At 41.3% G+C, this 120,815-nt stretch overlaps 1 protein-coding gene across 9 annotated transcripts; it reads left to right on the plus strand.

The window, feature by feature from the left end:
* Positions 1-19,837: 19,837 nt before the first annotated feature.
* On the plus strand, positions 19,838-91,893 carry TMEM229B (transmembrane protein 229B). 9 transcript variants are annotated; one of them, XM_042445259.1, is made up of 5 exons: positions 28,517-28,590; positions 53,318-53,570; positions 67,455-67,573; positions 74,511-74,559; positions 87,718-91,893. In XM_042445259.1, the coding sequence occupies exons 4-5, from the start codon at positions 74,530-74,532 to the stop codon at positions 88,246-88,248; spliced, it is 561 nt and encodes a 186-aa protein (XP_042301193.1). In that variant the 5' UTR covers positions 28,517-28,590; positions 53,318-53,570; positions 67,455-67,573; positions 74,511-74,529; the 3' UTR covers positions 88,249-91,893. The 9 variants fall into 9 exon arrangements, 6 of the variants coding, with proteins under 6 accessions (XP_042301192.1, XP_042301193.1, XP_042301194.1 ...); XM_042445258.1 differs by lacking the exons at positions 53,318-53,570; positions 67,455-67,573 and adding an exon at positions 19,838-19,871 and having other exon boundaries at positions 28,507-28,590; XM_042445260.1 differs by lacking the exon at positions 67,455-67,573.
* The last annotated feature ends 28,922 nt before the right edge of the window (positions 91,894-120,815 follow it).

Consider the following 120,815-nt stretch of genomic DNA (forward strand, 5'->3'; position numbering starts at 1 on the left):
TTATTAGAAACTCTAATTTTTGAACTATGCTTGTATGTTTGAATAGCTGATGAACTTTGTTCCATAATATAAAATTGTACATTAGTGACACTTATGGATCTTCCTATTCAGCAGCTTACACGCTTTATAACTTTTCATCAAGACTCATATTTTTCCACCCTGTTCTACTGTATTGGAAATAAATCCTAAATAATTTCTAAAACAGTCACCTTCTTTTTGTGGGCCTCGTATTTTCAGTAGACTCTGCCAAAGAAAGCAGGGAATAGCTGCTGAGAGAGTAGTTTACATTTCAAATGTGGGGTATCAAACTGTGGCTTGCCCTCACAGGTTCCTCTGGGACAGCTTTAGCGTTTTCCTGATTTTGTCTTTTGGTCCATTTGTCCTGAACTCTCTACAGCAGGGGTGCCCAGGCTTGCTTAACATTAGAGCCATATGTGATAAACTTCAGACGTTTGAAAGCTGCAATATATGAACAAATATCACACGCACATTGTTATTGTTACATGCACATTTTTGTTACAACTCTTTTATAATACATATTAATATGTACTGTACTATTTTAATATTTATTCATGTATGCACTTTTTAAACTGTTAATACACACTAGTTTTAACAGTCACAAAGTACACACATATATATACCAAATGTTTTCAAAATCCTGATTGGTGTTTTAGCTATATTAAGCATATTTCATACAGCAAAGGATTATGGAAACATCTAAGAAAAATATGCAAATATACATTTCATTAACTTTAAATGAGATTGCCAAAAATAAAAATAAAAGGGGTTTTAAAAGGTATTTTTAATTATATTGATTGGTCTTAGTAAATATCGGGTCAAATCATGGAGAAAAATATGTAAACTAGGGAGTTATTCAGATGGCAGAAATAATCCTGGTAGAATGTATGTTGAATCCATGTTGATCACATTAATTCCGAATGCATCTGATTAAGTTGAGAGAGGGTGCCAGAAAATTCACAAAACCTAGGAAAATTGATCTCAGGCTTTGTTTGTTTATTTTAGTTTTCCTGAAAGATTTGCATTGTTGGCTGTGTGAATAACCAATGCAGATATACCTAGGATAAAATGATATAAAACTCTGCATGTCTTGAACATGTTTTGAATACATCCGTATCATCTGCTCCATCTCTATTCGCAGCGCTGACATGTGTGGGAAACGGAACTCACAGAGATGTGATTTCGATTAAAAAATAGCATGAACAACAAATTGGGAATGTGTGAGTGAAATTGTTCACATAGTTGCATACAAAACAGAACATATAAATACTGTAGCCCCTAATAAAATCAGAGATATTTTAATCAGATACCATCTTATAAATTTACAGTCTTGAAATATTTTTATGACACAAGCAGACATTGCTACAATTAGCAGGCTATTTATCTCTAGGAGAGGTTGTGTGAGTCTTCATCTTGAAACATTACGCTCCAATGTATGCAATGCAATTAAAATCTACAGTGCTCAGTATTACACCAACAACAGTCTGGTGAAGTATTCGGCTTGTTATGTCAGATAGCCCTGGTGCCTCACCAAACTACAAATCCCAGGATTCCACAGAACAGTGTCATGGCAGTTAACCTGGTATCAAACTGCTTTAATTCTGCAGTGTGGCTGCACCCTGTATTTGACTGATTCCACTACCATTCAAGAGGATGGGTGATTTAATAAGAACTTGAATAAGAGTAGCTCTGAGCAGTCCCAACTTCAGAGCCCGAATCCTGTAAGATTGTGCAGCAGCATTTACCCCAAAGTTAATATACACAATACATCCTCACACTGTTTCAGCATTTGCTGTTCTGGCTATGCTTTCTATGTTAGGTGGGTTGAGCAAGAAAATCTTAGAGCTGAGCAAGGAAAAAATGAATGTGAATAGTTTTAATGTGTGTAATTATTTGACATTTATGTCTTAATCCTGTATTATATATCCAAAATCTAGTTAAGAAATACACCTAATACATTTGAACAAAGTACTTAAGCATTCAGAAGAAGACGTTCACATGTTCTTGCTATAATATTAAAACAGGTAGGACCATAAACCAATAGGTGCTGTTTTTTTACCGGAGCCAAAAGAGGGTAAAAGACTTTCTTATGATTCCAAAACTATTTTGAATTGATGCCTCATATCCTGCAGCCCCATTACATTACAATCCCAGCCTATTTATCTTTGACAAAGCTGTCTTCCGCAGTCACATCCTGGCATAGACATGATTTGAATTTCTTTGCTCCATCAAGTAGACTTGTCTTACGCAAGATCCAAAAAACCAGGAAAACTAATTTGAATATCATGAAAATCAGGTTCACTGCACTGGCATATGCAATTTGCATAATTCTAGGAAATGGTTCACTTTTTTCCTTTTATATGCTTTCAGCAAATAGATAGAAAAACATCATAATAGAAGAGACAAATGGAGAAAAATTTATGTTCAAAAGATTTAACTGTATTTTTTAAATGATGAGTACACTTTTGACTAGTGGTAAAAGATCAGTGTTTTCCATCTGAAATAATTTCTTCCATACCTTTTTAGTGTTTTATGTTTTACTCAGTACCAGTTTCCAATGGGCTAAATAAAATATTGTTTAAAATACTAGAATGATTCTTCTAGATGAGAGGGAAGGCCTAATTTATAAAAACAAAGAAGAGCCATGCTGAAGGCCTATTTAGTCCAATGTTCTATAACAATAATAGACAATCATATGCCACCCTTCTGCTCATGGTCTAACTGGTATACAGAGGCGATCATGACTGGTACCTATTAGTGTGTGTGTGTGTGTAAATGCCTTCAGGTTGTCCACCAATATAACCGTAATCCAAGTTAATGCTTAAACTACAGAGGCAGAAGAAGAAGAAATTGAAAGATTATGTGCTGGAGTCCAGGAAGAAACTGGTCACACACCAAAATAGGACGTCTTATTAATCATAGGTAATTGGAATGCTAAAATAGATAACAGAGCAGAATAAAAAAAATTTAGGAAAATTTGGCCTAGGATCAAAAAATGAAGCAGGAGACCAGCTGACTGACTTTTGAGAGGCCAACAGTGTGTTAACTGCAAACACATTCTTTAAGTAACCCAAGAAGCATCTGTATAAATGGAAGCAGAAGATGGAGAAGTTCCATCCTCTCTGCAAAAACAAGACCAGGAGCAGATTGCAGCAATCATCATAAGTAAAGCTAAAGCACAGTAACCATCGTTCTGAAATACAACCTGAAGAACATCCTCATAGAATTTAAAGATAATGTCAAAAGTAGATTTATATTATTAAGCCTAATTGACCAGGAGTCATAAGAACTTTGGACTGAAGCCAGTGACATTGTCAGGGAGAAGTGCAAAAGACACTATCTCTAGCTATAAGAGAAACTCTTAAAGCAGTTAAGGACAAACAAAAAGCAAATGTAAAAGATTTTAAGAATAGAGTCAGAATCCTGAATGCAACTGTTCAGCAACTTGTGCACAGGGACAAGGAGAACTACTGTAATAATCAATGCATACAAATAGAATGTGACAACAGAAAAGGAAGGACAGGAGAGCTCTTCCACAAAATCCAAGAAATCAAAGGGAAATTTAATCCAAGACTGGGGATGCTCTATGAAGAGCCGGGGAATGCATTACATGACCAAGTAGAAATAAAAAGACAATGGAAATAATACACAGAAGAACTATATAAAAGAGATGAAAGAATGACAAATTCATTTTAGGAAGAACCATATGAAGATGAACCTCCAGTTTCAGAAAGTAAAGTTGTAGCTGCACTCAGGACACTTGGAAGAAATAAATCACCAGGAACAGATGGCATATGAATAGAGCTGCTTCAAGCTACAGAGACAGAATCTACTCTAGTTCTAACTAAAATATGTCAACAAATATGGAATAGAAAACAATGCCTACAGATTCCAAACCCTAAGAAAGAGGACAGCATGGATTCCAGTAATCACAGGACCATTAATTTCCCATGCAAGCAAAGTGATACTCACAATACTACAAGAAAGACTTTTACAGTATATGGAGTGAGAAATAACAGTTGTTCAAGCTGGGCTCAGGAAAGAAAGAGTAACTAGGAATCATACTGCAAACATATGTTGGATAATGGAATGCACCAAAGAATTTCAAAAGTAAATCAGTCTGAAAGTCAATCAGTATACAGCCTTTGACTGTGTAGAATTAGATCATGAAAAACTATTTACTGCTCTTAAAGAAATGGATGTGCCACAACATTTGATTTTCCTGATGTGTAACCTGTACTCAGGGCAAGAGGCTACTGTCTGGATAGAATACGGAAAAACAGAATGGTTTCCAGTTGACAAGGGGGTCAGGCAAAGCTGCATTTTACCATGCTATCTGTTTAACTTGTATGTCAATGTACCATACATAATGTGGGATTAGACTTGGAGGAAGGAGGTGTGAAAATTGGAGAAAGGAACATCAACAATTTAAGATATGCAGATGACAGCATACTACCAGGAGAAAATAGCAAAGACTTGGAACAACTGATGAAAAAAAGTCAAGGAAGTGTGAAGTCGAAGGCTTTCACAGTCGGAATCTGTAGTTTTTGTAGGGTTTTCAGGCTGTGTGGCCATGTTCTGGAAGAGTTTATTCCTGATGTTTCACCAGCATCTGTGGCTGGCATCTTTAGAGAATGCTCTAAAGCCCAAAAGCCCAAAATCCTACAAAAAACTAAAGTTAAGGAAGAAAGTGCAAAGGCAGGTTTACAGTTGATCAGTATGGGATGAAGCAGAGTAGCAGCTGGGAGCGGCCTTCAGCTGCTCCAGACACAATTGGGCTCTGTTTGGTCCGGGACAGCAGTAAGTGGGCCACCACTGTGGTCCCAAATGAGCTGCCAGCAGGAGTGGTTTTTATTGCCCCTTTTGCTGGTGGCTTCAGGCCACCTTAGGTGGCCTCAGAGTGGCTTCTAGCTGCATCCAGGACATGCGTCATGTAAACGCCACACTCCCAAAGCAGCTGGCCTGAGCTTAAGAAAAAAAAAATGACTACAGATGACTCGTATAACTTTAAGTTAGTTGATAAAGACATTTAGATTGTTCAAGATTTTCCATACCTTGACCCAGTCATTAATCAGAATGGAGACTGCAGTCAAGAAATCAGAAGAAAACTAGGATTTGGAAGGATGCTATGAAGGAACTAAGCAAGAACATGAAGTGTAAAGATGTATTGTTAAATACTAAAATGAGGCTTGTCCATGCCATTGTATTTCCCATTTCTCTTTAGGGTTGTGAAAGCTGGAGTGAAATGAAGAAAGCTGATAGGAATAAAATCAACTACTTTGAAATGTGGTGCTGGAAAAGTGTTCTATGGATATCGTGGACTGCTGAAAGGACACATGAATAGGTCCTAGAGCAAATCAAGCCTGAACTCTCCCTAGAAGCTAAGATGACCAAACTGAGACAGTCATACTTTGGCCACACAGACAATAATTCTTTGGTAAGGGAGTATGCAATAGAAAAAGAGGAAGATCCCATTCCAGATGGATAGACTCAACCAAGGGAGCCACAGCCCCGAGTCTACAAGACCTGAGCAAGGCTGTTGGTTATAGAGGAATGGGAGGTCTGTCATAGAATCATAGAATGGGAAGAGACAGCAAGGGCCATCCAGTCCAACCCCCTGCCATGCAGGAAATCCAAATCAAAGCAATCCCGACAGATGGCCATCCAGCCTCTGTTTAAAAACCCCTAAGAAAGGAGACTCCACTACACTCCGAGGGAGTTTGTTCCAATGTCGAACAGCCCTTACTATCAGGAAGTTCTTCCTAATGTTGAGGTGGAATCTCTTTTCCTGGAGCTTGCATCCATTGTTCCGGGTCCTGTTCTTTGGAGCAGTAGAAAACAAGCTTGCTCCCTCTTCAATATGACATCCCTTCAAGTATTTAAACAGGGCTATCATATCACCCCTTAACCTTCTCTTCTCCAGGTTAAACATCCCCAGCTCCCTAAGTCATTCCTCATAGGACATGGTTTCCAGACCTTTCACCATTTTAGTCACCCTCCTTTGGACACTCTCCAGTTTCTCAACATCCTTTTTGAATTGTGGTGCCCAGAACTGGACACAATATTCCAGGTGGGGCCTGACCAGAGCAGAATACAGTGGCACTATTACTTCTCTTGATCTAGACACTATACCTTTATTGATGCAGCCTAAAATTGCATTGGCCTTTTTAGCTGCTGCATCACACTGTTCACTCATGTTCAACTTGTTGTCTACTTGGATTCCTAGATCCCTTTCACACATAGTTTCATTCAGCCAGGTGTCCCCCATTGTATATCTGTGCATTTCATTTTTCTGCCCTAAGTGCAGTACCTTACATTTCTCCCTATTGAAATTTCATTCATAGTGTAGTCATAAGTTGAAGCTGACTTGACAGCAGTTAACAACAGCAAATATATGTTATTGTCGTGTGCCTTCAAGACATTTCTGACTAACAGTCAAACACTCATACCACTACACTATGCTGGTTTGCTAACAAATATATATAGTGAAACATTTAAAATCTGTGTTTATTGAATGCTGGAAGAAGAAAATTGGCAAAAGTAGCCCTGAATAAATGTACACAAACTTAATTTTGTTAGTGGGGCAATGATTAGAAAATGCCTATTTTAGAAAAATGTGTGTGTGTGTTGGTAAACCACATTATATAAAAAAAATAAGATTTTGTGTGTGTGTGGCGGGGGGCGGGGAAAGGGTATGACAGACTGGTATGGAATTGGGGCAGGGAGAGGAGGCTGCTAGGATTCTGACAGATTTTCACATCTCTCGTTCCTGCCATGGTATCTTCATGGACAAGTCTCGAGGAAATTTACTGCCTTTGCTGGGTTGCATAAGTTCTTCAGTGTATTAGTCAGAGTTGGTTTTCTCCAGGAAGATGCCGCCAGGACTACACATATCCCTGAAGCAGCCATTGCCTGTAGGTTATTGACTACCAGTACTGGACTGACATTTATGGCTACCATGGTTTTTAGGTTGTCTATGATCCTGAAGATTTATCTTCTCTTCCTTACACCTGATTTTGGGATAATAACTTCCTTTTGTTGGCTGGTTATTAAATTAATCCTCTTCCATTTTATACTTACAGAATGCTCCCTTCTCCTCCTCTGCTCCATCCTGCTTGTTTGTGCCATCCCCACCCAGGCATCACCTTTGAACACACTACTCATACATGGTTGAACCATCATAGCACTGCTCGGTGTTTGCAAAGTGTTTGCTATAATAACTGAACCAGAGGTTGGAAAAGTTACTCCTTTGAACTACAACTCCCAGAATGCTCCAGCCACCATGGCTAGTCTTGAACAAGAAAATTAGTCCATCACACATATAGCCATGCTGCCTGAGGATTCTGGAAGTTGTAGTCCCCTGAAGTACTCACACATATTAATTCTACCTAGACATGAAGAGCTATACTTTATTGTAATTAAAATGGAGAACAAGGATCTAATTCTCATAAACAGCAAACAAAGTGGTAAATATGATTCTAAACTGCTATCATTGCAGGTGTGGCTTCTTTCCAACATTCCTGTCCATCCCTTGACTTATTTTTTAATACCTGTAAATCTTTCTCAGGGTGAAGATTGGGTTAGCCTATTTCTGTGTGTTTGCTTTGTGTGTAATTATAAAATCTTTCTACTGTGAAGTTGAAACATATTAGAATAATAATGCCTTTGAAACAAAGTGAGTCATTCTTTTTTAGCAAGTATCTGCTACTTGATCCACAAAAATTAGCTAAGAAAAGGATGGCAGTCTGCAAATCATGTTTATGACATTTTGACTTGTGACATCTCACAGGGGAAGCTTTGTCATGGAAACTTTTTTCAGTTTGACTCTATGTGGATAGAATGCTGAGCTTTACAGCAGTAAATTTCTAGCTCCAAAAATGTGTGTTGCAATGAAGTGCAACTATCAGTCACATACAAATCCGGGTAAAGTTACATCATAACAACTATTATCCTATGTATACCTCATTTCTGACTGGTGTGACTGTGCAAAATTTCCTAAACTTAAATGTCTGGGCTTTATTTGTAGGCATAACTTAAAAAAAAAAGCAGTCCATTACAGGTATTTTTTCATTTTTCAAAGGTAATTAAATCAGTTGCTTTCTAGTCACTGGATGCAATTAAAACCCATAAATCCACAAGCACCACAAGTCACAGCTCAAGCCACCATTTCAACTATGTGATATTCCTCCCCACCATTCCATGAAGTCACATTCCTCAACTATAAAAGAAAACTTTTGTAAAACTTTTGTAATTTGTAAAAAAGGAGTGAAATTGTTTCTCATTAAGTGACAATTATAATGTAATAAATTTATACCTTTGCTATTTAATTAAAAAATTACAAATAACTCACTTTCTGCAAATACTTTCTTCCTAGCTCATGTCACACAGAATTCCCTTTATTTTATGTATTTATCACTCTTTTTGACAGCTGGATACCAGAATTCTCGGGGTAGTGTAGAAAATGTAATACAGCCAGCCCTTCTTATACACGTATTTTTTATACACAAATTCAAGCATCCACAGTTTGAAAATGTTCAAAAAAAGTATAAATTTCAAATATCAAACCTTGATTTTCCATTTTTTATAAGGGACACCATTTTGTTATGTTGTTATATTTAATGGGACTTGAGCATCCATGGATTTTGTTATCCACAGGGGATCTTGGAACCAAAACCCCAGCATATAACAAGGGTCCATGGTTCATACACACAGACACACTCACATGTATGTGTGTTAATAACAAATTGAACATTAAATTTAACAATAATTTAAACAATAAGTAAAGACAGCAAGAATGCACACTACAGCATACCAAATGGGGAAGAAAAAAAGTGAGATGTTGATCCAAAACGCACTGCAGAAATAATCCAGTTTGACATCACTTAACAGCCATGCGTGAATGCTGTGAAATATCCATCATCAAATGAATTAAAATATTAGTTTTGGTCAAAACACTGCAGAAATAATTCAGTTTGAGACACTTTAACCTGCCCTCGCTCAATGATGGGAATTTGGAAATTGTAGTTTTTGTGAGACTATTAACCTTCTCTGTGAGAGAGCTGTGGTTGCCACAATAAACCCAATTCCCAGAATCCTTAGCACAAGACAGGGCAGTTAAGTGATTAAAAACTGGTTATTTCTGCAGTGTGTTTTGGCAAAGTTAATATCTGAGAATACTCGACAACAGTTCTTGATGCCTGGGAAATAAGAGATATTTATCTGGGGCCAAAGAGACATGAGACAGGTGACAGGTGAGCTTTCTGCAGGAGCCATTCCAGTGACATGAGATTGTACACCACTGGCCCTGTTCTTATTGCAACCATACACAATATAATGAACAAACCACAAGCACGGCACATTTTGTTGAGCAGCTTTTATCACAATCTTCATAATGTGTGACTGGGGCTGCTGCCTCCATTTCACTCCGCTCTTCTTGCACTCCTTATCCCTGTCTTCCTGCCCTATTCCTACCCCAGGTACCTTTAAGGTTATTTTATTTTATTTTTAAATGCCGTTTTGCAGTGGCTGGTAATGTGATTTAAGTTTTTTTAAAGTTTTTTTTTAAAAAATTACTTTTTCTACTTGGCATTAGTGAGGGGGAGGGGGAAAGGGGAAACTGCAACACCAAGTGACTGCCAATGCTTGTAACTGCAGATGAGGTGATGTTCGCACTTGCGAGTCATCTTGGAATGCCATAAAATTGGGAGCTATTGATGGGTTTCCCTGTCATGAAAAAGGACATCCTAACCAGTGCAGACACAGCTCCAAGGGTCAGAGGTGGAATTGTGTGATAAGTATCACCAAAGGTGTCTTTTATTACTATAATCATAATTTAACAGTTTTATATGGTAATCTTGGTCAATGTATCCACCAGGAAGGTTACTTGTAGACATTCGCCTCACTCAGATGATATTCTATGTACAATCTGCATGGGACTATATGGTAAGATGCTCTTTCAGGTTTCCTGAAGCAAAGCCATTGGGGCTTCTGGGGTGCAATACAGCCAGTGCCGGAACTACAAAGTATTGGCCAGAATATAATCAGCCAGTCCAATGAGCAGTTGAATCGCCTGCCTGGAACTGTGCGCGTCCAGGAAACTAGTACATGAGTATCAAACTGCATTTTCTACTTCAATTATGAAATAGGATTTTGTTACATTACGGCCCCCCATTCATACTGAGCTATTGCGGGGGATAGAACTGGTAGATCCGGATGCGCCCCTCCCTCCCCGAATCTCTTCGGAAGCAAGTGCCTCATTATTTACCCCAGCCTTGCAGCTCTGGGGAGAGTTTCTCATTTGGTGAACCAGTTTAAAAAAAGGCTCTTGTATCAATCAAATTCTCTTTTGCTGTCATCAAGGTGATGTCTCTTACAGCGACTGGGCCACCGGATGGTGATTCCCTCTTCCCCCTCCCTTAAAAAAAAAAACAGGCACACCAGTATATGCACATTATTTTGTCAAATTTAAACACATCCTCCGTGTGTTTGGTGCTTTGTGGGTATTTGGTCACTGCAGGTTATGGATCTTCCCTTGGCTCCGTTGAATCCAAAATGCAATCTAATACTATCTCTGCATCCTTATCCTCCTCCTTGCCACCCAGAGTGCCTCATGCACATGTATAATTAATAAAATATATCAATAAATAATAATACAATAAATTCTTTGGATGCCAGAAAAGGATGACAGATCATTGTTTTTCCTCAGCTACCCCTGAATTCCTTAGAGACAGTAGCAAAAGCATTATATCTCAATTGCCAAACTGGAAAGAGAAACGTTTGTAACATTGCATTGTAGTATTCATATAGAAAAAAAGCCTCTTGTAAGTGCCTTGCTGAAGCAAGGAATGAAAGGGAAGTGAACAGGCAGCAGCTACATTCTATCGTATCTATCTATCTGTAGAAAAAAAACATGCGCATAGTCTGCCAAAAATAATTTAAAAAATAAAAAAAAGAGGAGAAAGCTGCCTGTGTGCGAGAAGGAACCTGTTTTCCGTTCTGTCCCCTCCCTCTGACTGCCCTGAAATTGACCTTCGTCCTGCTCCTTCCTTCTCCTCTTCCTGCTCTGTTACATTCTATCTTATTATTTTATACCTGTAGCCACAAACATGTGCTAGTCTGCCAAAATTAATTAACATGTGCCATCTTCTTCCGGTCCTTCCTCTCCTCCCTCCTCTCCACCCTGATGAAGGGAGGAATGTCTGCCCATGCCCCCCTTGACTAAACCCCTCCCCTGGAACTTGCCCCGATCATGACTGGGGGCAAGTTCATATTCGTCAAACCGATTTTTTTCAAAGAATACGGCTTTCCCCCCGATTCAAAAGACCCGTGCTAGGGGCATTTGCGGCGAACGGTTGTGGAAAGCCTTGGATCCCTTGGGAGATTCGCGGGCGAATATGAACTTCACACTGCAAGATTCAGTTCCGATCCAGGGTAAAGGTAGTCTCACTTTCCTCCAATGGACTCAAAGAATGCTCTCCTCCTCCCCACTTTATCTCCAAACTGGAGAGTCAGAAGATACTACGCAGTCATTTCGTCTAATCTCCCACCAGTGAAGGAACTAACAACTAAAGCTCTTGGACAGATGGCCATCCACAACTTTATTTTAACCTTTAATGAAGGACTCTTACCCGCTTCTCAGGTAGTCAGTGCCACTGACAAACCGCTTACCATCAGGAACTGGCACTGTTTGCTCTGTCTGGTTACTATTTCTATAGATGTAACCTAGAAAAAATTAGTTTTGAAAAAATAGTTTAACCACCACAACTATCAAATGGTGTCACCCTACAATTTGTACATCTGATTTTTTTTCTGCTTTACATCCATGGTTCATTACATTTTGCTAGTTTGGATCAGTTCTGCAACCCACTGAGGTCAGTTGAATCTGAGTCTGTCTTTTACTCTTCCAGTTTGTGCATCTGCCAATCTGATGAACCATCCACCTGGTTTGCTTCTCCAAGTAATTTTACTGAGTTGCTGAACACCATCAAGCCCTCCCAAAAAAAAAAGACCCTCCAGCATCTCACTTCTTTCCAACGTGACAAGGAAGCATTGATGAGTATCTCTTCAGTTGAGTTATCATCAGCTATAAATCCAAAGTCCATCAATCCGCTACAGTAGTAATGTCTAGCAATTTTACTTTTTACTGCTTGTCTCCTTAATGTCGGAGGCCCTGATTAAAATCTTATTAAAATTAAGATTACACCACATCCTCCATCTGATCTCTAAGCTTCTAATCTCCTGTCCAAAATAAAAGATATAAAATGCCCTGGATCACTTGTTTTTGAGAGAAACCTATAGTGATTTCTAAAAACTTTCTAAGTGCTCACCAAACCACTTTGGTGGGGGTTTCTTGGCAAGCTTTTTCGAGGGGATTTGCCTTTGCCTTCCTCTGAGGCTGAGTGTGACCTGCCCAAGGTTACCCACGTGAATTTTCTTGGCTGAACAGGGATTTGGACCCTATTCACCGAGTCCTAGTCCCAAGTCTCAAATATAGCCATTATCAGATGAGGTGGAACTGGGGGTCTTCCGCACTGGGTGGTTCGAATTCATGTTATTTCGCCACATACCATCCTACCAGCATTCGAATGGCCCATCCGCACTCAGTGAAAGCGCGAGCTGCGAACTGAATGCGTTCTGGTCTCTTTTGGAAGGTTTGGGCGTGTGCGCATTCAGTTCGGCCGCTGCGTTTCACGTGAGTGCGTTGGGCCATTCGACTGCTGGTATGATTGTCTTTGTGCGAATAACGTGAATTCGACCCCAGTGGGAAGCCCCCAGTTTCCACACTCATCTGAAAAACACGCTGATAAGGGGATTGGCGATATCTGGATTGGGGCTTTGTTCGATTCAGTGCGAATGGGTCTGGTGTTGGACTAACACGTCCTTGAATTCCATCGCAAGACCCCCAGATTCCAATTTTTACTTCCGGTGGGTCTTTTCCTTTGCCGGTTCCAGGGAAGGGGGGGAGGTTCCACGGCTCCTCCCTCCTCCTCCTCCCGGCTTGAGGGCATCCCTGGCTGCATCCCCGGCGGGAAAGGTGGGGGCCGCTGGAATCGCGGTTTCCAGCAGCCTTCCTTCCTCCTCCCCGGCTTGAGAGGCATCCCTGGCTGCATCCCAGGCAGGGAAGGGCGCGGGGGCGCTGGAATCGCGTTCCAGCCAGCCTCCTCTCCTCCTCCCGGCTTGGGAGCCAGCCTAGGCTGCCTCTCAAGCCGGGAGGAGGAGGGGAGGCGTTGGACAGGCGGCGATCGCCCGATTTAGCGGCCCCGCGCCCTCTTTTCCCTTGGAAGGCAAGGCATTTCCTCCCCTCATCGGAGGGAGAGGGAGGAGGGAGGAAAGAGCCCTGGGCAGAAGGGAGCAAGGGAAGGCATTCTTTTGAGCCTTTTTCCCTGCATCCCCTGCCCAAAGCCCTCTGTCGCTGGGATTCCTTCCCTTGCAGGAGGAAAAAATCAGGTCATGAACGAGCTCCTGTCAGCAACCCCCCCCCTTTTCAAATTCAAACAATTTTTTTTGAGCGCACATGCGCATGGTTATATTCCAGGATGTTTGTTTTATTTTTAACCATTTTTTGAGCGCAACATGTGCACGGTTTATATTCCAGAGGCAGTTGAGCAGGCTTGCCATTGTGCAGCCGCCGAAAACCCCTCGTGCCTGGCTTTTAAAAAGAGAGCACTTCCCCCGATGCCCTGCCAAACGTCACCACATGACGTAGCTTGATTGGCAGCGGCCAATCTACAGAATGCATTCGATTTCTGTCCAAATCCATTCGATTTCAATTTGTGTGGGCACTTGCTAACGAGCGATTTGACAGCCGCTTGAACTGTCTCCTCCCCCCCCCCCCGATACATATCACACACGCACACGCACACCCACACACCACACGTGTAGAACCGGGCATTGCTCTATTTGTTGCAAGGGAGGTCCTGGTAACATTAAAAAACCAGGAATGTAGAGAGGAAACAGTATATGGGCACGTTGTATCGATTGTTAATGTGATGCGGCTGGCTCTCCAGCTGTTTACGGGCTGTCATGACGGGACCTCCCCTTTCACCCGGAACGTGTTTAAGGTCGCAACCCATGCAGGGCACCACTGAGCATGTGCGAGGGGGCCGATACGATCGGCCAATCCTCATGTTGAGCACCGGTGTTGTGACAAAACATCTGCACTGAATGCACTTCTCGCGAATGCAGATTGGCCAATTTGAATCATGCCAATGCGGAGGGATCCCAGGTATGATGGTATTGTGCGAAATAACGTGAATTCGAATCGCCCAGTTCAGAAGACCCCCGTTCCACACTCATCTGATAAGGGCTTATGAGACACATTGGCTCTTGGGACATTTGCCCACTTACAATCTGCAGGGACATCCCCTTTGTCCATGAATTTTCAAAGGCTTGCCAGTAGAAGCTTGCATTTAATCTGCAATTAAGTACTTTGGATGCATTCATTTGTCCCTGGGGCGAGGGCCCGAACAGACCGCGGCCAAAATAAAGCTGCTTCGGTTCACCTGGAGGTATTGCTGTTTAAATGACCCCCCACATCTTAAGAGGCCAGAAGTGTGTCCAAGCTGTACTCTAGTCCTTAGGACTGGAGCATGGCTTTGGGTGGCTCTGGCCTCTTGGGACGCGCAGCATTTAAACGCCTACTTCCAAAGTGACCCGAAACCGCTTTATTTGGCCTATTTGTTCTGGGCCTAAATTCACATGAAATGCACGGTGTTCCCATACCACATCATTGGACCTGCCGCTTCTACCAATGCCTAATTTCTTCAATTTTGATTCTCTCAGTCACTCGCTATAGTTTCCCACCCTTCCCTGCACAGCTGCCCTACCATTATGGTTCATCCTTTGCCCCTCTTCCCTGCCTCCCAATGTCTACTTACAGCACAGCCCACACCCCTCCAGGTTGTTGTGTTAAGGTCTCTTTCACCTTTGTTTTGGGCCCTTCTGCCCTTCCCTTTCTACCACCCACTGGGCTTTCTTTGTCCTCCCCCTCGGGTTTCCCCTTTTCTCTTTTTTACTTGCTCCTTTTCTCTAGCCTGTCTACTGGTTCTCTCACGCTAACCTGGTTTTTGTAGTGGCTCCACTTTTCTTTTTTTTGCTGTTTCCAAGTGTCTTTATTACCCTCCACACCTTAGAACTTTCTGATGGGTTGTGTCCCTCACCAACTATGATGCATCCGACTGCAGAAATAATCCAGTTTGACCACTTTAACTGTATGGCTCAATGCTATGGAATTCTGGGGAATTGTCATTTTGTGAGCTCTAAGCTTTCTCTATCAGAGAACCGTGTGGTTTAGTCACATTTGCTGTTTTTTGTAAGATAAGCTTGTGAGGTATGTCAGGCTGAGAGCGACAGGGGCAAAGTTGGAAGTTTTCAATGGCAGGTAAAGTGGACTCATAAGCAAAAGGAAGGCACTATAGAAAAGTGGGAGCCCATCTAACCATCGTGTTACAGAAAAGGACATTGGCCATCTGGGGAAACTCAGTGACAGAAGTAAAATGTCAGGCAAGATGATTAGGCCCATGGGGTGCTTTGTGACAATAAATAGAAACTTAGAAGTTACAGAATCAGTGCTGTTTGACCACGCTTTAACTATCATGGCTCTGTCCTATGGCAACATGAGATTTATGTTTGTGTTTGGTACCAGAGCTCTCTGACAGAGAAGGTTCAAAATCTCATAAATTACAAATCCCAGAATTCCTAGCATTGAGCCATGGCAGTTAAGCAGTGTCCAACTGCATTAAATTCTGCAACCCGCAGATGCGGCCAAGACACATATTTTCCCTGGAGGTTGAGCTCTTGTGTGTATGAAACTTTCAGGGCAAAACCAAGCAGGCAACAACAAAGAAAAAAAAACAGCACCTTACTGGACTCCTATTTTTTTTTAATGAAAAGCTGATTAAAAAAACAAACAACTTATTTTTTATTTTCTTTTAGCATCCAGGCCTCCACAAGTTCAATCACTCAACCCATGGAAGCTGCGTGCTTTGCTTTGGTTCTCTTCTTATCCTGCACTTACTCTAGTAGCAAAGAGTGTTCAGGCAATGTAGATAGGAGAGCTGCCCGATGATATCCTCAGGGGCAAAGATATCAAGCTGAACACTAAAGCCATTGTTTACTCCATCACCCTGTTGGATGCAACGACCTGGACAGTGAAAAAAGTAGACGAAGAAAGAGATGAATTCATTTGAGCGTGGCACCGGAGAGAGAAGTATGGGATATCTGGACGCCGCAGGACAAACAAATGGATCCTTGAAACAGTCAAAGCCTGAGCTCTTTCTAGAGAGCCAAGATGACTAAATGAGGCTGTCATAACTGGCCACTTCATGAGAAAAAAAAAAGAATAATTAGAAAAGACAATAATGCTTAAACCTCCCTCTCCTCTGCTCTTCATCATTCTCTCTAATGACTTGCTAATTTTCATCACTAAGATTTCCACATTCGCTCTGAGATAGTCCCCCCCGATTCTTCTTCTGTCTTAATCTTCTATTGCCCTCGCCCCTAACAAATTTTCTGTGTTTCCTCTGCTTTTGGATGAACTCTCTACATTTTTGAACTCTTCCCAACCTGCAACCTGTCTCTTGATCCAATTCCTATGCTTTTAATCTTATAGCTCTCTCCCTCTGCCCTCGCTCCCATATCTTCAATCTCTCTCTCTCTACAGGCTCCTTCCCGTCGAACTTCAGACATGCTTATTTTCCCCAATTCTGAAAAACCTTCTCTTGACCCCTCTCTCTGTCTAGCATCGTCCGATTTCTCTTCTTCCTTTTTTTTCTAAGGTTTTGGAAGCGGTTGTTTACTCTCGCTGTCTTGAGTTTCTTGAAGCCAACTCCAACCTTGATCCCTTTCGTCTGGTTTCCGCCCAAGGCATTCCCCAGAGACAGCTCCATAAGATTTCAAATGACCTTTTATGGGCCAAGGCTAATGCCTTTACTCTGTTCTCATCCTTCTCGATTTGTCTGCAGCCTTTGACACCGTTGATCACTGTCTCCTAATTGACATCTCTCTGTACCTTGGGTTCTCAGGATCTGTTTGACTGTTTAGATTCTTACTTCAGACAGCTCTTTGCAGTGGTTTCAGGTGGTCACGACTTCATCCCCTGTCCCTTTATCTGTTGGAGTTCCCCAGGGCTCTGTCTGGGTCCCTTCTGTTTTCTCCTACACACTGTCCTTAGGTAACTCATTAGCTCTTTTGTTTTTCCTACCATCTATAGCCGATGACACCCAGTGTATCTTTCCACCCCTGACCTTTCTCCATGGCTTGAACAGCAAGTCTCGTCTTGTCTCACAGCTGTCTCGCAGTGGATGCGCCCTCGGCGTTTGAAGCTCAACATGTCCAAGACAGAGCTTCTTGTCTTTCCTCCTAAGTCTACCCTTCAACACTCCTTTTCTGTCTCTGTGGACCACATTTCTATTCAACCAGTCCAGCAAGCCGCCAGTCTTGGTTTTATCTTTGACTCTTCTCGTCGTGTTATCCCTCAAATCCAGACTACAGCCAAGGCTTGTAGATTCTTTTTGTACAATATTGCCAAAATCGACCATATCTCTCTGCCTCTACTGCCAAGATCCTGGTCCATGCCCTAGTGGTCTCACGACTCGGATTACTGTAATCCTCCTGGCTGGGCCTCCTCTTTCATCTCTGTCCCGCATTCACTGCACGCATTAGACTACTGCCCAGTGCTCTGACCATATCTCTCCTGTCTTGGCATCCCTTCACTCTCTCCCCCTCCCTTTCTGTATTAGAGCTGCAGCAGAAGGCTAATGTAGGGCATGTCCTGGAAAAGGAGGATGTCTGGTCCACATGCCCGGGGGACTGCCCCTTTTCGAGAATCCAGGTGCACACTGTGTGTGTATGAATGTATGTCCGAAAGAGGAGGACAAGGCACTCAGAATGGAGTAAAAATGGGGAGATGATCAAATAAAGGGTCAAGCACTCCAAGGACTTTCTCACATGAGGAAAATCAGGGGTTTAAACAGTGATTTATCTGCGAAAAATTGCACAATCTGATTAACATTTTCACACACATTGTGATTTAAGAGCCATTATCCCAGGAATAAATGGAAATAAACAGACAATAAACAGCAACAAATCATATGGGATCTCTCCGTGATGATCTGTTGCTGTTCATTGCCGTTTATCTCAGGATAATGGCTCTTTAATTGTGATGTGTGTGAAAATGTTAATCTGATTATGTGATAACTGCTGTTTAAACCCCCAATTTTCCCTTTGTGTTAAACTCCCTAAAAATATAAATCCATGCCTCTTGTCATTTGTGCTCAGAATGGAGGACCTTTTGGAATTCCTCTGGACAGAAGGCTGAAATGGGGATGTATCCTGGAAAAGGAGGACCAAGTCTGGCACTGTACTAAATCCATGCTTGACTAGTGAGTCAACCTTTAGGCAAAGGCAAGTGACCTGAGGTCCTAACTGCAATGGAGGACAAGGACCACAAAATGTAGGACATTTGAGAACAATAGAGATAGCTAATATAAGCTAAAAACACTGCTAAAGTAAAATCCATACTTCTTAGCGATACTCAAAATGGAGGAGGACATTTAGGAACTCTTCCTGGACCAAAGCTGAAATGTAAGACATGTCTGGAAAAGGAGGATCAAGTCTGGGAGAAACCGAAGGACCAGGACAAGAACTTAGCAAGGATGGCTTTGGCCCTTGGCTGTTTTTGTCGCGATAACAAAACAACCTCGGTAAGTGGCTGCTGCCCACACTGCTGACTTTTATTATTACATAAAACATTCATTGGCCATTTAACAAATGCAACCAAAAAAACCACATGATACCTTTTCCCCTCCTGTTTGGTTTGGAACATCTTGCCTGATGAAGGAACCATGGAGCTTTGGAAGCTTGTGACAAGTATATTGTACATTTCGGTTGGCCAGAAAGGTCACTGTGGATTTTTGTTTTTATTATTGCAATATGTTGTTGTTGTCTCCCCCCAAAAAACCCAAAAAAACTGGGAATCACTGGATCCTAAGCCCAGTGAAATTAAATCTCCAAAGTGACAACGAATAAATACATTTTAAAAATTCTATTCTGACTGGCTTGATGGTTGACTATTTAATTTTTGATGGTTTATGATATTTTATTATAGCTTAGTGGGGGAGAGGGAAGTAATAGAATGTATTTTATATATGTTGTATCTTATGCTGTTTATATTGATATTGTAAGCTGCTTCAATCCTGTGGGAGAGGGCATATAAATAAATTATATTATTTATTATTATTATTATTATTATTATAGGGACCAGAATTAATCCATGAAGGATTCGTGTCCTTTGAAACCCTTTAACTGGCATGGCTCCTGGGATTGCACCAGAGCTCTGACAGAGAGGCTAAATGTCTCGTTGTTGTGTGTTGTTGTTGTTTGTTGTGTGCCTTCTTGAAGCCATTTCCCTGGAGGGGAACAGAAGCCATGCTGGGTTTTTCTCCGCAAGGTTTGCAATGCCAGCCCTTGGGTGAGAGAGTGTTGACCATGGCTGAGCTGGGATTCGAACCCAGACTCCAGAGCAACAATGGGGCCAGGCTGGCTGCCAACAGCCCGGTCCCCTGCAGCCTCCTCCCTCCTCCTCCCTCCCACATCATCTCAGCATCGCCTCCTGAGGCTCAGGGAGGAAAGGGTTAGCGAGGCTGGAGGAGGAGGAGGAGAGGAGGAGGCGTCCGGGCGGGAGCATGAGCAGTTGGCAGCCGCAGCCCAGGCTGAGGCTCTCCCGGTGCCCGGCAGGCCCGGAGCCCCTGGCCGCCTCGCCCCCGGCGGCCCCCGAGAGACCCTGAGCCCTCGCCGGCATCGCAGCCCAGCCCCACCTGCGCCACAACCCCACCACCACACAGCAGCAGCCCAAGGTAGGCAGCCAAGACGAGGGGCCTCCCTGCCCTCGGCCCTGGCAGCCCAGCAGAGGAGGAGGATGGAGACCCAGAAGGAGGAGGAGAGGGAGGGCGAGGAGGGCTTCCCCGCCACGGAGGAAGAGGAGGAGGTGGGAAAGAAGGAGGAGAGAGAGAGAGAGAGAAGGAAGGGAGATAGGAGGAAGGAAAGGAAGGAAGGAAGGAGGATGAGAGAGAGGAGGGAAGATAGAGACGGAAGGAAGGAAGAGAGGAGGAAAGAAGGAGGAGGGAGAGAGAGAGAGAAAGAGGAAGAAAGGAAGGAGAGAAGAGGAAGGAGGAAGGAAAAAAAGCAAAGAAGAGGAGCGAGGGAGGAAGGATGGAAGGAGAAAGAAGATAGAGAGAGGGGGAGGAAGGAAGGAAGAGAAGGAGAAGAGAGAGAGATAGAGCGAGAGAGAGAGAGAGGACGAAGGAACGGAAAGAAAGAGAGCCAGAGGCAAGCGCAGCAAAGCTGGAGGCGGTTGCAGGGCAGAAATGGTCCCTTTTCCAGACTGCTGCCAGTTAATCTTCACTCTCCAGGAGGATTTTCCCGAAAGTCTTCATTTATCAGGCATCACTAAGTGGATTGATATCTATAAGGGTGTCTTGGGCTCAGGGTGACCAGATTTGGTCCTCCTTTTCCAGGGCCTGCCTTCCTTTTCAGCCTTCTGTCCAGGAGGGATTTCCAACAGCAGGTCGAAGACGCATCAGTTTCTGTTCATATGGGTGTTTTGAGCTCAGGTGACAAGACTCTGTCCTCCTTTGACAGGATGCTTCCCCCATTCCAGCCTTCTGTCCAGGAGGCATTTCCAAAGTGTCCTCCATTTTGAGCATCACTAAGGAGTTTATCACACTGGGGCTGATTTCGACATTAAAGAGAGATTAAAGTGCATTTAAAGCATCCTGCAAATGAAGCAAAATGGCAAGTAATTGCGCAAATGATTATCACACCCAATTGCGCAAATAAAGCAATATCGGAAATGCATTGTTGCTGAAAACCTGAAAGTAAAAAGATGTCCATTAATGCTTCTTTGTGACCACTTTAATGGTGGGTTTTGTGCGATGTCATGTGAAATTGTTACATGTAATTATACAATTTCCTCAGGATATTCACAGGACAAACTCCTGATCTCCTTCATGTGATAAACTCCTAAGAATCATGGTTTTATATTTATACCAGGTGAGCAGATGATGAACTGCAAAGGAGGACAAGACACAGGTAAAATATAGGGCATTTAAGAAAAATGGAGGGCATGACCAAAGAAGAGCTCAAAACGCTCATGATAGAAATACTGGGTGACTAGATATCCTCTTTTCTAGGGCCTGTCCTCCATTTCAGATGGGAGGCCGAAATGGAGGACGTGCCCTGGAAAAAGAGGACCTCTGGTCTCCCTTGTTGTTGTTGTTGTGTGCCTTCAAGTCATTTCCAACTTATGGCAAGCCTATCATAGGGTTTTCTTGGTATGTTTCTTCAGAGGAGGGTTGCCATTGGCATCCCCTCTGAGGCTGACAGTGTGTGACTAGTGGGATTCAAACCTTGCTATCCACAGTCATAGTCCACCACTCAAACCACTAGACCACGCTGGGTCTCAGTAGTAGTAGTAACCTCCACCTTGCATACATTTTGGGAGAAAAGTGGGATGTAAATCCTATAAATAAACACTGTATATACTCAACTATATGTCAACTTCGTGTATAAGGTGAGGGGAGGTTTGGGGGCCAAAATGATGGATTTTGACATGACCTGTGGATAAGTCAAGGGTAAAACCTAGGGGTATGTAACGAAGGATCTAAAGGATGAAGCAAAGGAAAACAATGCCAAAGAACTTACAAAAGTCCAGCAGGCATGTTTGTGCTCATACTAAAAGCTGTATAGATATATGAGTGAATAGAGAGGGGTCAGTACTTCCAGGACAGATTACACTCTTGCCTTTCACCAGCGGATGATTCCTTTTTCAAATAAGAGTTAAAGTACAGTACTTACATTGACTCATGGATAAGTCCACTTAGGTTTTTTGGGTCAATTTTTTGACTAAAATTTCTAGACTTATACACAAGTATATACATTAGTTGTTTGTAATGACATGACAATTGTTGTTAAGTTTTGGAGATGCCACCAGGAAGCTCTCTAGTTATGTGGCCTTCTTCATGCTCTGCTCACCAGCTGTCAAGGTTTGCTGTTGTCTTTAGTCCGCATCTTGTCTTGTTAACTATCACTTTTTGTCATTTGACAGCACCACATGTTTGTGACCCACTTGCAAAGATTTCATAGTGCTAGTATCTTCCCTGTGGCCCTGTGAGGTAGGCCATTGCGAGATTCTTAAGACAGGAAACCACAGAAAAGAAAAGAGAGGAGGTGACTCTTAGACCGGTTCAACTCTTTGCTCATTACTTCTTGCAAGCCTTGAGCAAACTTTTTCAGTTCATGTGTTTACAGTGGTCCCTCCACATTCACTGGGATTAGGAGTGAAAGACCCCTCTGAGTGTGGAAAAACCACAAATAAAGAAACACTATTCCTTTTACCTGAGAGAAAACCTCTATAGGAATCTTCAGATCCTCCAGTGCAACCCTATGGTCAACAACTGCCATAGAATCATGCTGGAGGACCTACAATTGTCTAGAGAAGTGTTTTCTCTAGGAACTTCTATGTTCTCAGGCACCCTCTATGCTCAACGTCTAGCAGAATTGTGCTGGAGGATTTAGAGATTCCTAGAGACAACATACAGTCATCCCTTCCCTTACACGAGGGATTCGTTCTGGCCCCCCCCCCCCCCGCGTAAGGGAAAAATGTGGATGCTCAAGCCTCATTCAAGTGAATGGGGCTTGCGTCCATGGTGGTGCGGCGGTGAATGCGCCATTGCCTTTTCCAGCGCACAGTGCTGCAACTTCCAGTGCGGCTTTCAGCATATGCTGGAAGCCACGTAAGACGCACCCGCGTATGACGTGGGTGCACTGTATTAATCAAAACCACAAATAATCACATCTGCAAAAGTCAAAGCTGCAAACGTCGAGGGCCAAGTTCACATTCCTACTCCTCAGATCACTTAAGTGCCAGAGCAGTTTTCATGCTGTTTGTTTTCACTGATTTAAGATAGCAGTGGCATCACTAAGAGTGATTTTTCACTTTAACCACGTGAAATTACTGTGTATTCTTGATCATAAGTTGACCTCATGTATAAGTTGAGAGCAGGTTTTGGAGCCAAAGTTATGGATTTCTATACAACCTGTGTATAAGTCAGGAGTAAAACTTAGGGGCATGTAACAAAGGATGAAGGAAAGGAAAATGATACCAAAGCACACTCCTATTTCCCCTTCCAAACATTCAAAAAGGACAGAAATGACACTGCAGTGAAGAAATAGAGAAGGGTGGTGTTTCTTTCAGTTTCTTCCAGGGTGAACTAAGCTCTTGCCTTTTGTTACTCTACTCAGTTCTTTTTTTTAAAAAAAATAAGAGTTAGGGTACAGTACTTGCAGCATGTACATTGACCCATGGATAAATTGACCTGGGTTTTTGGAGTCAATTTTTGATGAAAAATTCTAGACTAATAATAATAATAATATATTTATATCCCGCCCCTTTGAGGTCAATCGGGGCGGCTAACAATAATAAAATACAATACAATATTTATCAAAATCTACTTCCCTCCCCCCTTAAAAAGTTATTAAATCAATTATATGAGTATATACAGCAATGTACATGCAAATACATTTAGGCTGCATGTATGGTACTGTAATGTAAAGATATAATTTTAATTTTGCTAGTTTATATCACAACTATTACCATTACATTAAGTGATACAAGAATTATGATTAATGAGTAACATTAGTACAAAAAACATTACTCAGGATTCTGTATGGTGTGGTATGGGAGGAGGTCAATGTGGGGGGAGGGTGACACTGTGAGTTACTGCACTGGGTGATATCAACCCTAAGGACCACACCTCACTGTAACATAGTTCTCTGAAATCTGTCATATTTCTCTGATATGATGAGTTATACCAGTAAATTCAATAGCTGATCCATCTAGGGCCTACCTGGATAGCTGGGTAATAACATATGTAGGTAGTGAAATGTGCTTCCCATACATCCAGAGCAGAGCTTGGAAAAGGGACATTTGGATTACATCACTTAGGATCCTGCCCATGATTTTTGGAGGCGTTAGGATGAAATTTTTCCAAGCCCTGACCCAGACTGACTGCACACATGGGAGTGTAAAACAATATCAATTGATGGTATTACACAATAGATGGGAGAATGAGACTATTTGAGATGTTTAAGGCTGCATCCACACTGTAGAAATAACCTGGTATGACATCACTTTAACTGTCATGGCTCAATGCTTTGGAATTCTGGAAAGGGTAGTTTGTTGCGGCACAAACTACATTTCCCAGAATTCCATATCATTGAGCCATGGCATTTAAAATGGTGTCAAACTGGGTTATTTCTGCAGTGCAGATGCAGCCTGAGACAATACATCTGGATCATATTTGCATTCACCTTACTTGATTTCTCGACACTGGCTCGTTCTGCGCTTGATGACTGCCAGTTGTTAAATATGTCAGTGAACTGCATTGAAAAACATTGTGTTTTGAAATGTTGTGAGGATAGGGATGGAAAGAATAACTGTAAGGATGGAAAGAAAACCTGTAATTGTTTGTTCCCAGGTTGAAAAACAGGTTTGGAACTCCTATTGTGAAATTTTCTCCTGGTGTTCAGTGTCCTGTGGTGTTAACAGAGGAATTATTCGGCAGAGAAAACCCATGGGATTTTGTGTGTCTCTGTGTGCAAAACAACCTGTTCTCTGTGAAGAATATGGGTTTTGTACTCATTTCTACAAGAGAGAGCCAATATGGTGTGGTCGCTTTGAGTGTCGAACTATGATTCTGGAGACCAGGGGTTCGATTCCCAGCTGAGCCATGGAAATCCACTGGGTGATCTTGGACAAGTCACACAATCTCAGCCTCAGGTAAAGGCAATAGCAAATCCTCTTTTGAACAAATCTTGCCAAGAAAACCCCATGACAGGTTTGCCATAAGGTAGCCATAAGTCGGAAACGACTTGAAGGCACACAACAACAAATTCTTTTCTACACAGAAAATAAAGAGGTTGCATAAAAACCATGCGTTTTTCTCTGCAAAACAATTCTTCCACAATATCTTGGGACTTTAAAAAATATAGAGAATATTGTGGGGGAATTTTCAGTTTCTCCTGCATTTGGGAGAAAACAGCCACAATTATTTATCCTTTCATGGAATAAATAGTCAAGGATTTCCCCCCCTAAGCAAAGAGATGTGAAATTTCTGTCTGTGGGGATTTGTGTATTTGTAATGCACCTTTCATACCTGGAAGTCATCAACAAGTATGTGTGTTTGTGTGTGTGTGTGTGTGTGTGAGAGAGAGAGAGAGAGAGAGAGAGAGAGAAAACCAACCATCTGCTGGAAATTGTGTTACTTATTCTACTAGCATCATTGTTTTCACATCCCACCAAAAGCCAGATAAGTTTTCCATATGAAGTGAATTCAATTGCTTTGATGAATAAGACCATTCTATTCATCTTTTCAAATTCTCTGGTGCCACAACAAATAACAATTCCCAGAATTCCTTAGCATGGAGTCATGGCAGTTAAAGCGGTGTCAAATTGGATTATTTCTCCAGTGTGGGATGCAGCCTTTGGGGACTCAAGCCAAATGGGATTGGGGAATGGTACACTGGTTGCTTGTTCCCTGTTTGATTATTTGCAAGGATAAAAACTACAATGGCTTTTAAAAATATCCATATTTAAGTATATACCAACTGTTGACAGTTGTGTACAGTAGTCTGTGATCAAGAAGTATTGCTCTGAAACCAGCTGAACCATGCTGACTGAAACTGCCAATGTTTTAAATTCACTGGGGCAACCACTGTGGTGTAATGGCTTGAGCATTGGACTATGCTCTGGAGACCAGGTATGAACCACTTGGCTGTGGGGTGACCTTCGGCAAGTCACACTCTCTCAGCCTCAGAGGACACAGAGGCACCCCCCAACAAATCTTGGCAAGAAACCCTTGTGATTGGTTCACCTTAGGTCTCCATAAGTTGGAGATGACTTGAAGACACACGTCAACAGTAATTGGGGGCTGGTGGGGGGGGCAGCCCAAGAATTCGCTTCAGGATAACAGCATGACTGAATGGAGGTGAATTTGCTAATGCGAACACTTGTGGGATGACTGAATTCTTGTCCCAAATCAACTTAATAAAAATTCCTCAGTTAATTAGAGTGTATAGTTGGAATGGTATGGTCTATGCTAAGAAACTCTGAACTAAGGAGATGGTGCTAAGAAAATCTGAACTAAACTCTGCTGCTGTTGTGTGCTTTCCAGTAGTTTCCAACTTATGGAAACCCTAAGGCAAACCTGTCGTGGAGTTTTCTTGGCTAGTTGATATATATTGTATAAGTAAATGAAGCGAGCTCTGCTGCTCCAGACATTAGGATATAAACCAATAATTCAATTTCCAAGAAAAAAGATTCCACATAAACATTAGGAAATACTTCCTGATGGTAAAAACTGTTCAAGAACAGAGGAGACTACCATGAAGGGTGGTGGACTCTCATTCTTTGGAGGTCTTTAAACAGAGGTTGGATGGTCATATCTCAGGAGTGCTTTGGTTGTGTAATCCTGCACAACCATGATTCATACTAGATGAACCTTGTTGTTTCTTCCAACTTTTTGAGATCGCAATAATATTTATTTTGCATAATTTATTTCGCTTTTGCTGGCCATAGGAAGAGGTGGAACTATGTCTTGCACTTTCCCCTAATCTTTGAAGCAATCCTTCTTAACCTCTGGGAATTCTTTTCAGATCCTTACTTCAGTTTCTGCCATTTCAATAGACATAGACCACATATTTTCAAACCTGTTTGAACTAAAAGGTCTAGAAACTTGCTTTATAAAATATGCTCTCAGGAGACTGAATTTTTCATCCATTATGAAATTTGTATGACTACCCCCCTCAAGCTCCCAGGCTTGTTTTTCCCTTGCCTTTGAATACAAGCCTCGTAAGAATGATTCTGTTCTCATGATCATACACCCATAATACAGTAAAGCACTTCTCTACTGCATATTCTGTTAGAATACCCTGGAGATCTGTAGTACTTCAGTACTGAGAAGTTTTCTTGCTTCAGAATGAAAAAGTACAAGGTCACATTCTCTCCTTTCCTGTCTCCATTTTAAAAGAGATCTTTAAAGGAGAGCTCTGTTAAAACTCTTTTAAAATGTATTAATAATAGTACAGTATGTTAGTATGTGTGTTTTAATCTATGTCTTAACCTGATTTTTTTGATAGTTTAATTTTTAAAAAACTTTTGTATTTTGTGGGTTTTTAACTATATTATAAAAATTGTTGTAAGCTGCTTCGAGCTTCAATCTGGGAAAAAGGCAATATGATGATGATGATATACAATTGCGTATAATCCCCTATATATCCCACTCTAGTTTTTAAAGACTAGGGAATCCACTACCACCAACGACAGGCTCAGCAGCTATTTGAGATCACTTTGTATGTGCTGCCTGTGATCATTTTGCCTCCGTAATACAAGAGCTATTCAAAATGAATATTTACAGGACTGAATGTTTTATTTAATGAAAAATAAAAAGAATACCAGGAAGTGGTCAAGTTCACAATCTATACATACAACAGAGGGTATAGCAAATTGTATGAGACTTAGAGGTTGGAATACAGTTTACTCAAAAATTAACAATTCTTAACTTTACCCATTTCCAAATGAAATATATACTCAAGTTCACCCTTAATTTTGCCTGGGGAACAATTTAATTCAAGTTCTATTAGAATTAAAATGTTGGATCAAATTCTGAAGATGCATTCTAGAATGGGCAGTGAGGAATAATATATTCCAAATCCTTTTGAAAGTTAATTCTGTGGATTTTAAGGCAACTTCATAAGAACAACAACTCTACAGAGAGGATTTGACTCACCAAACATGTAATTCAGGTTTTACATACAGCTTGGTAAATGTTATTTAGAAAAAAATATGTAAGGGGTATTGGGGTTTTGTTTTTGTTTTGTTGGTACATTGACAAGAAATGAAACTATAAAGTAGTTGAAACTTACAAAAATTGTAAGCAACTCCAGGAGTTTTGTTAAAGCACTGCATATAAATACCTACAATAAACAAGCAAACTTTTTTTAAGGAAGAAAGCTATATGATCATATAGCATATCCACCTGTAATATGGGGCATTCAGAACAAAAGCCTTTAATCCTACTCATTATGGTAGGAAGAAAGCCTTAATTTTCACTTACAAAATGATAGAATCATAAAGTTAGAAGAGACCACAAGGACCATCTGGTCCGACCCCTTGCTGTGCAGGAATACACAAAGCATTCCAGATAGATGGCCATCCAGCCTCTGTTTAAAAACTCCAAAGAAGGAGACTCCACCACACTCTAAGCCAGTATGTTCTTCCTAATGTTTAGGTGGAATCTCTTTACCTTTAGTTTGAATCACTTGCTCTGTGCCCAAGTCTCTAGAGCAGCAGAAAACAAGCCTGCTCCATCCTCAGTATGACATCCTTTCAAATATTTAAACATGGCTATCATGTCATCGCTTTCTCTTCCCCAGGTTGAACATACCCAGCTCCCCAAGCCACTCCTCAAAGGGCAAGGTTTCCAGAGCAGAGAAATTCTACTCACTTTCAAGAATATGGTAATTGTCTGATAGTCTGTCTGCAAACGGGTAACAAATATAGACATTTCTGTGACACACAGTGTAGTTGGAAGTTTCATGGTTGTTGTACAGAAAAGTTAAATTGCTAGCTATATTCAGGTTTTTCCTACCATTAACTGTGGTGAGTGGCTGCTTACAAAAACATTTTATAACAGAACAGAGGATGAATTAAATAAAATATAGGACATCTTACCTTCTTACACTATTGCCAGAAGTAGTGTATAGGAAGACTGAGCAGAGCTGTCCATTAATTTATTTCAACTGTAGTACTGTTACCCTTCACTTGGTAGGTGCTTGCATAGATGTCACATTGACATTAATCTTAGCTGATGGTAAAAAAAACCAGCTAAGAAAATTAAACCATACTTTTCTCATCATGTTTAAACTCTGCATTGAACAGTGCTTAGTTCATGATCACCTGGAGAGCATGGAAGCCAAGGAGAGATCTGAACATTGATCCCAGTGGTTCAGATCTATGGTTCTGCCTGCTACACCACTACTTGCTCTCTTAAAGAAGTATCAAGTACTGTTATCTGTTTCCATATTTTGAGGGTTCCCTGAGAGAGATACCTCTATCAGGCTTCCTCCTACTTGTGTCCCTGTATCCCATTTCCGTGCCCTCTCTGTCTGGAGTCACTCTTACACATGTGCTCAGAAAGAGAGTGCAAGGGACTACTTGGTCTCCTCACTCTACTAGTTACTATTTGCTTGTTCAGGGAGGGCAGGAGAATAGGGAGCAATGGGAAGGAGGAAGAGCAGGACTGGGAGGCTCCAGGGATTGACAGTGAACCTCCTCTGGAAGTTGTGGGTCTCAGCAAGTGCTTAGTAGTGCCTACTCTTGATGTTGTCTCTGAAAGTAAACAAAACAGTATCTTGGGCCCTGTCTGCATGGGCCATGTTCCCACAGTGACTATGCAGGGCCCAATCCCCACTTCTGGTGCAAACTGTCTAGACAATGAACCCACCATAAACCCCTTCGCTTAAAACACTTTTTAAAAACTCACTTTTTTCTCCAGATCTTCCTGGAACTTCTTGGGCCCTCCATTGTGATGCCGGGTGGCTGTTTACAACATGTCCCGCTGTAGTGCTCTCTCTGCCAATGGCCATGGCACATCACCCACTCTGAGGTCAAAATGAGGCGTCCATCCCTGTGATTGACACTGAGCGACTCATTCTGACCTCAGAGAGAGTAATGTGCCACCGCTGCACTGGGCAGCACACTGAACAGCTGCTTGGCATCACAGGTAACATTGAGATATCGGGGCAGCTCCTGGGCTAGAATACTTTGCTCTCCCAGAGTATTCTGCTCTGTGTAGACCCAGCCTTGGACAGGAAGAGAAAGAGAATGCCTTTTGATCAGTCCCCCTTCTCGGGGACAAAGTATCAATGGATCAGATAGTACAGTTGTTCCATGCTGATGGGAGAAGGTTCAGATTGCTTCCACTTCTTCCCCACTCTCCCAGTGTTTTATATCATCATCATCATCATCATCATCATCATCATCATCATCATTTTATTTCTTACCTGCCTCTCTTCATGGCTGGAGGTGGGTTACAACATAGTTAAAACACAATTATTACATAAAATACATATATTAAGCTACATCTCTACGCAATATTTATAATACATACAACAATTATTAAATATAAAATTCATGTTTAAAATTTATGATTAAAAAGTATATGTCACGTGAGTAACTGAATTAAAACATTGGAAGGGGTCAGGCTGTTAGTCTTATCTGAATTGCAGCACCCACTTGAAGATTCTTGTGCTATCTATTGTATTTAGTATTGTATTTAATGTTTATACATTCACTTATTTCATTTCTGTGCTATTCCTCCTACAATTGTCCACATGTGTGTACAAAAAAGATCTTTAGTTTTGGAACTCATTCAGGGCCTCAACAACTTAATCTGGCTTTATCCTTCCTGCACTCCCCCATGGTTTGAATTAGAGCAGAGTAGGATTCTAGGCTTGATTGCACAATAATAGCTTGAGCTATTTTATTAATAAATATTGTTTTTTGCACCAGCTTTGTTTAAAAAAGTACAGGAAGTTTATTTCCTCTATAATAAATAAAGAATAAATATTTGGTGAAAATACATTCTTTTCCCAGAGGTTTTCTGTAATTTTTGGCTAGCTGCCACAAATGGAAAATAATAGCTTTTTCATAAGAACTAAAAGAATTAAACCAAATAATTTTTAAAAGCCAAAAATGGAGGGGAAACCCATATAAAATAGAAGAATCAGCAACAAAATTAACAAAAGTCTGCTTAGAAAATTACTTTTTGAACTACAGCTCCCAAAATTCCCCACTCAGTATAACCATTGGCTTACAGTGGCTTATACTGGTATGTACTAGCCAAATCCCAACCAGACTGTCCAGAATGATGTGGAATTCTTCTGTGTTAGTAACAATGTGTCATAAAATGTCTGCAAACTGTAATGTCCCACAGCCAAGTACATATGTGTATTGGTGGATGAAATAAATTCTGGCTGTAAATTAATTAATTCATGGATTTGTTTGTTTGTTAACTTGTATTACACCCTACTGGTATCAGCACAATAAAACAGAAAAGTAGTGAACATCAATCACAGTACTGTAAATAAAAGAGCAGCATTATAAAAGTTCTGTGTAAAATAAAACCTAGATTCAGTTACAGTCCTCTGGGATGAACTTACTTCAGTCTGTCCACTATCAACCAGAGGGCCTTCTCTATTGCTGCTCCTAGGTTACGAAATGATCTGCCTGAGGAGATCCGCCACATTACCACCTTAGCGGCATTCAAAAAGGCCATTAAGACGGATCTCTTCCAGCAGGCCTTTCCAAATTAGGCTCCCCTCTCCGAGCACAAAAGCATCTTCTCCCTCCTATTGTAGAGTCCTTTCCTCTTTTCCCCAACTCTGTTGATTTTATCATTATAACGTTTTATATTGTAATGTATTTAATTTTGTTTTATAATTTGGGATGGGAGGTTGGGAGGAGGATAAATTTTCATTGGATTTGATATGTAACACGTTGTTTTTACATGTTGTAATCCGCCTTGATTCCCCGTGAAAAGGCGGGCTATAAATAAATTATTATTATTATTATTATTATTATTATTATTATTATATTTTAATAAGTCTGATAATGAAAAAAGAAAAAAGTCCTTATTGAGTCCTTTAAAGTACTTGAGTTGAGGAAAATTAGATGGGATGGTGGCAGCAGCGGGGGGTGGCGGGGGATGAAATATGCAGTGCCACAACCAAGAAGATGGCCCTAGGATGTCCAAAGAAAGGCCAGAGAAAAACTTTAAAGCATGGCAGAAGTGTATAGAAGATGCTAAACCACCATGTACCCAGATATTAAGCTATATTGAAATTTAAAGTTAAGCACCAGCAAAATTGGTGTGATCTCAGAACTGGTGTGAAGTTGTTTCCAGAATAGGAAACAAGCTGCTCCTGAATTAATTGTGATTTTGTGCCCTACATAAAGCATAGTAGTTTTTATAAGCAAGGTTGACATATATACCTATGAAATGTAAAATTGAACTCAATGGCCCATGAGGCCCTTTCCAACTCTATGATAAAATCTCTAAATGTTGTGGGGGGAGGTCTTTGAAAGGATAAATTCAGTGTCAAATACTCCTCTTAGATCAGTGGTTGGTTCTCAACCTTTGGTCCTCTAGGTGTTTTGGACTTCAGCTCCCAGAACCACCAAGTCAGTGGTCAAGGATTCTGGGAATTAAAGCCAAAATAACTTGGAGAACCAAAGATTGAGAACTACTCTCTTAAATATATTAGCTATATTCCTCTTTGTGTTATATAATATGATCGTACATTTTTCATTCAGTTTCTCATGCAAATTTCAGGCATAGAGCTGCTGTTCATCCTGTGGCTGAAAAGACTTCTTCCTAACTATACTGCAGCCTTTATGTGAAAATGAAAGTTGACACCTAAATTCTAGTAGCCCACAAAGCCACAAGTGTCTGTAGTCACATTTCAAAGGCATATCTAATAGGGAAAGACTACATCTAAGACAGGGTGGGTGGGCAAAATGCTGTTTTTGAAGTCCTTAAGTCCTGTCTAGTCTCTTAAACTGTTGTTGTTATTGTTGTTAATGTTTATTTATATAGCACAATGCATTTGCATGTCACTTTACATACCACCCTTTTAGTTGCTCCCCCTCCAGTGAATTACATCTCATAGAAGCCCCAGAAAGAGCACCTCACCTTTGAAGTAGATAGCAGGATCCTCTGCACTATTTTAACAGGCAATAGATTTTAGTTTTTCAAAACCAAGCATTAGCTGGCTTTGGTTTTTTTTTGGGGGGGGGGGGGATTTTTAGCAATTCTTGCAGGCCCCTGTACCTGCCACATTTGCTCACCCTGATCTAAGACCTCACAAGGCCTCACAATACTATCTTATCTAGTGTAAACTTCTCTTTCCTTTCCTTAAGATGATACTTTACTTGCCATCTGTGCATGATGTTTGTGACTTAAATGACAGAGTGGCAACTTTGGCAGTAAAGAAGGAAAAGAAGGAAAGAAGACTAAGATCCATTGATGTTCTGGCTCATTAACAAAAGACTCTGCTGTATGTACTAATTGGGGTAATAATTCCACATTGTGGTTTGTTAAGAGAGTTTATTTCTTTGTCAGTGACATGACTATCAATGTGTGTCAAGGAGCAGAGGCCAGTCAGTCTCTGGCACAGAGTAAGATACTATTTTTTACACTGAGTGCTCATTCATAACAGCCTTGAACTCAAGTTGCTTGGGAAGTTCTCTTGGCCCATCACTCCTGGCAGGATTTGGAACGGATTTATGTTAGTAGGGAAGAATGAATGGAACCGTATCATCTTGTGCTATGGCTGCTGCCACAAAATTAATTAATCTAGTGCAGTAGTTTGGGACAACCCTTTCTAATAAATCCTCTCCCTCTGCAATCTTGTCTTCAGGCTCTATATAGAGATGGATTAAGGCATAAAGAGGATCTCATCCATTAAGCGCCTTTGCTATCCTGTGTTACCTTTGCTACATTGCATAAGGTTTGAGAATTGGTGCTCATTTTGTTTTATGCCTTCAGATCATTTTCAACTTATATGACCTTAAAGTGACCTTATCGTGGTGTTTTCTTTAAATGTTGCATACATGAGCTTAAAACAGGTGGATCATTACAGATATACTTGCAGGATGGAGATGTGATTAGTATTATTCCTTCCAGATTTGTATTTTAATATTATGTCTTTTTTAAAAACTTTAAAGATCTTAGCAGGATTTCTGTGTGCCTTCAAGTCGTTTCTGATTTATGGCGAGCCTATCACAGGGTTTTCTGGGCAAGATTTTTTAGAAGGATTTTTGCCTTTGCCTCCCTCTGAGGCGGAGAGAGTGTGACTTGCACAAGGTCACCTAGACAGTTTCCATGTCCAAGTGGGGTTCTGAACCTGATTTCTAGAGTCATAGTCCAGTGCTCAAGCCACTACACATGCTGCGTTTCTTAGTTTAGAGTTAGCCGTGGTTCCTGAATTGGAATGTGATTCTCACTGTTGCCTGTTCTATTTCAAGCCAGTGTCTCTGACCAGAATCAGATGTCACCTGTAAAAATCCTTTTCCACTGCAAGAGTGCATCAAGGCCTTCAGGATAGGGAACCTGTTTTCCAGAGACATTTGAACAAGGGAACATGCTAAAACCAAAATCTTCAAACTCCTTGAATAAGATAATAATAAGACACATTATTAATGTTCATTGATAAAATTACACCAAAGCACATTTAGCACCAGAGGATCAATCCTAGGGAAGTCTTAACCTCATTCATTATCCTCCTCTGAGCCTTCAGCAGATTGGAAGCAACCATTGCAATTCACTGTGGTTTGTTGTGTCTGAACTGAGACAAAATGTGCTTAGTTTAGCAATAATTCCAAGCAACTTCAAAACATGATTCACAATTATGGATTATTTAGATAAACTAGACAAAGGCAGTTACAGCAATCCAGGGTCACTTTTGGAACCTGCAGAGGGTTACAATCCTTCATCACTACCACCAATGTCCATCAATATGGTAACAATTACAAGTGTTTCCCCCCCTAGAAACTGGATTTAAAAACAAACTCTAAAACCACATGTGGAGGATTATGCTCCTTGTTTTAGAGGAAGTTTTTCTCTAAAATTAAGCATATTGATTTCAATAGATATTATTCCTAGGTAAGTGTGTATGAGATTGAAGCTTACTTTGCCCAACCCAGAATAAAGCAGTAAAAGAGTCAAAGAACCAGGAATAGAATTGACCTATCCCAGTAAACACCCCATTGCTGCCCTCAAAACCTGTAACAGTTGGGAAATGTTAATCTGCTAAATTGCTAAGCAACTGTGTCCTGACCTCAATCCCTATTGGATCAAGGGGAATTTTACTGATGAATTGCGTTTTCTACTCTAAACCTTGATGGAGCTGATGTGGGTGGGTTTTTATTAGAATGGCCCCTTCTTTTTCATAAAAACTGAGTGCCCCCCCTTGTTTGTTCTTGTGTTTTTGCAAAAACGTGGTCATAAATTTCAGTGTCACAAATTCAAGCTTGAAAAAGAAGCTCGGAGCTAGCAGTGTAAAGTTGCATGAAGTAAACTTAAAAAAACTTTTTAAAAAAATAAGTGGGTTGTGCTGTTGGCAGTAGTAACCTTAAATTAACTTCAGTATGTTGCTGTGGTGCTAAAGGAGAAATGAATAGTGAGGCAAAACATGGAATACATATTAAACTTTCAATATATCATCAGAAAATGGGTAAAGAGAAGAATGTTTAATGATGCAAAAGATTATCTCCTTTTCTTTGGGAAAGGCTAGGTCTTTGTTAGGAACAGGGAAAGGCTATACAGTACCAGCTTTCCCTAACCTGGATCCTCCAGGGGTATTGGACCACAGCTATCTCCTCTGTTAGAAAACTTGTAGTACAACACATTGTAACCAAATGCATCGTTCCATATATGACCAGGAGTGATCACAGCTTGTCTTCTTGGGTTGATTAGCAAATAAAAGTGAACCAAGATTATTTAGAGTTGTGTCCATATCTTCATTCAGTTCCTTGACTTTCTGTGTTAACTTTTCTGATAGAGCTAAATTGCCTATTCCTGCATGTCATGAGGGGATGATGATGATGATGATGATTATTATTATTATTATTATTAAGCTTTATTTATATAGCGCTGTAAATTTTCACAGCACTGTACATGCAATCTTTTAATTAGATGGTTCCCTGCCCTCAGGCTTACAATCTAAGAAGACACGACACAAAAGGAGAAGGGAATGGTTGTGGGGAAGGGGATCAGGTCCTGGAGTTCATCTTTCTCTTTGAGGCCTGGACCAAGGCAGATGAAAGGAGGGCTCTGTTTCTTAAGGATAGGCCTGATGGCATTAGGGAGGCCTGATGGTATTGGCCTACCTCCTCTTCCCCTCAGAGGCCAGGATGGAGTTGGATGCCTTCTGGGAGGGATCAGTTCCTTTAGGGAGGCCTGATGGCATTGGCCCACCCTCTCTTCCCCTCAGCGGTCGGGATGGATGTTCAATGCATTTCCTGATTTCCACATAATCCAACATATGAGGAGAGGATGTCAAGCTGTGGAAGGATGGTCTACTTAGACTGGCAGCTCCTCTGCAGGGTTTCATGCAGAGGTCCTTCAGAGCCATATCTAGGACCTTTTGCATGCACAGTATATGCTCTGCTACTGAGCACTGTTCCTCCCCTAAAATAATAGGTAAGTTTAGCCAATATGTTTTAAATTGATCCAGGTGCACGTGGAGACCCCATGTCCTTCCTTTAACCTACCTCTCTCCTAGGCAAATTGGCCACATTCTGCAGGTGAGCTATCATGAAGATATAATATGTTTTCATGGGAAAACGTCAGTTGTACAGAAAGGTCATGGTTTGCTTATCCATGATATGCTGTGGCTGTTCAGACCTCTGATCATCAGAGTAAATGTTTAATGAGACTTTGTGACAATAGAAAATAATTCAACTAAAGGAGAGTGCTTAATTCAGACCTCGAAAAAATTGGCAAGTGGCCATGCTGGCTGGGAGATTTTAGGAACTGTAATCTTACACAAGTAAAATTTGCAAGCTCTGGCATAATCATTGTCTCTCTGCTGTCATGTTTTAGGAGGGGGATAACACCTCCGACAACCAGAGTGAGAGCTGGCACAATCTCTTGAGCATTGCTCATTGTACGATATAACCCACCCTTTGATATTACTTTTATAGAGGTGCTCAACTTCCCAGATTTATTTTTATTGCAATACTTTAATTTTTCAATATTTTATAATGCCAGTTTGAATGGAAGACCCTGGGATTATAGGATGAAAAGTTATGTTTATTTGCCAGTTGAGCTCATGGCATTATTTATCAATGTGGCTGCCTACACCTTTCTCAGAGCTATTCAAATGCATTCAACAGCTCTGTGCCCTGCTCTGAAACCTAGGAGTGACTTCAAATGGCACTCATTTGTTTTTTGTTAATTTGCATTAAAATGCAAATTTTAATGACAGGCCTACAGAACTGGCCCATCCAGATTTGCTGACACGCTGCTTACTCAATAGATGTTTCTTTTTGCTTCGCAGGACTCAAAGTGAGTTGGGATAGGTAGCTCTTAATGAAATGTTTGGGGGCTATGTTCTCCTTGTTTGAAGAAGGAGGAGTTGCATATGGCCAGCATGGCATGCTGCAGTGGTTATTATTGTCATGTGTCATTCTGATGCTGCTCACTGTTTCAGTTGCAGCAAATAGGGACAGCCAGAGTAGAAATGTTGATATAGATAAATTAAAGTCCTCCTCTCATTGAAATAGTTTTCCAAAGACAACCTATGATAAACTGAAATTTGTTAAGGGAGAGAATCATTGTGGGTGGCTGTGTAGGTGTATGGGTGTGTAACTATGTAAGGCACTCTAATCTAGGTAGAGCACAAAGAGTTATTCCTGGTTTAATTTACTGAAACATGATTTTATTGTCAGAGCAACTGCTGGGGTCCAACAACCACTGTCAGCAACTCAAACGAGTCCTGGGGTTAAATCAGAACTTTGTAGCAGAGCTAGCCATTTTAGAAGCAGAAGTGTGGCTCCAAAAGCAATTGAGATAACAGCAACTGGATGTCTTCCAGGAACTGAAGCAATGCAGGAACCTCCGGGGACACTCAGTAAAGCGGTGCAAGATTTCTACTGACAAAACACCAGAGAAGCCAAATCTCCCGAAGTGCTCTTTATTCACAGTGCTATCATACAAATACAGATCTCCAGAACTCCAAACCATACCAAACCAACTCCTACTACAAATCCACAAGCTATCCCTTGCAACCCCTGGGTTTATATAGACTCCAGACCATGTGGTCTCCCAAACCCAGTGAGTTCCTGTGTGTAACCATGACAAGTGTCCCCTGTGCAATCCAGCCAGGTGGTTTCATCATCCATGGCAACATGCACCTAGACACTAAAGTGTCCTTGAGCCAATGAGCATCAGCTGTGCTGATCAACCTTGTCCTTCTGCTGAAATGCTCATGGTCAAACACACACACATCAAGCATTTCCCTGTGTGCTGTGTTTTAACCCTTCAAATCCCTGACATTTATTTGGTAATAATAATTTGTTGGGAGGAGAATTGAATTAAAAGTTCTCTATTAATATTAAGGTATAACTTTGTGTTCAGCCTGCTTTGTTGGGTTAGTAGACAATGGTTAAATGAGATTCAAAACAAGTCACTCTTAGGGATAAAACTAGAAACAGAAAGATTCCATTCCCCGAAGGCCAGAGGACAGTAAAATGAATGACTTCTTCTTGCCTGTTCCTGTCAACTGAAGCAGAGACATTTGATTCAGCTGGAGAGCAGCTGAAAGGTCCCTCAGAGTAGTCACCTGCCTTACACTTCTCTCTGGCAGGTTTTTTAGGTCAGTGCTTCCCAGACTCTTATGTGGTGGATCAGCATTTTCCTGCAATGTGTCAGAGACTGGTGCCATATTTGTGTGATATAATTATCTCATATGCATTATTTCCTGGAATATCACTGCGGATCAGCAGCCAATGTTTGTGGACTGGCATCAGTGTATGTACTATGTGAGGAATGCCCTGTAGAATTTTTATTTACTTATTTAATTTCTGTCTCATTTCTCTCCCAATATGGGACCCAAAGCAGTTTAGGAAAAAAGAGCAGTTGCTCCAGAGAGCTGTGCTACCTGCTTTTCTGCTCCCTGGCCTCATGGAAAGATCAGACCTTGCGATTCTTATTCCAGAAATCCAGCACAACAGTATTTGTTTATACTTCACTCTGACACCAAATGTAAAACTTGTATCAGTGCAAAATCATCTTTCTCATGTGGCCTCATTTTCCCAGCTTGGTTTATTTTCAACAGTTGTTTCCCAGAAAATTCTGTTTTTGGAGTATTACTGCTGCTCAGTTGTCCAGACCACTGAGATACCTCTTTCTTCCAGTTAATAGTAACAGCAATAGCAAGTACATTTATATACTGCTTATCAGTGTACTTAAGCACTCCCTAAGCAGTTTACAATGTGTAAGCTAATTGCCCCCGACAAGATGGGTACTAATTTTAGCAACCCATGCAAGGCTGAGTCGACCCTGGAGCCCTGCAGGATTGAATGCACAACCTTGTGGCTGTGAGGGGCTGCATTTAACCACTGCGCCACCAGGGCTCCTTAACATCTCCCTCTAGTTGAAAAATGTTTAAAGTACCTTCATACATTAACAAGGAAGCCTAGCTTAGTTGGCCTAATGTTGTTTTCTAAATATACTTGGGCCTTTTTGGCTGCCAAAAGAAAGGGTAGATTATAAGTGATTTATTGATTGGCCCTTATGTCAGAAGTGGGAATGGTGCAGCCTTATAAATGTGGCTGGACTGCAACTCCCAGGAGCCATAACCAGCATAGGCAATGATGAGGAATGTTGGGAGTCTCAGTTCAGTAACATCTCCAGATGTAGGGCTGAACAATTCCTATGTCTGACATAAGGGCCAATTAACAAATTGCTTATAATCTACACTTTCTTTTGGGCAGCCAACAAGGCCCAAGTATATTTAGAAAACAGTGATTCCCATGCTTGCCTTATGCTGTAGCTCCCATTTAGCTCCCTTCACCCTGATAAGCAAGATACACATAAGTCCGCCTTCCCTAACTATCAAGGCATTTTAAAAGTAGGAATTGTGTGTCAAAATGGATACCCAGCCTTACCTTTTGGGTACCCAGTGGAGACAAATAGATGCACACAATTTAATCAGTGAATCAAGAACACTAATTCAGACTGTAAATGTATTTGTAATCTGTGTTTACTCTGTTTATTAAAAATCATTTTATATTGATTTAATATCAATTTGGAGGAATACAAATGGTGTTATCAAAGTGGGGTACCATGTGTTATGTTGGAAGTGTATGAAAACTAATGTGGATTATCATATAATTACTCCGGTTTTGAGGTCCCTCCACTGGCTGCCTATCAGCTTCTGGGCCCAGTACAAGATGTTGGTTATCACCTTTAAAGCCCTAAATGGCTTGGGTCCAAGCTATCTCAGGGACCGCCTCCTCCCGTACAATCCTCCCCGCGCTCTCCGGTCCTCTGGGAGGAACTTACTACAGCCTCCAACATCTAGGCTTGCGGCGACCTCTCAGAGGGCGTTCTCTGCTGTCGCCCCCAAACTCTGGAACGACCTGCCAGATGAGATCCGTCAGATAACATCATTAGACAGCTTTAAAAAAGCGGTCAAGACGGATCTCTTCCGGCAGGCCTTTCCAGACTAACCATCCCAGTCCAGGTTCCCTGATTCCCTCATTCCTCCCGTGGCCCCATCTTAGTGATGGTTGAGGATTAACAGAGGGATATCAGGGTTTTTAGTTTTTAATTGTTGTTTTTATGCATTGATATTGTGTTTTAATATGTTATACTGTTTAATACTGTCTTAAGGGGGGGAGGGATAAAGTGTTTTTAATTGTCATATTTTATATTTTACTGTTGTTAACCACCTGGATTGGTTTGCCAGAAGGCGGTATACAAATAACTATTATTATTATTAGTATTATAATCATTTATGTATTTTTTTTGTTTTGTCTTGTATGTTTTGTATTACGTCCTTTTTATATGGTTTGTTAATAAATAAATAAAAATCATTTTCAGCTCAATCATCATGCCAAGACCGCCTCTCCCCGTACAATCCGCCTCGCACCCTCAGAACATCCGGGCAGCAATTGCTGAAGGTGCCTGGGGCCAGGTTAGCTTCCACTTCGAGAAGGGCCTTTTCCACAGCTGCCCCAGCCCTTTGGAACACGCTGCCCACCGAGCTCCGCTCATCTACCACCCTGGCCCAATTTAGGAAGGACCTCAAAACCTTCCTATTCAAGCAGGCATTCCCCGATTAAATATCCTGTGGGCCTCCCTCCTCTTCCGTGGCCATGAGGTTGGGCTAAGGGGCTTTTATTGTTATTTTTTAGACTGTTGTTACTGTTGTTTACATGTTTTTAACTCCTGTATTTTGTTTGCACTCGTTGCACCATTGTAAGCCGCCCTGATCTTTTGGAAGGGCGGGATACAAATAAAGATTTTATTATTTATTTTATTATTATTATTATGTTGCAGAGAAGCTTCCACTCATAAACCATTTGGATGAGAAAATGGAAACCCAGTAACAGTTTCTTTTAAAGATGCCTTGCTAGCTGTTGTAGGATTTTGCAGGAAACAGGGAGGAAGTTTATCTCAAGGTAGTAGTGGTCAGTCTTTTGGAATAGGTGTACCACAGATCAAAGTCTAAGACACTGCCACTCTGTGTGCACCACAGTATATAGTCCTTCCACCAAAATCTCTGGTTAGATTTTTTCCTTGTCTCTGGTGAGCTACACAGGACCCAACAGCGCAGTGTGGAAGACACAGACATGAGTGGTGGTCCCCCTACTCTGGTCAAAGATTGCCTGCTGTTGTCCTCGAGTGGAGCAAAGGCTCCATAGCATTTGTCATCAAAGGAAAGCTAGATGTCTTCCATTACTGTTAAAACAAAAGTGGAGCGCCATGTGGGCCTCGAAGAATGTAGATGTATTGGCAGCTGAACAAGGGAATGAATAATTCATGCCCTGCAATGCCTCCTGTGCCGTTCCCTCCATTTAGGCTGCTTTGGAGCTCTGGCTGCCGAGATGCAAACAGATCGACTTCTAAAGCCACAGGGATAAAGCCTCACAGACTCAGATTGTTGCTTCTGTCAGCTGCCTGTTCAGAAGAGTGGGGTTGCTCTTACTCCAACAGGGTGAAGGCTGGATCCCTGACTGTCACCACAGCAAAAGAGTGGTGGTCCACCCAGACATCCTCTAGTGAGGGCAGACACCCAAAGTGGTGAGTGGTTTTGCTGGAGGTGGCAATGGTTCTATGCTTAGTTTGAAATTTCTTTCTTTATGTGCTAAGCAGTGTTCCTTATAGTGTGTGTGTGTGTGGGGGGAAAGCACAGGAGGAAGCTAGGCAGGTTGCACTTGGCCAAAAACTTGCTAAAACAGGTTAGGGTTTGGCTTGATCTGAAACACCTTCTTAAGAAGCAAAGCTGCTTAAATAGTTGTCCAGCGAAGTAAATTCATTGTGTGAAGTCACTCACTTGCTAGCTGGGCAGTTGGCCATATCCCAGCTGGCAGCTGAGTGTTTCAGAGGAGGAATTTCTCTCCCTGCCTCTGTAGAGGTCCCTTTAGGTCAAGAGTGAGGTGCATTGGCAGGGCAGCCAGGAGGAGAGGAGAAAGTGAGGAGAGTAAACAGAACTTTGTTCTCTTAAACTAAAACTATTACACAGTGCCAGAGGGTTGCAATATGTCCTCCTCTTTGTCTTCTTATTCCCAGGTATTGATCATAGTGCAGCCCTTTATCCCCTCTGTTTGCACTGATGATAACAAGAGATTGAATTTAGATAATATCTAACTTGTTTTCATATTTTGCTATTTAAACTACCTTGATCCAACAGGCTGTATATCAGCTTGTCAAGCTGTGTGTGCAAGAGCACTATCTTGATAGCTGAAGCAGGTGTTTAACCTCAGTGTGAGTCAGTGTTCTTAACAATGGACAATTGTCTGTCTATCCCATCTCAAGATGGTTTCAGTCATATATTCTTTCTGGTGCTGCAACCTTTTAGGACTTCTTCTTATGCCTCCCCTTCCCCTGCCGATTGAGTGGAGATGAAACAGTGAGCAATCTTGTTTACAGTGTACGTGAACATACTTTTTACTGATTTAGCCTCTTTGCTTTTTAACTTGGTGATTTGTTGAATATGCTTTTACCATAAATAAACTACTCTATTGTTTTTATCTGGAATTGTTTTAAACTGTTAATATTACAATATGCCCTTTCTTTATGTTCCGGACTCCCTCGCGTAAAGCAAATTCTGCCTATGTTTGAGCCTGATTTAAATGAATGGGGCTTGTGCATGTGGCGGTGCAGCGGTGCGTGCGTGCCATAGGCACGCCCCTCATTATTCCCTATGGGCCGTGCCGCCCCTTCTCCCCACGTGGCTTTCAGCATATCCTGAGACGGATAAAGCGCACCCGCCTATGACGCAGGCACACTGTAATTGTATGCTAGCTTGAGATCTCATTACAGAGGGCAGGACAGAAAAAATTTAATCAGTCAGTCAGTCCATCCATCCATCCAACACCTCTGTTGTAATGCATGAAGTTAGGCACATAGAGTTTGCCTGAGTAGAAAACCTGTGAGAAGGCTGTAGCATTTGTAAGGTCTTGCTCAGTAACCACAGTAGCAGGGGACACAGATACACAATTTTATTTATTTGTTTGTTTGTTTAATATATTTATGAAAACTCAGCTTTCTGAGTACCACAAGCATAACATGTGCAATATTATAAACACTATTAAAAAATTAAAAATGCAGCACCCTTTAAAACTTTGGCCTATTTTTGTTTTATGTTTTTAAAAATAACAGCACAGTTCCTTGAATCTATATGGATATGCCATCCATTAGGGTTTGGGTCCCATTTCTACAAGCCTTGTCCCTATAACAGCTATTACAGTGGGCTCTTGCTTGTTAGGTGCAGAGACTCTGATCATCAGACTCAGAGCCAGGAATCTGGTCTAGTTGGTCAAATAGTAAAGCTGTGGCATACCCTCCAACTGTCTCAATTTGGCTGGGACAGTTCCAGTTAATCTTCCATTGTCCCACTTTTTCAGCTGCTTTTAAAATGTCCCAGTTTCTATCTTCACCTCCCACTTTCTTGCTTTGTCCTTGGCTTACTTCATTTGGTGCAAATTCATTTCAAAGTGCAAAAGTAGTTTGCACTCAGTTAGCTCAGTGAGAAGTGAGGGTGGGAATCTTGCCCTTCATTGTAGGCTCAGGAAAAAGCAAATTGCTGCAGCCCCTCCTAGCTTGTGTGTTGTTCCTCATTTATAATTTTTTCTATCTTGACCACACTCAAATGTTGCTTGGCTTGAAATATCACAGGAGATTACTACACAGGGTTATAAAACAAGAGAAAAACAGAATATTCCTGAAGTTATCATGTGAAGATTTTCGCATGACTTCATGCTCATCCAGTACTTCTCCCATGAATAACCAGTAATCATCCTGTCATATCTTATTATCGGGGAAACCCCATGAATGGCTTGCCAATAACACTTCATTCGCACTATTGCGAATGTGCAGAAGCTAATAACGGGCCCGAACAGACAGGTCAAAATAAAGCTGCTTTGAATCACTTGGAGGTATGCTATTTAAATGATGCATGTGTCCAAAGAGTTTGAAAACCACGCCAAAGCCATGCTCCAGCCCTAAGGACTGGAGCACAGCTTTGGTGCAGCTTCTGGCCTATTAAGATGCGTGTGTCATTTAAACAGCATACTTCCAAAGTGACTTGAAGCAGCTTTAATTTGGCCTTTCTGTTTGGGCCTGATACAATTGCATCTTTTTTGCACATGCAGAACTTCATATAAACGATCTGGGAAGCGAAAGTTGTGGAACAGAAACGTACCATTGCATTATTATTGGTTCGTTGTTATAGCACGATTGCAAAACTAAGAAAACTGAGAAAAATATGTTCTCATAGCACTATTGTCCCGTTCATTGCCAATAATGAGATAATTGTGGGATGGTTCTGGAATTGACCCCAGTGTGATCATCTCCACAGTTTTCATCTAAGAAAGGTATGCTGTGATAATCTCTCCAAGCGGTTGGACTTGATAGTCCTTGAAGTCTCTTTTAATTCTATGATACTATGAAATGATTCACCTGGCTTATGCTTTTCTACCTGTTCTGAGGATGGAGGACTAAGCATAAGTCTCCGGTAGTCATGTGAACCCCTTCACTTATGTAAAGCATGATGGGGATAATATTATACAGAGCAAGAGATAGAAATAAAGAGAAAAAGAACATTTGTATATACCGTTTATTACTTATGGTTATCAAAGATTTTGATAGAAACTACGGCGGGTTACAGACTGCCCATTTGGGGCGGGCTGCACCCACCCCTTTCCCCAGTGTATCGGGGCCTCAGCTGCCAGAACGGCAGCTGGTGAGGCCCCGATCTGCCGCTTTTCAGGCTGCGGGGAAGCGGCAAAATGCCACTTCCCCGCAGCCTGAAAAGGGGTGTCCTTGGGGCTTCAAGCCCCAAGGACACCCCATGGCAGCAGGGAAAAGGAGAAAGGGGCCGCTTGGCCCCTTTCTCCGTTGCTTCGCTGGGCGCAGCCGTCTGAAGGCTGCGCCCAGCGAGGCAAAGCGGTGCCACAAACCAGGAAGGAGCTCCGAAACAGAGCTCCTTCCTGGTCTGTGGAAAGGGCGCACTAAGCGCCCTGGTGTGGACCGACGACATCACGTCCGCGCCGCCCCGTATAGAGGCAGAGCGGTCGTGATGTCGTCATGGCGGCCCCCATGTGGAAGGGGGGCCGCCATTTTGTACGGACTCAGTCCGTACTAGGGTTAGGGGGGTGCGGAAGCACCGCACCTTTCTAACCCTAGTACGGACTGACTCTGTACTTTAATGGCGGTGTGTAACCCGCCTACCTGATACACAATGTTTCTTTTATTTATGCCCCCTTAGAAATACCACCAGTTGTACAAGCTGATAAATATGTTCAAATGGACTCCTTCATGGACTGGATGACTTGTGGTGATGCCTGCTTGAACAGTACTAACTATAACCTTGATAAACAATTCAAAGTGGGGAAGGGGATCTTGCAGGCAAGAATTCACTGTTTGTTTTTAGTCTCTTTTGCTACACAGTTAATGCACTTAGATAGCACTTTAACTGCCAAGGTTGCATCCTGTGGAATCTTGGGACTTGTAATTTGGTAGGGCACAAGAGTGCTTAGAATTTTAAACTACCTCACAAAACTACAAATCCCAGGATTCCAGAGGATGTAACCACAGCAGCTAAAGTGGTATAAAGGTACTATTATTTTTAAAGAAAGCAAAGACTGAGCAGGTAAAGGCTGGGTGGTTTCCATAGTAATGTGGCTTCTTGCTATTGTTTCTGCAGTTTCCTGCTGCACTTCTTGGCAAGAAGCGCAGCGGCAACCCTTTCAGTAGCAAAACGTTCAAATGTATCAGGATTGAGAAAGGAAATCCAAAGTTGTGCAAGAGTATGTGTGTGGCTTTTGGTTATTTTTTTGAATAAAGTATGTATAGAGAAAACTGTAAAGTATTTAGAGAAACAGATTTTGAAACCTTCCCCTCTTCCACTGCTTTCTCTTGTTTCACTGAAAGTTCACATGGATTTGGGGGATAATATTTGAGCAGCAGCAGATGGTGCTGTATATGGTAATGTATGTTAAGCACAGATGTCGCAGCCTTTGCCTCTGCCTCTCATAATCATCATGACATATGGCAGCCAGGGAAGTATGACACTCTGATACATGCTGATACTTCACTTCAAATGTTGCATATATGAGCCCCAAACAGGTGGATCAGTATAGATATACTTGCAGGATGGTGATGTGACTAGTAAGTGTTATTTCTGCCAGATTTGCATTAATTATCATGTCTTTTTATTTTAAAAAGCAAAGTAGGGTTGTTGTGTGCCTTCAAGTCGTTTCTGACTTATGGTGACCCTAAGGCAAATCTAATTTGGGATTTTCTTAGTAAGATTTGTTCAGAGGGGAATTTCCCTTTGCCTTTCTCTGAGGCTGAGAGATTGCACCTTGCTCAAGGTCACCCAATGGGTTTTCATGACCTAGCAGGGATTTGAACCCTGGTCTTCAGGGTCCTAGTCCAACATATTGGGAGAAAGGCGGGAAGAAGTAAATAATAACAATAACAACAACAACACCAAAACTATTATGCCATGCTGGCTCTCAAAAAGAAAGCTGCAACTCCTATAGGAGAAACAGAACGTTGTTGTTTTGTGTCTTCCTGTCATTTTCAACTTACAGCAACTCTAGGGAGGCCCTATTGTGGGATTCTCTTGACAAGATTTTTTTCAGAAGGAGGTTGCCTTTGACCCCCTCTGAGGCTGAGAAACTGTGATTTGCCCAAGGCCACCCAGTACGTTTCTATGGCCGAGCAGGGATTCGAGCTCTGGTCTCCAGAGTCATTGTGCAGTGCTCAAACCACTGTACCACACTGCCTCTCTAAAGCAGGATGGACTGGAATGCTTTAAAGCAAGGCAAGTTGTTTGTATTAGGAAAAAGGGATTTAAAATTATTTTTCTGGGGTCTCTAATTGGTCACGATAAGTATGAAGACACTGGATACAATGAAGAAATTTTATCCATTAGGGGAGCAGTCCATAACCTTTATAAATTGCAATCTATATGCCCATGACATTCCAGATTTATCTATTTAGAGATAAATGGTTGCAGTTGTGCAAGTAATGGGTTTATATTTGGCCCGCAGTGCAAGAACCAAATAACATTTCCTCGTCAACTGAATGCCCAAGATTTTCCAGAAGTAGCAAATAATATTTGCAGAGGAGAATACAACATAATGGTGGCCAGAATTATAGATCACAGTACAGCTCTTGCCTTAGTAACTTAATAGTGACTTTCCTAAGATCCTAACTTGCATGTCCTATAATGCCATCATAAAAGTTTGATAAATCAACCTCATTTTAAAATATCAAGGATAGTTTTCCTGCTCCAAGTCTCACAATTCCTCTTGATCTTGAGTAAACTTGGGTTGGGTTTAGGGTTGCCATAATTGAGGACCTCCAAACTAGGACAAATGTAGGACAAGGTTTGAAAATGTAGGAGTTTTTTTTTAAAAAATTTCCTGGCTAGGAAATTTAAAAAAAAGGTCCTACATTTTAAAACCTTGTCCTCCTCTTCCTCCTCCTCCTCCCAGCTTGGGAGGAAGCCTAGGCCTGCTCCTAGGCCAGGAAGGGTGCGGGGGCCGCTTGGAATCGCGGCGATTGCCGCGGTTCCAAGTGGCCTTCTCCTCCTCCCGGCTTGGGAGGAAGCCTAGGCCTGCTCCCAGGCCGGGAAGGGCGCAGGGGCCACTTGGAATTACGGCAATCGCCGCAGTGCCAAGCGGCCTCCTCCTCCTCCCCGGCCTTGCGGAGGCCTTGGAGGACCCTGCGGCGCACACGGGGGCGGAGGTGGCTGCGGGTGGTGCCGTCCTGGTTTTGGCACCAAACCAGACTGGGACTGGGACGGCACCGCCCAAAGCGGGATTTCCCCATCTACAGGCGGGATATGGCATCCCTAGTTGGGTTGCACACAGATGGGATGAATTGGCTTGATGTCTAAAAGATAGTAACAAAAATTATTTCTTCATGGGATGGGACATAAGGGCACAATGCAGACAAACATTAACATATTTATCATCTTTGATATCTGCAAGGGAGTGAAGAAATGGGATTAATCTTTTCTTTTGAAATTAATAGGACTTCAGATTGTTGATTTATGCCATAAATGACCATATTCTAACGCAGTATGTGTTTTATGGCTTCATGGAATCTGTTTTAAATGGTTGTATAGGTGAACATGTTGATTTATATTAGCTTGGTTTAAAATTCACACTTTTTAAAATGATTAGTAAAACTGCTTTTGTAAAAAAATGATTAACACTGGAAATATTTTTTTCTTATTAGTTTCTTAAATTATTTCTTACACAGTTTTTGAGATTTTTTAAAAATGAGATTTGCATCAGTACTAATAGGGAATAGGGTTTAAAAATCAATCAATCAATCAATCAATCAATCAATCAATCAAGGCCTCAGATTCTTGAGAGTCTGAACACAAAGGTGGTATAATTACTTTTGTAGTTTTTTTAATGGTAGAGACCATCAAAATGGAAATGAGAAAAGTGGCATCTGGTGAAACCAAAAATCATCCCTGGATGTATTTTGGAAGAAACCTTCAACCTTCAAGGAGCCCTAGTGGCGCAGTGGTTAAATGCCTGTACTCAAAACCATAAGGTTGCGAGTTCAATACCAGCATTCTTCAGGCTTGCATTCTTCCAAGATCACTAAAATGAGTACCCAGATTGTTGGGATAATTAGCTTACACTTTGTAAACCACTTAGGGAGTGCTTAAGTGCACTGATAAGCAGTATAGAAATGTACTTGCTATTCAAGTGGTCAGTGGAAGATTCAAAATGTTTTTGTTCACTCATGCAAGGCTTATGTAGTTGTTTTCAAGTTACATGTGCATGTTAGTCTTGTTAGTTTTGAATAAAGTCCTTTTTTTTGTGGTGTTGCAACCTATCCCTGTGCTTTCCATGTTTTTTCTAGTATCAACTTTTGCTTTAATTAAATAAGTAATGCCTGGGAACACATGTGCTTTGTTAACTGTAGCATACCTGTATTGTCTGCTTAGGAGGGGATTACACATTGTGCCATTATAAATGTGGAATAAGGGTATTATCTTTGTAAATAGTTACAATGCTTCAATTCTTCCAACATGCTATAGGTGTACCTGCATAAGCTGTTCTACTTTAATCTCCCATATTTTGTTAATTACTAATTTAAAACAGTTATATCCCACCCTCCAGCTGTGGCTCTCAGAGAAGCTATATAATTTTCTATTATGCCCTTTTGTATTTACCTACCTGCTATTCACTTATTCTTTGCTTTTATAAGCTGTACATTTCCCTATAGAGCTCAAATTTATTTGCATACATTTTAGTCAACCCACTCTCTGTCAATGTGGGGCAAGCAACAATGCTCATTGCTGTTTCAATTAAATGGCCACACAATGGTGCTGTTGAATAATTCAGATTAACAATGTACATTACAGAGTGCACTTATGAACCCCTTTGCCATAATCAGAACCAGTAGTGCTCCTATTTAGAGCACTGGTGTAATGTGTGAGCGTGACTGGACAACATATCACAGAAGCTGGCTTCCATTGTGGCAGAATTTGGATGTTACATTTTTAAATGTAACTATTTCAACCATCTTAAAAATAATGAACTTAACTTTTTTGTACCATAAAGGCTTTGTTTCTGAAATTTTACTTTGGGGAAGTTAGACCCTTTTTAGTCCAGATGACTCTGTCCCCAGGGCGCCATGACACCATGTGCTGCTCCACATGGTGCATGGCATCATGGCACTCCTCCGGTGCTGTGTCCATACGACACAGCGCCGAAGTAGCACTGCCAAGTCGTGGCAATGCAGCTATGGTGCCCTTTCCAGGGCACGAAAAAAGCTGCTTTTTGTGGCTCCTTTTTGCACCCTGAAAAGGCCAGATTGGGACCGCGGTGTGTGGTTGCCATGGCTCTGATCCAGCACAAAAAGGGGCAAAATGTAGAGCCCCTCAGTGCATAAAACGCAAATCAAATTGAGCAATTAGATTCTCATTTATTCAGAAAAATGAGTGATTACTTGTGAGTTGTCACTCAAGGACACAAGCCACTCTTTGTCGCACCCCTTGAAATTCCATCTCGCACCTCCTGGGGTGTGGGCATGCCAGGTTAGGAAACCCTGTTTTAAAATTTGATTTTTAAAAATGAAAAAAGTAATGCAAATGTAACATAATAGTAATATGTTACTCACCATAGAACAAACCAAGATCAAGACGAATGAGATAATTCCTGGAAAACAGATCTTTTTCAGAAAAAAAAAAAAACAGCTGCTGATAAAATAACTTAAAAAAAAACCTAATATGCTAAGATCTAATCTTAGGCGTATGTGATTCTGACTAGGCTCCTGGATATGTGGCCTTACAGGGCAGACTGTCGTCTTGAGTGCTTAACATTGTCATCACATGTGTCACAAGTCCTCTTTGTACAAAGGGTAGTTTAATTATTTCCAGCATATTAATGATATATGTGATGTGAGGCCCTAATGTTGCAGTGAGATCCTGCTGCAAAAGGGGCATTTGCTGGATGGATTGGGTGTAACATGAAGGGCAGTTGAATCAAGCTCCAAGCTGTCTTGGATGAAGCCGATTATCTAGACCCATTTCAAACCGGGTTTAGGACAGGCTTTGGGGTTGAGACTGCCATGGTTGCCTTGACCGACGATCTGCGTCTGAGCATAGACAGGGGTAGTGTGACCCTGTTGGTGCTCCTAGACCTCTCAGCGGCTTTCGATACTATAGATCATGGCACCCTCTTGGACCGCCTGAGGGGGTTAGGTATCGGGGGCACTGCTTTGCAGTGTTTCCGGTCCTTCCTCTCGGGTCGGTCCCAGAGGGTGCTGCTCGGGGACTGTAGCTCCAGTAAGAGGAACCTCATTTGTGGGGTTCCTCAGGGGGCTACTCTGTCCCCGATGTTATTCAACATCTATATGAAGCCGCTGGGTGAGATAATACGGAGTTATGGTGCTGGGTGTTATCAGTACGCTGATGACACCCAAATCTATTTCTCCATGTCTCGTTTGTCGGCCTCGAATTCCAATGGCATCTCTTCTCTCAATGAATGTCTTCAAGCGGTAATGGGCTGGATGAGGAAAAACAGATTGAAACTGAATCCAGATAAGACGGAGGTGCTCATGGTAGCGGCCCCGAAACCAAGAATTGGGTTACAACCTCCAGTCCTGGATGGGGTCCCACTCTCCTCCAGTGACTGTGTTCGCAGTCTGGGGGTGCTCCTTGACTCATCGCTCCTGATGACAAATCAGGTAAATGCGATGGTCAGGAGCGCCTGCTATCAGCTTCGGCTGATACGCCAGCTGCACCCTTTTCTGGAAGTAAGGGATCTCGAAACTGTTGTGCACACACTGGTAACCTCACGCCTGGACTTCTGTAATGCACTCTACTTGGGGCTACCCTTGTGCTTGGTTTGGAAGCTTCAGCTGGTACAAAATATGGCGGCCAGGCTTGTTTCTGGTACATCTAGGAGGGACCACATTACTCTGGTTCTGAGGTCCCTCCACTGGCTGCCTATTAGCTTCCGGGCCCGGTACAAGGTATTGGTTATTACCTTTAAAGCCCCAAGCTATCTCAGGGACCGCCTCCTCCCGTACAATCCTCCCCGCGCTCTCCGGTCCTCTGGGAGGAACTTACTGCAGCCTCTAAAATCTAGGCTTGCGGCGACCTCCCAGAGGGCGTTTTCTGCTGTCGCCCCCAAACTCTGGAACGACCTGCCGGATGAGATCCGTCAGATAACATCATTAGACAGCTTTAAAAAAGCGGTCAAGACGGATCTCTTCCGGCAGGCCTTTCCAGATTAACCATCCCGGCCCGGGCTCTCTGATCCCCACTTTCCTCTCGTGGCCCCATCTTTAGTGATGGTTGAGGATCTCCAGAAGGACACCAGGGTTTTTAGTTTGTTTTAATTATGTTTTATGTTTTGATATTGTGTTTTTAATCTGTCATATTTTTTAATTCTTTCTTAAGGAGGGGAGGGATTATAATGTTTTTAATTTTATATTTTACTCTTGTTATATTTACTGTTGTCAACCGCCCGGATTGGTTCGCCACAGGGCGGTATACAAATATATTATTATTATTATTATTATTATTATTAAGCAATTGTTTGTATCAAGAAAAGGCAGCCAGTTGTTAACTGCTTGATCTATGGCTGTAATTTTATTGCCAGGAAGGTGCTGCTGGAATATTCTGCCTCCAGGGTAAAAACAAAAAACTTGGTTGTGCTTAGTACCGTGAAACTGGAATTAGGTACCATTTATAGGCAGCAAAATGTTTGGGGCTGGCCCTGAGTGCAGAGAAAAAAGAAGAGACTAGAAGGGAAAAGAAGCAGAGGAAAAATAGCCATGCAAGCTGAGGGGAAAGTTTTAAAACTAATGAGGTGCCACCTACCATTTTGTCACTATTGGTGAAGCAATCATGTCAAGATCTGATCAATTTTGACTCGTAGTAATCCTGTGGCTGCTGAACCCACTGATGATACCATTTGACTAAGTATAGAAAAACAGGCCTCCTTCATCATCCTCTATTGTCAATGCTGATAAAATAAACACCCTTGAAGCTAGATAGAAGATGAGGAGGAAAAAGGGAACTCTGCAAGACTTTGTAAAAAGAAATCTCACTGTTAGAGGCTTTGTTATCTGAGATGTTCCTGTATTTGTCATGAATGCAGGTTGCTCCTTCCAAGAAGAGTGCTACCCATATTTTTTTTTTCCTCTTCAGGCAGAGCTCCGCTAGGGGGCTCCAACAAACCATAATTCCCAGAATTCCATAGCATGAAACCATGGCAGTTAAAGTGGTGTCAAACTGGATTATTTCTGCAATATGGATGCAGCCTAAGTGTATCTTTGATCCAACCATTGCTGCATGTATGTAATAAAGTTGTGGATCCATGAGTACTCCATCCTGTTCCTTCTGATGATGTTAATGTAGCAGGTGTCTTGTATCTTTCCTAAGCACTTTTTTGAAATTTCAGCACTCTGTGTGATGATATATAAACATGACTACAGCTGCCAGAGAGCTTTGCAAACAGGAAGTGGCCTTCACACAACTTCCTTCTGAAAACCCAAGTGCCGGGTTGCTGTGAAAGCTGCTTATTATAGTGCTTACTTGATCTCCCAGCAGAAGAGAGATCACTCTGTCTCCCATCCAAGGATGAGTTGCCTGTGAATAGGATATGATTTCACAAGTGCTGAAGGCCACAGAGAACCTCTTTAGGAAATCGTAAGGTAACGTAACTCTCTTTGCTCTCTGTTGGGTTTACATTTGAAACTTTGCCCTAAGCAAAGATGATCTGGCACCCAGATAGCTGGATTACTCCACTTCATTTTGGCTGCTTTTCTATCCCACTTGTATAAAGGCACTGGCATGGCAGGGATTAATATGGCTTGTGGTAGAGAGAACTTCATGCAGGTTGTTTTGTTAAGCACTAAATGCTAAGGATTTCTGTGCTCTGTTGATATTCAGCAAAATGAAAACATCAGCAGTGGCAGTGAAGGTCTCCCTAATTCTTATATCTTAGAGTGCTAACTTGAAAGTGACCACATCTGTAATGCGAAGGAATTGAGCCTCTGTTTAGCAAATGCTTGTCCAAAATGAAGGCAAATGGAGAACAGTAGTGAGAGGATAGTTTCTGATATGATGACCCATTCTTTCTGACTGTAGAATCAAATTAGTTTTATTAGAAACAATTCTGCTTTTCTTCTAGACTTGCCTGGTATGCGTGAATTATGTCTGTGTGGTACTGCTGTTGTGTCACAGTTAATGGTTTAGGGGCATCCTTCTATTTTCATTACTAATTTATTACATGATGTTCGGCTCCCATTTCTCTTGGGAACATTTCTACTACTATGAGGTATTGCATTCTACCACCGGGCAGATTGACAGGTTGTGTTCCATTACATTTGCAGGCTGTTCATTCCTGTGCTCTGTTGAAATGCAAAAGTACCCATGAAGTTTTTTTAACAACCGGAATAGTACAGTTCCCCACAAAGTCCCAGTCCTTTGAATTTCTTAAACAAATGTGTATTTTTTCAAAAAGCTTCATACTGCCTCTCTCCAACATTTGATTATATATATCTGTTTATTGCTGCCAGGAGTAGTGAAAAGAATTATTACCAGCTTGTAACAGTTTATATCTGCCTCGCAGCAAAGCAGCCTCTAACTTGGGCAGAAAGTTCTTTTGCATCTGTTGCTGGATTGATGTTAGAGGTAAACAACACTGTGAGAACAGCATTTACCCTGTTTTGAACAGCAGAATCCTCTATTATCATGGACTGACAAACAAGAACTCCACATTTGTGAGATGTGTAATGTCAGATCTGAAAGATAATTGTAAATAATTACAAGAATATTGTATACAGCAGGCCCTTGGTATCTGCTGGGGTTTGGTTCCAGGACTTGCTCTGGATACCAAAATCCATGGATGCATAAGTCCCATTAAGTACAATGGATAATAAAAAGGATGTCCCTTATATAAAATACAAAATCAAGGTTTGCTTTTGGAATATATATATATATATATAGTAATCTTTTCAGGCCGTGGATGGTTGAATCTATGGATAAAAAAATCCATGGATACGGAGGGCTAACTGTACCTAGATAACTGATATTAAACTAGGATGTGCTTTTTTGTAAGTACTTTGTATATATCAAGAGATGACATACAACACTGGAAAATACGATCATGCTTTTTAAGGTAAAAGGTGACAGAAAAAGAGGAAGTTCCCATTACAAGTAGATAGATTTGTCCAAGGAAGCTACAGCCATGAGCTTGCAGGATCTGTTGATGACCAGGGGTCTTGGAAGTCTCTCATTCATAGAGTTGCCGTAAGTCAAGGTCAGTTTGATGGCAAGTATCAACAACAAGTGAATGGAGAATTAGTGTTGATTTGTAAGTCACCTGGCACAGTGCGGAAGTAATATGATATTACAGTACTTAATGCATTTAGGACTGTGGGGATCAAATGCTCAACCCTGTTACTGAAATTATTGCCCCTGTCTTTGATCACATATGTAGATAGTACCATGTCTGTAGAAGTGACAGTACTAAGAAAGTAAGTAAAGTGAAATAAAGTGAAGTACTAAGAAATGTACCAGAGACATTCTGGTGTATCTTGCTTGTGCAGTGTGGCAGTTACAGAGGGGGAATTAACTCACCAGCATAGACAAAGCTTAAGCATTAAGAGCATGTTTTTATTTTTAGCAGAAAGTAACTATTGGTTCATGCATGTCATTAGCATTGGACTGGCATACCTCAGTTAACAAAGTACATGTTTTCCTGGGCATTAATTCTTTGACAGAAAATTTGGCATCGTAGGGAGAAATAATATTGAAAGCATAAGGATAAATTCTAACACCACAAAAAAGAAGAGCACTTCAACATGTTTTAGCAAACATTTTATTCAAAGTTAATAATATGCACATGTGAAATGAAACAAATAGGTTGGGGAAATCTTGCAATAGCAAGTACATTTCTATATCATTTATCAGTGCGCTTAAGAACTCCCTAAGTGACTTACCATGTGTAAGCTAATTGCCCCCAACAAGCTGGGTACTCGTTGACCCCAAAAGCATGCCAGGCTGAGTTGATCCTGGAGTTCGTGACTGGAATCGAACTCACAACCTCGTGGCTTGTGAGTGAGTGGCTGAAGCACAGGCATTTAACCACTGCACCACCAGGGCTCCCTAAGCCAATATAAGTAAACAAAAACATTTTTAATCTTCTAGTGACTACTTGAAGACTTCTTCCAAAATGCATCCAGGGATGACTTTTTCTTTCACCACTCTCCACTTTTCTCATTTTGATTTTGATGGCCAAACATCTAGATTTACACTTTTTAAACATTCAGTAGGAGTTATCTGCTTTCCCCTTTCCCCTTTGTTTTGATGTTCATGCATGCTCAGTAAGGGATTGTGGAGGCAGCTACTGTTTGACTTGTCTTTGTAGGCAGACATATATGGCTACTGTCCAGCAGTACTTCTAGAGCATAACTGTATTCGTTCCCATTTTATGCTTTGTTTATTGTATTATTTACTGTAGATATAATGCTGCAACTTAACACCACATCTGAGCCTCAAAATAAGTGTGACTTTTGGGGAAAACACTGATATTCAATCAATCAATCAATAAAGGTTCAGTCTTGGGAACAGTAACACTAGAAGTAAATCCAAAGCCATAGACAGTGTGCCAGGTGAACCTCAGGAAAATCACAGGTCCACATAAAAGAGATTGTATGTTAGGTTCTGTGATCACGTTGGATAGTAGATTGGATTTGAGGAGCTGGTACAGGACACAAGCGAAGAATGCAAAGCAGGCATTTTAAGGTATGCTTGGGATGAATTTAAATAAAATTAACTAGCATGGTTCCTAGACTGAATAGAATTTTTTCTGGGACTCCTAAAGAAACGAAGGCCCAGGGGAAAAAAAACCTGGATAAATGAGAAAGAACAACAGTTTGTCCATGAACATTCCCCCACCATATTTATGGAATATTTTCTTTTAGAATGATAAATAATAATATGTAATGTATGTATGTTATATGTAATTTTAGTTATGTCAGGGGTAGAGGGAATTGTTGTTTTTGGGTTAAATGTCTAATGTTCTTTTATGGTGTAATGTTGTTATGTTACGATGGTTTGGTGTTTGTAAAGAAATGAAAAAAATCAATAAAAAAATGATAAATAAAATGTTTAAGTTGAAGTGAAACTATGTAAGAGGAACACTCTTATATAAAATATCAGATCATTGCAATTCCTAGTACAGTTTCTTTTTCCTGTTTCTTTTTATGGGAACAAGAAAAAAGTCTCTGAACGTCCCAGATTTTCTGCCTGTACAAACCAATTTTATTCTGGAGATCTACATGGTGTTTTCACCATCCCAAAATATTCCCAGGGAACTTCCAGCATTACTAAGAACTTTGCATTCTCCCTCCCCAGGTCAGTTTAAATTAACCCAGACAGAGAGAATCTGACTTGCCCAAGGTCACCCTGTGGGTTCCTATGGCTCAGCTGGGACTGAAACCTTCTCTCTAGAGGCCTAGTCCATACTTAGATCACTACACCACACCAGTTTTCTAATTCCCAAAGATTTCCATTCCCCTCCCCCAATAAAACTCAAAAAACCTCCCCCCTACAATGCTTCAAAATTTCTGGAAATTTTACCACTTTAGCGACACCTGGTTCTGTGACTGAATTTGGACTCATTGCAAAACCTTGTTTTCAAGGGTCAAGCAAGTGGTTCTGTTATAGTCTTTGGCCCTATACAGACAGCCAAAATAAAGCTGCTTCGAGTCACATTGGAGGTATGGTGTTTCAATGATGGAAGCTGCACGAAAGCTGCACGCCAGTCCTTAGGACTGGAGCATGGCTTTAGTGTGGCTTCTGGACTCTTAGGATGCATGTATCATTGAAACACCATACTTCCAATGTGACTCGAAGCAGCTTTATTTTGGCTGTCTGTAACAGGCCTTTGTGTCTGGAAGTGAGGATACTTGAGGATTGGATGATATTTCCTAGCAGGGCTTTGAATTTGTCAATTTAAGTTATTTTTTGAATGGGATCACTATGTAGTGACCTATTTGTTAAATAGACAGCTGCTTGTATCCTACCTAACAAGAAGGTAGAATTTATCTTTTAAAAGGTTCCTTACTCTCAAGATAAGAAATTGATATTCAAAGGCTTATCAGTCTTATCCTAACTGATCTGAAACTCCAAAAAAGGGAGAAATACAAGGGTTTGACATGAGTCTAAAAATGTTGATCCTTGAGTCTAGCCACTGACCTATGTGGAATTTTGAAATGTTATCACTAAAATGTTAATTATACTAACTCATATCTGAATCTTACTAATGCCCTCTAGGAAGACTTGGGGGTTTCCAGTAGCAATGGTAGAATTCAAAGTGCGCCATGATCTGACAATGACTCTTTCTTTTTCTTCTATGGCCAGGAATTGCATCTAAATGTTTAAAATACACAAATCGATTGTTCCTACAATTGTAGATTCACAGTACCTGTAGTTATTGGAAGCTCAGATGTCTTGTGCATCAGCAAGAAAATTGCAAGTTAAGATTAAACTGCAAGATGTGGCATATGGTGAAATGAAAAAAAGAAAAGAGCAGCTCTGTTGATTTGAGCTCAGCAGTTAAAAGCTGTTGTCTTCTCATAATTGGCACTTAGTGGTACTGGGTTAATTAGGGATAGTAAGTGGATGATTCTCAGTTTTGGGTGGAGAATTACTCATAGCATGTGCCCTTCAATTCCAAAGTAAGCCAAACCTGCCGTTTCAGGATTGGCTTTTCCTAAATTACATGCCTAAACCTCTGCGAATGCATTAAGATGGAAACCTAAAACCAGGGTTGACTGAGGACCTTGATGAAATTATTGATAGACCTTAGGGACAGCTGGTCCAAATATCTGTCATCAAGTACACGGCAGACAAGACACTGAATCCCGTGATTGCAGCCACTTCTTTTTTATACTACTTGTGTCGCCAGTTTTTAAAAGTTTTTAAAAGAGATGTGACGATGCCTGCCTTGAGGCAAAAGTGCAGATAGGGACATCTTCCTACTATGTAGCAGCAATGTTCAAAATGTGTTTGCTGCACACCTAAGGAATGGGGCACAGGCCTCGTGTTACATGCTCCTGCTCAGCCCTGAAGCATGCATGCTGATTGTGATAACAGTGTTATGCCTCATTGCCTCTGTATATACTCACAGCACTTACACACTCTACAGTTATAGATAGTACTAGAAGGAAACTCTGGGGCTGAGTCCTAGCATGGCTTAAGTCATTAGAGTAAAACTACTGTCAACATGCTGGTTGTGCTGGTTATGAATAGCTGACGCTTCAGGTGTTTTAAGAAGCTGTATGTCTCCTGTAGTTCTCATTGTATGAGGAGAAAACAGTATCAGCACAGTTTAAAAATTTCTTTATTCCAGGAATGGAAGAGCAGATGGCACAGAAGGCTTACTGCTCTCAAGCAGACAACCATGAGATGTGGTTCAAGCTTCCAAAGTAGGAGAACAGATGCTCTATTCATCCTTAGCCCATCTGTTGTCTTTGCTTCTGCTACCTCTGCAGGAATTGATGTATCTGAAATATGTCAACAAAAGACCAACCACATCCATCCTTCTCACATGCCCTGCTGCTTAGTCATTGTCACACTCATAGTCTATGACTAGGCATCCTCTTGAACCTCCATGCAAATTCAAGAAGTGCTTGGGTGTTATTGAAATAGCAGATTTTGAGTTGAAACTTTAATTTTATGGAAATTTGACTCATCCCTAGTCTAAATGAACCAATGCTTCCAGAACATAAAATCACACCCAGAATGCCACCAGTGTTTTCTTTGGACAGCTTCTTCCTTTTGTCTGTGTTGGCATATCTAGAATTGGCCTGGTCTCACCAGTGATGTAGGAAAATGTTACTATTTAGGGGAGTGTTTTTCTGTTGGATTGTAAGAATTGATTTCTTTGTAGAAAATACTCAAAATGTAATTTGTTCCTAGAGAGCCAGTGAATCCTGGGAGACATCATGTATGCATTATACATGCTTTTCATACATTTATATCTGACATTTCAGTGGTATAACCCTCACAAAGTGGTTTGGAAATAATAAAGCTGTTGAATACTAGCATATGTAAACAAGCATAGCTGTCCTCTAGTGGATGAAATTAAGCAATATTTGAAGATTTTGATAGCTGAACACTACTTGGGAAAATATTTTAAACATTAAAATGAGTTTTTAAAGCCTTCTTAAAGGTGATGTAAAGTGGCTTAGTGGTTAAGACACCAATTTTGATGATTGTAAAATTGGAAGGTTGGCAGTTCGAAGCCCAAGTGCCATGTGATGGGGTGAGCTCCCGTCACTAGTCCCAGCTTCAGCCAACCTAGCAGTTCGAAAGCATGTAAAAGTGCAAGGAAATACAGTTGGCCCTCTCCTTACGCAGGGGATCCGTTCCGGATCCCACCGCGTAAGCCCCGGGCTCGTGAGCGGTGGTGCGCAGGGCGCCACGGGCACGCACCCCCATTCAATTGAATGGGACGTGCTGCCCCTTCCGCCCCGCGCGCTCCCTGTGGCTTGAGTGCGTACGGTCAAGACCATGTATGGCGCACCCGCGTATGGCACGGGCGCACTGTAGATGGGTACCACTTCGCTGAGAAGGTAACAGCATTTGGTGCAGTCATGCTGGCCATATGATCATGGAGTCATCTCCAGACAATGTTGGCTCTTTGGCTTAGTAACAGAGATGAGCACTGCCCCCTACAGTCGGTTATGACTAGACATTCATGTCAAAGGGAAATCTTTGCCTTTTTAAAGTACAAATATTGTAATGGTTTGAGTGTTGAACTATGATTATGGAGACCAGTGTTTGAAACCCCACTCAGCTATGAAAACTCACTGAATGACCTTAAGCAAGTCTCACTCTCTCAGCCTCTAGGTAGTCAAAGGCAAACCCCCTCTGAACAATTCTTGCCAAGAAAACCCAATAATTGGTTGACCTTAGGGTCACCAGAAGTTGGAAACAACTGGAAGGCACACAACAACTACAACAAAGGTACAAAGCAGCAGGGAAGGAGGTCCATTATTGACAGATGACTGTCAAAATTATCCTGTCCCTTGTCTAGCTGACTTATATACACATAAGCAGACTCCTGAAGAAAACAAAATCATATGGGTGAAGATGGTCTTTTATGTGATCTGGTTCCTATACGTTTAAGGCTTTAAAATCAATAGCCAGCACTTTGAAACCAACTGCGAAGCAAATGCAAAAGAGGTGTTATATACTCAGATGTACTTGCCCACCCTGCCCCCATCAGTGTTCTGGCCACTTTAGAAGTTGGATCATTGGACTTCCAGGTTGAAAATGGCACCATGATCCAGCATTCTACCTTTTGGGGATAGCTAATGAAGACCTAGAGAGAAACTATGGAAAAGTGATATTTTACTTAATGACTGTGGCAAGGACAGTTTTTGCAAGAAAATGGAAGGTAGACGACACACCAAACATGGATGAGTGTAGATAAAATGACATGTTTTTAAAGGAAATAATATGTGAACAAATTTGAAAAGGACTTGCCCCCATTATATACTTACATTAAACCATTTTGGGGGGGGGGGGTAATTGGTTTAAGAGAATAAAGAAAAGAATACAAGAGAAAATATACCTTTGCTGATAATGAACTGAATATGTTAAGGCATATGTATTATAGCAGAATTAAATTGAAAAAGATAGTGTCGGAGAATAACATTATATAGCAGAGAGAGAAAAAAGGAAAAACAATTTAGTAATAGTTAGTAAACCGAGTATTATAAGAATGTAATGAAATTTAATATACATAATACTAACATAGCTCCAGAATAGTAATAAGTCTAAAAATAAGAAAGTCAAAAAATTAGAGCAATTACACAAAGGGTGAAGGATAGGAAGTTATTTTATTAAGAATGTACGAAATGTTGGGATGTAAGAAGTATGGAATGCAAGTGTTTGTATGTCAATTAATGTTAATTTGTATTGTTTTTAACTTCAACAAAATCTTGTTTAAAAAAAGAAAATAAAATGGTACCATGGGGTTTCATGTCACAGTAGCTTCACTGTGAGAGGAGCACTGGACGTGGCAATTGCCAGCTTGGGGTGCCCCAAACAGGCAGAAATTGTCTTGGCATGAGAGAAACAGGTGACATAAGTCACTGTTATCTTGTTGCAGGTGGAACAGAGGGGATTGGGAAAGAACCATCAAGCCCAGCTGTCACAGCCACACCAAGGGTATTAAATAAATAAAAATAAATAAAATTTTTATTTCTATCCCGCCTTTCCAGGGATCAAGGCAGTGTACAATAGTGGGATTTATCATACCAATGACAGATAAAAATACAATAAAAACATTACAATATCAGCATAAAAACAACAGCAATACACAATAACACTTCCAAGCTAACAATGGGGGGAGGGGAACATAATAGGGCTATTGGGGGTAAGCCTGTTTGAACAAATACGTTTTCAGCCCTTTTTTTAAATTGGGCTAGGGAGGGGGTCAAGCGGAGCTCGTTGGGGATCGAGTTCCAGAGCTTAGGGGCCGCAATTGAGAAGGCCCTTTGCGTGGTGACAGATCGTCTTGCATCTGGAACCTTTAAGAGATGTTTATCCCCAGATCTGAGAGTGCGGGGCGGATTATATGGAGAGAGGCGGTCCTCTAAGTACCCTGGGCCCAAGCCATTTAGGGCTTTATAGGTAACAACCAACACCTTATATTGCGCCCGGAAGCAAATAGGCAGCCAATGAAGATCTTCAAGTACCGGTGTTATGTGGCTAGCCCTGGAAGATCCAGTGACCAGCCTTGCTGCCATGTTCTGGACCAACTGAAGCTTCCGGGTATGGTACAAGGGTTGCCCCATGTAGAGCGCATTACAGAAATCCAAATGAGAGGTTACCAGAGCGTGTACTACAGTTTCAAGGTCCCCCCGGCCCAGGTAAGGTCGCAGCTGGCGTATCAACCGAAGCTGATAACAGGTACTCCTGACCATCACATCCACCTGAGATGTAAGGTGGAGCGACGAGTCCAAGAGCACCTCTAGACTGCGAACAGAGTCCTTCAGGGGAAGCGTGACCCCGTCAAGGACAGGTGGACAAATCTCCAAACCTGGACCTGGGGAACCTATCACAAGTACTTCCGTTTTCTCTGGATTCAGCCTGAGTCTGTTTTCCCTCATCCATCCCATTACTGACTCCAGACAGGCGTCTAGAGGAGAGATGCCATCCCTGGTCACTGCATCGGTCGGAGACACAGAAAAGACACTTTGGGTGTCATCAGCGTACTGATAACACCGCACCCCGTGCCTCCGGATGATCTCTCCCAGCGGTTTCATGTAAATGTTAAATAGCATGGGAGACAGAATGGCTCCCTGAGGGACACCAGATGTAAGTGCCCTCTTATCAGAGCACACGTCTCCCAGCTGCACCATCTGGAACCTTCCTGAGAGGTAGAATCGGAACCACTGGAGCGCAGTGCCCCCAATTCCTAACTCTCTCAGGCGCTCCAGAAGGATACCATGGTCAATGGTATCGAAAGCCGCTGAGATGTCCAAGAGCACCAACAGGGACACGCTACCCTTGTCTATGCCCAGACGGAGATCATCGTCCAGGGCGACCATGGCAGTCTCAACTCCATAGCCCGCCCGGAACCCAGTTTGAAATGGGTCTAGATAATCCGTATCATCCAAGATCGATTGAAGCTGGAGTGCCACCGCTTTCTCGATCACCTTCCCTAAAAATGGCAATAGTGAAACGGGCCGATAATTACTATGCATCAAGGGGTCAAGGGAGGGTTTTTTTAATCAGCGGTTTTACTGTGGCCAATTTCAGGCTGGTTGGAAATTGCCCATCCCTGAATGATGTATTAATAATTTGGTGTAATAAGGTAATCACACCTACTCCCCCCTGAGCAGCTAGCCATGAGGGACAGGGATCGAGTGAGCAGGTTGTCTTCCTAACGCTTCTAAGGATCTTGTCCACATCCTCGGTACTTACAGACTCAAAATGATCCAGTACAATAGAGTCCACGGAAGCTCTGGAGGCCTCTACTCTGGATTCTGACCCAATAATGGCGTCGAGATCAGCCCTTATCCGAGAGGTTTTGTCCACGAAGAAGTTGTTAAATTGGTCACAGCAGGCCTTGGATGGTTCCAAAATAGGGTTCAGAGAGGGGGAAGGCTGTGTAAGCTCCCGCACTACTCTGAACAGCTCTGCTGGATGCGACTCCGCGGACGCAATACGCGCAGCATAGAACGAGTTCTTTGCTGTGTCTATCGCCTCCCCATAGTCATCTAAAAGAGAATTGTAAATTTATAAGTTGAGAATAATATGTACAAAAAAAACCTGTGACAAATGAAATTGTAATCAAACATGTTAATTATGTAAAATCAAATAAAAACTATATAATAAAAAAAAAAGAGAGAGGCTAGGAGAGCCTTGTCGGTTAAGAGCTGGTGGCTTCGCCATTTGCGCTCTAGTCGTCGCAGGACCCGCTTCCTTGCCCGGAGATCTTCCGTATACCAGGGCTGTTTTTTGGAAGCAGGCCTGAGAGGACGCTTGGGAGCGATACTGTGTATAGCCTGGAGAGATCAGTGTCCCAGATGGTAGTCAGGGCATCAACAGAATCGCCGTCACATCCAACCATATACCCCCCTAGGGCTTCTTGGAACCTTTTGGGTTCCATCAGCCTTCGAGGGTGGACCATTCTAATAGGTCCGCCACCCCCGGGAGGGATCTGGGTAGATGCCTTGATTTTTGCCTCCACCAGGAAATGGTCCGTCCATGACAGGGCGGAAATGTTAGTTACTTCCGCCCACGGACTTTCCATATCCATACAAAAGACCATATTGAGTGTATTACCCGCAGGATGCGTCGGCCCCATGACCAGTTGAGACAGGCCCATGGCAGTCATGGAATCTATGAACTCCCAAGCTGCACCCGATGGATTTTGACTGGCCACGAAGGGCTTGTTGAGGTCCCCCAGGACAAGAAGCCTGGGGGACTCCAACACCAGCTCCGAGACCAGTTGTGTCAGCTCGGCCAGGGAGTCCGTTAGTGCACGGGGTGGCCGGTAGACCAACAGAATCCCTAGACTATCTCTGGCCTTCAGGGTAACGTAAATACACTCGATAAAAGAAGTTTGCCGGACATGGTTCCTGGTTAGAGGAAGAGTGTTCTTATAAATCAAAGCAACCCCCCCCCCCCCTAACCTGGTCTGGTCCTTAACTGAGAACCCGGCGGGAAGGGCCCGTGCCCACACCGCTTCATCTCCAGGCCTAAGCCAGGTCTCAGTAATGCAAGCCAGGTCACAGTTCTTATCCTCCAGTAGATCATATATGATGTGGGACTTATTCATCACGGACCTGGCATTGCACAGGAGCAGAGACAGGGTTTGTGGTATGGTTGGATTGACCCTCAGGCCTCTTTGGTTAGGAAGGTGGAAGGAAGGCGAGATAGATATTACACATCGATCTCGTCTTCCCCTGTAACGCTTCTCCACCTTCTACCGCCATACCTCCCCCTACCCCACACTACTCCAATAGGGCCTCCGCTCGCACCAGCTGTAACCTCCCCCCCAGCCATAGCATACCCCCTATCCATAACCTTCTCCCTCCCTTGCCATCCAGAGTGGCATTGGAGAAATTACAAAGCAACTCTCCATTGCTGCAGCGCTAACAAGGAGCCCACCTCGCATGCCCCCCTCTCTCCCACCGGGACTGTGCATTCAACTATTAACAGTATACATTCAACTTTCTTTTAACCGTCAACATTGTGATGATTAAGGAAACTTCCTAGCTGGTATAGGTATTTAGGTTTCAGCACTCTGACATCTATTCTCTGAAAAAGTGGGTAAATCACCTTTTAGCCAATTGAAAATAAAAGAGACTCAGCATTATTAAAACAATTTTAATAATTACAGTTGGAAAATAAGCTGCATATTCTGAAGCATTGAGGGATCAAGGCAAACTTTAAACACCTAAAGTCAATATAAAATTAACATTATAACTTGAAGTATTGAAGGGGTTAAATACGTGGGAACTGAGAGAGAAGAATTTATTGTTTAGCTTTTATGAAGACAAAACATGGTCTGCTTGGCTGTTGCGGAGGAAATGAATGGAGGGCAGCTGGTTCCATGTCAAAATTCACAGAACTCAGTGTGTAAAGAGGAAGATTGAAGGGGAAAGGTCATCTAGTGGTGAAGAAGTCCAATTCCATTTAAAAGTATTTTGGATTAAGGTTTGACACTTGTCAAAAGTGGAATCAGGAGGAGCACCAGTGACTCAGGGGCTGTACAAACAACCCTGAAGGGGCGGTTTCCAGCCACCCCTTCTTCAGCCGGATCAGGGCCGCGGCAACCTCACACCACAGTCCCGATTCGGCCTTTTGTGGGTGCAAAAATGAGCCGCAAAAAGTGCCTCCTTTTTGCGCCCTCAAAAAGGCACCATAGCCACAGCAGTACAGCTATGTGGCGCTCCTTCAGCACAGCGTCATCTGGACACAGCGGTGGAGGTGCACCATGAAGCTGTGCACCATCTGGAGTGGTGTGTGGCATCAGGGCGTCCTGGGAGATGGAGTTGGGCATGCGTCATCAGGACGCTACGCCCCGATTCTGCCCCCAGGCCGGCCATTTAGGCCAGTCTGTATGGGGCCTCAGGGGCAAAGCAGATGGGCCAAATGGAGCAATCTGCAGATGCTCTGGCTGCGATCGCTCTGGGACCACAGTGACCAGATGCTGTGGTCTCAAAGCCAGCTTTTGCTGCAGTCTCTAATGGACCGCTGGCAAGAGTGGCTTTTTGCGCTTCTTTTTGGACCGGCTTCAGGCTGCGTTAGCTGATCCCAGAGTGGCTTCCAGGTGGCTTGGGGGCAGGAATTGTTTGAACACCAACACCCCAAGGTGCCCAGAAGGCACTTTATTCAGCCCATCTGCTTCAGACCTTAGTCACCTAAGACGACAGATTCAAATCTGTTGATTTGGGAAGAAATAAGACAGATGAGAGAACAACTAAGAGAAGAAATTAGTTTATGATGTTTTTCTTTCTGTTTGTCTGCTTGTTTGTTATTTGACTAGTTTTTTAAAATGTTATTTTCTGTGGTTTGTATGAATATATGTTTTAGTTTTTTGTTTTTTCTGTTTTTGCTTGTTGTGTCTTTTTCTTTTTTAATCAATAAAATTTTCTAAAAATTAAAAAAAAGAGAAGAAATTATTCAGATGAGTTCTGATTTGAGCAATGGATTTAAGAGTGATTTGAAACAAAGGTTTAAAGAAAGACTGAGTATTGAAATGAAAGCAAGCTATAAGAAAATAATTGATCCACATATCTACAGATTTGTATATTGTGACACCAGTATACTTTAAAGAGATAATGCTAATAGACAGAAGGAAGATTAAATAGTATTTTAATTGAGCTCCAGGGTCCTAAAATTGAGAAATCTACTGGAGGATGCTATTACTTATCTTCTATTATTGCAATAAGAGATCACACAACACCACAGTATTATGCCAATGAAAGGAAGGTGGACGAGAGAATGTAGACAGCCCTGGATGTTAAATCTGTCCTAAATCTTCATTATATCTGTTCTAGAGCTTCATTTGATCCCCGATTTAAAACTATCTCAGAGAGACAAAAAGAGATGCGGCATCTGGGCTCAAGATGGCATTTCCAGTGCAGGCTGACCTCCCGGCCCTTCTGATTTCTTAGAGGTACATATGTATGATAAGCATCATACCATGTTTTGCTTATTCAAGCAAATAAGGATTTGCTCATGACTTACCAAATCCCAGGAAATGCCTTGAAGACTCAGTTCAATGGGCAGAACTCATCACTGACTATACAAAATGTTTCCACTGCTAATTAACCCGTCTGCAAACTACAGGTGTTGGGAACATAATAATCCCTGGAGTAAAATAATGGCTGGGAACTAGGAAGAGAGTGGCTTGAAGCCAAGCAAGCTACTTCAGGGGATCTCAGTGTCCCTTCATTGAGAGCAATAACTCATTTCAAGAAATGGCTCCATAGAATATATAGAAGCCCACTGGATGACCCTGGGCAAGTCACACACTCTCAGCAATCCCAGAAAATCCTGTGCTAATTTCACTTTAAGGTTGCCATAAAACAGAAATGACTTGAAGGCACACAATAGGAATATCTACGATTCCAAATCTCTTAAGCAAGCATGGTGGGAACTGTAGTTCCACATGCCAGGAGAATGCCAGGTTAGGGAAGGCTTAATATTATAAATATTTAATAAATATTCAGTAAATATTCAACAATGATAGTGGGTAGAAATTAAGTTTTGTATCTCTGTGTCAAAAAAAAGTTTGTATTTTCAGTTGTTTCAGACAAAAGAGATGCTTTCCTCAAATGGACTGACTAATTATTTTAATTAAGTTTTATGCTTGTATTTCATCCAAGATTTTAACAAATCATAAAAGGAAGAGGATGCATATGAGTACACAGCTCATAGAAGAGCATATTGCTTTGTGTATTAAGTGGTCAATGTAATGACCACTTTCCATTCTCATGGCAGGCAGGCAGGCAGGATGTCCCTACATGTACTGACTACTGCCTGTGGTTCCCTGGTAAACTGCAATTTCCAGTATGCACCTGTACCAGTTTAGAAATGCACACGTATATCTAGGGTTTTTGTGTTGTTGTTTTTTTGTAACAAACATCACTGTAGACAAACATACCTGCTATGTAGTTCTAATTCCCCAGAACGCTCTGGTATTAATTGTCTCCTAGAAAGTAGACAACAGCAACAGCAGCTCCACAGTGGTTACAGAAGATTTAAGGCTCAAGCTACACATGACATAGGAATTCTGCAGTTGGAATGTCCAGCCTCTTTTTTTTTCCAAAGTGAAAAGCAGCTGCAGGGGATTTTGGATTAGGGTATTGTGCATGGGTAGGGGCCTGACAAGTTCCCCCATGATATTCTTGCAAACGAGCTAGTAAAATATGGACTAGACAATGCAGCTGTTAAATGGTTTTGCAACTGGTGGTCCGGCCAAACCCAAACCCTCTTCATTCTGGAGAGAAGTGACTAGTGGGGTGCCACAGGCTTCTGTCCTGGGCCCAGTGCTATTGTACATCTTTATCAATGACTTGGATGAAGTACTGATGGTAGCCTGTTTAACTTAAGCCACCTGAGGGCCCGCACTAAGACTGCTTTTTGCTGATGATGCTGCCCTCGTTGCCCATATGGGAGCAGCTCTGCAGTGCCTAACATCTTGTTTCGCAACAGCTGCAGAGCTCTTTGGACTGGAAGTCAGTCTGAAGAAAACAGAAGTTCTCTGCCAGCCGGCACCACAGGAAGAACACTACCATCCCCACATCACTGTGGCACATCTGTGCTTAAGTCCGTCCAGCAGTTCACCTACCTGGGAAGCATCATCTCCTCAGACGCCAAGATTGATAAAGAGATAGATCACAGACTGGCAAAGGCATATAGTGCATTTGGAAGGCTTCACAAAAGAGTCTGGAGTAACAAACACTTGAGGCGAAGCACAAAAATCAGTGTGTATAGAGCCATTGTACTGTCTATTCTCCTCTACGGGTCTGAAACATGGGTCACCTATCGCCAGCACCTACAACTCCTTGAACGCTTTCATCAGCGCTGTTTACGCACAATTCTAAATATACACTGGACTGACTATGTGACAAATGTTGCTGTCCTTGAGCAAGCAGGGATCACCAGCATTGAGGCCATGCTATTGAGGATGCAGCTGCGCTGGGCAGGACACGTTTCTAGGATGAAGGACCATCACCTCCCAAAAATAGTATTCTATGGTGAACTCACCATGGGTCAGCGTAAGAGGGGCACCCCAAAGAAGAGATACAAGGACTCCCTGAAACAACATCTCAGGCTCAGCCAAATTGATCACCAACAATGGTCCGCCCTGGCCTCGCATCGGGAGGCATGGAGATGCACTATCCATGATGCTGCAGCCTTTTTCGAAAGCTCACGGTGAATGAGTCTCGGAAGAGAAACGACAACGCAGAAAGAACCACAACCCGGAAACATCACCCAAGGAGACTTTCCGCTATGCTTTCTGCAACCGGACCTGTTTGTCCCAGATTGGCCTTTTTAGTCACCAAAGCGCTTCTATAAAGCGCAGGATGAGTCCTTCCTGAATCTTCGTTCGCGAAGCAAATCCAGGGGGGGGGGAATGAAAGAACAGAGGATGTGCTTATCAAGGTTTGCAGATGACACCAAATTAGGAGGAGTAGCTAATACCCCAGAAGATAGGATCAAAATCTAAAATGATCTTAATAAATTAGAAAGCTGGGCTAAAACTAACAAAATGAATTTCAATACGGAGAAATGTAAGGTACTGCACTTAGGGCGGAAAAATGAAATGCACAAATATAGGATGGGTGACACCTGGCTGAACGAGACTACGTGTGAAAGGGATCTGGGAGTCCAAGTAGACCACAAACTGAATATGAGTCAACGGCAGCTAACAAGGCCAATGTGATTTTAGGCTGCATCAATAGAAGTATAGTGTCTAGATCAAGGGAAGCAATAGTGCCACTCTGTTCTGCTCTGGTCAGGCCCCACCTGGAATATTGTGTCCAGTTCTGGGCACCATAATTTAAAAAGGATGTTGAGAAACTGGAGCATGTCCAAAAGAGGATGACTAAAATGGTGAAAGGTCTGGAATACAAACTATGGTGAACAACTTAGGGAGATGAGGATGTTCAAGGGAAGTAATTGTGCCACTCTATTTTGCCTTGGTGATTAGGACCTGTAATAATGGCTTCAAAGTAGAGGAAAAGAGATTCCACCTCAACATTAGGAAGAACTTAAATGTGTTTGACAAATCATGTGCTTGTACAACTTGTTGGAGTTCACTTTTTTTGTTTTCTTTTTCAGTGCATGATACCCACTTTTTTTCCTTATATGACTAAGACAAAGTAAATGCATTTAAGAGTTAAACTCCAAAGGTACAAAAACAAGATAACGGATAATTAAATGTAAAAACCGACAATAAGAATATACTAAGCACAAATAAGGGAGAGGGAATGAAGGAAGTTATTGTTAGGAGAATATTACTAAAGGAGATTATATATGATGTAAATATATAATTTAGCTAAATCATGTGAACAACTGTAATTTTATGTATTTATAACAATAAATAATAATAATTAAAAAAAAACATTAGGAAGAACCTCCTGACAGTAAGAGCTATTCAACAGTGGAACACTCTCCCTTGGGGAGTGGTGGAGTCTCCTTCTTTGGAGGTTTTTAAACAGAGGTGGGATGGCCATCTGTCGGGAGGTGCTTTGATAGTATGTTCCTGCATGGCAGGAGGTTGGACTGGATGGCCCTTGAAATCTTTTCCAACTCTATAATTCAATTATTCTTTAGCTCCATACCACACGCCAGATACCCATCCTCAAGCTAGTATTAAACTTGGATGGGAGAAATTACAGTTTTACATCCTTCAACCCCAGTCCAAATTGTTTCCCATGAGGGCTTTGTGCATCACAAACTTTGCAAAACTCTTCATGGTACAGTATGTCTATTTGATCGTTTTCTGCTAATGTGCCTTTGTATTGACTCCAGCTAATCATAGACATTACTTGGCAATATTTATTCAGAGGTGGTTTGCCATTGCCTACCTCTAAGGACAGAATCCACCAAGAACTACTAACATATACAGTATTCTAAATTCATTTACATTAGTGTTGGCAATTTCAGTGGGTCCTGGGGCCACAGAGACTAAGAATACCAAACAGTGAAAAAGCAATAAACCAGAAATAGCTGAAATAGTCCACATGTGGTTTTGAAAAATTGGATTTTTGGGTGTTGTGCAACGGAATACTGCAACCCATTGAAAAAGTGAACTTGCAACTCCAGGGAACTTCTAGGAGGCTGGGTGCTGGTATACCTATAAAGATATAATTATTCTTTCTTACTGTAGACCCCCATCTAGGGGAATACAGAAATTATTTGATCAGGAACACATCAGAATTAAATACATCCCAGCTCCTGCATTTAGAACTTCACTGGATATATTACTAAAGTTCAAAAAGCCTGTACAGAGATGTCAAATTTCAGGGCAGGAAGAAGATTCTCAGCAAGATTCAGAGGCTTCTCCATGGATCAAATTCAAGGTCAAATTCCAGAGACAGTATTAAGAATGTTTGTTGTGGTTACTTTATATACTTTGTAATTAGTAGTGACAAAGATCTCTTCAGTAAGTATCATGTGTGGTCAGATACATTTGGGGGGCACTGCCTCTCCTGCCCCCCCCCATTAATGTAGTTTGACTTTGTATTTTGTATTTCATTTTCTTAGCTAAATCTCTTCAGCCTTGTTCATGTAGCAAAAGAGAATACTTAAAAGCAGCTGAGCACATAGAGTCAGAAGAGATCTTAGTTCTGTTTTGTTTGTGTTTTTAGCATATTAATATATTATTTTAATACTTCAGTATTGTAGCATTTTATGGTGTGGTGTTTTATCGTTCATTTTGTTTGTATGTGTTCTGATGTACTGCCGCTTTGATATATTAAAAGTACAATTTACTGAGAACATAATTACAAATTGAACTTCTGTAAATTGCATTTTTGTGACACATTGAGGTATGGGGATCTGAGCTGTAAAGAACTTCTTTGATTTTTCCAGTGTGAAGAGTAGGCACAAAGAAACAAGGGGAGAGATCACTCCAAGATACTAATAAAAACATAAGAAGCCATCAACATCAGTAAAACAAAAAACATTATTTTATACCCATCAGCTATCCATACATTAATTGCTATAATAAGAGTTAGAAAAAGGAACCCAGGACTAGGAACTGTAAAGATCTAGTGCTCCACATAGTCTTGCTTAAGTCTTCCCCCTGCACAGTGTTTAGAAATGATTTTGTTCTAAAAGAAAATATTCCATAGTCCAGTTTCTTTAGGGTTTTTTTTTCCAGAGGAAAAATGCTTTGGAGAAAAGCTGGGGGGGTTTGTCTGATTTGTATTTTATTTTTTTGGTCATGGGCAGCTACATCTCTACGAATGGAAGCGCATGCATTCAAACCTACAATAGCCTCCCATTTCAAATATCAAGATTATTCTTAAGAGGTGCTGATGTTGTCATGTCCATATGTTATAATTTTGTACTTTTTCTCATTGAGGAAAAACCCTGTGGGCCATTAGATGGCACATTTTGATAAATATTAGAAAGTGTGCTACTGAGCTGTTGTCTCTTTTCCTTGCAAATGGCCTGTGTTTCTCCAGAGATGCATTTGCACTGCAGAAGTAGTCCAGTTTGACACCACTCTAATGGCCATGGCTCAGTGCTGTGAAATTCTGGGAATTGTAGTTTGTTGTGGCACCAGAGCTCTCTGACAGAGGAGGCTAAATGTGTCACAAAACTCAGTAACATGGAGCCATGACAGTTAAAGTGGTGTCAAACTGGATTACTTCTGCATTGTGGATGCAGCCTAGGTGATCATTCTAGGCTGACCCTACTAGCCAGACATTGTCCAAAGATTTCCTTTGATCCCTATTGTTCACAACCTGACAATATTCCCTTCCATAGTTTCTTTTCTTCCTTCGGCTTTTGGTACTCCATACTTTCTCAATCACATTATCTTCCCATAAAGCTCTGACTGGCTCTCTTGTGCTCTCCCTGCTGCACTGTCTCTATTATATATTTTTAGTTTTGTGGTTTTAGAAAATCACTAACACTGTCTGCTTCCAAAGCAATCTTTATTTCTCCTTTCTATGCATATCATTTCTAGACCACTTTCTGTCTCACAACCACCGCAAATGGAAGACAGTAAAAACAGTTCCTCCTCTTTCAAGTGAAATCTTCTGTACTCCTCCAACAAGACTGTTACTGATATTGCTAAGCAAGATTTCTTTTTCTCCAGACTGTACCATACGGGTTACCTGACTTCCCCTTTCTTTCTACTACTATAGATTGTCAATGTTTTGCCATTTCTTTGTTTTGGCGAACTTAAAATTAACTTTTTTCTCTCTGCATCTTCTGTTGATACCTTGATGGATAGACTGATTACCTTTCATCTAGTCTTAATGTAACGTTTAATGCTAGAATCTGTTTTTAATTGTGTGTGTCTTCCCTTTACCTCCTGTCAGCTTTGACAGAGTAAATGTAGGCTGCTTAATAGAAAGGTACAAAATATTTTGGGCAGAACCACTCTAGAACAGAGACCTAATCATGTCCTATTTATACTGTTCAAGGATATCTCTGTTCTGATTGGTTGACAGTGGATTGATTTTTAAGGACAGACTGTTTAAAAATGAAGCATTTTATTTTTTTTCCCTGAAAGCTGGGGTAATAAGTCACTTCATAGTCAAGTTTGAAAATGTGAGTCTGGAAGTTCAAAGGATATTGGCTACATTGCCTCTGCTAGGCTCTTGCCCACTGTTTGTGTCAAAACGTTGTAATGAAAATAGAATTACTAGTGGCCTTCCTAGCCCAAGGGCCCACCAAACATGGGACGGTATTTTGCACTGGCATTAATAAATTGGGCCCATTGCTGAAGTGCTTTGACTAATCCCCGGAGGTAGCCTTTGTATACACAGCTGTGAGATTTGAGGGTTACGTGCTTACAGCATTGTCTCTTAGGAAACACTGACCTTTTCTGGAATCTTAGTTAACTTTTTAATTTTATCTTGTAGGAATTGTACGTGTCCAGACATGCCTGTGAATTTGGAAGAATCTAGGCAGGTGAGCTGTGAAATGCCAACGAAACAGATGTTTTTGCAAAGTACAGAACAACTTCTCAAGTGCAAAATGTCTCCCTGCCAAAGCTGTGAACTACAATTGGCTGGTTCTCTGTGATGTTACTTCCCTTCAGAGCAGTTTATCAACTTTTAAAAAGGATTGATGTCTCTTTTTTTAAGGCAAGAAATTAATGACCATTTGAATGAGCACACACACACTTCGTTTCTTAAATTAAAAACATGTGGGAACAGGAAGCCAGTCAACTGAATTACCACTTGAGTTGGTGACTGTTGTGACTGTCTTTATTTTCCAAACAGTGGGGGAACTGCTGCACACACTAAGAATTTTGGAGGAGCTCTAATAACAAGGAAGTGACATTAATTATCCATTATTAGTTATCTATTAGATAACGAGAGTATCCTTCATGACTCCATAGCTTTGATACTCTGCAAGTCTTCCCCCCTTCAAACACAGTCTATATGTCAGAAAGTTCTTGCATACCTGACCCACAGGTCTCACAGTTCTTGCTACATACATCCCCAAAATGGTAGCTTGATCTTCTTATTTTTGTTTGCTGCTGATTTTTAATACTATTCAATCATAAGAAGGGCAGGTCAACCTTACTCAGTTTTGGTAAGGTAGACTTATCTTTGTAGATCTGCTTTTATTGTAGCATTATTCTAAAATATTCCTTGGCCACATCTTAGCTATTTCTGCCTTGGCTGTATAATGAGGAATCAGTTGTGGTCTGGTAGTCTTGATCAGCAAGAGGATTCTTAGAGCCCAGTTCAGTTGTCCAAAAAAGTTCAGATGCCTCCTTAACGGTTGTCTTTCTTTCTCTGGCACCTGCAGACCATTCCTTCTTTAGTAATTGCTTTGCACGTCACTTCTGAATGCCCCCCTTATCATCTACTTTTTTCTCATGATTTCCAAATGAAATAGGCTTGAGACTCACTAAATGGGAGAAAATGAGCAAAATGCCTTTCAGCCAGCCTAATGGGTATGTTTTGCTGGTAACTGCAAAGCTTGTACAGCCTTGCCTTTTTGGCTTAATTAGATAATTAGATTCATTTAATCTTCTTTTGTCGTTGCTATTTATTCTATCCATCTCAGGGTGGATTTGAGAACTAGTTAAGGATCATCTCCTGACATAAGATACAGCCTGACCTGGATTGAGCAACAAGACGGGCCAGAAAAAGGAAAGGAAGGAAGCCCAGGTCAATGAGAGTATCACAAAACAAAAGTATAAATTTGTCATGCAACTAATTTGCAAGTGCAAAATGAACACCTTTCTTCATTTCTGTCTTACTTGGCACTTGCAGAAAACTTTTTGGGCAAGGAGTGTGATGTTTGTGATGTTGTATGTGGTTCCCAGAAGCATTTTTGTACTACAGTAAATAAAAATTCATTAAAATCTATGGGAATTGTGCCATGATATTGTACCCCACATTATTAATTGATAGTGTTTAGAACTCTCAGAGAGAAATGACATATAAATTAATGCCGATATTGTTTATTTATTAATTAAAATATTTATATCCCACATTCTTACCATGAGATTTCAGGGCAGCATAAAATAAAGTCATTTTTTAAGCAATATAAACTAGCAAAAGTAATTAAAATAGATTAAAAGCATATTAGAATTTTTGACAAGTTAAAAAAATCCAATTTAAAAACAGTTTAAAAATTGATTGGTTAGAAGTGATAATGTGTCAAGTCACACCCAAAGTGCACTTTGGAAAGAAACGATGTGTGTCTGCCTGTGTCTCATGACACAGCTCTGTGGCCTTGCATATGAAACTTTCAGTAAACAAACTATGTGGCTAATAAAATTTTCCTAAAATTCAAAATTAAAATTTGTGGTTTCCTAAAATTCAAAACTGCCATGGCGTAGTGGTTTGAGTGGTGGACTACAACTCTGGAAACCAGGATTCTATTCCCAGCTCAACCATGATGTTTATCACACTATGCTCTTAAAGAGGTACTATTCCAGTGTGACTCCTCTAGCTGCCTCCTGTTGCATGCTGGGATTGGCAGTTTTAAGGAGGGGTATTTAGAATTCTCAGGCAGAGAAGTTCAGCTCCTTAAAACTGCCAATCCCAGCATGCAACAGGAGGCTGCTAGAGGAGTCACACTGGAATAGTAGCTCTTTAAGAGCATAGTGTGATAAACATCCTAGAAACCAACTGCATGAGTTTGGTTGCAAATCACATGTTCTCAGCCTCAGGGGAAGACAATGGCAAACTTCCTGTGAACCAGTCTTGCGAAGAAAACCACATGATAGGTTCACCTTAGGGTTGCCATAAGTCGGAAAGGACTTAAAGGCATACAACAACAATAAGAACATTCAGATACTTCCTTTAGGCAGAAATCTATCATGTAACTCCTATGTATTCCTAACTCATCTTTTCAAGCCTTGATGAGGTGATGCCAGATCTGGCAGTGTCAGGTATGGCTATAGCCTTAATTGCAAGAGGAACAGCCTCAGAGTAAGCAGAGCCTATATGTTTAAAGCGGCTAGCAGCTTTTCTCCTGCCAACAAAGACCATCATTAAATAATGACAGTTGGGAATATCATTTGGATTCTGTTTTGATAATAAGTTATCCAGAACTGAAAATTTCTTCATTTGAATGATAAAAAGAATGTGAAGTTTAAAAAAAAATGAAAATTCAGTAGACTCACCCATCCATGCTAAGGTTCTTAAGTACTTAGCTTTTTACCACCTGGCTTTGTCTCCCTATATATTTAGTTACATGTGAAGATTACCCTCCCTGCCCTCAGTCTCTTCTTCTTTAACAACTGCATGGCCGGCAGCTCCAATACTGTCTTCCCTCTTCTTGAGAACAGTTGCATCTGTTTTGGCCATTGGAGTTGGATGGGTAGTTCTTTGCAATTTCTTCTATTTTGGTGACCACCAGAAAAAGATTGACAGTGCTCTGCTAAGTGTCATCTGCTCTTAGGCTGGCAATGCCACAGTCAGATTATGACTTCAACCCTTTTCTGTTTCTTTTTCATTCACCCACAAACCAAGCAAAGCACACAAGGAAATATATGCCTATCTCTGTTTTCCCCTTAGTCTTTCAGAAGAAAGCATTGCAATGAAGTGCATTTTTGAACATAGGTTTAATATTCTAAGGGATGACTGCTTTGCGATTTAACAGCTATTCTTCATAAAGCATTGGTAATATTGTTGTCTCCAAGATATGGGATATACTCCAAAGAGACTGTTCTGCTCAGTCTTGTCTCTAATTGTGAAAATGAGCTGGCAGTAATATGGATAAGACATGCCCAACTGATTTTCCCAAGGAGATGCAGGTATCAAATGCTACTCATCCTTGTCTCCTGCCTTACATTTCCTGAGGTCCCATCTACTCTGGCTCCTTCCCATCCACTAGGGTATATTTAATTTACTTCATCTATGCCATCTGTGCCATACGCACTTAGGAACTGGTGCAGCCAATATGCTAAAAGCTCCCTGTGATTAAATTTTACTGGGGTGCCTTAGAGTTGAAATAGGCCTGTGAAATCTATGAGGTTCTGTCACTGTAGCTGCTGTTTTTTTTAAAAAATATTTATTTAGTAGCTGTTGTAAGGAAAAATCAGTCTCTCCTCCCCCCCCCCCCCCTTTTGCACTCATGTTTCTCTTGCTTCACATTACGACCTCATTCTGTTCCCAGAGGGTGATGTAGGTAAGCCTTTTTTTAAAAAAAAAAAAAATTGGTTGTGGTTCCATCTCTGAATGCATACTTTGCTTGTATGATTCTTGTCTCATCTGCATTGCAGAAATAATGCAGTTTGACATCACTTTAATTGCCCTGGCTCTGTGCTATGAAATCCTGGGATTTGTAGTTTGATGTGGCACCAGAGATCTCTGACAGAGAAAAGCTAAATCTCTCACAAATCCCTGAATTCCATAGAACTGAGCCATGGCACTTAAAGACGGGTTCAAAGTGCATTGTTTCTGCAGTGCAGGTGAGACCACAAATGGAATGGAAGGCGTGGAGATCTAGATTACTCGGTGATGCTTTTAATACAATTTACTCTGAATCAGGGCTTCTCACGTTATCTATACTGGGGGAGGGGGCAGCAATAGATTTTCTCTAATGTCTCAGAGATTGATATCATACAGGGCATCTGAAAATTATCTTCATAGTTTCTTTTTTGTGTGTGTCAGCATTTATTTTTATTTTTTATTAGTTTTTAATTGTTTTTCACATGACATACAATACCTTACATTACACCCTATGACTTGCCATATACACATACATATACACATAAACATACACATATACATACAACAATAACAACAAGTGTCAAATTTCTTATGATACTTATACTACTAACATGTATTAAATAATATTGGCCAAATCTGCTCTTTTTCCTTTACTCACAATACGTCTGTTTCATGTTTTCTTCTATTAAATTAATAACTTTCTTAATTGAGTAAATTATCAAGATCTCCTTTTGAGAGCCTTTTGGTTGACACTGAACATAAAAACGTAGTCTCTTCAACATTATATACTAAAATACATATAACACAGAGCTAACTTCCTACTACTTGGTTTCCCTTTTACCTAAGCTTTATATCTCGGTTCTATCTTTTATTGTTATATCTAATCATATCCTTCCGCTTCTTTTGGTCTCGCAAATAATTTTTGAGACCATGAGACCTTCAAATCTTCATAGTTTCAATTGTAGATAATTTTGTAATTCTTCCTTTTGGTTGAAGTTCTTTCTTTCTTTCTTTCTTGGAAATCTGTGGGCAAGCTGCTGATCAGTCATGGACTGGCAGTAGTCTGGGGACCACCACTTTGCATAGCACTGCTCTAGTATCCAAGATTGCAGGAAGGTTTTCTAGCCAGGACTACTCTTCTTTTAAAGGATGAAATTTCAACCATGGTGGTGCAGGGAGGGTGCTAGTGACTGCTCTACCTGAGAGTACCCTTACCCAATTCATCTGATGAATCACTTCCATTCTTTACTGGAGAAATCAGACTTGCTTGAGTTATTGAAGCTTCAAATATCTACCATTTGCATTTAGCTACATTTTGGGAAGAAGTAATCACACAAATAAATTGCTTTTGAAAGTTCCTTAATATTCAGGGCCATGCATGTTCTTTTGATTTACCTGTTTCTTGGAAATTAAAAAATGGCCAACAGAAGTGGATTTTTTGAGCCCTTTTGATTGCTAAAGGATTACTTCATTACCGAAAAAGATAATTTTTCTCCACCTGCAGTCAAATGGATAGAAGACCTAACAACACCTTCAGCCTTTGAAATAATGATGTATAGATGAAATTTACATATGGACTTATATTTGGACATTTGCTCAGCTTTTATAGAAACTCATGACTAATGTAGTTATTTTTCTTCCTTTCACATTTTTATTTTCCACCTTTTGTTATACTGTATGTAACTGAGATCCCTTTTGAATGTAAATAAATTTATTTTTTTAATAAAACAATACTTGTCATTTAGACCAGTGCTACACAAAGTAGTAGTTTGTGGCCCAGTACACAAATTTGAAAATTTGACATTTTAATTTTAAAAAATTCTGGGGCCTTTCCTTTCTCCTCCCACTGCGCTTGACCCCATTCACACCATCTCTTAAAGTATTTTAAAGGGAAGCAAGTGAATGCCACAGTCCGTTTCTGCCAAGAGGTAGGTGTGTGAGGAGGATTGGTGTCACCCCCTCTTAGGGTTCACCTGGTGTGGTCCACACACCCGCACCCTCCTAATGATGCCACTGGCTTGAACCACCTACATTTTTTTTGTTTCCAAGTCCAGTTCAAACCAATTAATTGACCTACAAAGCCCTAAATAGCTTGGAGGCCAGGATATGTGAATGATGGCCTCTATGCATATGAATCTGCACACAATTCACAGTATTAATCAGAGGCCTCATTGGAAATTCCTAGCCTGGCAAGTGTATAAAGCAGAGCCTTTTCTATAGCAACATCCACACTGTGGTACTCTTTTCCTGGGGCTGGCTCCATTGGCTCCATCTCTACTGATTTCAGGCAAGTAGTAAAACCAACATTGTTTCATAACCTTTAATATATTTAAATGTTGTTCTTCAGTTTGTTTCAAAGAAGGTTTCATTTCTGCTTTTGTTGTTTTGTGATTTTATTGTATTCCTCTGTTCTTTTAATTTGTATATCACTTTGGCAGACAAGCAGTTTATAAACACTGTTAGTAATAATAATAATAATAATGCATAAGAAGAGCTTGCTTGCCTATAGAGCAGGCAAGCATCCATCTGGACTAGAACTTTTTAAATAGCCAGCCAGATGCCACCAGAAAGCCAACAAACAGACAATAACCCTTTGTAAATTGATCCCCAGTATGAATATTCAGAAGTATACTGCCTCTGAACATGAGGGTGCCATCTAACTCTTGTGGCTAATAGCCATTGATTGAGCTGTCCTTGGGAGCCAGCATAGTGTAGTGGTTTGGGTGTTGGACTACGACTCTGGAGATCAGGGTTCAAAACCCTGCTCAGCCATGACAACCTACTAGGTGACCTTGAGCAAGCCACACTCTCTCAGCTTCAGAGGAAGGCAATGGCAAATCCCCTCTGAACAAACCTTGCAAAGATAGCCCCATGATAGGTTCACCTTAGGGTAATCATTAGTCAGAAATTACTTGAAGGTACACAAACTTGAATTAATCTAAATACAAATCACAATTCATTTCAATCCTAAAGTTAATACTTTTCCATCCAAACCTTAAGATGCAATTTACAAAGTTAAAAAATAGTGTGTACATTTGAAATAGTACAGTATACACATAAACACTTGCATTTGAAACTAAGTAGAAAATACAGTACACATATTTTGACAAAAAGTCTCACAAAAGCTTTTTTCAACAGAAAAATTCATTGAAATGTGCCTACTTGATATGTGTACACACTGCATAATTTTTAAAAACAATTTGTATGTATATATTTTAAATCTGCATGAAAATATACATACATTTTTGCACAACTAAAAAACATTCTCCATAACTTGGCATAACTATGTAAACACACACACAATTAACTTTATATCTGCTGTTACCTAGTTTATTCCCAGGTCAGTGGAGTACTTGTGACTTCATCAGTGACAACAGACAACCTTCAAAAAGGCCAATTAAGATCTTTCTATGGGGCAGCTGATAATGTGCTGTCTTCAGGAGGGTTAAGGTGGGGTTTTTGCCTGAAAATGTCTCACTTTGGGGGCTGAATTTCTATATTATTATAATATAGGAAAAGACAGAATGTCAACAGAGCACTGGCTTCATTCATCTCACATGGAGAACCATTTGAAATCAAGTAGGTATTTGCCCTTTACATCTCCTCTCCTGTTTAAAGTTGCCTCTTGGTGTACGAAAGACTCTTTCTTTTATAAGGAAGAAATTGTACCAAATTGTCTCAAACAGAGGGAAATAAAATAAAAGACTATAGTTCTTTTAAAATAAAAGACTATGTAGATTTTAATCCACCCTGGTCCCACCATCCTTCACTTTCCTCAGTAGCAATGCCAATTTTAGGCCTGGGACAGATGGTCCCGAAGCGGCTTCCTGCCGCTGATTCTACGATTATGGACCACGCATGAACCGCATGGTCCCTAACCCTAGTACGGGCAGGCTGCAGCCCACAGGTGGCCTCCCATCCACATGGGGGCCGTCATTTTTATGAAAGCGACGTGCAGCATCCGGACATTGCTGCATGTTGCTTACACAGTGGCGCACTTGTGATGTGCAAGTGGCAACCCCAAACGATGCCGATTTTTCTGGGTTCTTTTTGGGGTGGAGAGACAGAGGACAGTTTGGCTGCTCCAGTGTCCCTCCGGAGGGAAACGGGACACTGCCAGCCTGCCCTTTTGGGGCGGTCTGTCCCGGGCCATAGGTAACTGCTTTGGGGGGGGGAAGCTAACTTCCTGTGTTTGCTTGGAAATAATTCTTCACCCAAATTTGTGTTGCATAATAGATATGTATTCATTTGAAACATTATTACCCCAGTCCTCAGTGGGGTGGCTCACAGAGCAGACCACAGCCAGGTTTACAATTTAAAAGAAACAACACGAGAAGGGAAATGGCAATAAGGGGGAGGAACAAATTGGGAAATCCGTCAGTAAAATTATCAGAGCTATTATACTGACCACTTGACATGGAAACAGTTCTTGAAAAGGAAGAGCCACCAGCAAAGTCAATGGCATGGGCTAACTTTCCATCTGTTCTGCAGATGGAACTTTCGATCTATTTTGGAAGTTTGGATGCATAAGTTCACAATTTCTTCCTGTAATTTGTTCTTGAAAGTACTGGTCACCCAGTGTGGTATAATGCTTAAAACATCAGGCTAGGACTACCCAGGTTCAAATACCCAGTCAGTCATGGACCTCAGCGGTGATCCTGATCCAGTCATTTCCTCTTGGCCCACCCTATCACACAAAGTTCTCGTGAGGATAAAAGGGGAAAACATGACAGTTCCAATTGACTGTAGTGGTTACCAGCCATTGAAGGAGCTATCCTCCATGAACCGTCCCATCATCTTGATTGAGCTCCTGCAAAGAAAAATGGGACATAAATATAAGAAAGGTGTGTGTGTGTGCGCGCGCGCGCACGTACGTGTAAAATTTACTAGACCTCCACCTTGCAGAAGTTGATTGAATAATAGCTCTGAGATTGGTGTTATCTCTCTGAGATAAGCACATCTGACCCAAGAAAGAATATAATGCCCTGAGAATGTGGTAGAACAAGAAATGTCCCCACATGGGGAAACAACATTACATAGGTAACCAGTCCAGAGACTCCCAGACTTTTGTTTGTAAATATCCACATCCCACAACCCTTTTGGATACAGACAAGATGCAATCTCTCCCTAAGTGTTGTTAAAGCAAATGGCCATAAAACGAAACTATTTGAAGTTATCTTCATTTCATTTGTAGAACTATTTTACATTATTAACATAGCTGAATATAACATCCTTTTGGGAATAACAAGATCACAAGTTATACCTGTTTTGACTGCAAGGTTGCACTAGTTAGTATTTGTACTACCAATTCTATAGAACAGTGTTGGGTTCAAAGAACCTTTTAATTAATTTTGTCTTTTTCTGTGGCAACAAACTGTATATGGAAATCCTTGCCCAAGAACTGAAGGAGTATCTTTATTGGTTTTTTGCTGAATTTTCTCTTTCAACAAGCTTTTAACTCTATCTAATAGAGTAGACCAGGGACAGATACAGCGACTGATGCAAGCACTGTTTTCCAAGCTTTGCCAGCTCATCCAGCCAGGGCAGAAAATGTGCAGAAAAAGATGACTCTTTTATTTTTATTTTTGCTATAGTAACTATAGGCTGATGTAACTGATAATACACTCTAAGGAAGAGAGTGCTTGGGATGCAAACTTTATTCCAAATAATGCTTTGGCAATATGTGAGCTTGGCTGTTCCCGTTTGCCTTTGCAGCAAAACACTGCACTTACATCTGTAGAATGAAAATTGTTTTATAAAATTAGGGTTGGGTTGCTGATTTGGATGTGAGGGAGGAAATCCGTGTGTTTGAGGAAGAAGTGTGAAAAGGACAAGGACTTATTTATATAACACTAAACTATGGTCTTGACATTACAGCTGAACTGACCCACTGCTTTGCTTTTGGGGAGGGTTTGCTCGTATTTTTTATGCCTTGTAGTTGAATTTTCATTACCTTTTATGTAAGTTGTCAAGTTTACTTCACATAGTTCTTTTTTCCTTTCTTATGTTTTCTTTTCATTGCTGTTGCCTCTTCTATTCCTTTTTACTTACTTTCCCCAGCTTTTTATGTGTTGTAAACTTCCTATGTGAGTTTAAAGTACCTCAAGGGCTTGACTTGCTTTGGCTTTCTCTCCTCTGGCTGCTCTGACAAGGTTGACTTCTTGTGTTTCATTTTAAACAAGCCAGACACATAGGTTGTTTTCTGTTTTTCTCATGTTTGGTGTGTCTGTACTCCTACAGATCCAAGATTGAAGTGTGAAGAGAATGCAGGATTCTTCCAGCCTACCTTTAATGAGAGCTGTAATTTTGCATGTAAACACCTAGAATCATAGAGTTGGAAGAGACCACAAGGGCCATCCAGTCCAACCCTGTTGCCATGCAGGAACTCACAGTCAAAGCATCCTCAACAGATGGCCATCCAGCCTCTGTTTGAAGACCTCCAAAGAAGGAGACTCCACCACACTCCAAGGGAGTGTGCTCCACTGTTGAACAGATGAAACCTGTGAGCATAGGCTGCATACCTGGTGCCTCCAATGAAACAAAGATGGCTTTTTTGTGAAAGTCAAGTCTCCACATTTACAAACCACTGAATATCTGTGCTGAGAGAGTGTGTGCCCCCAAGGCTTGCCACATACACAGCCCTGAAGATAAATTTCCCTCAGCCATGTGTGAACAGACACTGGCTTTCTGGTTCTAAATATACTGCTGTTGTAGTAGTATGCCTTAAAGTATTTTCTGACGTATGGCAACCCTAAGGCAAACGTATCACAGGGTTTTCTTGGCAGAATTTGTTCAGAGGGGGGCTACCCTTGCCTTTCTCTGAGCCTGAGATTGTGGCTTGCCCAAGGTCACCCAGTGGGTTTGCATGATCAAGCGGGGATTTGAAGGTTAAGGTTAAGAGGTGATATGATAGCCCTGTTTAAATATTTGAAGGGATGCCATATTGAGGAGGGAGCAAGCTTTTTTTCTGCTGCTCCAGAGAACAGGACCCGGAGCAATGGATGCAAGCTGCAGGAAAAGAGATTCCACCTCAACATTGGGAGGAACTTCCTGACAGTAAGGGCTGTCCAACGATGGAACACACTCCCTCGAAGTGTAGTGGAGTCTCCCTCCTTGGAGGTCTTCAAATGGAGGCTGGATGGCCATCTGTCGGGGATGCTTTGATTTTGATTTCCTGCATGGCCCTTGTGGGTCTCTTCCAACTCTATGATTCTATGGTTCTATGAACCCTGGTCTCCCACTATCTTAATCCAGCACTCAAATCACTACACCATGCTCTCTCTTTAAATATGTTATGAGAATTCAAATAAATAGGATTTTTCCCCCCTAAATGTTTGAACTACTCAACAACTACTGTGAAGAATTTGCATGTCACTTTGAGGTAAAATCACTTTGATACCTTCCCGCTTGGATATCACAACTGATACAGTCCCAGAGGTTATGTTTGGCCTCTGCTTGCCCACTAAAAATGGATTCTTGTCAAGCCTGAGGGTGCGCACAGGATCCTAGTAAAAGCCATCATCTGTCTACTAGACTGTTGCCCTTCTTGGCTCATGAAAAGGGTTAGGTGGGACAGGCTGACTTGAAGAAGGGAATAGACAACACCTACTCACAACAATGCAGCTTTCCAACATGTCTGAAGGAGACAGTTGTAAGGGCTGTGTTGAAAATGCCTCCTCTAAATCCTACCATAATGAATAACTATGAGCCCATGTCCAACATTCCATTTGGAAGTAATGGAAAAGAACATGTGATGGCCTCCCAGCACCAGTGATTTCTGGATGAAATGGCTATCTTAATCCATTTCCATTTGGTTTCAGGTCTGGCTAAGGGACAGAGACAGCTTTGGTTGCCTTGGTGAAGAGTGTGAAAGGGAGAGTGTGTCCTTGTTGGTTCTGCTACAACACTCAGTAGTTCCCAATATAATTGACCATGGTATCCTTCTGGGCTGCCTTGCAGGGATGGGGCTTGGAGGCACTGTATTACAGTGACTCTGTTTGTTCCTGGAGGGGTGAGCCCCGAAGGTGGTTCTGAGGAGTACCTGATTTGACTCCTTGGCCATTGGTCTCTGGGGTCCCCTAGGGTATTCAGTATCTACACGAAACCTCTGGGACTATTCATCCACACGTTTGGTGTTCAGTGCCACCAACTCTATTTTTCCGTGCCACCTAACTCCAAGGATATTGTTTCAGTTCTAAACTCATGACTGGAATTAGTGATGGAATAGATGAGGACAAACAAATTGATGTTCAATGCATAAGAAACAGGAGTGCTTCTGGTCAGTCAAAAGGCAGTTCAGGAATAGGGATGCAGCCTGTGCTGGATGCAGTTACACACTCCCTGAATATGCAGGTTTGCAGTTTGGGTGTACTTCTGGATTCAGCCTTAAGGCCCAGGGGTCTGTGGTGGCTTCTGTACACTTAAAGCTAGTGTCCCAACTGTGCCCATTCCTGAAAATGACTGATGTGGCCACAGTGCCATGTGCCTTATTTGGATTATGGAAGTGTGCTCTGTGTGGGGATGCCTTTGAAGAAAGTTTGGGAACTTCAGTTGGTACAAAGAACTGCAGCCAGACTCTTACATTGGCTGGTTATAGGAATCACGTAACTCCCCTGCTCCAACAACTATTGGCCTGTTCTTGGGTGTAATTCAAACTGCTTGTTATGACCTATATGGCCTTATGACTTATATTGCTTAGGACCAGTCATTCTGTCAGAATAACATCTCTCCCTGTGACCCTACCTGACCTCTGAGATCCACAAGAGAGGTCCTTCTTTCATTCCCACCACCTTCAAATTTATGGTTGGGAGGAACACAAGATAGGGCCATCTTGGTGGTTGTTCCTAGACCATGGAACTCTCTCCGGGGAAGCTAAAATGGTCCTCTCTTTGCTGACCTTCCATTGGCAGGTGAAGATTTTTTTTTTTTTAATTCAGAGAGGCTTTTAGAATTGAAGGCTTTTAAAGAAAGGACTTATAATAAAATACTACATGGTTTTTATTGTACTGTTTTAACTACTTTTTTTCCTTGTTAAATGTATGTTTTTACATTGTTAAAATATGATTAATAGTTTATATTAATTTAACATTAATATTTAATATTAATAGAATAATAGTTTGGTTCTATTTTAATGTTTCCTTTTTGAATAATTTAAACTATTCTGTTAGTAATTTAAGTTGTAAGGTGCCTTGAATTCCAATCTTGGGGGGAAAGCAGGGTATAAATAAATGATGATGATAGTAACTACAGTAGTACTACTGTTATTACTGTTTTGCCTGTCCTGTTCTTGAGCCGATCACTTTTGACAATCTTTTTAAACAATTATATTATTACAGTGCTTTACATATTTGACCTTTATGTATAAGACCTTATGCTATTGTCCTTGTTTACTGAGGCATTAATCTCTTTTCCCTCTTTTGTTTTACAGAGTTCCTGCTGGGGACTGTGCGGAAAGATGGCAGCTGCAGAACCACTGACTGCTTTCTCCCGCTGGTACCTTTATGCCATTCATGGTTACTTCTGTGAGGTGATGTTCACAGCTGCGTGGGAGTTTGTAGTCAATTTCAACTGGAAGTTCCCAGGTGTCACGAGTGTATGGGCCCTTTTCATCTATGGAACATCCATCTTAATTGTAGAAAAGATGTATCTGTACCTGAAGGACAAATGTAACATAGTCCTGCGCTGCCTAATTTATACCTTGTGGACGTATGTATGGGAATTCACCACTGGCTTCATCCTGCGCCAGTTCAATGCTTGCCCTTGGGACTATTCACAGTTTGACTTGAACTTCATGGGCCTCATAACTCTGGAGTATGCTATTCCATGGTTCTGTGCGGCAATTATCATGGAACAGCTAGTAATCAGGAACACCCTGCGTTTGCGTTTTGATGAGAATGCTGAACCTGGGGAACCCATTGCTGCTGTAACTTTGGCCAATGGCCATGTGAAAACTAATTGAAAGGTGACTTGAAGCTGTGCTGTGACTAAGTGAACTTTCCTCACCCCTCTGTTGAAGACTTGTGATGACGGCCTCAAAAACAAAACAAAACACCTCCTTCCAATATGATAAACAAACCTCCTGGATTTGGAGGTATGCATGAAAAAGTGGAATCAGTAGGTTTTCTATGGATTTTACTCTTTTTTCCCTTTAAACAACAAGTAGCATGGTCAGCTACCTGTTGGATAGATAGGTTTGACTTGTAACTTACTGTGAAAACAGTCCTGTTCCCTGCATTTTACTGCATAGGGGTTGGGGAATAAGACAAATGCTAGTCAGCTTTGTACAAATAACAAGTTAATGGATTGGCACAGACACCCCTGTTAATGTAGAGATTTGGCTTCTATTCCGTTTGGCAATATTCAGGTGCTTGCTTGCAACCAATACCTCCCATGGGACCTGAGATGCTGCAGGGTCAAGGAAAAACCAACAGCTGCTGAGACAGCCCAACAGTGGCAGCCTACTGGGGAGATAGAATTTGCCCTCTTGTGTGCTTCTCCTGAGGCTTTTTTTTAAGTTGCACCATAGCATATGGTATTATGGTGCTGGACAGTTTGTTGGATTTATATAAAAAAGATTACTTTTTGAACCATCTATTGTGATGCTCACTCAAGAGCCTATCCTCCCATTCTCATACATACATACATACATACATACACAAACACACATACACATATATTTAAATAAAGGTCTCTTTTGCTGGATGAATGATTGCATTCCTGCACAAGTTGCATTTTGGCCAAGTAGTCAAAAGTGGGAGAGAAACATGGCTGAAGTCTTCCCTTCCTTACTCCTCATAGTGGAACTCAACAGACGGCTCCTTCAGGTCTGATCCTTGCAACTCTGAAAGTAAGTGTTCTCATCACCAGGCTCCTCTCTGCCCCCCAACCTCCAGCCAGGCAATGTTATGTCACTTGATGATGCCATTGTGGCAATAGAAGTGGAACTGACCAGCCGTGGTGTTGACATCACCAGCCCTCCTTGGGATTTGGAATCCTATTGAACAGACTATTGAGTGCTTGTGCATATTTTAGTTTTTGCTGAGTTTTCTCTGCACCCCACCTGCTGTACTCAGTGTCCTAATCACAGTATTAATGGTGCAGCAATTAATCCCCTCCTTCATTAGGTTATTGATGAGTAGCTGCTGATGGTATCCCATTGCTTCAGACTGAGGAGCACTGAGTGGTTATTTATTCTCCAAGATCTTCCAGATTGTGAACAGTGCCTGCAAGTTTTCTAGAAACTGAGGCAAATGTGGATTTCCCACAGAGACATGCATTTCAGAGGTTTTGCAAGAAGTAGCAGTCATGAGGAAGCTACATTTCATCTGGCAGCCATTAAAGGATGTTTTTGTTAACCTGAGGGTAAAAGAAAAACCAAATCCCAACCTATCTTTTTTGGGGATGGGTAAGTTTGCTGAAAATAACTAATATCCTACAGCCTTAAGAGGAGGGCATGCTTTGTACTAGACCACCTGGGCCAGAACAATTCCAGGTGTCCTTTGCACTGAATGGAAAGTAATTGCACTAGCAATGAGTTTGACTCATGATGTGCATTTCTTTATGTGGTCCCAGAGCCTCTTCTGTGTTTGAAGATGAGGTTGCATTATTTGGCTGACCATTGACTGTTTCATCCACCTGGTAATCAGCTCACACAGCTGTTCCTTGTTCTATTGAGTTCCATTGAAGAGGGGACAAAAAACACACACACAAAGAATGTATCTACACTGCATTGTTACAGCAGTTTGATTCCATTTTAATGGCCAAGGCTCCATCTTGTAGAATCTTGGGATGGGTTATTTGCTGAAACACAGTTCTGTTAGAGAGCACTAGTCCACTCCCCTGGCTACGGTAAACTACAAATCCCAGGATTTCATAGCAAGGAGCCATGTATTAAAGAGTCATGGTATCATACTGCTATAACTCTGTACCATAGATGTGCTTAAAGACACATTGTCACTCCTGAATGGATTCTTATAAATAAGAAAAAGTGTAGCATTAACTTGTCTTGTATTTTCTGAGTGTGATTAATTTATATCTCCCCATTTTCCCTTCAGGTATGATATCCATTGCTGGCAATGGATGGTCAGGAGCACTGCCAGTAGACTTTCAATTAGGTCTGTCCTGTGGTTGACAGTGTCTCCTGAAATGCTTAGCACTTCACAAACACACACACAGAGAAGCAGACCATTTTATAGTCCATCAGTTCTAAAAAATGTACTACTGAATAAAACTCTACTTCATGTATGGTGTGGGCCACACCTGATTTATTGTTTAACAGCCTGCAACAGTAGTTAACAGATGGGTAACTCACTGTTTATAGTGAATCTGATCTGACACCCTCTCAATGTCCAGTTCTATACATGTCTACTCAGCGGAAAAGCCCACTTGAATTCATTGGGCCTGAACTGGACTAGATTACCTCCAAGCTTTCATTTAATTAATTTTTTTTTTATAATTCTAAGCGAGCACAGAATTGCAGCCTTAATCAATAATGGGATGTAGTGAATACTGTGGCAGGGGGAAAATTTTGCATCCTATATTTCTAAACTGCTGTTCTGTCCTCTCAGAATGAATTGGGAAGATGTCGAATGCTGGTGGTGTGGCTTCTCATTAAAAACCTTTTTGAAAACACTAAAAGCAATTTTCCTCCAAATATTCCATGATTGAGGGAACAGTAAAAGTAGAAAATAGGCTGCTTTTACATTTCTTGGTAATTTTAGTTTGTGGAGCATCTCATAAGGCTGAGTAAGTACTGAGTCTCCACTTTTAGTGATGATGGCTGATTTCCAACGAGTAGATGTTCAGTTTTGTTCTTTACATTACCCTGCAATACTGATCTCTTAAATTGGCTTGTAAAAGCATGAAAGGAAAATCTCTAAAAATAGCAAAGTGTCAAGGGTTACATTTTTGTGATATCAAATAGCACAGCCCCATGCTCTTTGGGTAATTTCATCTTAAAAAGCACCATTATTTGAAGGCTGGTCAGTAGTTGTTCGCTTATTCTGAAGAATGGCATCTAGCCTTTACACTACTGTACTAACACCTCACAGAAATGAGCGACATTTCCCCATGATATACCAGAACTTCTCCTTTTATGTCATTTTCTCGCAATCACATGGCATAGCTGTAGTCTCAAGGAGCTCTAACTTTCACAAATAAATGCACTTTATTTATATGGCGTGTGGGGAACTGAGCTGAGCCCAATAAATCAATACTTTTTCTTATAATATCCCCCAGCTAACCCCTTGACCATATCACCTTTCTTTAACACTCTATGTGTCAGCTCCTCAAATTTCTTCTCTTTTTGGAGGAAAATCAACATCATTGCAGCCAGATATTTACTTCTTTCATTTTATGTCTGTTTCTTTCTGCATTTTTTCAGTTCATGTAATGGGGATAGTTGGATGGGAACTACTACTGTTGTTTTATAGCTGGGTTGCTTAAACTACATAGCAATGGCCACACTATTGACAACTGTAGTCCAGTAGCTGTGCAGTGGAGGAGCCACTGGCTTCTAAAACACACTACAACAAAACGCACACAATCCTCAGTTAAATATTTGCTTGTATGTGTATCCTCCTCAATAAAGTTGCCTGTTTGAATTCACCAGCAATAAAAAGGTGTGGTTTGTTGGCTTTGCCTTTGCTCATACAGAAAGGGTGGTTCCATTGAATTTGTTGGAAATGGGGTGGAGGAAGATGGTGTTATTACAAACATACCTACACAAAGTATTACTCCTGTGTTCCAAAGATGTTTCAAGCAGTTTTCTTAAAATAGATGGTATCTTTAGGTGAGTAGCCTTCATGTTATCTGGGTTATCGGACCATCTTATGCTCTCAGCCATCTGACAGAACATAAGAATGCCAGCCTCATGTTTCACAGATGTCAGATGAAACATACAAGGATCTTTCTGAATGCTGTGGTTCCTGGTAGTGGCGTGAGCAATGTTTGGACATGATATCTTTCATCCTAAACAATAGGAAGAACCTCCTGATGGTAAGAACTTTTCAACAGTGGAACACGCTGCCTCAGCGAGTAGTAGGATCTTCTTTGGAGATTTTAAACAGAGGCTGAATGCTCATCTGTCACAGGGAGTGCTTTGATTATATATTCCTGCATGGCAGGGGGTTGGACTGGATGGTCCTTGTGGTCTCTTCAAACTCATATGATTTAAAACATGCTGCAACTAAGCCCTAGAGCATCAAGCCTTATGGCAGTGTACAAAATGTCTTCATGTCACTTGGCATTGATGTCGTATACAAGGTTTCCAGAGCAAGTAGTTCGACAGGTGCCATCTTGAAGGCATTTGTGCCAGTGCCAGAGGAGCTTATCTCCTTGTGGACTAAATGGTTATGCTCAGAATGAAGAAAGCTGCTTTTTCAATATTCTGGATGAAGGAAAAACAGACCTACCCTAGAGGATATTTTATTTTATTACATTTTGTTGTTTCCTGCAGAGGGGAATGGGGATGGGGGGATAGAGGAGACTCAGGAAGACACTCTTTCCCTATTATGCTGTCTGTTTATAGTACAACCAGAAAATAGCAATCTGCAAGCTCTGGCAATAAATTTAATTGCTTTTGCTTCTTATGAATTCAACAGAAAATAACCAAAACACTAGCATTCAAATAAGAAGAAACAACATATCCTTTTACTCTTTGGTATATATCATTGTTCACCCTGTGGCAGTATACTTCAGTTAACAAAGTAGATGTGTTCTTTGGTATTACAGGGTACCAGAGACAGAATTAACATGGAAAAAATAGGAAAGCACATGTGAAAAGAAAACAATAGAAAATGTTATGAGGTCTCTAGAAGGCTCAGAATGTTTGTTTTTTCAAATACATAAAGAAAAATATGTTGAACTTTCTAGAGACCATTTGAATTCTTCTTGCAAAATGTATCCCGGGTTTTTCTTTCACCAGCTACAGGAAAATGGCTGGATGCTTGTCTGTGGCTTCTCCCTCTTCTTCACTGAGCAGGAAAAGGCCAAGCTTGGGGACTATGCAGATGTGAAAAAGTTGGATTTCAGGGGGGACTTTATTCATTGCACAGTTGGTAGTGAATTTTGACTACCGCAATGGCCACAAAAGTAAGTTGTGATGTAATAAATCTGATTTACACCATCGTAATTCACCAAGAGAATACTGTATCAGCCACCACTTCAAAAAGAGGCAAATTCAAATTCTTGCCCTTATGATGACTTCATCTGACTTTCTCTCATTCTCTAAGCTGGAGCTGTAAACCAATTCTTGTTACAGATATGGTACTCATAATTTTTCCAAATACAATGGTGATGAACCCCTAATCTCTGGGACTAATCTGGCCTTTTGGGGTTCCCCAAATTGCCCTTTCCCTAGAATGAAACCCGGGAACAAATCCAGGTTCACTCGGAGATCCAAAATTTGAATGAATCCTAGACTAAATGGAAAGCAAGGAAGTGGGGAGGGGAAGGGTGGCTGGGTGTCCTCAGCTGGCAGTGCAAAAACCAGGTGAAACCTGAAACTAGGACTCAACCAATTCCCAAAACATTGGCTGAACATGCTTTGTTCCACTCAAACTTTTCTTGTGGTGAGAGGCTGATAGAGCAGCAAAGCCAGGTCATAGACTGGGGTGACAGACATAGAAATTCTGACCAGTGCTTTGGCTAGGGACCTTAGGGGGCCATCACCTGAGTTATCCAGCACATGGATGAGTGTGTGGAAGGGACATCTGACCCTCCGCTCCAAAGGTTTGTTGCTCCCATTCTAACAAACTAATTAGTATAGGCTCAAAATTGACAGGCAGATGAAGGTGGCTTCTGGCCACTCTGGGGGCATGGCATTTAGATGACACAAGCCCCAGAGCATGCAGAAGCCACCCCAGAGCTGTGCTGGGACCACCTAAGGCAAACCAAAACCGGCTCAAAAGGAGTGGATATTTTCCTCTCCTTTCCACGGTCCATATGGGATCATGGCAGGAGGCACTCTTGGGGCTGTGGGATGTGCGATCTGGCCAGGAGCGGCTTCTGACCACTCTTTCTTGCCCATCTGTTTTGCCCCATAGTCAGTGGTGTACATAAGGTTGCCAAGACAGGACTATCCCAAAACCTTAATTTCAAGGCCCAAACCTGAAACCTAGGGATGATGTCATAGGAGGGGGGACTGGTGATATTACAAGGCACAATCCATGTTCATTAAACATCAAACATAGTTGCACAGAGTATGCCATTCAAATTAAAAAAAAAAATTTAGGTCTGAAGAAAATATACAGGATTTTCAAGTCAGCACTCTCACCCTGAGATTCCTTCCTCTGAGAACCGGAGAAGATGGGCCATGAGATCTGGTAACTCCAGGCACACAGGTGAGTGCAAGACCAAGAAGGGGATCCATCTCAGAAATGAACCTTCATGGAGTTATAGAATGAGAAAGAAACAGAAGGCAGACTAATTTCTTTCCTTTGCTGCAGTGCAGTGACATCAACCCCACCAGTATTATGCAATCTAGATGCAATATCAGGTTACTGAGTCCAAACCTCACTGTGCTCCACAGAGAGAGATGGTAAAAATTTCACCTAAGCATCCTATTGGTAAGGGTATTTAAAGTGTCTCTTCCTTTATTTGGTGATACACTGGTAAAATGAACACTAGCCAGAATGCTTATTTGAATTAACACATTCCTGTCCTCTTTTTTCCTTTCTGCATGAGTATCTTTCAGATTTTAGCATAAACAGCGTGCAAGAGACTTAAAAGCAACCAAATCCATGAGCATGAAAATGTTCTAAAAGCTTTTAGAACATCAAGACTACAGTTCCCCCAAACAATTGTTGTTGTCTGTCTTCAAGTCATTTCTGACCCTATGGCAAACCTATCATGTGGTTTTCCAGGGCCGAGAGTGTGTGACTCATCCAAGGTGGGTTTGCATGGTTGAGTGGGGCTTCAAACCCTGATCTCCAGAGTTGTAATGCAGTGCTCAAACCACAAAACTATGCTGGTTCCAAAACAATTATGACAAAATAAACTACAATGGGCCCTTCCCATATGCAGGGGATCTGTTCTGGACCCCCCCCCCCACACCCCCACATAAAGGGGAAAATGCATATGCTCAAGTCCCGTTTAAAACAATGGGTGCACACTCCCGTGCATGGCAGGGAGCATGGTGGGGGGCACATGTGCCATTGTTTTAAATGGGGCTTGCCTTCTATGTAAGGTTAAATCTGTGTATGGTGTGCCCACGTATAGTGCAGGCACACTGTATTCTACCAAGATGAAAATAGTAAATCCCTCCCCCAGAGTAACTAATCTTTTTCAGGGAGAGGTGAAATGTTCAGAATCTATGTGAAATAAAAACCCTGCCTTGTGCCACATTCACCCATTCCTAAGAAATTTAGCACTTAGGGGTACTTATGCTACTATACTAGAAAATCATTATATTAAATAATAATCCATCTTCAGCTGTGATGATCTCAGTAGTTAAATCCTCTCAGTTCCAACCTGCAGAATTGCCAGTCACTTTCACCCCCATCAATTCCAATTTCTCTGTGAAACGTAGACTCTTCTCAGCTGACTAATTTGGTCAGGCAGACTTCACAAATTTCCCATTTCTTATTGTTCTGGTCTGTCTCTTTGAAGCTCTGTGATTTATAAAGCATGCTCCAGTTTCTACTGTACAGCACAATTTGCAATTCCCAGTAGACAAGATTTGTTGGTAATGCTGTTAGAGTGATCTTAGTAAACTCAGCTCTATTTCCCTCTGCCATGTTGCCATTCCTTTCAAAGAGAAAATGGATGAGATGGCTTCTGGGTGTCATAAAAACTACTAAGATCACAGCCCTAAGCATATGATGAAAAGAAACTTTCCAGGGGCAATACAGAGGGTTCCCCCCCCCCCCAGGTGGTGGAATAAAGTGAGAATCTTCCCCCTCCTCAAACTCAGTGATCTCTAGCAAGCTAATACAAAATTTTACAATGATGGGGATGGAGATTTGATGGCTAAATTCCATCCATACTTTAACCTGGTTTCTCTATTGAAGAGTATAAGGTCAGGGCTAGGAACCTGCATACTGTGAGATTGTTATATGCAAAATCTTGGAAAAGTAAAACAGTCCCTAAGGTGGAGGAATGGATACTGAAATTGCAAGAAACACTAGAATTAGACAAATTGTCGAGAAAACTGAGGTATGAAAAATCCGAAAATTATTTGGAGAAATGGAAACAGGCGTTTGAATATATAGAAAACAAATGGGGTCCCTTGACAACCAGTCTGTCAGAAGACTGGTGAGTAAATAAATACCATGCAGATCAATACAATCAAAGGGAAATGGTTTAAAACTAGAGCAAATATAAGATAACACAGTGGATATTTAAAATAAAGAAAGACATCTACGGTACAACTTTTTTTATTAGCTTATCTAATTTATTGACATTAGGATATATGCAGTCGCTAGGCAAAACTCATATGGAAGAATTGAAAATCCCTTGTTCAGCAATATTATGATTTAAAATAATGTATATGTTTGTTTTTAGGAGAGAGGAACAGAAAGGAAAACAGGGAAAGACAAAAGGAAAGACATGATGGCAAGCAAATATTGTTACGGAAACAGGTTTAACTGTTGTAGCAGGAAGTTAGAATTTCATGTAATTACATGATACAAAGAAAACTCATAATAGCTAAAATGAGGGATGATACTGAGCAATTATGGATAATGAAATATTTTAAATGATGTACTCTTTAGTTACATACATAATTGGAAGATTTATGTTGATGAGTTTTAATATTATTAAGATCTGTGTGGTGTTTTTTTGGTATATGTATTGTAATAAATTTTCAATAAAATTTTAAAAAAGGAACCTACTCTGAACAAATCTTGCCAAGAAAACCCTATGATAGGTTCATCTGAGGGTGCCATAAGTCAGAAACACCTTGAAGTCACACAACAACAACAACAACAACAACAACAACAAAGGACCTTATTAAACTAACCTATACAACTATGGATTACTCTTAAAGAATTGGTTGTGCCACAACATCTGATTGTCCTGATGGATAACCTGAAACTTAGTATAGGAGGCTACTGTGAGGAGAGAATACAGAAAAACAGAATGGTTTCAAATTGGCAAGGAAGTCAGACAAATCTGCATTTTATCACCCTATTTGTTTAACTTGTATGCTGAACATTATCATATGTAAAGCAGGATTAGACTTGGAGGAAAGCGGTATGAAAATTGGAGGAAGGAACACTAGTAGCAGAAAAAAGCAAAGACCTGGAACAATTACTGAAAACAGTAGAGTATGAAAGTGCAAAGACAAGTTTACAGTTAGAATCATAGAATCATAGAATCGTAGAGTTGGAAGAGACCACTAGGGCCATCCAGTCCAACCCCCTGCCATGCAGGAAATCCAAATCAAAGCATCCCTGACAGATGGCCATTCAGCCTCTGTTTAAAGACCTCCAAGGAAGGAGACTCTATCACCCTCCGAGGGAGTGCGTTCCACTGTCGAACAGCCCTCACTGTCAGGAAGTTCCTCCTAATGTTCAGGTGGAATCTCTTTTCCTGCAGCTTGCATCCATTGTTCCGGGTTCTGTTTTCTGGAGTAGCAGAAAACAAGCTTGCTCCCTCCTCAATGTGACACCCCTTCAAATATTTAAACAGGGCTATCATATCACCTCTTAACCTTCTTTTCTCCAGGCTAAAAATCCCCAGCTCCCCAAGTCGTTCCTCATAGGACATGGTTTCCAGACCTTTCACCATTTTAGTTGCCCTCCTTTGGACACGCTCCAGTTTCTCAACATCCTTTCTGAATTGTGGCACCCAGAACTAGACACAATATTCCAGGTGGGGCCTGACCAAAGCAGAATAGAGTGGCACTATTCTCTTGATCTAGACACTATACTTTTATTGATGCAGCCTAAAATTGCATTGGCCTTTTTAGCTGCCGCATCACACTGTTCACTCATGTTCAACTTGTGGGCTACTTGGACTCCTAGATCTCGTAGTTTCATTCAGCCAGGTGTCCCCAATCCTATATTTGTGCATTTTATTTTTCCACCCTAAGTGCAATACCTTACAGTTCCCTGTGTTGAATTTCATTTTGTTAGCTTTGGCCCAGCTTTCTAGTCTATTCAGGTCATTTTGGATCTTGATCCTGTCCTCTGGGGTATTAGTTATTCCTCCTAATTTGGTGTCATCTGCAAATTTAATAAGTATGCTCCCAATTCTGTCATCCAGGTCATTGATAAAGATGTTGAATAGCACTGGGCCCAGGACAGAGCCCCGTGGGACCCCACTGGTCACTTCCCTCCAGGATGAAAAGGAGCCATTGTTGAGCATCCTTTGTGTTCGGCTGGTCAACCAGTTACAAATCCATGTAACAGTTACCTTGTCTAGTCCACATTTTACAACCTTGTTTGCAAGAATGTCATGGGAAACCTTGTCAAAGGCCTTACTGAAATCAAGATATACTACATCCACAGCATTCCCTTCATCTACCAAGCTGGTAATTTTATCAAAGAAAGAGATTAGATTTGTCTGGCATGACTTGTTTCTCTGAAACCCATGTTGACTTTTTGTGATTATGGAATTGCCATCTAGATGTTCATAGACTCTTTGTTTAATTATCTGCTCTAGAATCTTTCCTGGTATAGATGTCAGACTAACTGGACGATAATAGTTGGGTTCCTCTTTTTGAACATTAACAAAACAAAAGCAATGACCACAGATGATTTATATCACTTTAGACAATGAAGACACTGAAATAGTTCAAGATTTTCCATACTCTGACTCAGACATTAATCACAATTATTCAATCAAGAAAGCAGAAGAAAACGAGGACTTGGAAGGGCAGCTATGCAGGAACTACACAATATCCTGAAGTGTAAAGATATATATCTGAATATTAAAGTTAGGCTTGGCCATTGCATCATATTCCCCATTTCTATGGATGGTTGTGAAAGCTGGACAGTGAAAAGGGTTGAAAGGAAGAAAATATACTCATTTGAAATGTGATTCTGGAGAAGATTTCTGCTGAATACCGCATAATAGATGGATGGACTCTATTAAGGAAGTCATGGGTATGAATGTACATGACCTAAGCAGAGCACTGGAGGATAAGGAATCTTGGAGAAGTCAAGATCACCATGAGTCGGGATTGCCTCCAGGGTGGTTAATAATAACAAAGTGAATAATGTCATCTCAACAGCCTCAATTTAGTCATCATAGCTTCTAGGGTAGAAGTCCATGGTATCAGCATGTGTGGCAGCCATAACTCATTGGGACATCATGCAGTCTGAGAGATTATCTTTAACTGATGTCCAAGTTTCAGTGTCAAGGTTCATAGAATCATGGAGGAGAAAGGGACCACAAGGACCATCCAGTCCAACCCCATTCTGCCATGCAGGAACATACAATCAAAGCACCCCCCGACAGGTGGCCATCCAGCCTTTGTTTAAAAACCTCCAAAGAAGGAGATTCCACCACACTTCAGGGGCGTATATTCCACTGTCAAACAGCTCTCACTGTTAGAAAGTTCTTCCTAATGTTGAGATGGAATCTTTTTTTCCTGGTAGCTTGCCTCCATTGTTCCGGGTCCTGTTCTCTGGAGCAGCAGAAAACAAGGTTTCCTTAACCATCTATTCTCCAGGCTAAACATACCCAGCTCCCCATATGGCATGGTTTCTAGACCCTTCACCATTTTGGTCACCCTCCTCTGGACATGCTCCAGATTCTCAACATCCTTTTTGAATTGTGGACACAATATTCCAGGTGAGGCCTGACCAAAGCAGAATAGAGTGTCACTATTACTTCCCTTGATCTAGACACTATACTTCTATTGATGCAGCCTAGAATAGCATTGGCCTTTTTGGTTGCCACATCACACTGTTGGCTCATGTTCAATCTGTGGCCTAATAGGACTCCTAGATCCCTTTCACATTTAGTCTTGTTAAAGGCTGGCAGCTGTGGGAAGGGAGGGAGGAGGAGGGGGTGACCCTCGCCCCTTCCCTGCCTCCCCGTGACTGGCAGCCATGGGAAGGGAGGGAGGAGGCGACCCCCGCCCCCTTCCTCCCTGCAGCTGTCTGGCAGACGCGGGAAGGGAGGGAGAGGAGGAGGCACCCCACCCCCATCCCCTTCTCCTTGCAAGGGCCAGCACTCGCAGGGAGAAGGGAAAGAGGCGGGAGCCCCGCCCCCTCCCCTTTTCCCCGTGAGGTACCTGCGCTAGCGCTGGCACCCATGGAGAAGAGGGGAGGGGGAGGCGGGGGATTTCCAACCTGCCGACCCCCGCGAAAGGGTCGCATGACCCCCAAAGGGGTCGCGACCCCCAGGTTGGGAACCTCTATGTTAGAAGAAGAGAATACTGACCTGGCCTGCTTTACCGAAACCTGGCTGGGAGAGGACAGCACTGTAACCTGGGCTAAGAACCTCCTTGCTGGGTATGCGGTTCAAGAGCAGGTTAGGAAAAGTGGGCGAGGGGGGGGGAGAGTGGCTTTGGTCTACAAGAATACTATCACTTTGACCTGGAGACCTGTCCGGAAGACAGATTCCACTGAGTGTGTTTATCTGATCCTGAAGGCTAGTGACAGTCTGGGGATTCTGTTGATTTACCATCCACCCCATAATCTAGCAGACTCCTTGGCCGAGCTGACACAGCTAGTCTCGGAGCTGGTCCTGAAGTCCCCCAGATTTCTTGTCTTGGGGGATCTCAACATCCCCTTTGGGGCTGGCTCATCAGATCTTGCAGGGGCAGCTCGGGAGTTCATGACTTCTATGACAGCCATCGGCCTGTCCCAATTAGTCTCGGGTCCAACACATTGTGTGGGTAACACGCTCAATGTGGTCTTCTGTACGGAACAGGAAACCATGGTACACTCAAGATCTTCGGAAAATGAAGCAAGCCGTGCGATGACTAGAGCGCCACTGGCGGAAACACTGACACTTATCTGACAAGATGCTCCTAGAAAACCTTTCAGTTTCCTACAGAGCGGCAATCGATGCAGCAACGAACTTGTTCTATGCTGCACGTATTGCATTCGCAGAGTCTCGTCCAGCAGAGCTATTCAGGGTGGTCAAAGAGCTAATCCAACTGCCTCCCACCCCGAACATATTACTAGAACCAACAATGGCTTGCTGTGATGCATTCGGTGACTTCTTTGCCGATAAGATCTCTCAGATAAGGATCGATCTGGATGCCAGCATTAAAACAGAGACTATGAGAGAGGTATCCAGTGACTCCGCAGACCGCGTTAGACTGGATTGTTTTGAGCTTGTGAGTACTGATGAAGTGGACAAACTCCTTGAATGTGTAAGGAGGACAACTTGCCCCCTTGACCTCTGCCCATCTTGGCTGACCAGTCAGGGAGGAGATGATGTAACATCACTGCTTCAGACTATAATAAATGCATCCCTTAGAGAGGGGAAATTTCCATCAGTACTGAAACATGCAGTGGTTAAGCCACTCTTAAAGAAACCCTCTTAGATCCCCTGATAAGGAACAACTATAGGCCAGTTTCTTTACTACCATATTTGGGCAAGGTGATTGAGAGGCAGTCGCCTTCCAACTCCAGGCTGTCTTAGATGAAGCCAATTATCTGGACCCATTTCAAATTAGCTTTAGGGCAGGATACAGAGTTGAAACTGCCATGGTCGCCCTAGTCGATTATTTCCATCTGGGCATCGACAGGGGAAGTGTGGCCCTGTTGGTGCTCTTGGACATCTCAGTTGACTGTCATTGACCATGGTATCTTTCTGGAACACCTGAGAGAGTTAGGTATTTGGGGCACTGCACTCCAGTGGTTCCGTTCTTACCTCTCGGGCAGGTTCCAGATGGTGATGCTGGGGGACAGTTGTTCTTGTAAAAGAGAACTGACATCAGGAGTCCCTCAGGGTGCCATTCTGTCCCCCAGGCTTTTTAACAATTACATGAAGCCACTGGGAGAGATCATCCGGAGACATGGGGCACAGTGTTATCAATACAGTATGCTGATGACACCCAAATTCACTTCTCTATGTCTCCGACTGCTGCAGTGACTAAGGATGGCATCTCTCCTCTGAATGCCTGCCTTGAGTCAGTAATGGGCTGGATGAGGGAAAACAAACTCAAGCTGAATCCAGAGAAAACGGAGGTGCTCGTGATAGATGCCCCTGGTCCAGGGAAGGAGATCTGCCAACTCATCCTTGACAGGGTCACACTCAACCTAAATAATGAAGTCCGCAGTTGACATCTCAGGTGGAGGTGATAGCCAGGAGTGCATGGTATCAACTACGGCTGATATGCCAATTGCGTCCCTACCTGGCTCAGGGAGACCTTGAAACAGTAGTACACGCACTGGTAACCTCTCGTTTAGATTTATGTAATGCGCTCTACATGGGGCTACCTTTGTACCAAGTTCGGAAGCTCCAGCTGATTCAGAATGCTGCAGCCAGACTGATCACCAAGACACTGAGATCAGAGCACATTACACTGGTGTTGAAATCTCTACATTGGCTGCCAATTAGCTTTCGGGCGCAATACAAAGTGTTGATGATTACCTATAAAGCCCTACATGGCCTGGGCCCGAGTTACTTAAGGGAACGCCTCTCCCTACATAATCCGCCCCTGCACAAAAATATTGGAACACCCCAAAGCCAGGTTGAAAACTACCTCTTGTAGAACATTTTCTGTGATGGCCCCTAGACTTTGGAACAATTTACCAGAAGAGGTCTGTCTTATCACTTCCTTGGAAGCCTTCAAAAAGGCACTGAAGACAGATCTTTTCCGACGGGCCTATCCAACTGATCTCCTCTAATCTGATTTGTACATCTGAATATATGACCCGATCCTTACGACTGAGCAACACTGTAACAACTTTCTCCTTTTCCCTTTTATTTTTATTTTTTTGATTGATGTTTTTGAACTATGTATGTATTTTATGATGTTTTTACTGCTGAAATCCCACTTCGATCTGAAGGGAGAAGCGGGAAATATAAATAAATATTATTATTATTATTATTATTATTACTATATTCAATAAGAAGATTTCAGGTGAGAGCTTGTTGTTATTATTATTATCCCACCCTTCTCCTGGGACTGAGACTCAGGGTGGCTTACAACATTAAAAAACACACCATATAAACATATAAAATTAGTACATTCAAGTAGGATTAAATTACTACAATAATTAAAACTAATTCAATGCTAAAATATCAAATAATTTAAAAAGATAATAATGCTTCATTAAAACCATATAGTACCCCAGGCCATTCTTTAAAAGCTTTCTGTTTTGAATGCCTGTCTGAAGAGGAAGGTTTTTGCCTGTCGGCGGAAGGCCATCAAAGAAGGGGCCATTCAGGTCTCCTTTTGGACCAGGAGTTCCAGAGCCTAGGGGCAGCCATGGAAAAGGCCATCTCTCTTGTCACCACCAACCATGCTTGTGATGGTGGTGGGATGGAGAGAAGGGCCTCCCCTGCAGATCTCAGAGCCTGGGCCAGCTCATATTAGGGAGCGATCAGGCAGACCCAGCAACATTGGGGACTGCCTGAAGGAAGAGGCCCCTCCCTCCTCAACTGTCATCTTGGCCTCAGAGGGAGCGATCAGGCAGACCCAGCAACATCAGGGCCTGCCTGAAGAACGAGACTTCTCCCTCCTTTAATTGTCACCTTGTATTTGTATTGTATTCCATTTTTACTGTACACCGCTATGATCATTGCGGAATAGCGGTCTATAAATAAAACATATTATTATTATTATTATTATTATTATTATTATTATTATTATTATATACAGAGGTTTGTCAAAAGGTTGTTGTAAACCTGGTTTTAAAATCTTCCTCGGGAGACTCCTACATTGCCACTATGTAAAACAAGATGGTAGAGTAGACAGACCTTTGGTCTGATCAGTTGCAATTATCTGATGTTTTTTTCTTTCATTTATTTGCAGTCTCTCTCTCACACACACACTGCCCTTTCTAGTTTCTAAGCTATATCAGGAAATATCTGAGATATTGTCTTTCCTAAAATGCTGACTCCCACTGATGTCAATAAATAATTAACAACAAATAATTTTGTTGTGGTCAATGACAGTACACCACGGCTGGCTGCCATACTATTTTGAATTCATCTGGGGTTTGTTTCTGCAAATCTTTCTCTTATTAAGCATTCGTATATTTTTAAAAATATATTGTTGCACCAGTTTGTATCTCTGCTGTGACAAAAAGTATGGCTTTTTTATCACTCAACTGTTTGTTTTAACCCTTTCATTTATTGAATTTAAATATCGATAAATTATTTATAAATTGATATTGGAAAATTTTAAAACATGTAACCTTTACCAAGTGGGTGGGTTTTCCCCCCCACCCATCCTGCAACCTAAATACTTTGTAGCTTTTTTTGAACATGTGACTGTAAGCTGCATATTGATTGTGTATGTTTGGTTCTGCCCTTAACTTTACCATTAGCAGTTGTATATCACCTAATATTAATTCCATTCAATATAATTGATTTATCACCAAATATTGACAGAAATTCTGCATGACAGCCACATGCTCTAACACTGAGTTATGATCCTTCCCTATCGGAGTTACGTGTGTGTGTGTGTGTTTATGGCAACTTCATTAATTTCATAGGGTTTGCTTAGGCAAAGAATACGCGGAAGTAGTTTTGCCACTTCTTTCCTCTGAAATATAGCCTACAGCACATGGTATTTGTTGGTGATCTCTCATGCAAGTATTAACCAAAGCTAACCATGCTTGGCTTCCAAGTTCAGACAGGATCTGGTTCCTTTAGTGTGTGATCCTTTAGGGTGTAATCTACTCAGATAGAGAATATATAATCAAGGCATTTATGATAAATATGTTATTTGGATGTTCTCAGTTGCAATCAGAAGAACATTTATTTGGTCACAGCGCCATAAAAATAAAAGGACGGGGCATGACATCATATGTTATTGCATCATTACAAGATTTCTTCACCACATGAGATGGCTCTGATCCATTCTTACCATGATAACATAACACACCAGAAAAGCCGCACAGCACACCTTATTGTGTGAAGATTTTCAGACAATGTCTGTAATTATGTTGTCCTATGTAGGTAGAGAATGCCTGTGTATGTAGGCAGAGAATGCCCGTTGATTCACAAAGGAAGGAGACATGCTGGATTACAAGGAAACATCTTCTTTGAATTGCAAATGGACACTAAATGTCCTTGACTTTGAAAATCTACCAGTGACCGCAGGGCCATAAGGGGAGGTGCCAGCCTGCAGGTAGTCCTTCCTACCATCTGAACTAAGAGCAGAAACAGAAAATGTAGGCCTATGACTAGCATCTTCAGTTTTTTGCTCCTGTTTCCCTGATGAAGTAGCCAGTGTGATTTCGAAAGCTTGCAACATATAATTGTGCATTTTGGTTGGCCCAATAAAGGTAACATTGAACTTTATCACACAGAGCTCCCAGGAACTGCTCTCAGAATGGAATGGAAGGGGCCTGGAATGAGTGAGGGATGAGTGGGGGACACATTTTATCGCACACACAGGTCCCTCACTCCTTCCGTTCCGTTCCCCACCCGTTCCCCATCCCTTCCAGAAGAGGAGATTTTTGAGAAGTGTTCAAAACAATTCTCAAAAATCTCCTCCTCTCTGGAACGGACTGGGAACAGTAGGCTTTCAAGTGTGAAAGATTTATGCTTTGTTTTTGCACTGGATGTAATTTACACACAATAACTCTCTCATTTATACTATCATAAAGAATTTAGGAAGACAATTCCTGGGCACACACTGTAGTGTCACTTGTCTATGTGTACATAGATGTGGTTAGAGAAGCTAGACTAGGGAATGTTACATTATGGCAATTCTCTTTGGATGCTGTTGACTGAAAGGTCAACTGAAATCAAGAATACACTCTCCTTCAGTCTTCTAGCAGAAGACACAGCATAGCCAAGAGAGGTATTCACAAAATATTAAAGGAGAGTAAAATTAGTCCTGATTATAGAACTGTGCAGGAAGTCCATGATTCAGCATGTGCTTTTTCAGCAGCTGTCTTCTCAGTTGCTAGCAGCAGTATTATAAGAGTCCCCATAAATGGTATGAGAGTTAAAAGAGGACAGCAAGGTCATCTCAATAACATATTCCATAGGTTCAGCAGAACTGCAACATTTATTTTAACATCCACCAGTTCTCTAAAACTCACATAGTTGGAGTTAAATATATACTTGTGCTGTTCTTTAAAAATGGAAAATATATGTACTTTACTGTACTCACCATGTAGGAAAACTATCACTCAGGAAGCAGAGTTCACCAATACATTTACAACATGAGCCATTTGTAAATGTAATTAATTTTTTGATACCAGCTATATTTTAATTTTTCTTTAATAATTTCTGTTAAATTTTCTTACCATCGTTCAGAGGATTATTTTTCTTTTTCAGTGTAAATATGTACATAAAAAGAAAGCATACTCTTTATGACTGTATACTTTCTTTTTTATGTACATATTTATTCCTCCATCTCATATATTATTTTGCAAGAAATGTCTGATTTGGTGCTTTATGATACTTTAGCTTTAAGACAAAAGAGAAGTCAGAAAATGCCACCTTTTTTTGTTCATTTATTCATTAAATTAAATATTAACTCTGCCTTTCCACTAAAAATAGCAACTGGCAGTTTTTTAAAAAAAATATTTAAAATATATTTAAAACAAATTACAAAATAAAGCCATTGAAACTGTCAAAGTCAGCACAATTGTTAGTAACTATCATAATTGGTTAAATAAATAGTTTGAAGAAATGTGCCTTAATATCATTCCAAAAAAACAGTGAGTATGGGAATTAATCACAGTTCTGTGCGAGGGTCTAAATGCCTTAAAGTCACTGCATGTGTAGGTTAAACAGGATCACCTCTGGGAGACTGCCAACAAATACCAGGTTCCATAGGATATATTTCAGAGGAAGGAACTGGCAAAACTACCTATGAGTATTCTTCCCTAAGATAACCTTAGGAAATTCATGGGATTGCCATAAAGCAGCAGGTGACTTAAAGGCACATAGGCACACACACTGTGAGAGGTGTATGGTTTAAAGTGGAGGCAACACAGGTCATGTTCTGATGTGAACCTCTATGTTCCTTTCTTGATGTACTCTAATTTAAAAATACATGACATGCGTGCTCAAAGCCAGGTGGACAAACATACACAACAGAACGTAAAATGAACATATCTTTCCAAAGGAAATGTTTGGGAGATTATTAAAATCACCCAGTGATGCGTAGAAGTAGGAAAATAGGTATGAATGTTCAAGAAATAAAGCTTAATAATAACTGACACATAAACAATGGATAGCCAGAGGATCTTTGGTTTTAAAGTAACCATGTTTCATCTTGCCATTCATGCTCAGCTCAGTACGTATTTCCTCCTTCAGCAGGTCTTTAGTGAGTGTAAACAATGAGGGCAAATGTCTCAGGTATCACACATGAAGATGGCAACATGAACTTCAAAACTCAACAAAGTAGTTTGTCAAATTTTGTCAAAATTATTGTTTGTCAAAATAAACTGAAGAAGATAAGGAACTGGGTTTGTGTCTGTTAAACCTCTATTAACGGAGAGAGTCTTGAAAAAGTTACATACAGTACTAATTGTGCCTTGGACATTCATGTTAGAATTCTATTATGGACTGCTGCATCCATAAGTTTCCCTTACCATAGCCTTCCTATCCATATGCATCAGTATCCCTTACATGTGGATGTCTTTTTTGGGGTACTGCAGGAATTGGTATTTTCTTCCTTGTAATGTAGTGCCCAAAGCCAGGGTCTTCCAGGGGTCTCAGTGCTGCTCTGATCATTTCATGTCTGGCTAGGAAGATGTAGCCTGACACTTCTCCAAGTCTGCCAGCTTGCTGTGATGCACGAAATGGCTGTGTAGAGTGGCTTCAGAGACTTCAGTACATTGGGAAAAAGAATATAGCTTACTGTAGCTTGGTGTGTGTACAATAATCTGGAGTGATGTAGGGTTGAGGTCTAAGTGTGTCTACCTAATAAATCTCACAGACCCTTCACAATTTTAGTCGCTCTCCTTTGGACATGCTCCAGTTTCTCAACATTTTAGCAGGAAATCTGGTAGCAGTTTAAGTACGATCTAACTTTTCATTTCTAGTTGCCTTGATTGTATGTATCGTTGGAATTGATCTACAAATCCATTGTGAGCTCTCATTCTTCTACTTTTGTTCCATGCACATATTTAGTAATCTTACTAAAGAAGTAGTTTGCTTCCCTGTCAAAAGTGACTTTTCACAAAATGTCATTAATTTCCAAAAAAAGGGAAAAAATAATAATTTATACCCCTTATAGGAAAACAAATTATTTTTTGGCTATTGAACTGAGAAAAAGTAGGATTGAGAGGAATTATTTAAATTCTTTTATGTTATACTTCTACATAGTACTAATTCTGATCTTTTGAGAACCTCAAGATGACCTCGAACTCCCTCAATAGAAATTGGCAGTGGGGCAGGACAAAAGACAGAAAAGCAGAAGCTAGTGTCATTTCTGGATTAATATGAACAAAGACACCGGTAATATCTTCTATGCCTTTTATGTTCTCTTTAGAATTAAGGGATGAAAACAGTATTGGATAGTGAATTTCTTATTTCACTGTCATCTTCTGAGCAGAGTGGGCACATTCCTTGTCAAGGGCACCTCAACAGTCAGCATCACATGGAGACAAATATGTATGTTATGAGACTATTTTATTCTTGCAGTCCAAGCAGAATTCCCATTTTGTTACAGAGGCGGCATTCCTAGAACAATTTGTTCTCTGACACTTTTCTCCTCTGATACAATTTCTACAAAAATATTATTATTAGTATTATTAGTATTATTTAAAAATATGCAAGACTGCAGCTCAAAAAAGCAACTGTCATTATGTTGCCTTTAGAAAGAGGCTACTTTATATAAAAAAAGTGGTATAAATAAATAATAGATTAAAGTGAAGTTTGATTCACTGTGTTGTTATGAAACAAATGTCTTCTAATGGATTTCATTTATTTTAGTTTTCTTTCCAATATGTGTAACTACTTTTCTGCCAGAAAAGCTTCCAATACGATGCACAGCATAATAATTAAACCACAGTACAATGCCCATTAAAAATAAATCCATAAAACCACATAAAACAGTACATAAATAATGCTAAAGTGCTAGTAGCAGGAGAAATGAGTACTCACCAAATGAGTGACTGAACAGATAATTTTCTAAAACTCCAAAGGAAACAAAAAACTAACCTTAGCCCTGTCTTATCTGAAACCAGCTTTGGTCTGTTCATTGTCTTAGACATTAGAGATTGACACCATTCTTCCTTAAAATGAATACGACTCCAATTTATGGCAACCCTGTCAGGGATTGGAAAGATTTATTCTGAGATTTGCTGTTGTCTTCCTCTAAGGCTAAGACAGTGTGACTTGTCTAAGTTCACCTACTGGACAATTGGTTCCGGTGGCCTCATATGGATGTTAAACAGTATGCTAAGGTGACATACATTTGAAAGGGTGGAACACAATGGTGTTTATCAGACAAGGGGAATTGGAAGTATAATCCAATGGCAATCTGAACACAAACATGGGATTTAACGTTATTGCGTGATAACCCACTACACACAAATTTAGGCAATGGGAAGTCAGTCCAAACGCAATCATGGGGTTTCACGTTATTGCGTGATAGACTGCCACATGCAAATTCGGGCAATGGCATGCTATTTTCAGGCAATGGGGAGCCAGTTCGAATGCAATGCATATTCATGTAATTGTGCAAAACTAGTGACTTTAAGTGAATGCGTTTTGCCCCCACTTTCTTTTCATTCGAATTTAAGAGAAATTCGTCCCATTTGATAACCTTGGGGGACTTGAGCTTGGGGGGGGGAGTTGTAACAAGTTAATTTAATAATTTAATAATTAAGTTATTAATTCCAAGTACTGCTATCATCATTAATGGTAATTAATAAACTTTCTTTCATATCTCTCCCCCCATAGGTTTTTTCTGGGTCCCCCCACCCTGGCTTTTTCTTGCTCGCACTGTCACAGGGGCATTGGGTGAGGACATAGGAGAAGACAAGCTACTCTCAAGTTATGGAATTCTCCTTCACAGGAAGCAAGACTGATCCTTTCTCTGGATTCCTTTCTGAGAAGCAAATACCTTTTTGTTTAGACTGGCTATTTGGCATCAGCTGGCTCTGCAAAAGGGTCTTTTATTGTCAGGTTTTAAAGTGTATTTTTTTAAAACTGTTTTAAACTAGTAGTGTTTTAATAGGGTTTGTTGTTATGTGCTTTCAAGTCACTTCTCACTTATGGTGAACCTAAAGCAAACTTATCACAAGGGTTTCTTGGCAAGATTTCTTCAGAGGGGGTTTGCCTTTACCTCCCTCTGAAGCTGAGAGAGTGTGACTGACCAAGGTCACCCAGTGGATTTCCGTGATTGATCTCTCAGTGTCCTAATTTAACACACAAACCATTAAACTACACTGATTCTTGTTAAAAGGTACTTTTAAAAAAACCTTTCTATTTTTTTTAAAGCTAAACTTTGTTTTAATCTATGCTGTAAATTGCCTTGTTTCCCATGTTCAGAAAGGTGGGATATAAATAAACTAAAAGAAGCCTTTTCAGGATAACTGGGCATTTCCCCACTGAGATCTTTGGTGACAGTGTTGCTGTTCTCTATTTTAGCAAATGCTGGGAGCAGCCTAGTGCACCTTAAACAAATTTCTAAAATCCATAGTAATAAAGGTATTAGGCCAATTAGACACCAAAACCTCTGCAAACTTTCAAGAAGTTCTCGGGTCTATTTGTCCAGCAAAAATGTTACATCCAGTCATTCCTTCCAAACCTCTGGCAATCAGTTTTATGTGGTCCAGTACCTAAAACCATCTCTGCCTTTGAAAACATAGCCAGTACCCAAGAAGTGTGTGCTCTCTGGTGACTGATAGCCAGTAAACTTCCCATAGCTCCAAAGGGGTTCTGGGTGTTGAAGGGAGTGGTTTACATGGCAAATTAAGTGTTTTCCAACTGGAAATCCAGTGTATATGGAAGGAAAATTATTAACCAAGATAATAATTCTACCAGTTTAATGAGGACTGCAATCTTGCTTTGGCTGTGTGTCAGTACCCATTTGAGGCACAAGTCGTTCAGATCTGTCTTGTGTTACTTGCTGTGAGAGCACATCTCATGCTATAAGCTGATTCACACAATCACAGTGGCTTCTGGGTATTTATTTTCATATTACAAATGCTGGTCAATGTTCTTTTAATGTTGGGAGGTTGGAGCCTTTCTTTCCTAGCTGCATTCAGGGAGCAAAGTAGCCAAAGGCCACACTCCCTAGTGCTAATCACTGCAGAGAACATGATATTTCTTGAAATCATCCACACTAGGGAGTTTATCAGACTCAAGTTTTGGACCCTGCAATTGCGCTAAGGAAGTGTAAAGAACGTTGCGAAATGACTGTTTTGCGCGATGTCTTACCACATTGCTTGCTTTTCCATCATTCCCCCGTAACGTTATGTTAACGCTACAATTGCGTGAAAGTTGCGATTTGCGTGATGCGAAACCATGCTTAGCGGAACTGTCTACTACACCAGCGCCTTCCATTTCTGTCAAACATTTCGCATCAAAATCCTTGTGCATGCCCTTTAGAGGCTTTGGTGGCATCATGACCTTTGTGCTTCCGGGGGAGCGAGGGAGTCCCCCCCATCTTTAGGGTCTTATTTAGTGGAGGGGAGGGGGATAAGGAAAGAGCCAAAGGAAAAAGGGGCATCTTGATGCAAAGGATGACAGAAGGCAAAAGGGGAAATCAGGGTGGCTTTTGGTGGGGGGGGGGAGTGGAGAAAGTGATGGAGGAGGAGGAGGAGGAGGAAGGAGCCGTGGGAAGAAGGGAGCCACGGAGGGCATCCTATAATGGAGCAGGAGGAGGAGGATGAAGGACCCAGGGCAGCTCAGAGGGAGGTGAGGGTCGGAAGGAAGGAAGAGGAGGAGGAGGATTGCCCAGGGAAATAGGGCTGTGGAGAGAAGCTGGGGATGTGGGGAAATGGATGCAGCAGGAGCAGCCTCTTTTGACAATTTATGCACATGATTTTTGGGGTGCTTGCTTTCTTCTTGCTCCTGGAACTTAAGTGCCTTTATTATTATTGTTGTTGTTATTATTGTTGTTGTTTCTGTTATATGCGGGTGCTACAGTCAGAATGCCTGCGCTGCATTTCCATTTTATTCCCAACTGATTCCATGGGTCAGTTGGAACTGACAAGTCACTCTGTCTCAGCCTGATTGGAAGGCAATGGCAAAGTGTAAGCAGGAGGAAAGGGGGCAGTTCAGGTCAGATCAAAGGCAGGGCATGAACAGAGCTCTCATCAGGCACTTTCCTCCCTTTTTAAATAAACTATTTTTGGCAAAATGAGCGCATGTTTTGTTGTGTTTTTTCCTGAGGAATATATGTGTGTGTGCGCGCGCGTGCGCGCGCGTGTGTATATTTGCCCTTTGCAACAGTATCCCTTTGCTGGAAGTCAGCTAATAAAAGTGAAAGGGAACAATAAAAGGGCACTTTTTTCCCTGGAGAATCCATGCTAAAATGCTAATGTTACAATTGAATGTTACATTTGTTGCTTTTGTCAATTAAGCAATTAGCAAAACGATACATGCTTTTGCAAGGAATTCAGGGACAGCTCTGAATTGCTTTTAAAAGTCATAAAAGAATGCATGACAATCGGATCCTTTTCTGGCATTTACAGTGATGAATTTATTATTATTATTATTATTATTATTATTAGTAGTAGTAGTAGTAGTACAAGAGGCATTCTGGGGTGGCATTATTTTTATTATTAAATATATACACCCCTATCTTGATTTTTAGTTATTTTTTCAAATAAATAACCTTGCGGCTTGGAGGTTCCCTTTTTCTCTCAGCGCTGCCGCTGTTTGGATGACCCTTTGGGGTCCCTGACATTTGCAGCCTCCTAGGTGTTCTTGCAGGGCAGTGGAATGGGGCTGAAATGGATGACCCTTAGGGGCCCCTGACATTTGCAGCCTCCTAGGTGTTCTTGCAGGGCAGAGGAATGGGACTGGAATGGATGACCCCTGGGGGTTCCTTACATTGGAAGCCTCCTAGGTGTTCATGCAAGACAGAGCCGCCACCCCCTCCCCGGGGGTTGTCCTGGAAAAGGAAGGCCACCGGAAGGGAATGGGGTCAAAAAGCAGCCCAACATCATGGGAACTTTGCAATCAGTAACTTTAGCGTTGCGTTGCGCTGCTGCCTACCACACCAAACCATTTCGCAACACATTTCGCAAGATAACGGGAGACCATGGCCTAGCTTCCACTTTTGCCCGCAATGCCCAAAAAGGGGAGGAATGACGCTTAAACTACGGGAGCATTGCGCAATGAGCTCCCATAGAAATGAATGGCATCTGGAAGAACATCGCACTTTCACGTTATTGTGCAATGTTGGTGACACTAACATTGCGCAATAGGCAGGAAAAACCGCCAAAAACTCACGTCTGATAAACTCCTATGTTGCAAACTGGTTTGGAAAACAGTTTAAAGGGGGGGGGGTGTCCTTCATACTTGTGCTGTTTTTTCCTGACCCAATTTTCGGTGTGTGTGTGTGCAAATCTTCCTTAACACAGTGCTTTTTATACCGAGGCATTTTCCACATCTTTTCAAAAGCACCAAGATTTTTTAGCCAGCCACCAATGGGAACACACTTTTGATCCCATTTGGGGCACCCAGGAGGGAAAACATACCCATCCCATTCCACAGGTCTTGGCTTGGTGGCAAACTGCCATTGTTTTTCCCCTCTTAGTGTTCACAGTTGGTGCGTGAAGATACTGTCTCTTTAAATACAGAGCATTCAAATTTCCCACTCTTTCAAATTGTCCTTTTAAACCACCAAACAGCTGTTATTCTCTTCTGCCAGTGAATTAGTCCCCTTATCTGCACTGATGCCTGATGCCTGAAGTCACCAAAGTCGGGGAGGGGGTTCTTTTGGGAAGATGGTGCAGTTTGTGGTTTAAAAAAAAAGTTTGACAGTTTCTGCTCACCATTGTATTTGCATGGTTTCCATGGGGTTTTTGCAGGTGTTTCTTGGCAAGCGTTCTTCAGAGGGGCTTGCACTTGTCCTCTGAAGCTGAGACAGTGTGACTCCCCCCGGGAGAATCTATTGTGGGGGTTTCTTGGCAAGGGTTGTTCAGAGGGGTTTGCCATCGCCACCCTATGAGGTTGAGAGACAGTGTAAATGCAGTGGGAACTTTGATTCGGCGTTGCATCATCAAATCTCCCCGGATCTAATCATTACAAAAATGTGAGTGTGAATGGGTCCAGAGTAAGGTTGTTTTTCTGCTGATCCAAAGACTAGAAAAGAGATTCTAACTAAACATTAGGAAGAACTTATTTATATTGTAAGAGCTGTTCAACAGTAGAATAGATTGCCTCAGAGGATGGTAGACTCTCTTTCTTTGAAAGTCTTCAGACCAAGGGCAGATGACCATCTCTCAGGGGTGCTTTAGTTGTGTACTTCTTGCCCAAGGTCACCCATTGGCCTGGTCTCCAGAGTCACTGTCCAGTGCTCAAACCATGTTGTCTCTCATATGGAAATTTAGATTATAGAAATGTCTTTATTAAAGCAATCAGAAAGGCATCAGTAGCTTATTAGGTTCCTTCTTCGGGTAAAGATGTTTTTAAAAGTAGATAGAGAACGTGGTTTACATGATGTTTTTTGATGTTATGGGATGAACTGAGTGCAGGCTTTCAAGTAAGATTATGCCAGTATTAGATTTTATCCTGTATGGCCCTTAAGTTTGCTGAGTAGAAAAAAGAAAAGCAACAAAAGGCACTGAATGTTGATTTCCTTACAGAAAATGTGATGAGAATTCTTGGGCTTTGTTTTGCAGGTCCATTCGTTAGCAGTACTAAATGCTTAGGTTTGTTTAAAAACAAAAATACTTTGTTTGACTGTGTACTGCTGCCATCTGCTGGCTCTTTCTGACTCATGTCAGCACTCAATTAAAAAAATTCTCAACGTCAGTTCTTCCATGAGTTCGACAAATGTTTTAGGGAGCTTCGCTATATGTTCTATCTAGTTGTGGATCAAGTACTCCATTCCAGTCTCCAAGCATGATCAGGTCTTCATAGTCATAGTTTTGGATTACAAGTCAAATGTTATGTAACTACATTTAGTTAATTATGAGCCGCGTAATACATGACAGAGAAGATTCTGACTGGTATCCTTTTGTATCAGGTCAGAAGCTGCAGGAGGCAGGGAGGCTCCTGGACATGATGCAGCTGCAGCCACAGAGCTGTTAAAAAGGTGTAGCCATTGTCCTCCAGGACACCCAACATGCCCCTCTTTTTTGTAATGGAATTTGGATGGTGCCCCCACCAACTCTGGTCCCTGAGTGGCTATGTGGAGTGTGCTATGGTGCAATCAAGCTGCTTTGCCCACTTGGCACAACAGAAGCCTTGTATTTGTACACTGGCGAAGATTTATGTTCTGCCAGCAGTGAAAGAAGACCATAACCTAGGCAGGGAGATGTATTTTTATCTTATGAGTGCTTCTGGTAGTAATGTGATTGCAGAAATTCAACAGGTGAAGTGTTTCCAAGAATGGAAGTACAGTGGCTGGCCAAATTTCTAAACACTCCATTAAGAGATCCTCTAATTTAAGCCATACACCAAGATTCTTTCTAAAGACTGTTTGACCTAAGCAGATATTCCTAGTTAAAAGTCATTACTAATAAGAGAACTGTAAAACCTAAATGGTCCAAATCCCGTTGCTAGTCCTAACTAGTCCATTGCTAGTTCAATTGAATTTACTGTTGATTAGTAAGTCCACACTTACATAGATCTACTGATTTGTTGGCCCTACTCTAGTTGGAAACTCTTGTTGTTCTTATCTGCCTTCAACTTGACTTTCACTTATTGTGATTCTGGCATAGGGTTTTCTCGGAAAGATGTATTCAGAGGAAGTTTGCCGTTGCCGTCTTAGGATGGTGACTTTCCCATGTTCCCCCTGGTGGGTTTCTGTGATGGCCCAGGGATTTGAGTGATGGTCTCTTGGAGTCCAAGTTCAACCTCAATGCTCTACACTCTTTTGAGGCTGATTGTTGTGCCCATGGGTCAGTAACTTCTGCTTGCGGTTCAACAAATCTTGAGCCTTCCACCTCTGGCTTGTTTTCCATGACCTCTTTGGATGGGGAAGAGAGCTTGGCTCAGACATCACAGTAAACAAACCACAATGGAGATTCTGTAATTTATTGAGCATTTCCTGTTTGCAGCAGAGGCTGTTGGGCAATATGTATCAGGGAAGCAAGATTAAAAAGAAAGAGATCAGAGCTCCTATACCTTCAATAGTTGTGTGGAAGAGGAAAATTTTACAAGGTGTAGTTTGTCTTGCAAGCTATACCTGCTAAAATACCTACTGTGTGGGTGCATGTGCCTTCAAGTTTCCTGTTGACTTATGATGCCCCTATGAATTTCAGAGCATTTTCTTAGGCAAGGAATACTCAGAGGGGATTTTGCCAGTTCCTTCCTCTGAAATATACGCTACAGCACCTGATATTCTTTGGCAGTCTCCCATCTAAGTCCCAACCAGAGCTGTCTCTACTTAACTTTCAAGATCAGATGGGATCTGGTGCCTTTAGGATATGTCAACCCCTCTAAAATACGACACAACCATTAAAGGTACAAGAGCCATATCATAACCAGTACACAACCTCATTCACAGTCAAATAGAATTCGACTGGTGTGGAGCCAGCCAGTGTCCCTTGACCTCTTTCAAAGCTTTTTTTCAAAGAAGAAGATCAGGAGGAACTATTTTAGATATGACTGCCACAGACAGATGGGTACAGTTTCCCCTTTAACCAAGATAATGTAAACAAATATGATCTTGGAGAACAATCCTCTTAAAAGAGTCAAGGCTAAATGTAGTCTAATCCCAAAGGCTTCTTGCTTATCCTGTGGGGATTTTTCAGATGAAACATATGCAAGCTCATCCTCCATGCAAGATAACCCTGCTGTAAAGTACAGAAGCAAGTAATTCCCCAGCTGAACCCACAAAATATGCTGCCTTCCTTGTCCAACAGTGACATATTTGCATGTTGCTGTCTTTGCAGAATCTTTGTTGTTTTTTAAAGGTTGGTTTTAACTACTATCAGGGAAAGCCAAAACTCGCTAGTTTCGTTGAGAACAGTTGCACAGTAAATGCTAGATTACTGAGGTGCAGTTCTAAGTGAGCAGGATGCTTTTTATCTAATTTAGAGCTTAGCAGCTTTACACTGCTGTGCAAGGAAGGGGATTTTCCTATTTTCATCCACCCCTATGTAATGGTCCTTAAACAAACTGGACAAACTACTTGTTGGCATAGTGGTTTGAGTGTTGGGCTATGACTCTGGAGATCAGGATTCGATTCCTTGCTTGGCCATGGAAACTCACTGGGTGACCTTGGGCGAGTCATACACTCTTAGCCCCAGAAAACCTGCCTTAGGATTGGAAACAACTTAAAGGCATACAACAGCAATAAAATATTTACAAGGACTTTTAATTAATATTTTTATTTTGCCCAAGGGTTGTTTTCTTGCCTCCTTTTCTGGTTACAGCAAATGTGGATAGTGTCCTTAGGCTACAGAAGAACAGCAGCACAAGTCATTTTAACTTAGTGTTCAAGTGAAAGGGTAAAAAAGATTAAGAAGTATTTAAGCTTCTGGTTTGTCCTTTGGTAAGCCAAATATCCTTCATGATAATTGGATTGTTTTGATGTCAGCTAAATTTGCAACTAACACATCTCTCTCTGTTGTTGAAGCTGTTCCTTGCCTTTCTTGTGACACTTTGACCTCTGTCTCTCTCATTAATTAGGCTATGAAGTTAATACAGAGGTAAAATACATCACTATCTAGTGGAACTGTATGCCATAGTCTCACCATAGCAAAATGCTGCACTTAAGGTTCTTCCAGATGGAGCAAATGTATCAGAAGGTTCTGGTATTTGCTATTGTGGTTCATGAGCTGAAAAAATAAATAAATATAAACCACATTTTTGTTGTCCGGGACTATTTTGCAGCAGTTCCTTGCCTCAGATGTGATATTTTATTGCCATCCTTGAATGTGTGTGTGTTTAAATTCCAAAACATCTCTTCTCTTTTTATTTTGTAAGAGTTAAAGTGTTGTAATGCAACAGTGAAATAGCATGTCTGCATTATAATTCATACACACACACACGAAATTTGCCATTAATATCATAGGCCCAACTCAGCAAATCACACCCTGTTTTTTTAAAAAGAGACCTTTTGAAGAGCCTCAGTGCAGATCCAAGAAATCACTACATATAACCCCCCTCTGTGAAAAAAGAATGGAATTAGTGGGTTTAGGGTTGACAGCAACCACCAAAACCTGGCAAAAATGATGGCACTATCATGAAAACTCATTGTTCTTTACACCAACCTGGAATAGACCTTAATAATGTTGAATTTAGGACAATTTAAAAACCAAGAAAGTAAGAAAAACTGAGCAGTCTATTCGGTCAGTGGCTGGAAATGAACACATGAAGTCTGAATACATATATTCTTAGGATTTAAGTATGGGTGAGATATACATAGAGAGAGCCAGCATAGTGTAGTGGTTTGAACATTGGACTACAACTCTGGCGACCAAGGTTTGATTCCCAGCATGGCCATTAAACCTACTGGGTGACCTTACACAAGTCACACTCTCTCAGCCTCAGGAGAAGGCAATAGCAAACCTCTGAACAAATCTTGGCAAGAAAACCCATAATATTACCTTATGGCCCTAGGGTTGCCATAAGTCAGAAACGATTTGAAGGCACACAACAACAACAACAACAAGAACATACATACATAGGAATATAGGCTGGCCATATTGTCTTTCCAGCCCTGACAAAGAACCACTCTTTTATAACCAGCCAGCCCCATCTTTTCATCCTTGTCTTCTCTCTAGCTTGGAGTATTTTTAGTATTTACAATTGCAATGTTAAACATTTGCAATGGACTTTATCACATAGGGACAATTGGAAGTATATACGGGGATTATCCCATTAAAATTGTGCATTTGCAATTAAGATTTTCACACAGTGTCGTGTTTAAATGGCATTATCCTGGGAATATCTCATGAAAATTGCGCAACTGCGATAAGTTTTCACATGATGTCATGTTGAAAAGTGATTAAAGTGCCATTAACCTATGAATAACCAGGCAATAAACAGCAACAAATAATTCACTGTTTATTGCCTGGTTATTCCCTGGTTATTCCCAGGATAATGACTGCTGTGTGTGAAAATCTTAATTGCAATTTAATAGTAATTGAATGATTTTCACAGGATAAACCCTGTTTAAACTTCCAATTTTCCTCCGTGTGATAATGCCCAATGTTAACCAATGTTAAATGCCAACTTCTTTCTTTCAGTCAGTTTCAAAGGTGCTACAAGATCTCTCTACATACAAATGTTAAACCGGTAAGTGTGTGATGTGGCACTTTTTCAGGTGTGTAATATCAGCATTGGGAGACTGCACTGTGTTATAATAAGCACTAGCAGTCAGGGAAAAGCTACAAATTCACCTTTAGTAGTACTGCCCAGCTCAGCTCTGACTCATTATAGGGAAGCTGCACATCCAAAGGTGGTGTGTCACTCTTATAAACAAACAAATATGCATCCAGAAAGGGAAACACTGTTCCATCTAGTGATAAACATGTGTGATACAAAGCTTCATGGTATTAGTAAGATTTGCCCTGTTACATATTTGAATTAGCCTGGGGTGGGGGAATTGTCGTACCAGAAAACAATGCTGTATCACAAACTGAAAGGGAAATCAGATATGTTTGAAACAGAACTGTCTGCAGGCATGTGGGAGTTCACTTTTCATAAAGCCCTAGTTGAAACTGTGAAAATCACAGTTTGCCAAATGCATACAGCAATTTTGAAGTTGAATATATATATATATACATTGGGCCCTTGGTATCCGTGGATGCTCAAGTCCCATTAAATACAATGGCACAGTAAAATGGTGCCTCCTATAAAAAATGGCAAAATCCAGGATTGCTTATTGAATTTATATATTTTGGGGAATATTTCCAAGCCATGGATGCTTGAATCCGTGGATAAAAAATCTGTGGATATGGAGGGTCAACTGTGTGTGTGTGTGCGCGCACACACACACACCTCCATATCCATGGATTTATGCATTATAATTCTTATACACACACACACACACACAGAGAGAGAAATGTGTTAGAAATGTGTTAGTGTCTATTAACATCTTCCTTGTGTTTGTACCTTTTATAATTGTCAGAGTATTTTGCTATATGATGCCTTAATTTTTTTTTTAACTTTGTTTGGTTTGTAGATTGTATGCTGCCATGCAGGTTTTCTGTCTGTGAGGCGCCGCGCTGTGTAAAATTTTACAGCTACGTAAAGAAATAAATACTTCCGAGGAAATAGGCTGACGCCTAGGAAAGCTCATGCTGCCAATTTCTTTCTTTCAGTTAGTCTCAAAGGTGCTCTACAAGATCTCTCTATGTACTGATTCTGGAGACCGACATGGCTCTATCTTTGAATTCTATA

This window comes from Sceloporus undulatus, chromosome 1 (genome assembly GCF_019175285.1).
Source record: "Sceloporus undulatus isolate JIND9_A2432 ecotype Alabama chromosome 1, SceUnd_v1.1, whole genome shotgun sequence".
Lineage (NCBI taxonomy): Eukaryota > Metazoa > Chordata > Lepidosauria > Squamata > Phrynosomatidae > Sceloporus > Sceloporus undulatus.

What these genes read in the sequence shown, in the direction of transcription:
- TMEM229B (XM_042445258.1), top strand. Translation starts at nt 74,530, where the DNA reads ATGCCTGTGAATTTGGAAGAATCTAGGCAG. An exon ending in ATTTGGAAGAATCTAGGCAG is followed by an intron (nt 74,560 to 87,717) that starts GTGAGCTGTGAA and finishes TTTGTTTTACAG; the next exon opens with AGTTCCTGCTGGGGACTGTG.